Below are 144179 nucleotides of genomic sequence, written 5' to 3'. Positions count from 1 at the left end.
GAACACCAGCATGGAAAGGAAGGTCAGCTCCTTGTGGACGAAATGATTAGACAGAATGATATCTTTCCTTTTCTCACATCTCAGAACTTATTTTGCCTAGGAACTGCATTAGGGAAAATGTGATGTTTCTTGTCACCAGAGATATGTGACATTCACTTTTGGAATCTGAGGCCTTACTGCAAAGGAAATAGCAATAAACATGTTAAGGTCCCAAAGAATCTAGAGACAGAGGCATTCCCATGCTGTCCAGATTAACTTCCCTTTGAAGTTAATGGGACCACTAAAGCATTTCTAAACACTTTAGACCTTGCAAAACCATGGTCAGCTGGGCTGTTTGAGTGACCTACACACAAACAAGCACAAACATTTCCACCAGACTGGTATTTCCAAAAAACAGGCAAATACATCCCCCTCCCTGCCATCTGCTGAGAACAGAGAACTCAGATTGCTGCAGCACATTGTGGAACCAAATGGCACTGCATAAATGCCAGAATGAATGGCAGCCACTTTGAAGATTTTGGAATACTTTAAATGTGTTTCATGTAAGGCAAGATGAGAAGACAGACACACAAACACAGGAAACTAACACACTTTATACATTTTCCTAAACTTCATCAGGAAATCATGTATTGCAATGAATTAAAGAAACAAAGTGAAGGGGAAACAACAGCCCAGGGGTAAAACTACATTTAAAATTAAACATATTGCTTGTCTACAGGATGATGAGAAATAACTTTTGATGTGAAGATCACAAGACAGCTAGGAAAACAAAGGATCTCTACAGCTGTCAGGAATGTTAAAAATAATGCCTTTGGATACTTATTAAAAGGGTGTTTTAATACTGGGGTAAGAAATCAAGGATTTCTTCATTGAAAGGCTGGTCATCAGCCCTGGAATTATTCAAGAAACAGCTGGACATCACACACAGTGGCTATGGTTTAATTGATGTGGTGGCACTAGGTCAAAGTTTGGACACTATGACCTTGGAGGACTTTTCCAACCTTAATGATTCCGTGATTCCAAGTGTGTAACTTTCAAATTGAATTGCACCAATGGCACATTAGTTTACCCAAATGAGAACTCATTCACCCTCATTCTCAGAAGGCAGGAGAAATCTGGGCAGCAGCAGGGCAGGCCAAAGTGCCAGCCAAGTCAAAGCCTGCAGCCTCTGCTAGGAAAAGGGCACTGTCCCAGTCATTGCCATGCACCTCACATTGTCAGGCATCTTAACCAGGACACTAATGGTGTCCTTCTCTCTCATGGACAGAGGTGGCAGAAAAGGGGAAAGGAGAAAAGAGGAATGAAAAGGAGAAAAAGGGGGGAGAAATGTCATGCCTCCCAAAATTCCACCTCTTAATCAAAAAAAAACAAACCCAGGAAAAAAAACCCTCTTTTTTCCAAATATTTTTCCCTGTATTGAAAGGGAATATGATTATTCTTTTGGCCAACCATATTTTATTAGATCCATGTTATCTTTTGGCTCCTGCAATCTCACCATATGCTGAGCACATCTGTAAGGAGATTTATTTTTCAAATTCACCAATTAAAGAGACAGATGAGAGGGAAAGGAGAGCCACAGAGAACAGACAGTGCAGGAGAGCAATAGAAAGGAGGATGATTCCTAATTAATAGCTGAGCCAAGGGAGAATCCTGAGCACCTCAGTGCCCAGAGGCTGAGACCAGTATGGAACAAGCTGCCAAGACCTGTTCATGCCTTACTGGGTGAAGTGAAACATTCTCTACAAGTAGCAAAACCCATTGCCAGCTACAGAACCAGGTAAAAGTACTGACTGGACCAAGGAGGTTCAGAAAGTTACTACACTACTGGTATGGCAGGAATGTCAGACTCTGTCTCTCCAGATAGTCTAGTTCTGAGATGAAGATACTTCCATTGCCTTTGGGGGCCTGGATCCATGTGAGAGAAAAATTAACAAAAATGAGAAACTGCCCCTATTTATGTTTGCCAAAAGTACTACCTCCAACACCCTGAAGTAAGGAAATTGTCATTATATTTTGCAATTTCTTGGATTTCAACTCTCTTAATAAAATAATCACTTTCCTATCGTCAAGGAATTTTTTTCAAAGTTCCAATTTCATTAAGAATGTATAAAAGGTAGTATGTCTTCCTGTCTTTTAGATGAAAAGAAGATTTGGTGATCAGTTAATTGTCTATCAACTTAACTTCATTTAAAGAGCTCTGGACATTTTAGAAAAAAAAAAAAGGCTGGAATTATCAATGCCCATTAACAAGTCTTCAAAACTGATAAAAATGAATTCTCCCAGGATTTGCAACATATTCAAATTATTGATAATTCTTCTACTGAAATTAAACATTCTGATTTTAAAAGTATTTTCTTTCCGACTGAAAAAGGATGCATAATAGACTTCAGAAATATTAGTAAAAAATTAGGTTTTCTAATTTCTCTCTCATTTCATTTAAAGAGAAGGCTGAATACAAAGAAATTATGTTGGCTTTGAAAAGCAGAGTTAGAAGTATGATTTTTTTTATAGCTTTTGCAAAGTACGTGAAGAATAGACCATTTAAATACACTGAAACTGTGCCTTTTTTGCCTTTTTTTTTTTTCCTCATATATCTGAATACAACCTTAAATGCTTAGGTAACAACTCAAGGCACTAGAATGGACCTTTGATCATATTACAAGAGTACAGAGATTACACATGAAGTACTTAAATATCAAAAGTCTCAATAAGTTAACTGAAAAAATAAGGAAAAGAAAATATATCATTCCATTGGCACGAATAGAAGCAGGGTTTAATCCTGTAATATCTCTCAGCTTTTGAGACTGAAGATTCACCTCTCATTTATGCCCAAAGGCTTTCTGCTGGCAATTGCTTCTTGCAAGAATGCATGACTTTTCTCACATTTTATCCTTACAAACTCATCAGTAACTGGGCTGTTTGAAAACTTTTCTCCTCTTTGTACTCACTCTCATAAAGAACCAATATCTACTTCTGGCAACAATAATCACAGTTTGTTATTGGATGCACAAACCATGGTTCCCTTCATGCATTAAAAAGAAAACACAGATAGTAAAAAAATGGTAAAATATTTAGGAAAAAAAAATATTAAAAGTATTGTTACAAATATGCCTGTTAAACTTCTTGCCTTATTGCAGTCTGATTATCTGAACCTTGGAAATAGGAAATCTGTACTTCTCAAACTGAGCTTTGCTTAATGCTGTATACAGTTACTGATCCTCTATTAAACATGACAGCAGTGAGGGATTCGGGGTTATTTGAGCTGTAATCCCTACCATTCTCTGTGAATAAAGCAGGAGGTAACAGACTGTGGTGGTAACACAGAGAACATGTTTATGAGAAAACCCAGCATTTTTTCAGCTTTGGCTTCTAAATAGCTTTGGAAAATATATGGCACATTAAAATATATGACGAGAATAAGAGTTTTATTCTAAGCAGTTTACACTTGAAGAATTTCCCTGGATGCTCAGAACACTCAGAAAATAGCAACTACGTTCAGAATTTCAAGGTCAAGCTAAGACAGCACACACTGTGGTTGAGGCACAAAAAATTGAGATGAGCACTGTGCATGGGTTGGTGGACAGATTGTACCCAGAGCCCCAGATCAGTACTCGAGAGACATGAAAACAAACTGCTATCATCTTGATAAAGAGTCATGGAGTATTTCAGGTGAAGCCTGTAATGGATTTTACCTTCCATACAGACCAGGTAACCACACACACTTTTCTTGAACTAGCCAGCTGAACAAGTCAAATGCACTGATGGAAGGCATTGTAATACATTAAAATGATGAAGACCCGGTAAAAGAACAAATATGAATTTCCAGGCACTGACTAACTGTAATCAAATTATCCAGCATGTCAAGGTGGCTATGAAAATAATCCATGCTGCACCACGCTGCAAAGGTGGAGCACCCCATGTACCTTACAAACACTTGAAGCTCAGGCTCTGTTTTAAAGACAGAAAGGTCAGTCACTCATCTGACTCAGTGCTGAAATCAATGGAGCAATCCTGATTGACATCAGCTGCTGATCCTGCTAATGAAGACAGGGAAGTTTTCTGATTCACTTTTACCTCGGGAGCTGCCCTAAGAACTAGTCTTTTGCAATTTAATGGCAATGGATATGCATATTCTCTTACTACCGTATAACATTAAACTGATGACATCACTCTCCCTTTTGGCCACTCAAACTCTGCTGGAGGACACTGTGACAATGCAGCACATCTCAGACTGCAGGGCTGAACACACTGTTACATTGCAGTTGCTGGTATTAAAATATTATGCCTGAAATTAATGCATTACACCTTTCAGACTAATGTTCTCTAAATCAGACTTAATTTATCCTGGGGTATTTTTAGGTAAAAATACATCCTCACAAGCAATGAAATGATCAGCACTTTTCCCCCAGATGCTCTAATATGGAATAAAGCCTATGCAGTAATTAATATTTATGAAGTGAATGAGTTCCTGTTAAACCCTAAATCACAAACATACGGGATTTGAACTATAAAAATGCAAACCCAAACCAATATAATAGAAATATATTTACATACATATTAATTGTGAACTTTGGTCAAGTTGTTATATATGGCCTTAAGTGAATTCAAAATTAATAATTACACAGGTCTATAAACTTATGTATTGATCGATGTGATTTCTAGATTAGGCATATACAGCAGAGGAAGTTTCATTTGAGTACATTAGAGCACCTTTGAAACTTGATCAGCAAAAATTAGATCTTATGCCCTTCTGTTGCCAATACTACCTTCTTACCACTCTCACGAGTGATTTCCCCCATTGGAATTCAGAGAAAACATTATGCACAGAAGGCTTCTTGCAAGATTAAATAATTATGATTCAACCTGTGCCCTAGGAAGAGATAGTTTTACCCATTCCTAAAAATGAAAACAACGTAGAGGGTTCCTGGAACATTCTGTATTAACTAAGCAGTGGAAGAAGAGTAAATAACAGGTTTTTATGTAGTAATTTTTATCATCAGATTTTGAATTGCTTTATAAAAATTGCTGTTCTACATATAAGCCACAAATAAAAAAGTAAAGGTTTACAATCCTTCATATGGTGAATGATGCTTAAAATGTTTCAGCATCAGAAAGAAATTATGTGATTTAGCAACATGAGATATTTATTTAAGAGCTCCTATATGAATTCAATAGGCCAACTTCAGGTACCCAAGACAGAAAATGTTTCCTTTCATAAGGGCATAAAAAAGATCCATAAGAAATGTGAACTAAATCAAGCTAAATATGGTAATGCCTCCTGAAACAATTATTAATGTTTTATTAGCATTTGTTACTTCCTTCCAGAACCCTGCATAATGCCATCAACACCTTTGCTGGAATGTAGTTGAGTCACTACGACTGATCAGCTCCATGAAAGTTGTGTTTGTTTCATTGATAATGTGTAAAAAATAGGAGAAAAAAATTTTCTCCCTCTTGTCCTGGTTACTCAAGAAGCTGCCTTAAATCTGTTCAAGATAGGAGGATAGGAGTGGGTGAGGATGAAGTGTTCACTTGCCCCTTCTCTTCAAGCAGACTGCTGGAGAATTTGGTTGGTGCAAGGACTCCAGGCATAGTAACCACAGAACATTTTACACTCTCTCAAATATGTCATCACATTTTTTTCCACCCATACTGAAGGCATTCTCCCAGAGGATATTGTTTGTATCAACTAAGCTGTTTAATGTCTTTTTTCCTCTCTTTACTAAAAATATGAATCTATTTGACTTCACAACTCTCCTATCTTTTGAGCATCAAGAAAAGAAGAGCTGCTTGAGAAAGTTGCAGGTAGAGTGGAATAAATCAGCTAGCTGCAAGTAAATAATTTAGCTCTGGGCCTCAGGCATTACCTTTTATTCAAAGAGGCGTAATTGATAATGAATGCTAGCAGAGTAATTTACAAAATGTTAACTATGCAATAGCAGAACATCCTGTTACAAAGTAAGATAATTATTTTACATACCAGAACCTCAAAAGTAAATAGATGAATGCACAGAATCTTAAATGTTGTTAGCAGATTAATGGGCAGATGAAGGATATTGGAGGCAATGTAATCCCTCAAAATGTTTAGAAAAAAAAAAGGGGAAAAAAAAATGTGTTCCAGCTTATTAAGAACACACCTTTATTTGCTTTTATTTTCCTCATTAAATCAAAAATTCTCTGCTGCACTGGGGAACCACACTAGGATCCGTTTACACCGTCATTAGCAACACGAATGATGGGGCAGAGCACACACTGAGCAAGTCTGCAGGTGACACAAAGCTGGGAGTAGTGCCTGACGTGCCAGAGGCTTGTGCTGCCATCCAGAGGGACCACAGAGGGCCTGTGGGCCAGCCCCATGCAGAGGGGTACAAAGTGCATCCCGTGCAGTTGAGAAGGATAAGCTCAAAGTCCTGCACCCACGGAGGAACAAACCCTTGCACCAGTATGGGCTGGGGAGCACCCAGCTGGAAAGGACCTTGGGCTTCTGGGTGCAACAAACTGAACATGAGCCAGAGTGTGCCCCTCAAGGCAGAGGAGTATCTTGGGCTGCTTTAAGGCCAGCAGGCTGAGGTGGGTGATCCTTCCCCTCCGCTTGGCACTATCGAAGCCAATCCTGGAGTATTGTGTCTCGGTCTGGACTCCCCAGTGCAAGAGACACGTGGATGTACTGGAGCAAGTCCAACAAAGGATAACAAAAATTATTAATGTGCTGGAGCACCTCTCCTGTGGTGAAAGGCTGAGAAAACTGGGACTGTTCAGCCCAGGAAAGACACGAGGGAATCTTATCAGTGTGACAAATATCTGAAGGGAGGGTGCAAAGATAGACCCAGGCTCTTATCAGTGGTGCCCAGTGGCAGGATCGGAGGTGATAGGCACAAAAGTGAGCACATGAGGTTCTCTCTGAACATCAGGAAACACTTTTTTCCTGTGAAGGTGACTGAGCACTGGCACAGGTTGCTCAGAGTGGCTGTGGAGTCTCCTTCCCAGGGGTGTACAAGAGCCTGGTCCTGAGCAGCTCCTGAGCTATGGGTTATGGATGGCCCTGTTTGAGCAGGTAACACAAGGTGACCTCTAGAGATCACTTCCAGCTTCAACCATTCTGTGATGCAGTTATACAGACCCCATGCCTTCTCCTTATAGGAAAGCAGCTCTACTCTAGTCATGTGTTGAAGGAATATCCCATACTGTGTCTTTCATCTGCATCTTCCCCGATTCTGCAGTTACAAAAGAAATGTGGTGGGTGTTTCTACCACAGCAACTTTTCAGCTGACTTCTTTCAATTATCAAGGTAGGTGATTACTAAATACCTTGGGCTCTCCTCCCCAATCTGTCCCAGCTGGAAGACTCAGTAACCTGCTTCTTTCACTGGAAATGTTCTTGGACACCTTTGCAAAGTAAATAAATGAGCATCGGGTCTGTAGGATGTTGTTTAGAGGCAAAAGTTTTTTTCTGCAATACGTGTATCTCTACACTGCTATACACTTGTCAGTATTGCTGAAAAAGAACTCTGCAGATCCAAGATACATCACCACTTGTCTGTCTAAAAAATAGGATGTTTACTCTGCCAGGAACCACATGGCTGACCAGGAATTAATTTGGAATCATTTCCTGGACTAGGCTGAGGAAAAAGACAAGCAGGACTAATGTAAAGAAGCATAATTAATCACAGTTAATTGACTATTTACTTATTTATTTATTTCAATGTGGTTTATAACTCTCAGTTAAAGATAATCTGTAAATTAGCATTTTGGGTTTTGCATCCTTCTGTTTTGTTCAGGCAGTGTCTGCCTATTTATTCCCTCATGGTGGTGTTTCCATAATGTAAGCCTCTAATTTCAGGCTGCTAAACACAAGTGAAGATCTCTTGTTTAGCTCTCCTGTGATAAAGAAAACAGAAATGAAATTAAAACACTCACCAATGTTCCCTTATGAAAACATGCTCTGTTCAGCTGTTGAGGATGATGAAAAGCAGCAGGTCTTGGCATAGAAGTAACTGTGGAGGAGGTCAGTCCATGCCTCTAAAATCTATTTGTGACATCAAAGCCATGCCAAGGAAGCAGAGAGTGTGTGAAGGGGAAACAGGAGCTCTATTTCACTCTGCTAATCTAATAAGGATGCATCTACCAGGGACATAATTCAGACCTTCTCACTATGAGCACCAAGGAACTCAGGGGCCATCTGTCAGCAGTGGTTAAAGGCTCTCCAGGGCTGTCTCTCACACAGCAGAGTGTGTGACCAACTGAACTTAATCTTCCTGCTAAAGTAACCTCTTCAAAATCTTTTAATTGCTCTCTAGAAAACCACAGCTGGCCTGTCACTGAGAATGGCCAATCTCATCCAACCTCTAACTTAAACAGAAGAAACAGAGAACTTAATTTTCAACAACAGCAGTCACACAAGTTTAAAACTATCTAACTATAAGTGGAAATTAATTAGGGTTAACTATAAGTGGGAATTAATAGGTATCTAACTATAAGTGAAATTGACTACCAAAGCACTCAACCTCACATTGCTTTTTTATCACCTTACTGTTCTCTTCCCATAGGAAAGACACACTAAGACAAAGTTCCTACCCAGCCTGTCCACAAATGCCATAATATGGGGGATCAGCTCAGCAATGAGCTTAAAGAGAGACAGTAATAACTAAGTCTAACATTTACTATTGGGTGCTGAAGCACAGGGATCTCAGCCCTGTCTTCAGTAATTGTGAGAAGCTAAAAAACAATATTTTCATGGTAGGATGGTTGAATTTCAAGCACAGCATGCTTTAGAGTGCTTTTTAAGGCGCTTGACAATGAAATAATGAGGAGTTTTACCTTGGATTGACTTGCACATAGTGTGCACACTCAGACACACACCTGGTTCTCCGTAGGTGAATGAACACACTACCCACATCTTAGCTTTAAGGGAATAAATTTATCCTGTGTGGGACTGATTGCAGACACCAAAGATGAATGATAACCATCATATTATAGCTAAACTCAAGAACCCTGCACCAAGCTTACATAACTGGGGTTGGCACTGAGGAGCTGCACAGATGGGAGGAGTCCTCCCCCACCATCTGCAAGATTTGCTGCACCTGTAGCAGCAGCTGCTTTGATGAACACCAAACCCCTCATATCCTCCCCTTCAGAACAAAAGAAAAAAGGTCTCAGCAATGGCAAAACGTTCAGGTTTATATGTCTGTGGTGCCTATTCCCTTCCTGTGAGTCTTATCCCATGCAGAAGCATAAATCTCTGCCTTACTTCCTGTAACTAAAGATCTTTGAAAATGGCAATGTTGACTGAGTGGAGAATTAGTCTGGGGAGAAGGGTGAAATACAAGATAAACTTTGCACTGAATAAAGTTTGACAGATAACAAAAACACACATTCATCCAAATTGCAGGTATTTTCTTAAACCTAGAGAATACTGCTATTTCAGCCATACAGTCTGATTTGATTTTAAAACATAAAAAAATTTTCTTAGAAATTTTGACCTAACACTGCCAAAAGCATCAATATTATATAAGATATGCTTTATGAAATGCATACAGGCATGCATACACAGGCATATATTAAAATTGAAAGCTGAGATATTTTCTCATCTAGAAATTCAAAACAAAAATAAGAAAGCATAACCAAAATATTCGTATTTGAATCACCTTGCATTTTTCAGGTGGCAGATTATTAAATTGATACTTGTATAGCCTCAGTGTAAAAACCAAATTTCTCAAATGGAAACTCATTCATCAAGTTTGGGCCAAGACCACTTTTATGTATAATGCTTGATTAAAACCTGTGACAGCAGCAACTCCAGGTTTTTTTTTTTAAAAAAAAAAACAAACAAAAAACCAAATAAACAAAAAACACTAACAAAATCAAGATAGTAACTTTCAGCAAACATTGCTTTGAGGAAAGTAAGTCAAAACAGTTAAAAGGCCTAAGCAGATACTTCTGTACAGCTGATCCAGGATAATCACCCTGACTCTGCTCCTTCATGCCTTAAAGCAAAGCAAACACAAGGGCTTTTGAACTCCTTTGATATAAACTCAGCTGTTTTTCATTGTACATTCACATACTAAGGACAAAACACTTCTGTGCAATTTGGGAATTCTGTACTAGGAAATGACTGGTGCCAAGTTAAAATGACATAGAAACCAATAAAAGTTATGGGGAGAGAGCTCATGACAGCACCACGTCGACAATAAAATGAGTACCAGTTATACTCACTCCCACCCCGGGGCACAGCTGTTCATCACTCGAGATCACTGAAGCTGTGACAGCATCAGACAGACTGACAGCTGCCTGTTGCATAATGGAAAGCAGAGAGACAGCATGTGCTTTGCTAGCTTCCAGCTAGGAGGAGTAAACAAACAAGCCAAAGGGGTGTACAGCCATTTGTGTATAGGCTGTGATTGACTGAAAGGCTGTGAAACTTTTGCAGAGAAGGCCCCAGACAAGGCATATGCCTTCATGGCACTTAGTTTAATTTTAAACTGGACATACAGATTAAGTTTACTAAAACATTCACAAAACTAAACTGGAGAACCAGTTTTGGTTGAGTTATTGAACTCCATATTTGAACAGTGTTTAGGCTCATCAGAGCTGCATAATTTTCAGATAACACCGATTCAAATTTACCTTTGATGTTTTACATTGATTTTTTTTTTCTTGTTTGTTTTGTCTGAGTTTTACAAGGAGCTTTAAGAAAAAACAAACAAGAGGAGATTTTTATAAATCTGTATCAATAGCTGCATTACTCCTCTGAGAAAGCACCAGTAGCTTTGGAACAACTAAGAGTCACCTGCCCTCCCATGAACATGGGGCTCAGCCATGCTCTCCTTTCCAGAACAATACTATTCAGAGTCTGGCCTACACTGAAGCTAATTTTTGGGGAAAAAATTAACAGGTATTAAAGTATTACTGTAAATCATATTTGAAGTGGTACTTAATAGGTCTCATTTCCTCTCATGATTGGTATCCCAAGTGAAATGGATTTGCAATCCTCCTCTACTAGGTGCCCTTCTCTCACTTTATCCCCCACAACTACTAAGAGGCCTCAGCAGATCAGTCATACAAGGATTATGATAATGAATATTCTTTACCTTCCACAAGCTTCAACATACTCTCTTTCCTGCAGGACAGTGTGCATATCTGCTGGAGGAAGGAGTGAGATTCCTTTGTATTTGATGTCTTTATTTTAAGACCCTAATGAGACTTGTTTTTATATTTAATACTCTGCCATGGCCTTGTCACCATTATGGGATTACCACAGATAAAAAATGTGAATTTTTTTAAACCAACAGGTCTTTGCACACGAGAGTGACATTTCCCACCACATGTGAGTGGAAGACAACACATTCTTTATTGTCTGTCATCCACTGGAGCCACTTGTGCGACCATCTCAGAATCTCCCAGTTGAAACAAAGACTCAGCATCATTACTCTGATGGTTAAAAAGGTTGCCAAAGTTGTACTAGGTACAGCTGGTGGATTAATAAACATTCCCCATCAGAAGCCTGGCCCATGCTCTGTCCTGGCTTGACGTGTCCAGTGTTGCTGCTGGAGACCAAGCTGCTACATGCTCATCATGTCTTTGTGATTTGGATTTCAAATTATAGCAAACTAGAAAAAAGGGTAGGCAATGGAAACAGACTGCAACACTGTAGATTTCCAGTGGTAGAAAAAAAGACTTCACCATGAGAGCTGTCATAGATTGGGAAAAGGTGCCCAAGGATGTTATGAAATCTTTCGCCTTGGAAAAGTTCAAAATTTGACAAAACAAGACAGTGAGCAACCTGAGCAGCACAGGCCCTGCTTTGAGCAAGGATTTGGATGGAATTGTCTGCATATATTTTTATTGATTGTTACAATATTGATTATTTTTATTTCAACATACCAAGTGCAATCTGCACTAACAACAACTCGCTTGATATTTTTCAAATACAATTTTTTCATTTTTGTAACATTTCCCTTCATTAGTTACATGTATGATTACAGAATAGAAGATATTTTAGTGGAGTCATACCCCAAATCACTTGGGTGATACCATACATGAATTCTTGCAAAATTACTATTTCATGAGGCAAAAGCAAAATAATGTATTTCTATATATGTTCTTTTGGTTTCTAATTTTTGGGGTTGTCCTGTGTGGGGTCAGGAGTTGGACTTTATGATCCTTGTGGGTCCCTTCCATCTCAGAATATTCTATAATTTTATGTTTTATCTGTGGGTTCATAGAGATGCCTGGTACATGTGGTATTATTCATTCTGTCCTATACAACAAAAGGATTCTGACCATCATCTGCATTAACCAGAAAATACAGCTGTTCTATTTTAAGAAAAAAAATCTTTAAAAGTCACTGTATTAAGTAACATAGTGTATGGAATTGTAATTCTTTCCCTATATACTGTTTTCATTTGTATATCATTGAGTTTCTTGGTAATTACAATCCCTTACACATCCATTTACACCACAGTGGTGGCACAGGTAATTTATAAAAATCAAATCTAAAGTGCTATAGTAGTCAAGAGACAGAATGAATCATGTTTCACACAGTTGGAGAATTTGCTATGATTAATTAAAGATTTGCAGCCAGACTTTTCTTGCTTTCATAACTTAAAGTGCAAAATACAAATTAAATATGAAGGTTCGAAGACAGTGATTTTCTGAGAAAGGTCTTCTGCCAAGAATTCAGGAAAAGAGGTGCAAAATATTTTACAGTCTCTCAGAGAAGGCTACAGAACATAATATTCTGAAGAGTAACACTGAAATGTTCTCATAATAAAAAAAATGAAAGAGGAAGAAACAAGCTTTTTGTTTAGGTTGAGAATAGTTAGGGTAAAGCTCATGTATTCACTAAGTTGTTTTTCCCTGCCCTTGCTATCAGCCCAATTAAGAAATCTGCAGAACACTGTCCCCCTATTAGTTTGAGTCAAGAGGAATTTCATCACTGATCTTATCAATAGTAGAGACAGAGGAATGGTGGGCAAGATTTTGATAACCCTGTCTCTGAACAGAATTCAGGGAAGCCTTTGGAAGAGATATAAACACACTGTGAACATGGGGCTTTATTCTGATTTCACCAGGACCAGTTTAAATACTTCAGTAGATATAAACTGAACAAAAATGGGCATTATAGAGGAATATCTTCAGATTTCTGCATAAAGTAAACTTCTCAGTGATAGATTTCTTCTACTAAAGATTAGCAGGTTCTGAGAGAAATTCCTTCTGCAGTGTTGGAGGCTGCCAGTACAGCACTCATCAGATCTGACAACAGGGATGCCAAGAGAGAGCAGAATACGTACTCTAGGTGTGTGGCAGACCTGACAATATGAGATCTGTAGGAGCACCAATAAACTCATCATTTCATTTCAGAAACAGTGTTGTTTTGCATCGCTCAAATAAACCCATTTAACATTGTGACACCTTGCATACATTGTAATCAGCATTTTGTTAAACACTATGAAAAGAAGGCTGGCTTGCATTTTCAAGTGTATACCTTGATCTTGACAACCGATGGGCAAAACCAAATAATTCATGCTTCTGAAGTTTCCTCAGGAAAGTACTTATTGAGGTTCATATTCCATTAATCACCTTGTATTTCAGACATGGGTTTATTTTCCTCCTAGAATCAAGTGGGATTTCTGGAGAAAATAATGAAGGCAAATGTTAAAACCTACATCACTGTCAGTGACTTACTAAACATATGAATGTATAGGTTGATAAATGAAGGAGGAAAAAAAAACAGGAAAGATGGAAAGAGCACTGAAAATGACATGGCGCTAATGAGCAGTGAATATTGCTAGAGAATGCCAGTCATCCAGCCATCTGCTGAAGACAGACAAAAGAACAAACAAGGTTAAAGGGAATGGAAGACTTTGAAAATTAATAGTTCACTCAATTTTCATCTGCAGTTTTTATTGAAAGAAATATTTAGTTAAGATACTCTGGAGACCCTAGATACCAAGCTTCATTTTAGCTCTCAAGGAGCAACATTTCAGGTAAAGTAGGATACAAGAAGTTTATGTTGTTATTTTCCAGTCATTTTTGTAAAAGAATAAACAAAGTGAAGAGAGATTATGATGCCAAAAAAAAACCAAAAACCCTACTAAACAAACAAAAAACATTATTGCTTAAATAATTTCTTTAAAAGAATCCAAAATGACTGGGTCTCAAGGATAAAAGGAAAATAACATTATTTGAATAAATTTATTTCTACACTGTAAGAGAATTATAGAAGTTACCTCATACTTTCACATTTACTTTTTTGTTTCTTTTGAGATTACAGCTTTTATCTTTTCTTATAGGTATCTCAAAAGACAAAATAATTTGATTTTTACTGGGGCTTGGAATTTTATAACAAAGCTGACTGGAAATATTTCATTACTGTTTTGGCTTATTTTACACTGTAAATTTCCATCTGTTCAAAACCAATCTTCTGGAAAAGTACCTGGCACATTAGTCCAGCTGTAACATCTTGAACACTGAGAACTAATATTTCCAGAAATTCAGGGGAGAATGAGATTGTTTTCAGAGTCTGTGCATTAAATATTCATAAAGAAAAGCAACAGTGAACATTAGTAGAGTTAGAAAGAAGGTGAGTGTCCTTTCAGATTAAAAACTCCAGTTTGTTTTCTTGCAATTTTCTTGAAATTTTGGACGAGTGCTTTAAAAAATCCTTCTCTCATTCCTCATACTGTGAAAAAAGATTTCCAATAAAAAATACCCTTTGAAATTCACAACATTCAGATCTTCAACTAAATTTAAAAAATGGTTATTGGTTTATTCTTTTGTAAAGAGTCTCTAGTTGAAGGAACAGCAAAATAAATCCACTGCCATATTTTTCAATTAACTTCATTACTCAATTAAAAGGCCTCACTCTAAGAGATTTGCTAGGCATGAGTGGCTGACAAATTATGCTGATGCAATGAGCAGAAATCAGAAGTATCATATCAAAACAACAGCCTTTAGACCATGAAATACCCTTGACAAGAATTTAAGGGCTTCTAACTCTTATTTAACTCTAGAAAGCTAAACCCTAACTTTCAAGCACGAATATGAAAATAATGTGACTTTATTAATATCAAGCACTTTTTTTGGACACATAGTATGACAGAAAGTCCCTAGATCTAAAAGTCCACACTCACAAAAATACATTTGATGCTTTTAGCACTCAAATTCTTGGTGCATGTGCTATTGCAGTAGCACTGAGCAGGGCCAAACCCTTGTCTCCAGGTAAGTGCCAGTCTGTATTCCAATGATCCCCTCTCTTTATGCCTCTCATATCCTGTTTGTCACCTTGCCTCAGCTGCTTTTACTGGAGAAACAAGGAGACAGCTAGCTGGTGGATTCAGAAAAGCATGTCCTCTAGTTAGACAAAATAATTGCTGTCTACAAAGCACTTTTTTCCCCTTGAAAAGCACACTATAGCAATCACAATGACCTCACCTTCTGCAAACATTATTTCAGAAACCACAACCAGAGAACAGCCTGAAATACAGAACAGGGTCTGTGGACTTCTGACACAGCACAGAATTCCAAAACTCGCTATCTCAAATGGACATAGGATTCTTACAATTATTGCTTCTGGCTGCCCCTAGTTTGTGGTGCTCAGTGTGCCCCAACACTTGTCCTTGCTTTTATATTACTCTTGATGTATATTTTACCTGGAACATATTGGTGTCTCCTTGTTATATCCCTAGCTGTCTTCTCTCAGACAAGACTTGGCACACTGTAAAGGAATGAGACTGCTCTCTTTCATCATTCCGTCTAAGAAGTAAAAGAAATTATATTGAAATTTATTTCTGTCTCTCCAAGTTAGAATATCTTTCTCACTCTTTAGCTATATCAGGCAAAAGGCAAAAACTAATACTGTCAATTCAGACTAGCAACAGTCACAAACAGGCTGATCACCACAATACAGGGAAGTTTTAGCAAATACACACGTTCCCAAACTGAAGTGAATCATACCTCAGCTTGTGCTTTAGGTGGCCCCTCATGAACTGGGGGTTTTTTGCAACCTCTGTTTTCTATAAGCTGAAGTTTACAAACTGTTCATTTGCAGAGAACTTGCTGGAAGGAGCCTGCACTGGTGAAACATGAAAAACAAGTGGCACATGCAAAGTCCCACCTAGCCCAAGAGGAGGAAGGAAAAGGAAGTATGTTGAGAAACAGATGCAGAGAAAGGAAGATATCAGGGAGAAAACACTATGTGGGGGACAGGGTAGAAGGAAATAAAAGTAAAAACATGTTCCTCCTGCAGGAGCATTGTCTCACCATGATGAATGAAGGAACAAGAGCAGCTCTGCTGACTGAACTGCAATTCAACATAAATGTTGAAGTCTATTTCTTAGAAACAGACACATATGCACCATATAATTTTTCCCTGTGACTCAAGAGGAATAAAGGACTGCTGTGACCACATTCACAGCTACACTTCCAAACTTGTACTGGCAGTGCTATGTTACCTTGTCCAGAGATGATTAGTCTGTTTCTGTCTGAGCTGGATCAGCTAAATCTCCAAAGTATGCTTCTTCCAAAACCCCATAGACTAATCTGTGCTAGGAAAATAGAGATAAAGCAGCCAAAATGTCTCAGAATAAACATCATTTTTTTTCTCTGATCTCTTCATGCATAGCATCCAAGTCATAGAAAACTTCTGTTATGTTGCCAGTTCAACTTCTCAAAGGGCACACATTCCAACCCCATCCCCCTCATCATGAGACACCAGCTTTTCTATCCTGCACGCATGAGAGCCTTTTAATTACCCATATTTTGATGAACTTTTTTAGTCTCAATGAAAGGCACATCTTTGGTCAATATTTTCAACTTTTTGTGTTGAATCCCAAATACCTACTCTGGTAAAGTATCAAAGTGGCGTAACTTGTAAGTGAAATATTAATATATTTATTATTTTTCTTTAACAAGCATTGAGCAATACACTTTCCTCTAACCTTGTTACAGAAAATGATTGAATTATGTTATCTGAAATTTGCACACAGCAAACACACACACACACAGAGTCCAAGGCAGACTCTCAGCCTGAAATATTTCATTGCTGATTCAAGTTTGGCAAAGGAATAAGCAACTGAAAATGAAATCCCATCACGGAAAGCATCAGACTTCCTTAACTGTAGGCATCACTTCTGTCTGTGTAGTATATTTGTAAAAATTTTTTAAATTAACACCATGACTGGATCTCTCAAGTGTTTGCTTGCTTGTCTACTCAAAAAATCATTGTCAAAATCTGTAGACACAACGAGCTCTGCTTTACACATTTTGAACCTGGGTCTGCTGTTTGCCTATATATAACCTTCATTGACAATATTTGCTTTAAGTATTGCCATGGGACTCTCCCACCCTAGTGCAGCAATTCCTTCTGAATCTGAGCTCAAACAACTCTTTCTGCATGCAGAACAGGACTTGTGTAAAAAAATAATTTGGTCGTGGTGTATTTCAGCTGGCTCAGCTGCAACATGTTAGTAGAAAAAGGGAATGTTAAATTGGCTAAATGACTAAAGTCAGGTTCCATAATTTCAGCTTCCAAATAGTTGGAATAATATGAAGTCTTTTAGAGCAGTACCCCTACCACCTCCTATTCCAGTGTCTGATTGAGCTGGCAGGGGGTATGGAGCAGGTGTTTGCTCCTCACTCCAGGAGGCACCACGTTCCAGCAAGTCCCTGCCGTTCTCAGAGCTGTGGAACAAACCTTCACAGCCCCAGGCAGAGACCCAGCATTAGCCCAGGCAGCATGAGATATTCACAGCATACACCCTTTTACCCCCTCAGTTATGGAAATGGTGTTATGAATTCCAGACAACCCAACACTCACTATTATTTGACCACAAGAATTTTGAAAATAGTTTTCTCTAGGATAAGAAACAGTGTGGTTTTTTTTTTTTTCCCCAATCCAGTACCCTAATTTATATGCAGAACACAGGCAACAAGCCTACATCATGCAAAATAATAGCACATATTAAATTTGAAATTTGGGGGCTCTCTAGGTCTTGTGTACGCACATTTCCTCCTGTACATTTAAGTTAACTCTAAACAGGAATGATTTCTTTTCTTTATTAGTAACATTACTAGTGTTGTTGAAACCCTTTTTTTTTTCCTTCACGGTGAAATATTTCTAATACACAATTCAGTGGGATTTGTCTTTATTGAGCTTTCTTAAGGAACCCTCATCACTTAAGGGAGCAGAGCTCAAAAGCAGTTCAGGAGGTAAGATTGCCTGACAAAGGGTCTTTGCATAGTTCTTTCAGCAAACACCAGGTGATGTTTCTAACACACAACAGATATGTAACACCATGATTTTCACCTACATTTTGAATCATGCACCATTTTTGTGGTTTAACCTGGAGTGAAGCTTTTGTGCAGCTACCAGAGAATCTGGCCCAGCGTGCTGTCAAGAATCCATTTTTACATCCTCTTTTCCACATATAAATTTACCATAAAAAAAAAGGACAATACAGTCTGCTACAGGTATAGGTCTGACATGGTTCCATGTTCACACAGCCTTCAGTACCTGGAACAGAAAAAAAAAACATCCTGGAGAAAGGTCTGTTTTGCAGTAGTATAAGGATTTCATGCTGCTGTCTATGGAGACAGTTGTTTTTATAATACAGACCCTGTTGAATAATATGGTAAAAGAAGAAGGGAAAAGCTCCTTATTAGAACAAGAAAAGGAGATTATTTTGGCTAGGTAATTACTTTTGGTAATTCGCAGGCTGCTATTCAGATACTCTAGTAGTGATGGAGTTAAATACCCATACACTAAGAATAACAGATATTAATATACCTGAGCCTATTTACAATGTTATCACATCTCTGCTTTTGCAATTTTGCTGATGTCTTGTCTAAGATACCCAAGCTCTGTATTGGCACTGACCTATATAATTTTTTTTCTATTTTCCATTTTTCAGTAATGGGTACATTCTGTATCTGGAAGACTTCCATTATAATAATGGTTAATTATTAATATGTAGCTTAAGCGATGACGTGAAATAAAGCTAATATTTTCCTGCCTTCAGAAGATAAAAATACTTTTGTTGGAATTTAACAGCTAGGAAATTGTTCTGTAAAAATACAGCTCTGCAGGAATTTTCATTTTATGTGTATAAGTTACTGAGAAAGAAATCCTGGCCTTGTTGACACATAAACTGAAATTCCCACTGAATTCAAGACGATCAGGGTTTGGTCACACAATTTTACAAAGCAGTGATTTACTCACCCACTTGTGCATTCAACAATCAGATTTTGCATCTTAATAAACAAAGAAAATAGGGGAATCTAACTGGTACGGACCTAGTTTCCAAGAAAACAAAACAAATAATATCAGCAAGCAAAGGGGAAGTAGAAAACCAGGAGAGAGAGACAGAGAGAACAGGAAAGGCAGCTGTTCTGTATAATTCTGGGCTAATTCCTGGCTTGTAAGCAGTGCTACATCAAATCCCTCAGTACCTTACCTTCAGGTACTGTGTGCCCTAATTTGCTGCCCCAGACACCTGCTCAGACTTGTTACACTCAGGCACTCTACAAGCACCAGGGGCCTCACAGCCAGAGTATTCCACCAGGCTGTGAAAACCTTGGCTTCTCTATCTTTACCTGCAGTGCACATTTCCCACCCCACTGACATAAGGTACATCTTCCTCCCACGGCAGGTCTTCTCGTTTCTTTCTGTGAGTTGATTAGATATTAAATATTAGATTTTTTTTTTTTTTTTAGAAAAAAAGCCAAACCTCCCGTATTTTGAAGCATAACACATTCATAGAGGCATCACCAGTCTGTACACTTAGGTAATTAGTTTATGTTAATTGAAACAACTTCCATACATAAATTGAAAAATCAACTGCTTGGAAGTTCCCTTGTGGTTAGAGAAGTTGCCAGGGACAGTAGGAGACTGGGATTCACAGAATCCACACATCCACTAGAGAGGTGTCAGGCCACGTTCTTTCCATGAGGATTTATATCAGCTTAAAACAGGCATAACTAATGATCCCAAATATTTTTTTGGCCTTAGCTTCTGCTTACCTGATTCCTTGCAGCTGAGCTCCAGGCATGAGAGAACAAGAATGGCAGAAACAGACTTTATGGGATAACTACCAATTTAATATATAAACACTTGTAATATTCTAGAATTATCTGTTTCTTATCTAGCTAGAATTAAAATAAATAGAAATAATCTCTCTCCCTTACCTAACATTTTTTAAAACAACTTTCAAAAGAGATTTTATGCCTGTTAAACCATATCTTTGAGTACCTAGGTTCCTGGCATACCAAACAAAATATGTTAATTTCTAAAAATCAATTTTATTCTAGATCTTAAAGTATAATCATATTTTACTCTAGATCTTAAAGTATAAATGGTTACCTAGCTTTTTTCCAGTATAAGATTAGATTTTTTTTCTCTTCTATTAAGCACTGTTAATATTTGTATGCACTGCCATACCCATGCAAATGAGCATATCAACTTTTAGCAGCACAGTTAATAAGACCACCTTCAAAGGCATCACCTGCAATGTCTAAACCCATCCCAAAGGGCCCTACAACTTTCACTGTTATGTTCCAGGTTGTGGATTACATACTGCACTGCCTTCTTATGACCTGGTGACTTGCTCATTCATTCTTCTGAGTCTTTAGAGAACAACTTTTCCCCAGCAATTCTAGGGAATAGGAACAAAGAGCACCTTTTAAAACAGCACATCAGCACATATCCACCTGTACCTCTAAATTCTTCTTGAGTCATTTCTTTCTAAACTTTCGGCAATAAATTCTTCCATTTTGTCTTCCTTCCTCTACTAGCTATGACATCTGTTTGAGCATTTATTCCACTCCTTTCTTAACCACACACATCTCCACTCTCAGAGGTAAGCCCCACTTTACAGTGGTGTTATTTAATGGATTTCACTGTGAAACAACATGTGTTCAGTTCCAGAGAGCCTGGAGATTACAGGTGAAATGTTAGCAAAGTGCTTGCCAGAATTCAAAATAGATGCAGCAAACTAGAAGAATTTCCAGACAAAAGGCAGTTTATGTTGCTTTCCAAAGGGACTGTAGGATCAAGCTTTCAACAGGTGGGTCTTTAGCCCATTATTTAAATGAAGTTATTTGTAATTTTTGCACTTTTGTGCCATCAAAACTTGCTATTATTTTGCAGCTTTACTATCTCTTTTTGTTTCTGAGAGAGAATCTTCATGAAAACTCCTGTCAAGTGTATTCTACCCCAGCAAACCCAGGTTCAGTAGTATCTCTCTGTTCACTTGTGGTCTGGTAGAGAGACCAATAATGAGCACTTACACAGCCAAAACCTGAAAAGTGCATGCTTGAGGTCCTGCCAGACACAGAAACTAGAGACTGTTTTCTTATCTGACTTTTCCTGTAAACAGCTAAAAGCTTTTACAGAATACACTGGGTCATTTTCTAGGAACTAAGGTATGTGGTTCCCAAGGCTGTTGAGGGGATTCTTCCTGCTCTCCTATCAAAAACCATGAAATGAAACATAATTAGTAACAATAATAACCATTAACTTCATTGTGGCTCTATGAGCCATCACTGAAAAAAAAAATAAAATCTTAGGTAAACGAATATTATCTAGAAAATTCCAGAGTTGCTGAGGCAGGCAGGGTAAACTTGTCTCTATCTAGAAGGCAAAAAGGCAGTGGAGGGAAGGGGGGAATTATGTGGTTTGGGGAAGAGAGCTACATGCTGTTCCTCTTCCTATGCCCTTTCCTAAGCATCACCTCTGGGCTGTCACAGTCCTGGGCAGGATAGTAAGCCCGATGAAAAAATCAGGTTAAGAACACATGTGTGCTCCTTTATCACCCCTAGATTAGAATACCCGAGCATCTCAGATTTTCTAAGTTATTTGCACCTGTTCTGAAAGGAGGTGTTATTCCTCCATTTTTACAAAAAACTGAGAGAAAGGGAGGGTAAAGATTACCTGAAAGTAACCCCAAGGTCTGCTGCAGACCGGGATTCACACCCCAGAGTCCTGGCCAACAGCAACTGTAAAAGAGTTCCTCAATCAGGTGTGTTCTTTCCTTTTATCAAGTAAGAGATATTTCTAACAAAAGACAATAAAATCAAGGTAAAATTAATCATGTATCATGTCAATGAAGAGAATGAAGGTCTCAGTCTCTCCATACTTTAATTTTTACAGTTTTCTAAAAGCAGAAAGCATGAAATTTGAGAGGATGAGGGAAGGGACAAGGAAGGGAGTCTTCAACCTCTCCAAAACCTACACTGGTATGCTTGTTCTGTAAATAACTAATATCTATGAATCCTTTGAAAACTCATATCTCACTTCAGTCCACCTACAGTATGACAACCTAAGGTTTTCAAGTTCAAGGGATAGATAGCAGTATTCATCATAGTTCCCCATTGCAGACCTTAAATGCTTCAAGTTACATTAGATGCTTAACATTAAGCATCTAATTAACAAGATGCTTAACATCAAGTCTAAGAAATGTGCCATTTGCAGAAATTTGCTCTTTACAGTTTTTTTAGCAGCACTCCATTACCCTTGCACTTCCATTTCAGAGAAGCCATACCCTCCAGTTTGAAATAAAGCTGGAAAGAATATTGGTTTTGTTCCTAATTTGGCCTCCTTTTCAGTACAGTATGGTCCAACCACAGGGTCAAGGTCAGTTTTGTAACAAACCTGCATTTCCCTTTAGTGAGCAGTGCACTTCAGCTCCACAGCCCATCAAGGTGCAAAGGAAGAACACTTTTTAAGACCCTTGCATTCTTTGTCAGAGAAACTGGAAGAGAGCACACTCACTTAAGCACCATTAACATGCACTTAAAGACTACTAACACTTTTCTCTGAATGCTGATGCAAGAAAATAATAAAGATTTAATTGTCTTAATCAATCATAGGATGACCATCAGCCAGCAGTATGATATTGGCAAAGAAAAAGGTGGATATTTACACTGTGTGACGGATAGTACTGATAATACCTCTTCTCAAATTCTGTAGAGTTTAGCATCAACTGCAACTGAAACAGCAATAAAATGAGAGAAGGGCTACTATATATTTAAGGAATGAGTTATAGCAAAATAAAGGTTAAGAGAAAATATAATTTTGTTCCATAAATATATTTTAGGGGTAAACATAAAGAGTTAAACTAACTCCTAAGTACAAAGAAAAATATCTATACCAGTAGAGATACATACATAAGATAAATACAACTGACCATGAATAAATTAAGGCTGGAAATTAGACAAAATATTTAAATCACCAGTATTAGTGGTTGGTTCTGTAGTATCTTTCTAAAAGGCATAGTGCAATTTATCAGTTTAAAGAAATGACATGATTAATTTATCAAAAGTATGATATGATTTGTCTCCCTGTGATAGAAAGGAACAGACTTGATGAAGTTATTTTCCTACAACAGCCTTATCATTAAAGTAGCTGGATCCTGCCTGGAGGACTTGATTCAGTCCACTGCTGTCAGGGGAGTCCTTTAGGTAGTGAAGCCACGCATTTTAACATAGCTTTTTTACAAATGCTCACAAATTACATTCATAAATTTCTTCTTCATTTTAGGAGACCCAGTCTAGAACTTCTGTGTTCTAGTTTGAGACTGTGAGGTGCAATTACAGCTGCAACTGAAGTCACAAGGAGCTGGGCATTGAACACAAAATACCTTCCAAAGCCAAGCTCTCAGAAAATACAGGCACTAATTATCTCAAGGAGGGTATCCAAAATAAGTGTTTGTATCTAGCTTCATACCTGGGCATCCAAGCTCCACATTACAACGATAGAGATGAACCTGAGCACCTCAAAAAATGCTCCATAACACAAGAAGAATTTTTGTGCAGGACACATGAGAGGTGATGGTTAGAAAAAGCCTAGGGGGAAAAATGAATAATGTGGATATGAGAACAGACTTTGCACAGCATGTACTGAATCAGGCTTGGGTCTGAACATCGACTAGCAAAGCGAGAAAAATAACTGTTGAATTGCTGTTCTTTCAGTGTGCACAACTCCCCTGCGCTCTGAACAAGGCACAATCCAGGGGGAAACCCAGTGTGTGATCATGTAATTAAAGACTATATAGTGATGATGATTAAATACTAACATGAATGAGCTGGCTGCTGTTACTGTGTAGGGGTGGATGCAAATTATTTTTCTTTTCAAAATCTGCCTTGACTAACTGGGGAGAAGAATGGGAAACACCACTTCTCTCTCCTCTGTGTTCCACAAGGCTTTGATTTCCCTTTGTAACTCTTATGCTCCCTTCTCTTTTACTGTCCTTGAATATCTTATCTTTCTGTTTTTGAAAAAAAAAAAAAAAAACAGAAAAAAGAAAAACTTTTTTCTCTTTTTTTGAGAAAAAAAGGCCTTCAAGAAATGTAGCTCAGACTTTATCTTTTAATTGTGTGTGCTCAGACTTAACAGGGTAAAAAAGAAAAGGATTAGTATATTATGACTAAGAGGTTAGTAACCTGTGAGGAAGGGGTTAGTATCCTGTGAACACTGTTGCACACACCAAAGCTCCTGTGAAGGTGTAGTTCTATCATTTCCTCTCTTTAACCTTTATTAGAAAAAAAAAATAGAAATAAATCCATATGAAAGCCATTTTCATGGCATGAGATTCAAAGGATTTTAGTTGACAACTGAGTTGCCTGCAGGCTTGAAAAACTGTGTATGGGGTTTTATTTTATTTAAAAAAATTTAATTATTTAAGAAATGGTGTATATGTCTGAGAATATGCTGGGTTTGGGCTGAGGAAGTAAAAATCTCTCTGAAAAGTTTATCTCATTTAACACAATCGATTGCAGGAGCAAAGAAAGATACAGCATGGAGTCCTTCTGTCAACAAGAACACAGAGAATGACACACATAAAAACACACAGACATGCACACATAGGCTCAGAACTAGACCAGTTAATCTTTCCACACCTACTGCAGTGCACTCATCTATTTTAAATGTCTCATGAGGACATCAGTTCAAATTTGAGTGAAGAAATAATTGTCTTTCTTTCAGAGATGCTGAACACAGGATTCTTGTTGAACTCAGTGCTGGCTCTTGATGCTTTATCACACCAACTCACTAATTTCATGCATGTAGGATTCACTTGGAGAAACACATACATTATTTTGTATTCGTTTAGTTAATTTGGAAGGTGATGATGTACTGTTTTGTTTTGCCATATAGATCTGCTTTAAAAAAAAAAAATCAATTCCACCCCAAATTCAGTGTATCAATCTGTTTTTCAATAGAGTTGTCCAAACAGGTTTCTCAGTGACAGCTGAACATATTTCCAATGTTTATTTATATTTTATGGTGTGAATTAGCCTTTGACAATGTAAAGGTTTTTTCAAGAAAAATTCTCCTTTCATAGAAATTTTTCGGGTTTTAATTAAAAATCAATTTCAAGCATATAGTTCAGCCTGAGCCAGGGAAAAATAAACGCAGAAAGAATACAGGAAAAAAAGCATACAGCAAACTTGAACCATAAAATGCTGATAACTCTCTTCTTAATTGTACCAAAATGACATAGGGCACAAAGGTTTACTCCACAGAATGACTGCAAGAAGTAAAAGCATTTACACTTTGGCAAGAGGATGCAGGGGACATGGATCTGGACAGGAATACTTGATCAGAGGTCACAAAATTGGTGTGTCTTTGCCAGGCAATCAGAGGAATCTGTGCTTTGGATGTTGGTACTGCACCATGACTGAGAGTGCAAATAAATTATTAGCATTAATTTTTCACTCTTCACATCAAAAACAAAGTCTAGTGATAAAATCCAAAAGTCCAAACCAATCTAATGATACTTCCATTGTAGCCACAGAAGAGACAAGGTGAGCATGAGCGAACAGGGAAGTGCAAGGCAAAGGGATAGGCTCCAAACCTCAGCACCCTTCACAGGGATTGCTCCTGGCTGGTCTATTTTATTTTCTCCTCAGTACACAAGAAAAAGACGGCTAATGTAAACAGCAAGCAAAAAGACAGTGACCAGAATAGCAATTCATCAGACACAAGCCAAGTTGTGAGGTAGCAATTAAGTTCATCCCACCAGTTTATATCTCATAACAGGAAAATTAAACTCTTTTTCTTTTCTTTCCCTCCTTTGCCTTTGTCTACTCATTTGTCTTGTACCTTGTTCCTTGAGATGTTTTTCTTTTGCAATCACAAATGTGCTTCCACTACTTCCCATTCCAGAGCACCTGGGGAAGATAAAGATATCTGTGCTACAAATTGACAAATCTGTCTGTTCAGTGAGCACTGCTACTGCCCGGTGAGCTGGGGTAATAAATCATTTTAGCAGATGAATTTGTCATCCAATACAGTAACAGTATAAGAACAGCAGAGGCAACAAGCCTCCAGGCAAAGGAATAGTAGCAAACTCTAAATTAAAATCTAAAAGGGAAAATTGCAACAATAAGGAGGGTATTAGGAAAGAAAAAAATAAAACTTCAAGAGTATGTAATCAGTATAATCTGTAATCCATATAATCCTTAAACGTGGTATGTCTGCAATTCAACTGACCCACATATTTTGTCTCATTCTAACCATTTATACTTGAAATGAGTTGAAGTGAAAGCCATGTTGGGAGTGTAATTCACTTTCTTTCCCTCTCTACCATTTGATGGGCAGGTGTCAATACTTGTTTCTACCTCCATGAGTTTAGTCAGTGTAAAATACTTCTCAGAGTTGGTCAATTTTGTGTTGGCCCTTGTAAAGTGATTGGCTGATGCTCTAAATCAAAACAAAACTCTGGTTAGTGTGTCCAGTGGTGGCTTGGCTTCACTTCAGCCTCATGACAAGTAGGGCAGACCTCGCAATGCCATCACCCAGCTGGGCCCCCATACTGTGCTGTGCCCCATATGATGGGCTGCTAAGAGCAGATGCCCTGTGTGCCCCATATAATGGATGGATAAACTCTTTTAGAGTTTATCTTTTAGAGAAACATCTTTTAGAGATGTCATTCCTCATAGGTGGTTTCAGAGGAGCTCTGTGGCTAACACTTCACACCTCAGTCCTTTGCTGCAGAGCAGCAGCCAGTTACTCCAAATGAAAGAGGGCATCAAACATATAAAATTATGTACAGCGAAAGTTTCTGTAAACCCAAGCCCACAGAGCAAATAATTGCAGTGGGTTTTCAATATTTACTTAACTACTATAGTTACTTTCTAAAGTTACTTACAAACAAGGAAAAGAGCAAGTCTTATATATTAAACCATACTGTGTAAAATAAAGAAGGCAGTAAAACAGTGGTGAAAGCTGTAAATGGTTAAATCCCATCGGAAAACATGGAATTGTCCTGTTTCTCTTAAAGGACCAATACATGATTGGTATTGACAATAAAACTCCCAACTGTCCAAGCCTAAGACAAGAAACAGAGCTAAATTATTTTTGTGTATTAGATGTGTTAGTCATCACTGGAAAAGCCATAGTCAGAGCACAGAATATATAAGAAAAGTCCCATAGAAAGAAGAAAAAATAAACAGCTTTTGTCAGCATAGACAATGTGACATCAAGTCTACAACACGACTTGTGGAAGATCAGACAGCTATAGATGCTGGACCAGACAGTGCCAGCGACCTTTTGGCCCTGGTACAGTGGAGGCAATGGGAGAGATAAACTCGAGGCAGGAACAGAAGTAAAGAGATCATGTCTGGTCACTCTGACCCTCTGACCAGTGAAGATGCAACAAGGACTTCGCTGGAGAAAGAGATAACAAAGGACATTACTTCTGTAAGAAGAATAATCAGAAGACTGTGTTTCTAAAGGGGACAGGACAAAGGGGTCAGAGAAGATTTTGTATGAATGTAGTGACCTATAAATACTGGTAAACTGGTGTAATAAACAGGCTTTGCTTTGCTGGCATGAGCAGAGTCTGTCTGTCAATCCCGCACAACCGTCTGGTGATTGTCTTCAGACTTCAATTCCCATGACAAGCCTCAGCTGTGAAACTGTTCCAGAGGTGTTGCAACAAAGAGACACCACAAATGTCCATCAATATGCAAACATCCATGCAAATGCACTTGTCATCAAGACTGCCTATATTAGTGTGACAAAACAAAAATGTACATGGCAAGCACACGTGAAGGGAGCTGCTGACATCGTGGAAGTCTCCCAAGCAACAGAAATCTCTGCCTCTTGAGGATGGGGATACACCATGTAAGATGTATCACAGTGTGATTTTACAGCAGAGATTTTTCCTCAATGAATGCATGGTCAGCTGTGACACCTTGGGCTCACACAGGGTGATGCATGAGGGGCTGTTACTCTAGACTGGCTGACAGGCCTGATAATTAACCACCCAGATTAATTTACAGTACCCTCTTTAGGCAGCCTTGAAGGAGAAACAGTGCCAGCTGCTCTAATTAACAGAATTCCTTGTAATAAGTTTATTGAATTGGTCTTTGATATTTTCAGAAGTAGACTACAAACAATTTAACCAATACAGGATTATTACATAGATTATCCCTTTAAAATTAAGGTGAATATTGATTTTACTGAACAGAGAAATATATTTATATATGTGACTATGACAGAATCAAACATTTTGGGATTTTTTCTGAAGTATCTTGTGCTTCTAGGGAGGGTTGGGAAACTAAAAAAAATAAACCAACAAAAAGCCCACAGACATATACCCTCAAAGTATTTCTGTCTAGAAACAAAAGTTACCCATGGACACAGGACCACACACAACCTCTGTTCAATCCAAGCATACTAGGAGACAACCATACTGTTAAAGGACAACAGAATTAGGTTATGCTAATCTCATCTAGAATAAGGGGACATGTTTGAGGTCTTTACACCCTGCTGCACACCCAGTTATTTACCACAGCTCAGGACCAAGCAAGATACATCCTCGGATCCTGAAACTCTGACTGTAGATTTCCAGTGAGCACAGAGCAAGCTCAAGAGTCAAAGCATGTCATGGGTGTCCCATGTGTCGCTGCAGGAGTGCACACAGGTGAATGTGTGTAAAATACACCTCCCTGCAGGTCTGCTGGCTGCTGCCAGCTAGCCAAGAGTAGTTCATTACATCTCAGAATCCCAGCCATGGGTCTCAGCCCAAAGCACTGGTCTAGACTGCTGCTTCTGCTGTGAAAAAATTTCATATGTGCGTATCCAAGCAAGTTTTAATCTATTCACTGGGTATCACCACCAGTTAATGTAACAAATTAGGTAACATAGTAAGTTCTGCAGCTAGATCCAGACCAGCCTTTCAGCTGTACAGTTTACAGTGCTTAACCTCACTGTTTCTGACACCACCTTATATGCTGCAGTCATCAAAGTGAGAGCAGTACAGGTAAATCCTCAGCTTCTGTGATAGAGCAATAACTGAGCTTTGTCCCATTTTATTTAAATGCTTTGAGACCCACAAAATCTGGAAAGTATCCTATGCTATTGCTCAAAATTACTTCTCTGACAATGAAATTCTGGCTCTCCTTTCATCAAAGCACTAAAATACACTATACTTCAGCAACACAGATGAGAAACACAGCTGTAAAAGAAATATACAAACAGTATTTGAACTGCTTGGAGGAAAAAACCCAAAGTCACTGGCCTCACTCCATCACTAAAATGCACTGAAATATTTTCTGCACAGCCTCTACCGTATTATAGCACTAAAGGATATAACTAACAAAAAGCCTAAGGAAAATCACCAAAACTGCTTTTAGGCTATATCAATGAGCAATAGAATAATTTCCTAAAATGATTACCCACTAATGATAGCTTTGAGGTGATAAAACACGAAGTCAATGCCAGATCACTCTCTGGAATAACATGATAATTTCTTCTCTACCTAGGTAACTGGAACAATCACACCATTTATGATAATGACAATATAAACAACCTTATGTCTCCAGACTAAATACTCCCTGTAGTTAGAAGTGGCGGGGGGGAAGGGGTTTATTCCACTTGCAGAAATGCTGAAAATATATGCAAGGTACATCTGTGCTCTTGATCCTACCTATCTAAAAAGCAACACACAACAGTTTATGCAGTATTGACAGATACTAGACCACATCGCTGCATAATCATGTGATGATCGGATTTGTGCCCCACTTTGGAATTCATGAGGGTAGACAGCTGTGGGCCTCCCTATCTTCCAGGAATTGCATATGCATAAAAGATAATCACAGCTTTCATTTATATTTTTACAAAGTTTCGATCCAATTTTCTGTCAGAGATAACCTTGAAAATGTAAAGGAAATAAAAATGATAGACAGATTGCTAGGCTTGAAAGGATTGAGAGCTATATTCAGTTTCAACAGAAGGCTGGAAGTGAGAAACCCTAAAACACACCCGCATCCAAAGGACTCGATTAAACTTGATTTATATCAAAAACCCATGCACAAAAGAATCCCAGCTCTCCCTTCAGATTATCTAAGAAAGCAAAGGAGGGAGACTTTTATCTGTCTAAAACGAAGAAACTGTGCATACGACTAGTTGGAAAACGAGTTATCTGTGTCTCATAGCGATGAGGAGGGGACATAGCAATCTTATTTTAGCCAGAAAATACTAGACAAGAGTCTGTCTTGCAGGCCTCTCCTAGTCTCAATTACTATGCTGTTTCTCATGGTTTATCTCCCTTCTCCTTGAAGAGTTGCCCTATTTTCTTGACATCACCCGGCTTGAAAAACATTTCCCTTTTGTCTTCATATTTATGTGTCAGGGAGAAAATTGGGGAGAGTGACAGAGAGCTATCTTCAAGTACATAAAGTGATGTTATAAAAAGAACAGGAATCAATTATTCCCCTTAATTAATGAGGACAGAAGAGGAAGTAATGAACTTAAGCAGCATCAAGGGAAATTTAGGTCAAATACAGTTACTGCATGAAGTTTCACAGAGTAAGAAGATTTAGGCAAATGAACCGACCATCAAGGGAAGTTAAAGAGTTCTCATCAGTGGTACAGAGCCAAGGTTAGAGTTTTCCCTGGAGGACAACTGAGGAAAAATGAAGCTATTCCTATTCCCCCAATGGGAGAAGGGGCAAGACATTAAACTCTAAGCTCTTCTTTGAACATTCATACTTCTTCACTCTGTTGTTCTTGTCTCCTCCTTATCAACATCTTCCCCTATATTTTCATGTCGTGTGAAGAGCTCTTCATTGGACAGCCCATACTCTTTCTTTGGTCCACAGGACTGTTATATCTATTATACATATGATATGCTTATATGTATTTTATATTTTTATTCTTTTTTTTTTTTTATTAAACACATTTCATTTCCAAACCTCATAGGTTTCTGTCATCAGAACTTCTAATAACAAAGACATTCAAGAATCTGTGTGGTGGAGATTCCTCTTTCCATGCCTACAGATGGAATCTAGGCAGTATCCAGCATTTCTGAGGTTTTTGAAGTTAACTGAGAAATATGTCAGATTTGAGTTCCAAATGACTTATCACAGCTCTAAAGTCTGCACTCACAATCAGTGAGGTACTGATCACTCCTAAGGAGCTTACTGTTCAGACAGGTCAGTGAAGACAAAGAAGCACAGAGTGATGGTGAAACTTAAAGAAATTAAAGCAAGGCAATGACAATAAGACATGTTACCATCTCAATTAAGTGTCTGCATCATTAGAACACAGAAAACTAGTGAAGAGCGCAAAGATTCTTGTACCCTGCTTGCTTCCATTCTGAAAACTGCAGATCAAAATGCTAAAGATAAAATACACTCATCACTTTGGGTTAATCTACTGCATAGTTACACAGCTATGATTGCAGCTATTTCCCTGCTATAGCTTTAATTTAGCTAAAGAAAAAGGCTGCACAAGGGGTGCAATCCACTAAGCATGAGACATGCCTGTACTAACATATTCCACAATGAAAATATCATTGACTCATTTCACCACTACTGTTGACATTGTTATCTTGGTTAGATATCCAGCACCCCACCCACAATGACATTCTGCACTCAGTTGCAGCCTAGATAAATATACAGAGATATAACCATATCTTACCTTAACTAACACAATAGTCCAAGGCCAGCCTAATGGTTGAAAGATCATAGAATTCTGTCACAGTGGCCAATCTCACTATGCTTTTCCAAAGTTGAAACTGAAATTCTGAATTTGTTCAGTTACAGGACTCCTGTGACTGTACATATTTATTTTTTTAGAACAGACTTCTATGAAGCAGAACTGCATGCAACCAAGAGTCTAAGCGTCTGTTCCAAGAATGAGAAAATAATAAAGACCTCAAAGCAATCATTGTTATCTTTCTTCTGCTTGTCCAAGTTTAGTCCTTCAATCAAAACCCCTGAAAATTCCAAATTCAATAGAAGGGCTTCATCAGACAGAAGCTTAACTCCCATCTTATGAGTTTAGAAAGAAAATATATTAATCAAGTATATGAGTCAAGCCCTGATCGAAGTCCCCATTGATAGAACGACTTTTCCAGTGTTCATATTATCATTAGGAAAATCTAGCTTAAGAAAATAAAACTTAGAAAGCCATTCAGAAGCTCTGCATTGTGCAGTCAGGGAAGGGATTAAGAAAGGATGTGCACCAAGTAACATCATGTTATCCATTCACGTTATCATTGTGGAAAAGGGCAAAGAGCTTTGAAAAAAGGAGGAAAGAATGGGAAATTTAAACTAAATCTAAGATGGAGACAGTGATAGGCAAAAGAGAAAAGACAGGTGGAGCATTAACAGACATGAAAGAAGATTCTCCACAGAAGAAAAAGAAGGTGCACAGAGAATTTAAAACTGAAGTCAGAAGACAGAACAGAGAAGTACCAACAGGTGAAACAGCTGGAGAAAATTCATGCTGACAGCAACAGATCTCTCTGGCGCAAGGGAGAAGCAATACCTTGTGAAAAGCCAATTTAGGCATCAGAAAGCGGCAAAAAAGCAATTCCAAAATGCAGGTGAAGGCAAGATGGACTGGTCCAGTCACTTTAGTATGGGCTGTGAATATGCTATTCACTGCAGAGAACAAAATCTAAGTTTACTTCTATTCCAGTTATTGCTTTCCTAAAAGAAAAAGGGGAAATCTGCAAAGGAAAAAAAGGTCACTGAAGTTATGAAAACAGAAGCAATTATTATATCCAGGCAAACTGTAAGCAGTGGTAAAAAGCTGCTACCAGGTTAGAAATATTTTAATTGAATCAGAGCAAATTCATGTTAAAACACAGAAAGAAAGAATATTACAGAAGAAAATATTCCAGGGTCAAACACTGCTTTGGAAAATTAAGATATCTGGGAACTTTAGTGTCTTCCGAGTTGTGTGACATCTTTATCTTGTGTGGCTTACAGTTATATTAATTTTAAAAGACTTTACAGCATGTTTGTCAGCACAGCTAATGGTTGAGGAGATTACTATGAGGAAAAAAAAACAATAGATGTAACTCCCACTTGTGGATAGTAGCTTTTTTGAAGAAAAATTAAAGAGATTACTTTTACACAAATATTCCCAACACTTTTGATCTGTACCAGAACTTCTATTTCACGATTCTGTTCAATGTAACACAGCAGACGTGCCCAGTTTGCTTTAAGACCCCCAGGCTGGGTGCCAGACATGGTACAGATTGGGAAGTATGGGGTTAACCAGCTCTGCAAAAAAGGCAAAGGATTTGTTCCCAGACAGGACATTGAGCTGACACAGCAACATGTCTATTACTCGACCCAGCTCATTCAAAGCTAGCTAAGCTGGGATGTCTCTGCATGGTTTAAAGGCAATCAAAGTATTACTTTGCCAAAGGAAAAATATTCTACAAAGTTTTCAAAGGAGGCAGCAAGAATATTTCTACATTTGGACTTACAGCTTAGTTCCTTCCCTTGCTAGGCAGAAAAAATGGCATTTGGGAATCCAAATTTGAAGGCTTATTTTTAAAACTCTTATTGCAGGAGAATGATAACTAGCTCCTTTAAACCCACGGAGCTATATATATAGCCAAAAATACTTCTATATATTAGATATAATAATACCTATTATAGATATTTTAAATGTATCTTTCTTTGTAGCTTTACTTCATCTAAACTTAAAATAATAAGTTCATCCTGCTGTTTTAAGGCCCTCATGTCTAAAAATTCCTCTCAGCATTCCATGCTGTTGTTTTTTTAATAGACCTACAATACATCCTGTCTTCCTTTCACTTGCTTTCTGTCAAATGTTGGTGTAAATAACAGCAACAAAACCAAACAGTTACAATCATTCTCACTACTTGAATTAAAAGTATTTATTGCAAAGCATATGGTTCATCTGCCTCAGAAACAAAACTGCACAGGCTTTTCAAACCATAAATTAACATCAGTATCATTCTAGCACAAGGAGCAGAAGTTTTCATACATGTAATCTTGCCACTTAAAGCAGTTTCTAACTTACTGAAAGAGGAAATCTAAATTTCACAGCAGTTTCAAAACCTGGTGATGATAAAAGTTCAAACATTTTGGGTTTTCTGTTTTATTTGGATATTGTTCTTTTGGTGGAGGGGTTTTTTCCTCCAATTCAGCAAGCTTATACCATAACTGTCTAGTGTTAATTTTGACTCCTGTTTGGCTATAACAATTTATATGTATGGGAAATAAAATTCTTAGTAAAAAAATATTCATCCTTCTAAGTTGGAAAACAAATTGTCTATCTTGCCTTCAATGAGCATGTTACAAGATATAAATCTGTGCAGAAATGCAAAAGGAAGGAGAATATCAAAAGACATCTGGGTTATGAACACCAATCAGACATACTTTAACCTCAGGTTTCAAATTGCAGCTTCAAAATTCAGTTTGTTCTAAGAACATCGTTAAATATTTAAAACACACTTTGTTCTACCATTGGATCAGAAAAGAGCAACAAAGCATTTTATCAGGCAACAGAGCCCCCATTAATATTATTTCCTCTGATTTTAAAAACATATTTTGTAGTACTCAATGGATGAAGAAACAGTGATAAAAAGTGCTGTCACTCTGCCAAAAGCACATACAGAACAAGACGAGTGAGAGCAATTAAATTTCTGATCAGGATAATAATTTAACTGCAGATCTAGAGACTATAATCATCTGGAACATTTGAGCAGCATAAAATATTACAAGGACTATGTTCCATAAATTATCATACACAACTTGTCACCTGAAGGTACTTCACCTGAAGGGCTGTAGCATTTTCCTACCACTCTGCCAGAGATGCTATTTCTTCTAACAACAAAGGCCTCAAGAAATAGAAGGTCACAGAGCATATAAAGAACTGTTTGTGTATCTACTCAGAGCAATACAGACAGAATTCCCAAATGCAGGGTCATCATTCCTCTAGCTTCCTTTGGCAGGGCAGTGCCTTTATTGCCAAGACACTTGATTTATCAGGAAAGGAAAAAAATAACCTGATGCTTTGAGTAATCTCTTGTCCCATTCATGTACAAGAGGACTGGATGTCGGTCTCCTCACAATACACTGATATTTTGGAGTGATAGAGATAAGGTAAGGTGGGTGTCCCATATTCAGTCTCTGGACAATGTCATGCCCCTAACAACTCAAAGAGTCAGCACAGTATTCAAAAACAACAACAAAAGGCCAGTCCTTGAGAATTGAAGGCACCTTTTTATTGACATTTCAGTACATCACAGGCCTTGCTGCTTGCTTAGGAAAAAGTGGTAAATTCTTCAGCTGATTGAGAAAAAATATGGCTACTTGTTAATGCATCAGGTGCAGCTGCTTCATCGCAGCCATTCTGAGGCAAATAATTTGGGGTGACATTCATCTCAGTTCATTTTAGCATGTCAGGAGTGTAATCCAATCTATTCATTTAGCTCCACTTGAAAGTCAGTGAAGAAAGCCAGATGCCTCCAGCAGACAGGCCCTCAGTGCATCCTAAAGCAGTTGGATGGATTGTCCTCCACTGGCAAAGGAGAGACACATCATCTGTTTAGCCTCAACATCTTTTAAATTGCTAGAGATAGGCAAGATGAATCCAAATTCTGAAGAATATTTGTCAAGTTATTTATACCCCATGCTCTCACAGAAATCTTACTTACTAAAGCTCTATTTTCTGATCTTATAGGAACAAAGGGAACTTAGGGACTCAAATTCATTTTTAGAGCTCGCACATGCTGACTTTGTGCATTGACTGTCCGCCTGCCAGATGAGGCCAGCTGCAAGAGTGTGTAACAAGGATAAGATTGCAGAGCTCTGCAGTGATCTTCACATCTGAAAGCATTTTGGTTGCACCTGATGGCACAAAGTGGTAAACTACCCTCAGGCTTGCCACAGCCCACTCCAGGGAAGTGAAATGCAGAAGCTTCAGAAGCGAGGTATGGGGAATTTCCAAGCAGCCTGTTAGTGCAGTTCAGCAGTGGTGAGAGGTGCTTTGCTGCTCAGAATCATCAGGCCATGCAGTTGGTTGCATATAAGTTTCAAAGGACAGCTTTCTCGTGTAAAACAGTTCTGCTGCAACATGGGGAGGACAGCTCACAATTTGAACTTGAAAGCTGTGGGGTTTTGGCAGGAGATCTTACCAGGCATACCACTCAGAAAAACTAGTTATTCTTTATTTTGATCTGTTGTAAGGAACAATTTTTCCAAGTAAATAGCATTTTTTAAGCTTGGTAATTTCCACTTCTAAAAAGCACTTCCGCCAACTTTGTGAGGACAAAACTTCCATCATATTTTGCCAAAACCGTGATGTTTTTCTGCTGTATTACACAGCATGTGGATCCTAATCCAAACTCAGTGAAAGGCAGCAGCTCACTGCATTTTTCATCATAATACCATGTGACAAATGCACCTTCTGAGTAACAAGGCCTATTTCAAATTTTTAAAATTACTGTCACTACAATTTACATTTAACAATGTCTTTCTTGGCTAGTACTGGGAAAATACTGCAAGGAGAATTCACAAACCTTAATTTGACTAAAAGCATACATTTGCTTGACAGCATTTTCAAGGGTCATTGTTTGACTTGCTCAGATATTCAGTTTGTATTTTTCTCTTTATTTTTTTTTTTTTTTTGTGAAGTCACTTGTGTAATTTGTTATATTTTGGCAAGCAGATAGGAATTATTAAACAATTCTTCACATAGCATGAAGCCTCTAATTGTCCTCCCTGAAGAAAAAGGGTTTCTAGAATCATAGAATGATTTGAGTTGAAAGGGACCTTAAATATCATCTTGTTTGCAGGGACAGGGCACCTTCCATTAGACCAGGCTGCTCAGAGCCCCACCTCACCTGGCCTTGAACACTTCCAGCAATGGGGCATCCATGACTTCTCTAGACAATCTGTTTCTGTTCCTCATCACCCAAAGTAAAAATATTCTTCCTAATACCTAAAGTAAACCTCGTCTCTTTCAGTATAAAGCCCTTGACCTTTCACTGCATGTCCTTGGAAAAAGTCTTTCTCCATCTTTCTTGTAGACTCCCTTCAGGTACTGAAAGGCTGCTATAAGATTTCCCCAGAGCCTTCTCTTCTCCAGGCTGAACAGCCCCAAATCACTCTCTTCACAGGAGAGCTGGTCCAGCCCTCAGATCATCTTCATGGCTCTCTTCTGGACTCGCTCTAATGTGTCCTTACCTTTCTTATGTTTGGGGTCCCAGAACTGGACTCATCACTCCATGTGGGGTTTCACAAGTGCAGGGAAGAGGATGAGAATCCCCTCCCTTGACCTGTGGTCACTCTTCTTCTGATGCAGCCCATGATATGTTTGGCTTTCTAGGCTTCAAGAGCACATTGCAGCATCATGTTGAACTTCTCATCTACCAACACCCCCAAGGCCTTCTCCTTGGGGCTGCTCTCAATCCATTCCTCACCCAATTTAAGCTTGGGATTGCCCTGCCTTGGGTGAAGCACCTTGCGCTTGGCCTTGTTGAAGTTCCTGAGGTTTGCATAGGCCTCAACTGTGCCAGATACCAGCCCTTGAGGAACACCACTCACCAATGGTCTCCACTTGGACATTGGGCCATTGACCACAGCTCCCTAACAGTGCCCATCCAGCCAATTCCTTACCCAGTAAATGGTCCAGCTACCACATCTCTCCAGTTTTGAGACAAGGATGTCATGTGGAACAGCGTCAAACACTTTGCAGAAGTGAAGGAACGTGGTGTCAGCTGTTCTTCCCTTTCTGACCAATGCTGAAAGCTTGTCATAGAAGGCCACCAAATTTCTCAGGTACAATTTACCCTTAGCAGAGCCCCAACCAGCTGTCACCAAACAAGTCTTTAATTTCCATGTGCCTTAGCACAGTTTCTAAGAGGATCATCTCTGTGATCTTGCTAGGAAACAAGCAAGGTGAGACTGACCAGCCTGTGAGTTTCCCAGGCTTTTCTTTCTTCTCTTTTTAAAAATGGGGGTTCCATTTCTCCATTTCCAGTCAATAAGAGCTTCAGTGGACTGCCATAACTTTTCAATATGATGGATAGCAGCTTCATCCATCAGTTCCTTTAGAACTTGGGATGCTCAGACATCGAATCAGCAAATAAAAACAATCCTGCATGACAAAAAAAAAATTAAGATCATCAAGTAGTAGTTACACAAGCTTGTAAAAGAAAATAGAATAATAACCCCTTCATAAAGAACAGCTTAGCCATTTGTCTGAAAGAGCTTTAAAATAAAGTTCCAATCTGCTTTAGTTAAGCACAAATTATTGAACACAGTATGAGAGAAATTAGATGAATTCCTACTATATCTGCATCATAAAAAAGATTAGAGTAGATGATCTAATAGTCCCTTCCTCCCTAAAATCCTATCAATAAAAGGAAAAGATGTTGCACTATTCACATTTTCAGTAAATATAGCAAATAACCAATGGAAAAATAGGTTATTTTCCCCTCAATCAAAAGAGCACTAAAAAAGAATATTCAGGTTTCTTGAGTCCCACTGTAAAAACCCTTCTTGTAAAACCATGATTTTCCAGTGATAGAGAGGGGAAAAAATGGTCCAAAAAGGCACTCACACAAAGCATTTCCTGAGCAATTTTGAATAATGAACGAATTAGTGGGGAGAAAAACAAAAAATTATTTGTGGATAATTCATGAACAGAAAAGAAGACGACATTGATCAAATAAATTATTTGCTGTAAATAGTTCATTCAGCTCTGGCTTCAACACATGTTACCTATTAAATCAAACAGAGCCCAACACCACAGCAATTATTTAGAAAGTACAATTTGCCCACTTGAAAACAAGTCCAGATTGCTTATTTTTTTTGTTGTTTTGTTTTTTTTGATATGTCATCTTTCCATTCTCTCAGGGTTAGGCCACTCTTGCCTACCTAAAATACCATTCAACATTTTTCAGCTCTTTTAGCATATTTTCAAATTTGTAAAAAGTAATATTTTTCCAGCTACAACTGACCTAGCTAAAAAAAAAATATTTTTCTTTGCTAGGACTTGTTATGGATGCAGGTCTTAGAGGATACAGGTCTTGACATTATAGATAAATCCATTTCCAGTTTCTTGTTTAGCCTTTTGGGTTTTTTTCCTAAAATGTCCAGGTGTACAGTTAGGTTAATATCAGATCAGTCTTTTCTTTTCCACAGTTCAAGCAATTATTTGTATTAATACTGGGTTTCATTTCATTTAATTCAATAAATTCTGAATAATAATTTCTGCTGGATTAATTTCAGTCTCTAACTTACAGACCAATCAATTCTGTCTTGTTCTCTTTATCTCAAATCTTATTTTGTATATTCTGTAGTTCAGGCTAGTTCTCCACAAACTGAATTATCTGTTTTCTGGTCTATTTCTGTCAATAAATATGAGCCATTTCACTTGTTGTCCTTCCATATTGTTGAACAGGATGGCAACAGAAGCAATCCAGATTTGTGGGTATGAGCACAAAACTCTTTAGAGCTTCAGGCATGAGCCAGCTTTGCTCTGTCAGCAAAGAAAAGCACAGCCCCTGTCCTGTGTACATTCATCCCAAAAAAGTAAGGTCAAAGAGCCACTGAGACTCTGCAAATTATCTGAAAACTGTGTCAGGCTCTAAGACATATTTTTCCTTCATTTAAGTATTAAAGGCTTCCATGAAGAAAGCTTCCTACTGTTGTATGGATCCCACCTCATCTTCATAATGTTCCCCAGAACTGGTTAAGATCTTCTATAGATACTTTTACTTCTTGTACTCTGTCAGCTGGGATCCACCATCCTACTGGATATTTCCTAATTCACTTTCTCACCTTCATATAAATGTTTGGTTTCTGTCTTTCCTTATTCTCATTAAATTTGAATGTTGTTTCAAAGGTGTCTATCATCCTGTGATGCAATTTCTTGCAGTCCTGGATGAAGACTTTCTAGGAGAGTTACGTTGCTGTATCATATGGGTAGAACCAGTTTGCTGGAAAAGCAAGGACTACTAATCAAAACAGGTAAATGTACAGACCAAATAAATTTGCCCTGAGTTCCATCCAGTGCAAACAAGGCTTTGCCTTGATAAAAGCTGTAGCATCACAGGCAGTATGATTTGGTGTGAGCTGTTCTGCATAAAAAAATGTATTTCCTATATTGTTTCTTATATTTCAAAAACATTTTATTCACTGCAATTATATTTGAAAGTAAATCTTCAACAGATTTCTTCCTCCAAGTATATTTTTGTAAGAGCTCATGTACACATATATATACACACACACAAGAAATACATAACGAATCTTGGAAACTGCTTCTTTCTTTTTACTTTACTTGCTTGCTAACAGGAAAATCCAGATTCCACATAGGGAATTGAAAATTATTTTTCCTTACAATACAATTTGATGGAGTTGAAGGAAGTCATTAAGTAACAAAAAAACCCAGGTTCACATCATGCTAGTAAGTAGGTAAGCAGATGAGAAGCTATGTGAGGAGGTGAGATTGCTCTATTGCATGACTGACTGCACCCATCTAAACAGTGTGACAGGTATCAGCAAGACACGTTCAAGATCCTAACCAGGCTCAGTTTTTCAGTGAAGATTTAAGGGCTAAAATTTATAGCAGGTTGTACACATTACTGCCACATCCTTTAGCACATGCTCAACTCAGAAATCAATGCAACAACTGCTCTGTCTGTAAGTCTGTGGTGAATCCTAGAGGTGGTGACACAACTAAACTCCAAGAGAGGATGAAAAGGGTGTAAGACACGGGGGAGGAGCTGGGCAGTGCACAAAAAATTTCTTCCCAAGTATGAGGGGGTAGCAGGACCAAAGGAAAAAAAAAATAAAAAAAAATAAAAATTATAAGAAGAAATATGCTCCAGGCTGCACATTCTCAGAACAGAGAGCTGGAGGTTATTTCACCATACAGAAGTAAACCTAAAGATCAGTGACACTCAATAATTATTTCAGGTGACAAAAAAGATGCCTGTGCTCGATGCAGCAGAGAAAGCAAAACAGTAGAGGAATGAAGTGGACAGAAAAGGTGGCCAAACAGATAAGCCAAGCAGAAGCACAGCAAACAGGCTTGAGATGACATGGTTAGGAGACAGCAAGAGGAGACAGCCTTAATCAGTTAGGACATAGATAAAGAGAGGGACAAGTGCTTTGAGAACACAGGATGAAAGGTCAGATCACTGGATCTCAAAGTACATTACCAACTCATTAATTAAGCAGCTCCATACCCCTGGCATCTGGGTACATAACTTGATAGCCATCACAAAAATCACTAAAGGTTGACAGAGTGGTTCAGTGACTTTCCACAAGGTCACTGAGCTGGGAACAAAATTCAAGCAGTACAAATCCTCCAGCAGCTACTCCCACCACCAGTCTGTCCTTTGTGCTTTTGGGACAAGGGAATTCGTTTTATGATTCCAACTGTACTCATGATAATTCTAGCAATAAAAAACATCCAAAAACTTTTTTTGAGTGTTCAGCTCCAACAAATGTAACACAAAAGGACAGTTTTACACAGTTAGCAAAGACTGTGCTGTACCAAACTAGAGGCAGAGATACAAGATAACCAGTCAATGGCATCATTTAAAAGAGAGACAAATGGTAATTTAATTAAGACACAGATTCTGCAACACACCCAGAACCATTCCTCTCAGAAGAACAGAATTTAAAGGAAAAACTGAAAAAGAAAAGTGAATAAAAATTCCTCATTTGGTCCAACCTGAGAAAAATAATTAACACAAATTATGTCTTCTCATGTGACAAGTTTTTCCCACTTTCCAAAATTATAGTATGAAAAAAGTCCTTTTTTCTATATCAATGATAATGTAATTCATTATGTTGCAACTTAGTCAATCAGATCTTGTAGATCAACAGATTCTTGTAAAGTCCTGATCAAAGTCCTGATGAAAAATTCAAATCCAATTATAGTTCAGAAATGAAGCCCAATTTTTTGAATGCAGTTTATTTCAAGGACTAACCTGGACTCAAAAGTTTAGGTTACGTTCTTGAATAAATATAAATTGACAGACACACAATAAAATAGATTATATGTGATTTATAAACATGGAATTAATTGATCTGTAATCATTTTTGTTTGGTGTTTGTTGATTTTTTTTAAAATTGTTTTGGTTTGTTTTTTTCAGAAAACTGTTTAAATTTTTCATTATCTTTTTTTCCTAGGCAGCATTTAAAGGCCTGCAAGTAACTCAGGAGAGCAAGGAGAACATTTGTTTTCTCTGGATGGGAGAACTGCTCCTGTCCCCAAGAAGAAGGCTGAATTAAGGTTGACTTGTTTGGATTTTTTTGTTGGGGAGGTGGGTCTGTGTGTGTGGTGGAGATCTTTAAAAGCATGAGAGTTTAGGCCTCACCTAAATTTGCAGGATTTCCTCTCACTTACCATTCTTACCATTGAAATAATGTGTATTCCTGTGTTTTGGGGAGGGTTTTGTTGGTTTTATTGGTTTTGGTTTTGTTTTCCTATTTTTACTTTTTAGGGTTTTGTTGTTTGTTTGATTTTATGGGTTTTTTTGTTTGTTTGTTTTTTTAATCTATACACCATTTCTATATTTTGGGGTTTTTTTATTTTATTTGAAATTTGCCCTACCTTCACCCACACAAATAGAGTATCAGTAAGTTCCAGAGACCAGCTGGGAAAATAATGATTTTTTAAGCTATTTTGGTTTTTTAATTGTAATTTTAAATTTATGAGCTTTAAAATTTCAATTGTACATCTCCTTTTAGACAAGTCTTTTTGGGGAAGGATAGTTTTCAATTTGTTTTCAAGTAGAACCCCACAAAATAATTTATCTTCTTTACATATTTTGTAGCAATGAAGGTTCACCTTCTCTTGAGTCAGAAAAAAAACCATAAAAACCCATATCTGCATAGAAAAAAAAAAATATTTAAATAATTCATGGGATTTGAATAACTTTTGGGGAGAGGCTTCAAAAAAATCATCCATTTCTTATCTTTCACAGGGTTAAAAAGACTAACGCAGTATTAAGGTGTGTGTGAAGCTGAAAGGCAATATTGCTCTTGCTTGAAGGACTTTTAAGATGTTATTATTTGATCACCATAGCCAGTTCTGATTACTAGTTCCAGGGTAGATCAAGATATTCCAGAAGTTCAGCCACCACTGAAGACCACACACCTATTCCTGGGTCTCTTCTCTTTTACAGGAGCACAGACACAAAAATACACAATAGATCTGCAAATTTAAAAAAGTAGTTCTTTGTTTACTATTAGTTAGTTAGTAATTGCTTTGTTTAGGGCCAAGTAAATTGTCAACATCCAAGTAATCTTAGGGGCCCACCTAATCACACAAGCAAGGAATTGTTTCTCTAGCATTACCTAACATCATTCTCATGCAAAATACAAAATAATTTAGGAAAGAACATTAGGTAAATACAGTAGTTGCCTACTCATACCAGTATTTCTCTGGCTGGAGGCCAGATAGATAAGCAAATAGGCAGCAAAATGTGAAAAGGACAAAATACCTCTTGTTCTATTTAGGAAATTATTTCTGTTTCTTTCTCAGTAAAGCAACATGCAATGTAATTTATCGAAACATGTAAAGAATAAATACAGCTAATACATTTTTTCATGTATCCTTATTTGGTAATCTTTAACATATTGTTTCCTACCCTACTTTTTCAAAAGTCATTCTTTTTAAAGTCTTTTCCTCCCTTTCAGAGAGGGGTTAAATGTTTCCTTCAATCTAGACATTACGAGGCTCCATAAATCTCAAAAATACTTAAACATGTGTCAAAATTTAAATACATATTTAAAAGACTTTAGAGACTTTAAAGAATCAGGGTTTATATAAAAGACTGTAATCTACACCAGAAAATGTTCATTGCATTGAGGATACCTTTATTTTTTCCTCTCTAAAAGTTTTTATTTCAAAATGTATAGGTAATACACTCTATGTAGTGAGCAATTCAAATGGGGTTTTGTCCTGATGTACCCAACCTGCTTCTATTTTTTCTCAAAATCACTATTCCAGAATTCTGCTCTTCTTCAAATACTTCAAACTCATTAATCAAGCTGTCAGATTCACTTCAATACTTTAACCAGGACAATTCTGATCTTAATTCTGGCCTGCAATACTTTTAAGGTATCCAATACAATACACAGAGCACTTGTAATCATTCTTTTATGGTTTTTCACCCTCCATTGTGTTACAAAAAATAGCCCATTAATCATGTCAATCAATTTTGTGTGTATGAACCTCAAAGCTTTCTTTTCCAAACCCTTTGCAAACTCCTTCAGTATTTATTAGCATGCAAACACACTTGTATAAATAGAATTGATTTAAAATCTCTATGCAAAAGATCCCAATGTTTCAACCTCTGATTTTGTCCCAAAATGGAGACATGAAAACTTGTTTCCTCAAATCCAAGAGTCTGAAAATCATGTCAAAGCAAAGTGAATTTTCCACATGAGGCTAGGAACCACATGCCCCTCTATTCCCATGGGCCTGACCCTTGGTCCATTCCACCCATCCCAGAAAGTACACACGGATGCAGCAGTGCCTGGGGAGGGAGCAGCAGGAAAGAGGGGCATGCTCCTTTCTGCTCCTCATCTAAAAGAGAGACTAACAAGGACCATAACCACTACTCCAAGTGGTGGAACTCCCAGGTAGAAAAATTAATTTTGTTGGTTTGCTTGGTTTTTGAGGGGTTTTTTGTTGTCAGGAGTGGGCTGGTTGTTAAAAGAACAAAGCAGATTCTATTCAGATTAAATACAGCAAAGAGTACGGTATTTTATTTCAGCTTTACCAGAAATTATTTTTTATAGCTCAGTGAAATAAATGTGAGATAAAATTGCTTTTCATGTGGAGGATTGCAGAATATTTTTGTCAGCAAAAGAACACACAAAACTCTGGGCAGAATTTTGACCCCACTAGGTATCTCTTGATAATCACAAAACTTTCCTGGCATTTACAGAATAACTGAGAAAGCATGCTGAAATCTTATTTGTATTCACAAGACATCCTGTCAGTTCTGAGGAGCCTGCCTGAACAAACTTGGGACAAGAAGGAAACAGAACACATTTTCACCTTGCTTGGAGATCTGCTTGGGAGCTGGGACCAGGTAGACTTTTCCAGGTGACTGCTGGCATGCGATGACTAGTCTGGGGTGCTCAGCTGTGAAGAGAATGTAGAAAGTCATTACTGAGTGACTTCTTAGTAACATCAGTCTCCTTTCAGGTATTTCCATGCAGTATCTCAGGTATTTCCTATGCTGAAACATAGGGCATCCAATCCACCACAGTCACTCACACAAACGTTCCCAAAACTGCTTTCTAAGGTACTCATGTTTGACTGCAAGAAGCAGTAGTAGAAGTTTGCAGTGGCCTGCAAAAGATTTTAGACTTGAGTATAAAATCATAAGAGGGCAAAAAGGACAGAGGAACAACCCAAGGCAAGGGGCACAGCAGCTCAGGGACACCAGCATTGTCAGGCTCAAATGCCCCTACTCCAAACCAATACCCTATGCTGATTCTGAACTTAAGGAAAACTGACAGCCCAGGAGCTAGACCACAGAAAAGAAGTCCGTGATGCAAGATTTTTCATTTTAAATTAGACCCACCTTTATCTTTTACATATCAGTTTACAATATATCTGTTTGTTTTTTTTTATCTGGACACATTACATTTATATTTGGCCTAAACTTTCTTTTCCATTCTCATCCTTTATTTCCAATTACATGCCAAATAAACTCTACGTCACATGAGAACATGGAAAGTGGCAGCTGAAAGACTGGGTTTTTTTCTCCTAAGAGATGTGAGGCACAAAAATGAGCATATGAGCCTCCCTGTGTGTTTCCTAGAGAAGAAATTGTTCTTCTTTACTAATATGGACAGATCAGATAAGGCTATGTCTCCAAAGGGGCAGCAAGAAGTCCTCACAGGCCGATTGAAAAGCTCATGCTTTAAGAGGCTCAAGGCCACCTGAGGACTTTGTGGGGATAGTTGTATATTTGTGTCTTTCCAGAGGCATGGTGTAAGCATCCCGTTCCAGTAGTTCTGCAGTGCTCAATTTGGCTGTGCAAGGAAACTGCAGGACATTTCCAAAAACAGTCACACAGGTGCTGGCATGAGTGTGCAGCTGGTGGTCAGCTTGGAAAGGCAGAAGTCCAGGTGAGGACCAGCTGATCTGCAGCCAGAGTACATGACAGGGCCAGCACAGGCTCAGTTTGGCTCCTGCACGTAAAGCAGAAAGACCTGTGCTATTCTCACACCAGTGAGATTTGCATCAACACAAACAGTGCTGGCATTGCATCTAAGGGCTGTCCACCACTCTGTTTAATTAAACTTTCTTTAAGCAAGCTACAGTCTTAAGAGTAGCACAGGTAGCCTCACTGTGAGGAGTACTCTAGAAATGTTAATAGCACTAAAGAAAAGTGTGTCATAAATGTTGCAAGTTTGCTTAACACAGGCACAGACACACAGAGTGTTATACAGTACATCTCCTTATGGTTACACATACTCTATTATGAACTTTTGGTTTTATCCAATTTTCATTCCTTTCATCCAATTTTCCTTGCGGAAGGATAAAACAAATTTGTTATACCATGAAAAAAGCACAATTGATTTTGGCAAGATGGTATTCACAGCAGGACACACAGGCTAAGGCATAGAGTCCATAAGATTTCTGTGCTCCCTTTAGTTATCAGAGCTACAACTTTTATCAATAGTTTATCTGGTCTATACCACATAAAGCCTAAAAACCAAGAAAACATGAGAACAATCCCAATATAAATTAGTGGATACATAACCTGGATGTTTTCATTGCAGTACTAATGTCTATGTATTAATAGTTTACCAATGTGACAAATCACTGACAAAGCCAATGTGCCTACCCACAGAAAGCTACATTTTTTCTTGACACATCAGTGAAGGAAATTCAGTCAATTGACTAACGTGAGTGAGTTATTCAATCTGTCATATTAGTTAACAAGCAAGTGCAGGATAAATTCTGTGGAATAGAAAAGGTTTCTAGAACCACATTCCATTTGCAGAAATTCAAGTTTGGGAGATTTTCATTTTGAAATTTAATTAATTAATCATTAATAATTTGTGCAGTTAGTGAGGCTTTAGAAAAGAAATCCAACCCAAAACATACAACTGATAATTTATGAGCAAATGTTAGAATTGTTAAACCAAACATTATATTTACTCATCTTTTGAACCATGATACCACTCAAAAGCCCCAAGCTAGTAGCACACCACACTTTACTAGGAACTATGCAAATAAAACAAAAAAAGGTGTTCCCTTGACATAAGTATATGGGAAATATTTCAGTGGATAAGAGGGAGTAACCAAATTTCACAGAATATATAAATTTAGATATTCAAAGTGTCTCTTAAACCCTCAGATCAGCCCAGCGAAGTCTTGGTCTGAACACAACAAAAAAACCAGTAAGTTTAATAAAAGCAGAATCTCCCTCTTTTTTGTTTGTAAAGCTACTTTAAAATATAGGTCTGTAATGTCTACAGAGCCACAGAGATCAGAAGATTAAGGCTGTTGAGTTTTCTAAATCACAGAATACTCCAGAGTTAAGCCATGGGAAAGTATTGAAATACATCTGCAGAGAGTCTAACAAAAGTCTTCTTGGAACAAAAACTACAACAATTGCCTCTTCAATAGACTTCCAACCATGCTGGTGGACAAGGGCAGAACCTTCATCCACTGACATTTTAAGGAACCTTAACAAAGACTGAATGATGGATAAAAAGCATGGCATAGTTCAGATGTATCCTACCTCACACACTTTAGCATACTCTGGCCACGTGCACCTGAACAAACCCAGTCAGCAAATCTGGTGAAAGCCCCCTAGAAGACAGACTGCAGTTTATTGTTCAAAACATTTATCAACTGCCCATTCTTACAGCAAGAATAATCAGTAGCAAAAAAAACCATAAAACATGGGGTTTGTTTGTTTACACTCATCATGTCAGCTCACTCCTGTGTACTGCCAAGGCTGAACAGAATTTGATATTTTAGGTTCCTAGCTCTTGCAAATAGAGCCATCTTTTAATCCCTCATCTATTTAATCCATATTGTGACTTGGTGACTGTGTCAAAACTCCAGCATACAGAAAGATTTTCAAGACATCTGGATAAACAAGAATGAAAAAAAAAAGAAAAAAAAAAAGTCACAAAGGAGTTTCTGAACAGTATTTAATTTAAGGCAGACAAACTACCTAATTTACTGGGGTTTAGGACATATCTGCATCCAGAATATGCTGTGCCCAAACAAGCTTCCAGAAGCCAAGATTTGTTCTGGATACAAAGGCAGAACAGACACTTCAGCAGCACAAAACATCAATGTTAATTTCAACAAATTTGGTTTTTATTTCATAGCTCTAGTGACATATTATTGAAACAGTCTCAGCAATCCCAGCAGGTACACACCTGGGTCTTCATTCAGTTCTATATTTTTTAAATTCTTCTCTATAGAGTTTGAGCAATAGAAATCTAAACTTCAGAAATTTAGCTCACATATTTAAAAAACCCATGCACTTTGTGTTTCTAACACCCAGCAGTAAATATTATCTCAAATTTCTACAAATACCTTGCCTAGTTACAGATTTTGCAGAGACAACTGTTATAAAGCATTCCCAGAATCATTTAGGTTGGAAAAGACGTCCAAGATCATCGAGTCCAACCTTTCACTGACCTTGTCAACTAAACCATGGCATTAAGTGCCACATCCAGGGATCATGACTCCACCTGGGCAGTCCATTCCCATGTTTAACAACACTTTCCATGAAATAATTCTTCCTGATGTCCAACCTGAACCTCCCCTGAGGTTCCTCTGAGGTTCCCCCCCTAGAGGAGAGGGAAGAAGAAAGGGATATATACTAGATTTAGAAAGTAGCTTAATGAAAAACAAGAAATTCAAGAACATAAGATGCACAATGTTGTACAAGTCTTCACGGTGAATTCCTTAGTGGAACAGAAAATAAGGAGAATATGCATGCTCCTGAACATGGATATTCTCAGTGAGTTAGTGTTTTCATTTAGAGGATTTAAAACTCATATCAACCCTAGAAAATTACAAGATTCTTTCAAAAGTCTGTACAATTGCCAGAATGTGAGTTCTGTGGAATTGTAAATATGAAATAACAGCCTTTGCTTTGCAGGGATCCAAATTCATGCTTTCAATCCCTTTCTTCTTTGTAAGTCATCAGTTCTCTGGTGCCTGGAGTTGTTCAGTGCTTCTAAAAATTAGATCATTTAGATCTGTCCCTAGATATGAATTTATAAGTCTAGAAATAACTCTATAGGCACGGGCTTTCTGGCCAGTGGCATAATAAGCGTTTGTTCTTTGATTTCTCCTTTGTACTTAACATAACACATTGCAAAAAAATGAGCCCATTTCAAATCCATGGGTGTAAAATATTCATTGCAAAGGCCAAAGTTCAATATGTGTTGGCTAGCCTGTGTTTTCTTGTACAGATTTAAAGGTCACTCTGATATCCAAAGGATTGGCATCATAACCTGGATCCCCAGGTGAAAGGAACTGTTGGATGATTTCTCCTTTCACATAATTAAAACATAGACTGTAGTTCTAAGTCTCAGACCCAGAGAGAAGTTTATGAAGACCAGAAGCAGAGCATCAGAACCATTGTGATAACTGCAAGAGAGAAGATCCAGGCCTCTCCTTATTTCCTATCTTGGCAAAAGCAACCACAGTGGTCTTTTCAGCTAGGATTATCACTGGTCTCTAACAGGGTTCCCTTATACCACCAACCTAAATGAAGGAAAAGATGATGCTCAAAATCATCAAGGCTGTGCCAGGAGCTCCAAACTCTACTTGCTCCTTTCTCCATCAGTCAGCTTTGCTTGACATCACCGTTGTCATTTTCTTCCAGTTCCCCTCAGCCCTCCAGGTTACAAGAGCAGTCAGAAGCTTTGCCTGCCTTGATAATTTATGGGTATGACTCCCTCTTACTGACAGCAGCCAATTGTACCATTAAAGGGCAATATGTTGCCATGGTAAAGAAAGAGTATCCAAATGTCTTATACACAATAAAGACATTAATATGCAGCTATTGCCACTTGCACCTCTTGATCCTGACAGAGAAAAGCAAGTCAGAAGTAATTATGCTTTATTCCAAAAGAGTGGCAGATGTTTTGAGAGACAGCAGTGTCAGAACAGTAGCTGGAACTCCAGCAGTAGTTGGGAAAGAGATAAATTGATAAGCACAGTCTTAAGAGAGATTGCAGTATCTGAAAGGAAAATAATTTATTCTTTTATATATAACATATATAAAAATACACTCTACATGATTTAGTCCCATATAAATAAAAATAAAGCAATAATAAATAGTAATAAAAGACACTGTAAAGGTTTTGTTCTTGTTGATTGTTATGCATTTTAGCATGCAGATTTTTCAATAAAAACATTAAAGTGCTGGTATATGGCAAAGCATACATACATGAAAAAAACACAACTCTCAAACGCTGTTCAAATCCCAGTATCAAGCAGAGATTATTTTTTAGCTCCTCTGTGCCATTTTCATACTGCACTATGAAAGAACACATTAAAACAAAACACAAAAAAAAAACCACAACAGTTTCACCAACTACTTAGTTCCATTTCTGGTAAAAAAAAATGCATACAGAACTAAAAAATGCATTGAGGAAAAAATTAAATTCAGGCATTATTAGCAACCATGTTTACTTCAATTTGCAGCAATTCTTTTTACATGCTGACATTCAAAGGCAATAATTTGCCCTTGATCTGCCTCAGCAAAAAGGCTCTTTCAAAGATAATTGCATATACTTCACATACTTCTTTAAATACCACTAATCTCGCCTTTATTTATCTGCCACGAGTGAATGTTATTAGACCCCTGTTTTTTTTTCCAAAACTTTTATTTTAACATTCTCTAGAGGAGTGAACTGTTTTCCTGAGATCTCCCAGTTTGTCTAGAAATGGGCTTATTCAGAGAGAACTGGTTCAGAGAGAACTCTCAAGACTGAGTATTTGGGACTACCTTATACTTTTTAAGATCACATTTTAAAGCAGAAAGAACTAATTTGTATCAAAGAACTGGAAATTTTTATTTCATAGTGTTGTTGTCACCTTCTCACAAATTAGAATAAAAGAGCAATTCTAAAGAGCTACTCCAAAAATAAGTATTTTTCCTATTCATAACAATTAGAGCTTTTTCAACTATTTGTTTAATTAAAGAAAAAAAAGTGATAGATAAAAAAGGGACAATATATATAAACATTAAATTGGTATTTAACATGGTAAAATTTTCAAATTTAATAGTATCAGGTGAGTAACAACTAAGTGTTAGTTATCTAATACATAAAATATGATTTATAGCCTTTATAATATAGCACAAAGAACATACATAATGGAAAACACAGCTGTCACACCAAGTCTCAGCAAAACAATGTCATGCTCCAAAATCCCCTCAAAGTTTTTCCTTTTACAGAGATTTTTGTGTTCTCAACCTTCCCCACTGCTCTCCAAGGGAAATATAGAAAGGTCATACTTGGTGGTCAGAGTTAAAAATACTATCCCCACTTTTAAAAACATCCTCATAAGAAAGACCTGGAATACTTGAAAATGTATTGATAATGAGGATGGGAAGAGTTTTTTAAGGTTCTAGAGAAATCCATATACCCTTGATTTTAGTTATGCCTGTATATCTGAAGGACCCTTTAAACCCATAATAAAATACTCTATTTACAGGCTAATCTTTATCATACTTTACACAAAAGAATATAATCTGATAAACTGTATTCTATTGGTGACAGTGTTAGGGGTTAAATAATCCTTCCATTTCCATTTTTGTCTAAAAACAAAAACAAACTTATCCTGTTCTTCCTTTGTCTTTTCACCAGTCAGATGTGTAATCAGTTTTTTTAAATGCATTTATGCCAAAAATAAATGTGTTACTGAAAACCTGTTGTTGCTGCTGTTGGTGGAACAAAAAATATTTTAAATTTAGTTTTAGACTGACTTCCAATTATTCCAGCTCCAAGCCACTGCTTTTATTTTCAAAAAATATGTCAAGGGAGAAGAATGTATAGCCATTGTAATTACACAATAAAAAAAATTGACTGACAACTCTGAAAAGTGACTCTTTCTATATTCATCTTTCACAATTTTTTTAAAAATATGTTATCTGTGTACACCTATATCCTTAAATGTGCAAAACATGCTTTAAGTGGTATGGTTTTTTCAGATTTGTAATGTTCTTCTAATATCAATTAAAACAGCTTTTTTCCATTAAAATTTATACCATACATATCTGGTATTTGTGATACATAGTACACCATTCTGCATTTTAGACCTCAGCCCCAGCAATTAAATATAATTATTTATAATATATTTATAATTATAATATATTAAAATACTTACGTGAATGCAGTCTTACTGAAGCTTTTTGTGCTGAGCTTTTTTGTTTAGGTGGCAGGATAGCTGGTCCTAAAAATTAACAGAAGGAAAAGGAATGAGGCAACTTAAAGACTGCAATAAAGTAACTGAAGTTTGGCCTTCAAAAAACATGTACAGTAACTTTTATTTTTATTTTATTATTATTTATTTTATTTTATTTATTTCAGTCTCCATGTTCACATTCTGCTGTGTGTGGGGCAACACATCCTCTCTCTCCCACTGCTATAGGTGCTTGTAATTTTAACCACAATTGGTGAATCCACAGAGATAAAGCAATGGATTTCACTTCAAGAAATATATATGTCTTATCTTGCTGTTCTTTTTTTTTTTTTTGAAAAAGCAACCTACTGCCTTTTCTGCTGGCATGAGCATCCTGGCACTCAGCTGAAACCTCGAGGAGTCCTTTGGCTGTCCCCACCCGGGCCAGGATCCTGGAACAGGCTGCCCAGGGAACTGGTGGAATCATCATCCCTGCAAGTATTTAAAACGTGGTGCTTACAGACATGGTTTAGTGGTAGCAGCACTAAGCTAATGGTTTGACACGATGATCCTAGAGACCTCTCCCAACCCAAATAATTCTATGATCCTTCACACACAGTCCTTAAGTAACAAACAAGCATATACTGAGCAATACTGCTTGAAAGTATTCCCTAATAGGTTTTCATGGAAAACCTAGCCATGATAGTTGAGAAAATTTCCAAAAGGTCTTTTTCAGAACAATTTAAAATTTTTTTAAAAACATCTGTCTTCCTTCTTTTTTTATCATAAAAAGGCCCACCTCCTGAAATCAGAAATACTGGGATTTTTAAATGCCATCCAAAACTCTCCAAGAAATGAGTTTTGAACACCTTGTGCCACCGTTCCCATCTCTGATGGACTTCATTCTCTGTCACTGACTGTACATGGATCATCATTTGTAATATGAGAGATGAGCTGCCTGTCATGGGTTGTTAAACCCATTTAGAAACCCCAATATAGAGGGAGATGTTGAAGAATCAGTACAAATGTGCTCTGGATCTGTTATTTCACTGGCCTGCAATCTGCATAATCATTCAAGCAAGCATAAAAAGTCAGGTCTTTTAATTCTCTGCCATGTTTTTCCTGGTTTTATCACAAGAAAACATCTGCTTTATTTACATGGCTGAATTGGCTGTAGTCTCAAATTTTTATGCAAGTTTTGTATTTTAATGAAAATTACCTTTTTCATTTCCCTCTCAAGACTATAGCTTTCCTCTGAGATTGCCAATAACAAATGTCTCCTGCAGTGACAAGAAAATGAACTGGAGTGTTTGGGAACTACACTTGCAGGTATTACAACATTTCAAAATCGGATATGTTTGAAATCAGAACAGATGCACAAGTTTAGAGATTACCCAAAACAAAAATACTTCTAAATATCCACTATAATCTATTATTTCCATTTTTATATTTTGTTTCATTACATTAAACTTCAATGAATATTTCTGTGTAAAAATTTAACACACAAAATAATGAATTTATGAAGAGACAGCATTTTTATCATTTACTGATCACCAGCATAGCTGTCTCCTAATAGTACCAAATAAAACAGAAATATTCAGGGTTAATACTCAGTCATAAAAAGCAGAACATATCCAGTTAGAGCTCCTATAATATGAAAATTTAAATAAATTTAGTTTTATTTTGTTAAAAAAAAAGAACATTTCAATTTTGCTGCAATTTTTTCCCTCTCCAGAAAATGGTTTCATTGCAGGTTAATAAAAATGAGGTTTTGCTTTGACCTCATTGCATTTTTTTTTTCTCTCCTTTTCATCTGTTCAATCTGAATACATAAATGCCAGGTCATCCTGAATTACTACTAAACAGAACATCATTTGTACTAAAAAGGCAAATGATCGAGTCAGAGCAATTATCTTCATCATTCCTCAGCAGCACCTGGGATGGAGTGATGCATGCCCTAAAAATCTGGATTAATTCAATCATTTTTTCTTTCAAACTGAAAGAAGTATTTCACCAGGACAAGTTAGCCTAATTTTAGGTAGAGTGAAAACAGAAATATTACTATTTCTTCTGTTTCATGGTCAGAAATTGTTTTCCCAATTTGATCTTTTAATGCCTACAGAAAGAGAAATGTGACCTCATGTTTATATTTCTCCACTTAATAAATGCTGTTTGATATTTTCAAAGGCATGCTGGGGATTGGAATATGCATTAATTCTGATTTTAAATATAGCCTAGAGCTCTTCAACAGCCTTAAAAATGCTAGCTATTTCCTATAAGAAAACACAAAATCATGTCTGCTACTACATGTGCATACTTAAAAAAAGCTGTATGATTTAATTTTTGCCTTGGAAAATGAAACACACTTATTAAAAACAAATTTCCATATATTAAATTCTTTTGTATAGCTTAAAATTTAAAGCAGTCACAATCTTTTGATTTTGGTGAACTTTATTCTGACATCACTTTTATTTTTTTTTATTTTTTTTTTCCCCCTGGATCCTTCCATGTAGTCACCATTTATTTAAAGGTAATAGTGCACAGGTATTTAATTCCCTTATGCAGCAGGCTATCCAATTTAGATTTGATCACCCTGCAGTCTGCCAGACATACAAGTAGATGCCTGTAGTGGCAGAGATTGTTAACCAGCACTTGTAAAATGCTAAATATTAGGCCTTATAAAAATTACCTATAAGACTACAGAAGCTCAGCCATTAGGTTGTTTTTAAAGTCTGCAAGATGATGCTACCTTCGGTAGCAGAAAGAAACACTTTTATTGCCAGCTCAGAGAGATGCAGCCTGAGAAGCCACTTATGGCTGATAAGGAACAAATTATGAAGGAATCATCTACCTCACCAACTTAGACTGTAACATGTACTCTGTAATCCATGTCCATATGCCTGCCTCGCAGTGAATCTGTCATTACACATTGCATTACACAGGCAAATTTCTGTGTGAAAGAGAGCTCCTTCAGTCTTATTTCACCAGGCAGAAAAAAAGCCACACAGAGTTAATAAAGCTTTATGTCATGATTTTTCTCCTAGATTTTCACATCAGCTCATTGGAGGCTCTGAACTTAAGCTACAGTGAGAACTTTCATGAAGTCAAGTGTTTATGTTCATTCACGCCCTTGGTGGAGTCTCCAGCACACTCCCAGAAATGCAGGAGACCTCTGAATCTGCAAGGCTGATTCAGATCCAGAATTCCTAGAGCAGCAAATGTGCCAGTCTAAGTTTTGATGATGACTGTTTGTCTAATTAGACCTTTTCATGAATGAAAAATCCAAATCAAACTAATTTCACTGATTTCCAAAAGGAATCAGAATAGCTGTGCAAAGCAGCACAAAGAATAAAGATAGGGAAATGAAGCGTATTAACCAGACTCAGGCAGAAGACAACAGCTTGCAATTAGAAGGATTAAAGACAGCAAAAAAATCACAGGAAATGCTGAAATGCACAGTTAACCTTCTACTTTACTGGAGAAAACCAGAACCTAAATTGTGAATCAAACTTTTGAATGTCTAGTAATACTTCAGTGGTAATTTTACAAGCATAAATGAGACTAGTTTTAACAAAGATCTCCACAAAGCAAAGGCATCTTTTTCTCCTAGAAAAAAAAATTGCATGTTTGTTTGTTTGGGGTATTTTAGTCTCCCAGCAAAACCTAAGACCTTCATAGACTTTACTAAATCAAAGTAAATCTTGCACAACAGGAAGGAATCACTGGCTAAAAGTGAAGGACAAGATGTTGTTCTTTTAAAATTTAAAATACATAATAATTTAAAAATACAACTGAAAGTTTTCCTACTTTAAGATTGAAAATTGAACATTTATTTTTGCTCTGAGTCAGAAAAAACCTGAAAAAAATAGAACAGATCACATGCAGAGGTAAAAGACTTGAACACTTTAAGGATGGTTTGGGGGACATCTTCCAGAAATGACAGAGTTTTACTTAAACTTGTCTTAGAGCAGAGAAAGGGATTACAACAAGATGAACAAAAGCTTAAATGCAAATTTTTTGTGCATATGATATTAAGTATACTGATAGCTAATATTAAAAGTTCAAGTCAAGAGAAAATAAGTCAGTTGTCAAAAGTTAATGTTTAAACTTTTTTCTTTACAAAGTTTGTCAGACTAATTCATTTCTGCTAACATTTCAACTTCAATAAGAGCACAGTTTTGATGAAAAACTGTCAAAAAGAAATCAGACAGCTCTTACAAAGATTATTACACATCACAGTTCACACCTGTAACATTTTCCCTGCCAGCCAAAGTGCAAATTCCCTCACCAAGGCACATTCAATAGCACTGTGGTAATTTATAGAAAGAAAGTAATTATAATCAGAGGAAAAGAGCATATGGCTGATCTCAACAAAGGGATTAACATCTCCCACCTCAAAAATATCATTACCAAGAGATTCCAGATGAAGAAAAGTCAGTAATTAAGGATGTGCATCCTAAATATTTTCATACAAAGGCAAATGAATAACAGCCATACATTGCTTTAGTTAAGACTTGTCACAATAAAGTCACTACAAGCACATTATGAATCAGAAAGTTGGAGAGAGAGAGCAAAATTAGAAGAGTTATCAAAGTTAAATATTTGAGAGGGTGAGTTCAAAGGAAAATCACATAGCCAAGCAAACCAAACCAGACTTTGCATGGATCCTAGGCACAATGAAGGGGAAGCAGCCTTTAGAGCTACTTGGGCTGTTTTCATTCAGGCAGGGAGCAGCTACCAGCAGGAATTTTATCCAGTTGGTTGGAACGGACATCGCTACAGGATACTCATATCAAGTGTGTGGTCACACTTCACCTGCACTGGATGTACCCACACAGGGATTTAGTGAGGTCTGCACAGTGCTATGGATACACCCACCCCAGCTTCCTGCACAATACCCTCCCTGCCAACTTGAGACTGATTGCTTATCAAACAACCAAGGAGTTGTTTCCTAGGGTGTTGCTTAGACCGTTCTACCACACTGCCCTGTAATTCCAGCATTCCTCAAAACCTGAGAATTCCCATCCTCCTAGACTGCCCATAGCCCAGTCCACCTAAAAACAGATTATTCAGTGACAAGGTTTTAAATAGCATCCCAAATGTTACTAAACCTTAATTTCACTCTTCAGCAAATATGGCTGTTACTTGCTCATAATAAGCCACAGTAGAAATTACTCAGAAAAATTTGGATCCCATTTTAAGTCAGCACATATCCTTTCTTTTTTTTTTTTTCTGTTAGGTCCTAATCTTCAGTGTACTCCAGAAACTTCCTTAAGGAGTAAGTGCACATATATCTCTCAGAGAAGTATTTGTGATATTTAGGACTTTGCACAGGCTAGACTATCCTTATGTTTCTCACGTAAGAATAATATATCCCCTTCCTTGGCTGGAGGGCTCTGACATACAGTTCTTCTCTCTGATTCTTCTTAATGTTAGATATCTGTGCATTTCTGCAATATAAATAATGCAAAGCTGATTGAAACAACCTATTCTCTTTCCCTCTCCTGAGGAAGAAGATTTAAGTTTACTCTTACTTAGAGCTGGACTATAGGCAACAAGGGGTTAATGCATTTGGTTTCAGAGATTATGATGAGACAAAGAAGCAAGAAAGGTCTCAGCAGAAAGAGACAAATAAGTGTTTTAAATATACTCTGAGAAAAAACTCATAACTCTGTAAAAATAGATATAGGACTCCACATGTTAAAAAAAAAAAAAAGACGGAATGAGAAAAATAAATTGTTGAGTTGGAGCACTTGCATAATTCAGAATAGGTATGTGTGGAAAGCAGAAATTCAACTAATGCCAGTGCAGGTAGGATTTCCTTTGAAGTCTGTAATTCAGAGGGATATTTTATTTTCATTCTGGATTTTTCTTTCCACATGTCACATTTGGACATTTTAATATGTTACAAAATAATGAAGCATACAGAGACGGGCAATTTTTGTGCAGGTATGCATATTATGAATGACTCATATCAAGAAGCATTTCCAAAGTGATAGAGTTTACTATGATAAACTTACAGTGAAGGTCACATTAAATTGAAATATGATAGGAAGACTACACCATAGTTAAAGCTACATTTACTGAACTTGCAGAAAACTGTGGTTCTGTAGTAGCTGTAGGAAGTCTGTCATAATGAAGACCCTGAACGGGAAATACCAGGCAACACCTTTCTGTAAAGATAAAACTGCAGCCTCATCACAAGAGAGGATATGATCAGCACAAACCCAGACTTTTTCAGAGGCTTATCAATGTCCCTCCCTCTTAAAGATTCAAGTTTGACCTGGAAAGATAATGGAGTATTGACATTAAACTTGGGATAGTGTGATACTGACAAACCTGGGAGGGATGGGAGGACACAACACAGGCAACAGCCAGAAACAACCTGACAGGCACAGACCAGGTAATTCTGCACACAACAAGGAGCAAGTGAAGAAATTTCACTTCTCCTTGGCCCCACAACTGCAGAAATCTATTATCAAGGAACAGAATTGATCTATTCAGTCTTGTATTTAAACTACAGAAAAAAAATAAAACTGCTGTTTGGATTTCTCCAGCTTATACCCCTATCATACCTCACCCTACAAGTTATAACTTTGCAGGTGAGCCATGAATGAGTGGAAGGTAATGAGAAAACAAGAAACACAAAAACTCCATGATTTCAACTTACAGCAAGTCTAAAATATTATATATATATGTATAGTATATTATATATATAACAGAATAAATATTCCCCCGAGGGTAGATTCATAATATGCAACAGAGAAAGGCAAAACCAACTTCTCCAGCAGGTATAGATTAAAATTGTATTATTCACTTACAATCAGAATTTCATTTATGTATTAAATAAACAATGGATTACAAAAAGTTTATTTGAAATCAGCGTGCAAATCTGTAATGTCTGTGGTTGAGTGTTCCTGGTAACAGATGAGTGAAGTCACATCAGCACATCTGTATTCTCCACAAGCCTTTCACATCCTAGAATTGTTTCTACCAATGCAATGCAACACTTTCTAGGCATAGTCAGAGGTATTTAGACATTGGATATATAGAGGTGCCCAACATTTAATTTTCTTGTGCTTGCAGGATGGGGGGTTGTTTGTTTTGTGTTGGGCTGGGTGTTTTGGGTTTTTTGTTTTGTTTTGGTTTGGTTTTGTGGCGGGGAGGGGTTTGACTTTTTTTATTTTGTTTTGTTGTTGTTGTTTGTCTGGTTTGGGTTTTTGTTGTTTTTGGCTTTTTCCCTAAAGGGAATGAAGTAAGGTAAGCTTAATGAAGTAAGATGCACACCTCACCATTGTAATTTCTAGTCCTCAACAACTTTTAAAAAAAGCCAACTAAAATTCTCTTTGACAGCAATGACCTTAAAATGTACACCAGCCACCCAGATAAGTTGCCATGTTGTTCAGGATCAGCTACTGAAGCGTTCACAGGAAGAAAGAATGGAGTTTAAAACAACAACATGGAATTTCAAATATTGCTAGAGAATGTCCTGCCTTCCTCTGCCAGTTCTAATGTCAAGTAATTATCAGCTTCCAAGTGCTGCTGACCATCATCATTTCCACTTCTGAAAGAAACTGACAGCACGTAGTAAAAATTGTTTTGACTGAGAAGTAATACACTAATAATTGATTACCCTACACTCTGCTAGCCTTGTCTGAGCAGATAAGAACTTGCAGAATCAAAGTGATATCACAAGGCACCAGAAAATCTACACCAGCTCCAGATCAGTGCATTGCTGTACCCATATGCACCCCTAAAAGTTGTTTTTTTAAGGATCTCTCAAAAAGTAACCGATAAGCAAGTGAAAGGTACTAACTGAGACAGTTCATGGTTAGAAATCCATGAAACTACTAGTTAACCTATAAATTCTTTATCTGAGTATAACAATACATCACTCAAGCCCAGAATAGTTTCTGTATCACACTTAAAGGTTCTAAAGTTGACCCAGTTTCTACTGTGCCAACATGCTGTAATCACTGCAGGCTTATTTATGCTAGTTTTAGTTGTTGACATAAGCCTCTTGCAAAAACACCAATGCCTTACAAAAGTGGGGTTGGCCTTAATATTTTCCAGAACCCAATAAATATTTGGAGTGAAGTCCTAATGGTCTTTTTTTGTTCCCATCAAAGAAAGGTGCTTTTCACTAAAAACCCACATACCACTCCCACAGAAATCCCTGGTAAAATATTAGAACCACCTCTGCCAGAGCAAAACAAGACTATTTATGCACAGTCTGCATTGGGAGAGAGGACCTGAATTGCTGTGGATGAAATAGTGATAGATCACCTGACTGATGGCAGGGACCTAAGTGCCAACACCTTCCCCTAAAATAGAAGGCTTGTGGAATTTCTTTTCTTGAATGAGGGAAAAGTTATGAGGATAAATAAGCACAAACTCTTTTTTTCCCTTCTCCCTGCAGTGCTTTACACAATTCTTGCAATTTTACCTGCTCTGTAGGGAATTCTTTCCAGGGAAATTCCTATTTCTCTTGATTTGCTTGTTTCCCCACTCTTATCTGGCCACCTAACTTATGACATCTTAGAACTTTCCTTTGCATGTCAATGTGTGTTGACAATTTACACAACTTGACTCATTTGGGAAACTGTAATTTGCCTTGGTACATGCACCCTTAAATTGTGGTTTGGAAAACATTAGCCTTTCAAACATAAACAAGCTGCAGAATTAAATCACATTGCGCAAGTATACACTATTTGAATATTAAATTATCTCTGAATAGAAAACAGACTTATCTGCAATAAGCAAAGACTCAAATATGATGTGCTAATAATACATTTCATGGGAGAAAATATGAGTGAAAATAAACACCCCATGGATTTACAGACAGTGATGAGTTGAGCTCATCTGAATTAAGAATGAGGTGTAATACAATTAAAATTAATAGGAAGTTGGTACAAGACTATTTTTCTTTTAATAATACTTGGAACTTCATTGCCTTTTCAAATTCCCAGAGCCTTTTCAGCTTGAAAAGTCACTCAAATAATGGCTTTCTTCTGAATAAACCAGTGTGGTTTGATACTATAAATACACCTGCTTAGACACCTGGACTGATTCTGCCAAGTCTTCTGCACATGTTTACATTATATTGACACAAATACTTTGACTCCACAGACCTTAAAAATTAAGCACCTGCCCACATATAGACATCTTTGCAAAACTCCTCTGCAGAGCTATGAATATTCATTTTTACGTCCTTCGAGAGAAGGAAAAGACACAAATGGGCTTCAGCATATGTGCTTAATTTTACATAAATAATCCAGTTAACTTCCCTGTTAACATTCATGTGCAAAAAGTTAAGTACACAGATATTTGACAGATGGGGACCTCTGTGATTGACTTTCATCTGGATCCATTTGTATTTAACTTTTAAATGTTGGCATATTTGCACCATTGCTCTGTGGAGAGTCATCTTAGAAATGTGTGATGCATATTGGTTCACAACAGTGAAGTTCATGTTTTAGAGATAATTAATGTCTCTCCAGATTAAATAATTTATTTTACAAAAAAACCCCAACATGGTTTAGGTGGAAATCTGGCTGAATTTTAAAGCCAAGCTTTTTTTTAAGTGCACCAAGGTGAATTTTAAAGCTGGACTTTTATTTTCATAAAGACATTTAATCCTGTGTAGTGCTAATGTAAATCAACCTCAAGTTCTACCACATAACATAATGTATACGACATTTTGAAATTACACAAAATAAAATCAAAAAGTCCTCCTCTCTTGCCTCCTCCAAAAAAGCAGTAGTTATCTGAGATTATTGTGAGGACACCTACACAGGACAGCAATACAATTAAACCTCAAGACAATACATGACCATTACCAGCACACTGATATAAGAGTGCTCCAAAATGCTTTCCTTTTTCCTATGTTCTGCTGTAGCATGGTAATTTTTTTTACAAGAAAAAGGAGTCAAACTTCTTTTGCAGCATAAGAAAGCAAATTACACTAGAGCTACAGCTAAAGAACAATAAAAATGAGACTCAAAACCTCATTCCATCTCATACTAGCAATTTAGTTTGTTCAACACCCTGTCAAACCCATTTGACATAAAATTCCAGGCTACTATAAGGTGTTTTGTCGTCTAATTTATTTGCATTTATTTTTATAGCACTTACTGTTTTGATCCCTCTTTATTGTACCTGGGAGGCAGGCTCCAACACATCATTGTTAAAGGAAAAATAAAAGCATTGAGAAATATTTTAATGAACCACATTTCATGTTGCAAGAAAACATTGTGACAATCCAAATTCCATGCCCATACAAAATCAACATATTATGCTCCTCTTCCAAGCTGCCAAGAATCTGAGCCTAGCTACACAACACAGATGTGACATTTTCTCTCTCCCCACACATTTCTTAGAGGTTAAAAACATCACTACAGGAAATCAAACCCCAAAGCCTCTAGATTTTCTTCTGGGACTACAGGTAAAGATGTTCTCAAATAGCAGAAATAGTTTAATAGCAAGTAAGACATCCACAGGGGAGAACAGTTTCAAGAGGTTGTTTTGCCAGGGTAGAGACACAGAGTGTGGAGCACAGATGTCCCAGGTGAAAGCTCCTGCCTTGACAACAGTGTTCTGATGTTACCACAGTCTGTAGCTGGGTGACAGCACATGGAGGTGAAAACATCTCAGCAGTGCTGCTGCATCACACCTTCTCCTCACCTACAGTTTCCTAGTCTGAGGCAGGCATACAGAGACAAGAAACCTGATAGATATATGGCTGTATGGCAAAGAAAACTGTCCTTGGTATGTATGACACTTTTCTGTTCCAATGTTGAGCTGCCTTTCCTCCCCAGCCCCAAGGCAGTCCCAGAGCTCTCTTCAGCAGTGCAAGAAAAAACAATGACTCCAGACTTCTGTGACTATTAAGCATTTTGCTTCCCTCACTTGCCTTTCTCAGTGTATCAAAAATAATAATAAATGGACATCATTAGCTCAAGTTCACGCTGCTGCCAGAGTGGCAACACATACTCTCCCCTAAGAAAATACTGGAAATCCCAGAGCATCTCTAACACGTCTGGAATGCTTGGAGAGAACAAGCAGCTTGGGCTGCCTGCAAAACCTCCCTGCCCTTGAAGTAAGGAACTAGTTTTGGGATCTTCATGGGAACCTTATTACTTACATGGTCACTACCCTACACATAAAATAAAATTGCACAGGCAAGGATGCATATTCTTGGTCAAATCTGTCAAATTGGTCAAATTTTAGCACTATCCTATTACAGAATACTTCCTGTTTATGTGTGCATGTAATTCCACATGCAGTAATTTTGCCCATGAGACACATGCTTAAAGAAAGAGAAAGCAGTCATCATAAACCTGTTTCAAAAAATACAATCTTCTGAGAGGAATCATGATATTTCAAATGGAAAACCAAATTACATGTTCAACCTAACCATCACGAGACTTTTGTGGGGTTTTTTGGGGGTTTTTTTATGTTTGTTTGGGGTTTTTTAACAAATATGTATCGATAGAAATGTTTGATGAGTTATTTGCCATGAATCATTGAAATTTTTATGGGGAAAAGAAGGTGAATACACAAGTGGTGGTGTATAATAAACAAGATAAACTATTAATTCCATGAAGTTACACAAAACCAGAAAATTTTTGATATTTCTGGCCTCTACTGCATCCCAAGACAAGAAACTGAATATTTGATACTTTCAGGCAGGCAGGGTGGGAAATGGAAGCATTTTGATGATTTAAAAGTGGAATAGCACATCCATTTTGAAAGTCACCTAATTTTTAAAGGTTTAAATACCTTCAAAATGTAATTATTTGAGTTTTGTACCAAGCGTTTTCTGGAATCACAGCACTTGAGACTGAATATTGCATTACCAAAAATATCTCAGAGCCTTGCACATTGAGTCACTATGAGCCCTTCTCCCACACACAAACACGAGGCTTAATTTTGGTCACTAGACTAAAGAAATCCATTACTTGCTCCACTCTAAGAGTTTTATTTCCCTGTAACATCAGGCTGCATTGCAATTTCTGCTCTAAGTGTGTCTGGATGTGCTCCTGCTGAATTACATACTGTGCCCATGGCTCCTTGTCTTTCATATGTCTTATATCTCATATTTTGCTAGTTTCTGGCATTAGTTCTCAAATGTGGTCACTAAGCCTATGATTTCTTCTGCATTGCTAGCAGTAGTGCAAGAAAAGGATGTTGTTTCACAATAATTCCATGTTCTCAATGTTCCTTCTCTGAGTAATTAGGTCTTGATAGCTCCTTCAGATGAGAAACTACAAGAAAGCTGCTTGGGAAAAGCACTCTTCTTCCAACAGGGGCTATCATCTTGAGGACAATCTGTGAACACTAAATGAAGACAAGTCTGCCCACATAATGGTTCCACATGTATTAAAGAAAGCAAACAGTGAGAACCCTGCAGGCAAAAATTATGCTGCATACACCAGTAAACTGCAAAGGGTTCCTGTTGGGTGTGCCAAAAACTCTTTAAGGACATCCAGTCGCAGAAATGAGGTCTTTGTCACCTCAGGATAGGTAAGGACAAAAGGAAAAATTTTGTATGCATAAAACTCAGGAATCCACAGCAATCCCAGCTTGGTGATTCAGAAAAATACTCAACACTCTCCAGTAAAGTACACATCACACTGACCAAAGAAGAGATAGAAAGAAGAAACTTCAGGTCTTGTCTGACTTGAACTGCCAAACTGCTGCTCTTCCAGGTTCTCAAATCTCATTCTTTTCTTTCCCATGATTATTGCTCCAGTTCTGTTAAAACCTGTGGTTGAGCAAGGAGAGAAGCAGAGGCAAGCTTTTTCAGAAGCAATTCTAACTGTCTGCATCACAAGAACTTATTCAGTATTTACTCTTTCCCACTGAGTAAAGCTTCTGAGGGTTGAGAAAATACATTTTTCAAAAAAGTCATTTGTCACTAAACTTAAACAAGACACTGCAGATAGCTTGATATTTGTTTACATTTTAGCAATGTCTTTTTTTTGTAATTGGAATTTGAAATTGTAAATGTAAAGAACACAAAGCAAATCTTTTTCTTATTAAAATTTTCATGCTTCCCTGGACATAACTGTGAGCAAGACACTAAGTTTTCAAGAATATTTTACTACAAAAGTAACCATTTCATCCATAACTTGTAATGTGGGATAGCTAGGCAGGGAACTGAGGCTGTAAGCTTTTGAAAAGTGTGAGGTCACTGAGAAACTAGATTCTCAATTTAAGTTTTAGCTAGAGTGGAGAAATAGAAAGTGTCACATTATTTTGACTAAGTTCTCTCCTGAGCTAATGCTTTCAGAGACAATAGGTTCATTTAAAATTAGAACTGATTTCTGAAGGGTTTCACATCTTCAGCACCAACTAAAGGCAGCAGGAATCTCAGCAATGCCATAAAAAACTTGGTCACCATAAAATAACGATAATCATTAAACATGTAGTCAAAAATTTGAAAAGACACTTTACACAGAAGACAAAGTTGTCACCTCACTTCTCTAATGTTCCAATATGTAACTCCTGGGAAAATTATAAACTTGAGGGCATAAGAAAAAGACTAAAAAAACAAATTCTATGTACTTCTTACTCTCTTTGACCATTGTGCTGTTCTAACTATAGTATAATGAACATTGATATGAATGTTGGATTTATTTTCCTTCATTGCCCTCTGGAAATGTAAACTGCTAGGGCTGAATTATAATATTAATTTTCAGCTTCAATATTGTCTCCAAGTGTTACAAATGCATAACCTCTCCAAACACAAAGTTTTCTTTTATTTCTTTTTGTTAACAAGTGGTTGATACAATACTTTCAGCGTCACAGCTTACATGTGTAAATGTTTTTGAATGTTCACAGAAAGCAAGGCTTCCAGCTACAGAGAGCTATCTGAAATAAATCTAATTGAGATCACAATCAGCTTGGTATGAATGCCCTGTGCATTATATATATATATATATATATATATATATATATGGATATATACACATACAACCCCTGCACCCCCAGGGGTGTTATGATCATCACATGTAAAATCTATTGTCAGCATCACACTTCTGATCCATGAACTCAGGCTGTCTGGAGAAAACAATCTCAGATTTGCAGGTTTTTATTCTAGTTCTCTAAAGATCACTTATTCTCATATTTAATTCTCCAAAGATTGCTTATAACAAGGCCTCCTCTGAGAGCCTTCAATGAAAAACTGAAACCCACACAGTATATTGCAAGTATTTGACAATGTCTCCCGGGAGCTGGGGATGTTTCCACCCCTCCCAAGTTATCACAAACAGCAGCACTTCAGTAATGGAAAACAATGACGGTTTGCTCATCAGGGATCACTACACCCATCTGTGCAGAGAGCAGATACAGAAATGCTGTCTAAATAAGCCAGCATGGCCACAGAAGCTAACCACCATTAGAAAGGGAGACAGAGATCATAAACAGTGCTTTGCATCATTTCACCATTCCTGCCCACATTAGTAACTCACAGAGATCAGGCCCTTAAATACACTCAGCTCCCCTGGAGTGAAGGAATAGGATGCAATGTACAGTCCTCACCTGTATATCTTCCTCCAAACTGTGTATTTGTGTGCCCAGTGGGATGATATTTTTTGATTTGGTTGTCAGGAAACAGAACTTCATATTATGCTCCTGTCTTTTTCTTTCTTAGCTAGCAGTCTACAGAGAATAAGGGTTATTCTGTCTTCTTTTTTTTTTAATTATTTTTTGAATCTAGGTATTTTTCATAAAGCCAGAGTTCTCCATTATTCATACTGTTGTGAAGGCTTGCATTGTGTTTTAGAACCATCAGTTTGAGGCAGGCATTTAGATTAATCTCTGACTCATCTATCTGGAGATACCCAAAACCCACCTGGATGTGATCCTGTACAACCTGCTCTAAGTGAATCTGCTTTACCAGGAGTTCTAGGACAGGTGATCTTGTGCTTCATCCCCACCCCAATAATTCTGTGCTTATAAACATCTTCAGACACTCTAAATACAAGGAAGGTGCTTGTACTGAATGTGTGACAGTCAATAGGTTGTGTCAATTAAAGTACTACTACTACTTCATTTTTAGCACTCATCTCTGGCTGACAAAAAAGTACCCTGCACTGAACCAGGAGGACAAAATATATACTTGAAATGAAAACTGACAATAAAAACAAAACAAAACATCCTTGCCAATGGAATATTCAATCATATATTGTTCATTACCTGTTTATTATCACCACTTGTTACCTTCCCTGCATGGAGCACAGCTGGATTGAGGGGCACTCCAGAACATCCAGTCCTAATGGATGCTTCAAACAGACAGCCTACCCCCATTTCCACTGCACTTTTTAAAAAACTCCTGGACATAATAATAGTAATATCTCAAAAGTTAAGACTGCTTTTGAGAAAAGTTTAGTTCCTCAAGTCCTTAACAGTTCTCCCTTGTAAAATACCTGTTATTAGCACTGATTTCAATAGGTGATTTGCCAAGTCTCTTAATTTTAATGACCATGCCGTGTATTCTGTGAAACATTTTGAATTTCTGCAGGGCAGTGATCATAATGAACAGCTTATTCCACTTTTCTGTAAATACAAAAGGAAGTATTTATCTTAATATTGTAGTCTGTGGTTTATTAAGTATGGTTTCTTATTTAGTCAAGAGACGTAGATAATATTTATATAATTTTTAAGGTATACATAAATGTGTAAACTTTTATATCAACATCTATTCACATGTTCTCATTTTTCCTGTACAGTAGCTTCCTGTACAGCCAGTAATACCTGAAAAAAAAAAAAACAACTTCATAGCATTTAAAAATAGTTTGTGATATTTCTGTTAGTTTTTATGTGACCTGGTAGTTCTCAAATGCATTCACAGGTACATGAACCTGCACACATGAAAACCTAATATTTTCTAAGGGCACCATCTGAAGAGAAACACTGCTCACAAGTCCAGGCTTCCATATGCCATAAACATCCAGTTTCATCATTTTCTTTCTTGCCCAAGGGCTCCCCTTGAGAATGATCAAAGCAGCAAAGATTGCAAAATTTAACGTGTCTAGCTGGACCTTAAAGAACAGGAAAAACAGCAACTTTTCAAAGAAACTTAAGTCCAGTCTGTCAGCAAACAGACAAATCTCCCATTTTAAGAGAGGAAACCTGTATTCAGAAGCTTACATTCAACATAACTGTCCTTGGAACAGAGGGGATCTTAGATGAAAGTGCTCAGATGGAGTGTTAATCCTAGATCCACAATGCACTGGGAAAAAAAATCTTGCAGCGTAGTCAGAATAATTACTTGTGCTGTATTGGACTATATTTAATTGTGATAGTTCCCTTCAGACATCAAAACCAAAATCATAAATAGATGGAATAAACAGAACTTAGAATGCAGACCATCAAAAGTGCTAGGTTAAGGAAGGAGGAAAAAAAAAAAAAGGAAAATAAAAGAAGTAAATTTAGAACAACTTGCTTTGACTTAGTATTACCCCTCAAAAACCTTTCTTCATGCCAGTAACAAGGTACAAACTGCTCACAGAGTGGTGAAAATCTTCAGACATCACTCTCAGCAAGTCCTTAAACCAGGCTAGCAAGGAAACAAAGTAAATTCAGAGAAGAAAAAGTAATTGTCAAGGAACAAATTTTCATCACATCAAAATTAGACAGTCTGAACAATCTCAGAGTTAGTTACAGGGCTGCTGTTTTTATCAGACCTTTAGAAGCCATTCTACCAAATAATTGTTATGCTTCACAATTTTTTCCTATCAATCAAAGATAAGGAAAAATGATCAAGTAATATTCCAAAAATTGTGGAAAATTCAAGTCTGCCTCAAAGCTGCCCCTTTACTTTGCCAATTTCCCAGTGCATTTGCTCTTATTTTCAGTTTCAAATGCCTTCCTTGCCAGTCCAGCTGGCATGCAGAGTTCAAGTGAGGCAAGTGAGACTTGAAAGAGCACAATAAACTTAGGAAACAAAGGAGAGATGGAGCCTCTTCCAATCTGCACCTCTAGATGTTGTTTCCTATGCTACCCATGAAGAACTACAGCCATAAAAGACATTTTCAAAAGTATATATAAAAGATTTTTAATTCCATGTGTATAACATAACAGACCATGAAGCCATTATGTTTTTCTAATTGCATGAGGAAAGCAGCCCTTGATTGTTGAGTTAGCAAAGAAATAGAAGGATCCACCACCCTGGGATAATAAATCCATTCTTTCTTGTTCACCTCCTCCTCACATTATCTTAGCTTGATCTGAGTCACTGTGTCCCCCAGGACAGCATCTCTCTTGGATATGATTTCTCATCTTTCCATACATTTACCAGAATTTCCCATACCTTTTCAATCCCTACACAAAATCTGACTTACTTTCTTTACTTGCCTTCTCTTTTAACTTCTCAAAGTAATACAGCCTGCCACGTGAGTATACTGCTTTTTACATCTTGGGAGTTAGGCCAGGCCACACTTGCACTGGAGAGGAATTAGGCTCTGAACCTAGAGCAAGTCCTACACTTTTTAAAAGCATTAAAGAGCTGATACAACTTTTTTTAAGGTACAGTCAGCACAGAGACTGAAGTCAGGACACTGGTGCTTACACGTGTACCTAGACTGAGTCAGTCATGATGTGATGATGTGACTTTGAACAGTAGAACTGCACTGTTCCAACACTGTCTTGAGGACTTCTAATGAAATCTGACAAGAAATAGGTAGTACCAGAGGTCAGAGAATTACTTTCTCAGATCCAGCAAACACAGTTCTTTCTTCACTTTTTCTACTTTCATATTCAGTGCAAACAGAGGAGCATCTTCATGTTACTCCCAACTTACACCAGGGAAAACATCACAATCAGGTCCAATGGGAAGAGAAATTGCCTCTCTTAAAAGATGATTTGCTGCTCTTACAGTGCACTTTAAGGAAACAGCTGCTCTGTCTATGACTCTTCAATCACAACTTGAAGGTACAAGGATATGTTTCCTGTGGAGCTTAGAAATAAGAGCTACCTTTAGCTGATACTTGTCAGCAAGTTATTCCCAATCCCTCCCTTGCAGAATACCTCTAAAGGCAAATAATGGGCAAACTATGTAAAAGGACTTTAGTATCCATAAAAAAAAATTAAAAAATAAAATTAAAAAAAGCCAATTTTAATGATAGCAGTATAACAGATACATGATAAAATTCTGGGGTTTGACCCAGGTCCATCTGCTTCTTATCTTCAGAATACAGCTATCGTAATAATCCCTCACTTTACTCTTCAGTACTGCTACTCACCAAGATTTGGTTCTGCTTGTCTATAAATACAATGCTCCCTGACATGGGAGCCTTTGAGGGAAATTAGGGAACCACAAAACCATGGAGTATTGCTTACATCAGCATCTTTCCTTTAAGCTTTATAAATCTGTAAGACCCCCACTCTAATCATCAAGTCTTGGGCTATCAATCAGTGATTGATAAGATTTCCCTACTGTGAGGGCAAGAGAAGCCAAAACTCACAGGAAGTTCATGCTGAGTCCTGGCAGGCCTGCAAAGACCCCGTGATAAAATCCTGCACAGCAAAGTTAAAATCTGGGAAAAAATTAACTCAGAAAAAAAAACAATCAAGTTAGAGACAGACGTAAGATCTGTGCAGGACACCCTTCCCAAAGTCCATAACAAGAAAAAGAGAAAACAATTAGAAAAAAAAAAAAAAAAACAAAACAAAACAAAAAAAACCTAAAAAAACATATTACACCCCTGCACCACCAGAACATACTGGTATAAAACATAAACTGTTTGAAACACCAATAGGAGAGTGGTTTAAGGTCTGCTGTAAACAAGCAGAATAATTTATGCATTTAAAAAATGGAAGAACAGGGTAAGAAAAGAGGAATAAAAGAGATATAAAACCTGTACCACAAGAAAGAATGAAATCTGTAAAAAGTTCATATATAAAACTTTGACTGAACTTATGCACCTTTGGGTTTCACACATCAGTAGTTATTTCTATGCTCATATAACTCACAAATTAAACTTTTATTAAGTGCATTCAGAACTTTCTATTTTTGCACATTCCAGACACTTCAGACTTTCCATAACTGTCATCTAGAGAAGTCTCACTCCCGAAGTACAGTGGGAGAAAAATGTGCACTGTCTGGAGATATATAATACATGATGGCTGATCCTTTTCACCACATTTATCTTGGAATTCTGGTGACATGAGCAAACCACTTGAGTCTTACTTTACTGGGGTTTTATGACCAATGCATAACCCCTTGGTTAAACTTGCTAATGACAATAATTAGCAACCAAAAATATTGCTGTTCTTTTGCCCTTGAATATAGAATGGCAACCTGTCACCTTGTGACTGCATACACAGTATCCTTCATATCACATGCAGCCAGCCAAACATATTTCTCCTGAAAAATCCTCTCTCTAAAACATCCCAAGTAATTTTATGTCAGTATTACTAACCAAATCCATTATAAATAGGATTTTCATAACACTGCCCATAGCTATTTGATATGGACTATAACTGATTTCAGAAAGACAGAGAACAAAGCATCTATATAATTTTTCATAGGAGATGCAAAGTATCAGACTATACGATTGTTTTTTTTGAGGTGATCCAAAATATCTAGTTGCGTAAACATATCTATTTTATGTGCAGGCCCAGAGTTTTTCATTCCTGCTTTTGCACTTTTAGTTATAAAACTCTTCTGATTGAATATCAAATAGCCAAAGTTTCAAGCTAAGAATTTGTTTTATGTATTCATTCCCTTGAACTGTGCAATCCATGGCAGTTTATTCAGATTTCTGACCACTGACAGGAGGATAATGTGTCATACTTCAAAGCCCATTTTATCAAAGCATTGAAATGTAGTTTTCAAAAAAGACTGTCACCAGTGTAATATGTTTGTCAAGCAACATATTTTTGAAAGTATTTTAATCAACTCTCAATATATTTCTACACTGGATATTTAGAAATCAAATGTTGTTTTCAATGTATTTAAGATACATTGAAAGTGTCTGCTGTGAAGATTTAGCTTAAGTTTCTACATTATTTTGAAGCAGAATTTTCTAAAGAGAAATATTTTCCCCCTTTTGTAACATCAAAATGTAGATTTCACAAGGACATGGGATCAAATTCTTTCAAACTTCAGAAGCACATACCTATGCTAGATGCAAAGAAACAAAATGGATTATTTGGTGACAGTAGTACACAGACACCCCTGTGCAGAATAAATCTGTCTGAATAAAAAAAAAATTATTCCCTAGTAATTTATTTAGCAGCTGGCAAGAGGGAACAGAACAGATTTTCTATGATGAATACTATTGAGCCATATATAAAACTGGTCATATAGTGAAAATATACATTCATAGATAATTTCATCATCAATTGAGTAAAACAACTTGGACTGAATTTCTGGTCATAAATTTTCTGTTCAGCAGGTACACTATTCCTTTTAATCTCTGAGCTACGTGATTTCTACCAAGAAACAAGCAAACCAAAGCAAAATCATTTCCAAAATCTACAGCTAGCATAGTTGGAAATGATAGCATGTATTTGTAAAATCTACCTCCTTTTATATATAAAAATAATAAAACTTTTGATAAAAATAGGCAAACACAAAATCCCATGAGAACACAGTGCCACACAATTCCTTTCAGTGCCTGGGGTAACAAACATTGTGCTTTTAAACCCAGCCTCTGCAGGGTTAGCATATGCCCTGGCCTTTGAACAAAATGTTCCTAAATTCACAATGTTCACAGCCACAGCACAAAGAATTGTAAAGACTCTTGCTGCAAAGGCTTTTAAGCTCACAAAACAAGGTCCTGCATGGCTTCTGGCACAGGAAGATACAAAAGTCATTCATGAGTGACTGTCACACCTTGTGAGAAAATACAAAGCAGCACCGACTTCAAACCAGTAAATGAAACAGAGACCAAACACTCAAAATGTTTTTTTGCTAGTCAATAGAGACACGCTGTGACCCAAAGCTCACAGATAGCTTTCAGCTGGCTGCTGGATCTACTACCAGTGCTACAGTAAATCAGAAATAAGTAGAAGAAAGAATGAAAGCTGGTCCCAGTGACAGTGAAACTATGAGCTGCTCAGTTCCTTCAGAGGAAGAACTGGAGGCTTGCAGAGGTGGGCTCCTTCCTGCAGAAGAGAGAAAGAGCAGAAAATACAAGCACTGGGTGTTTGAACAGGCACTGAATTCTGAAGAACAGGGGGCAGCCTTGTTACACACTTCAGTGACATCCACATCACCACACAGGCAGAGCACAAGAAGCTGGTGGGACTGATTCTCTTCACTTTGAGTTTGGCATTAGCTCAAAGTCTCACTCTATATTCACTGAGTTCACAAAAATTTAGGTGGAAGGAGATGCATTACATCTGATACTCACCATTAAAAGGTTATTTGGCCTCCTTCTATAAGCTAAGAGACACTTTGAAATGCATATCTAGCCTTCCTAAGATAAATGATACTTGACTTACTCCCTGCTTTATCCTGATTAGTAAAGCCCAGTGTTTAACTTCTGGATAAGATTAGGCCAAGCAGGCACACTGATGGCAAAGTGTCTTTTTGACCTTCTTTTATGTTTTGGTTTTATTTGGTTTTTTTGGATTTTTTGGTTTGGGTTTTTTCGGTGGGTTTCTTGTTTGTTTGTTTGTTTGGGGGCTTTGTTTTGTGTTTTGCTTTCTTTGTTTTGTTTTTTTCTTGTTGTTGTTGTGTTATATTACTGAATGCAGAAACCAGCAGACCAGGTAATCTGATTTTTGACAGAAAATTCTATATGAATGGATACAGACAAACAAATAGATATACAATCACATCCACAAAGGATAGTTCCAATTCAGGTCAGCTTAGGAAATTCCTGTCTATGTAGATGTTGATTAGAGATAGAATTTTTTTTGCAATATTCCTATATTGTCAACAACACTTGTTTAGATGCAGTTATAGCAATCTTAACTGCACTTCTGATGACATAACTGCTTTGGTTTAGCAACTCAATGTAAATTACTTTAATGGTAGTGATTCTGGCAGGTATAAAGTGCTTCTGCTAGAGAGTGAAAGTATTTTAACCTTATCATGTAAAAGACAGTATCAGAGAAACAGGAGTAAAAAACTGTATCGCAGTAAGTAAAAGATAATCTGGGTTATTTCATGGGTTACTTCCTTCTATTTTTCTTTTGTGACTTAAGATAATATTTCTGAGAAGTTTCTTTTACTTCCTTCTGTTTCTTTCATACTGAAAGAAAATCACAAGTGTCTTGTATGAAACTTGGAGAGAATGTGTAGAAGTTTCTCCTAATAAAGGCTGAAACACCCAAACCAACAGCTATAGTCATGAAAGACCTGGGTTTTTTCTGCCCCTGAACAGGCAGGCCATCTGCAATTCAGGTTCCCCAGTATTAGCTTTCAAATGCACAGACATGAAAGAGCTAATTGGAGCAGCAGCAGAAGTCACCAGCCTGTTGCTCTGCAGGTGTTACTGCTGGAGCAGCACCTAGAGGAGACCAGAAACAGCCCTTCACACCACCTCACACGCCAGCACAGACAGCATTGCCCTGGAAAACAGAAAGAGGTTCCGAAGCCTCTTCATAGCAACAAACTTTGACAATGCTAGGGGCCTTTTCTTGGGCCTTTGAAGAAATTACTTGTACCAACAAAACAGCTTCATGGGGAAAAAAAAATAAAAGCAGCTCCCCAACCAGAAGGAGCAGCTGCAGACCCAGAGTCCTTGGTCCTTGCAAACCTCAGCACACGAGGGCTGGCAGGAGCAAGGAAGGACAGCGTACCTGCCTCCCACCTGGACTAGGGCTGTCTATAACTTCTGTGGCTACAGGAGCTCTGCCTCAAAACCCAAGGAACAACCAAGGTAAGAAAAACAACAGCTGCCTTTTCTAAACACGGTACAGCGTTATAGAATCTACTCTAGAGATGCAAGAGACAGTTCTCAATCAGAAAACCCCTACTTTGTCAATTCCCTGTTGGCCAAGGGTAAAACCCTTGCTCTCTCCCCTCTCTTCAGAGACAGGTTTGCACTGGAGACATTTCACAGGGTTCCTGTGCATCAGGGACTGAATCAAACCAAAGCTTAGGTCACAAGACCAGCATATTTGTTTACCAAGTATCTTTCCCAGCTTTGTCTCCATGTAAAGCAGGCACTCTCCAGAACAGAGTTAGCAATGGACTCTAATGTGCACTGTACATTAGAACATTACACAAAGCCTACATATCCTTTTTCAGTAACAAAAGTAGTCTAGCTTGCTTCAAGAGCAAGAAGCACATCTCTGAGAGAAGAAAAACCACACATGTCTACAAATACAGCAAATACCTTTCTATGGCTTTCTCTTTTCATTCTTGCACACAAGTTGATAAAAGCTAAAGGGCAGCATTCAGTCATACACACCTCAGCACTCCAGCCCACATTCCCCTTCAGAAAACTTTAAAATTCAATTGCTCTTCAACAATGCAACAAAGCCTTACAAAATACTCTTTTTCTGCAGGTTTGCACCAAAGAATTGGAAAAGCAATCAAGCTAGACATCTGCTAGAAGAGCAGCAATTAAGAGCCTAGCAGATATTAATGATACAGGTAATCTAGCCCCTCTCTCAAGTGAGCCCTGCAAGGCAGGGAGAACAAATACACTGCTGAAATCAATTCTTTATTCAACAGATGTTTTTAAATCACAAACTGACTGATGACTATATGTACTATGTTCTTTTCAAAATGGAGACTTTTTTTACCTCTCCTTCTGTTTCCTTTTTGCCAAGTGGATACAAAAAGCCCAACTCTATCCACTCCTTATTGTGAGACATCTGTGTACTTGCAAAAAGCTGAAAACGCTTGTTGAACAGCTAAAGAAGAAACCCAGAGCAAACAAACTCAAGATGACACTCCATAACATTTCCAAATTCGGTTTTGTTTTATGTTTTTCTAATCGCTCAGGTACTGAGGCTTTAATGCAGAGAGAGATTTCAGGCAGAAATTTGCTCACCACTTTAAAAAGATTTATAAATATTTTATCATCAAGATGTTTATAAAGGGACTACCTGCTGAAGTCAGAGTAGAGAATATTTAATAGTCCCTCTACTAATGGTTAGGAAAAAGGCAAGAACCAGCTCCTACAGCTTCACTCACCCTCTCTCACTATTCTCACATCCTAGTTTAGAGTCGATGTGCTTCCTTTCTTTTGCTCACCACTTCTCAAATTATTTTTGATTTGATGGACAAGCACAGTCAACAGAGTACCTCTGTTTGCAACAAAGACCTTGTGGTCCTGCTAGAAAGAAGATCATGGATTACTATCCATACAGGTTCTATTTTGCTATTTTCCTGGTTGTGACTCACAGCTATTTTCCATATACCATGATGAGCTTGTGAAATCCTATACATAGATAGTGGATCATTCATTTTAAACTGTACAGTAAATATCCAGGAGCACCCTTCCCTTTGGCTTTTCTCTATCACTGTTTCCTTCCATTGTTGGAAATGTTTGTGTATTAAAATTCAAATTATATAAGTCAAAATGGCTTGACTAATTATTTGTTTGGTTTTTAAATGTAAACCTTTTTCTTCTGTGATATATTTTCCAGGAAGATGTAACCTTGCATAGCTCCTCATGGATTCCTTTTGGACTTGCCATTCACAGGAGAGGTAGGTGCACCTTCTCTGTGGGACAACAAACTGTGTGCCTTTCCTCAGCACATTAATCAGGGGCCTACAGTCAAATTTCAGCAGATTTAGGTTTAGAAAAACAGCTCTTCCTCGTGTAAGGGTGGATGCAGCTCATTATTAGGCTCATTGAAACCTCACTAAAGTATACATCACACAAAACACAGCTTCTGCCTGCTTTGAACAGCCAAACCAGTGGAGCAAAACTCCTGCCAGGCTCAACCAGTCAAGGTGTATGGAATGGGGGCACCCATAGAGCTGTTCCTTTGTGTCCCCTTTGCCATCTTTCCCTCTATAAAATATTTGCAGATTTGTTATAGTTTTGTCAGCTGAATGTAGGTAAAGAAACCTCCCGGAAAATTCTAGATGAAATGATATTGAACAAAACTAATTTTAAAGAGAGGGGAAAAAAATGTTTTGGGCAGCAAGCTTCTCTGTATCCATTTACTAAAATATTCTTTATATTTCTAAAAGAAGCATTTATGTTTCTCTAATGAGTCACAAAACCAAATTTTAAAAGTAGCAGATTATTATGACTGGAAAGGAGAGGAGATGAAAAGGAACTTCACTAATGTTTTTCCATTATTTTAGATATCTTCAAAGGCAAAAAGCTGAAACTAGGAAGAGAAAGGTACTTGGAATCTCTGGTAATAAGAACACTTTCAAGTCTTCTGGTATGCAAGTATTTCAAGTGTCACACAATATTTCCTCACAGATGTTTTTATTAGAGTTTACCTTTACAAAGGTAAAACAAATAGCAGTTCTTCATCTCAGACCAGAATAGCCAGCTTAAAGATTGAAGTGTTTGCTCTCCTGTCATAAAGAAGCTCTTGGTTCCATTTTTAGTATCCAGTATTTTCTCCACTGTTTAAGATACACTGCACATAGCGGCATTAATTAATTCCATGGCAAATAATAGAGTTATTCTGAGTTGTTTTGCTGTCAGTGGAAACAGAACAATGGGAACATATTGAGAGAGAAACTGCAGTTTGGGTCTGTCCCTAAGTACCTGGGACTTGCACAAAGAAGGGAGATATTGGGGAAATCAATGGAAAAACACTTTTAGAAGAACGAAAACTGTCTCTGTCATTAAAACAAACTTACAACTTCCTACTGTACTTCATCCTACCACCTAGACCAGGTATTTGGTAATACCAGGGATCTTTTAAGTTGACACAACTGAGAACTAGGCATTCTCTTTTTACTAAGGAAGAAAGGGGCACAGAGGAGAAAAGAAAGGGCAGGGGGAGCCAATTTCAAGTAAGGTACAGCAGCTGGTCAGATCATGCTGAGCACCCTGGGAAGGGACAATTTTGGGCTGAGGCATGCCTTAGGGCAGCTCCCTGTCAGCATGTGTGGTGCTGAAGCTTTAGAGTTTCTCTTTCTCTCTAGAACAGCTACTGTCTGATGAACAATCTGGGAAAAGGGATTTGCTGTCCTGATGCCCACAGCTGCCTGTTAAAAACAGAGGTGGGTTCCACCTGACCAGAACTTTTACCAGCCTTATTTTAAACTTGGTGTATAATAATCTCTAAGTATGTTTCACTAATTTGGGATAATTTTAGCCCCTGCCACCCTGAGAATTGCTCAGATGGAGCAATGAGCGCAGGCATCACTCAGCCAGGTCAGCTCCTGCTGGGCAAGGGACCTTGTTAAAATCTGGTCACCACTGTAATGGCCTGGACAGCACTTCAGTAGTGCTGGACTCTGTCTGCAGAGAAAGCAGAGCAGGTTTTGCCTCTCAATGTGGAGGGACACCCCATGCAATTAATAATGGGAACTAAAGCACTGGATGGAATTTATATTAAAACACCAATGCCTGTCTCCCACAGAGAATCCAATACCATTGCTTGAAATATCAGTGGAAGAGTACCCAGGGGCCACAGTAGCTTCAGAAGAATCATATACTGGTTTGGGTTAGAAGGGACCTCAAAGACCATCTTGTTCCAACCCCCCTGCCATGGGCAGGGGCACCTTTCAGTACATCAAGTTGCTCAGAGCCCCATCCAACCTGGTCTTGAACACTCCCAGGCATGAGGCATCCACAGGTTCTCTGGGAAACCTGTTGTAGTGCCTCACTGCCTTCACAGTCAAGAATTTCTGCTTAGTATCTCAGCTAAACTACCCTCCTTTAATTTAAAGCCCTTCTTCTTTGTCCAATCACCTCATACCCTTGGGAAAAAAATCCCTCCCCAGCACTCTTGCAAATCCCCTTTAGGTACTAATGCAAGGAACACAAAACAAGCAGATATAAACTTGTAGTACACAAATATTTCTTAATTTTACTTCAAAACCAAAAACACAAAGGAAAGGAAGAAAGATATCTGGGGTTGAAGAGAAGGAGCATTGTTTCTTCAGGTATCTAATATTTATCTGAGGTTTACTTAACTGGTTTCTGACAAGATATGCCCTGCCCCAATCTTATAAAACAGTGGTTGGGAAATATTTTTAAATTGCATGCAACCAGTAAATAAGAAGTAAATGACCACAAATGTCTTGATTTGTTGTCACTGAAAAAAAGTAATGAGGAAAAACTCTAGGGAAATCTATCATTTTATGTCACTAGTAAAACAAATCCTTCCTATGCAATGCCGAGACCCCCCTCAACCCAAAACACTGAAGAGAGCTGACAGCAAACAACAACTGTATTTACAGAGGTGATCTCTAAGGTATTCCAGGTATAAGACATTGCAAAGTCTGCAACATGAAAGAGAAATGGACTTCTCTTGAGGAAAAGTAGTTTTCTTCTACACCTCTTTTTGCCTCACATTTACACTCTTCCATTAAACAAAGCCCAAGGACTCTCAGGAGACTGGCTGAACAGTATCAAATGCAAAAAAGATTTAATCTTCAGATTTGTGGGACTTCAAAGTTACAAAAACTCTGTAAAACATAGGTCTGCATAGTATCTTTAATTTGTATGCATACATTTATCACAGTCGAGTTTGTAAAAAACCTCAAAGCAGTTTTTAGGCATGGAAGAAGAATTTGCCTAAAGCGCTCATGGTTCTATGGTCTGTTTCAAATCAAAATTGCTTTCCTTTGATTTATCAAAACCAAAAATAGACTGATGTCATTGTATTTCTAGTTTTTTGTTCCCCTGGCACTCCTCTGCCAAAAATTCCAGTACACTACTCTTATCCAGGGTTGCATTTAAGACATCTAAGGGTTCTCCTGGAACATTTAAGGGCTGTATGTTTGCATCTCTCAGTAGAGAGCAGCTGAAGAATTTGTAGAGAAAAAGCACAGTTTAAACATAGGAAAAGAAACGTGCTAAGCAATAAGACTTGAAGCATGACATTAAAACTCAACAGGTTTCTGTATGAATCAGGGTTGTATATTGGAACACAAGCAAGGCATTCTCTCTGCTTCTACCTGTGTTCTTCTGGCATAGAGTTTTTTACATTTAAAGTAGTATCAGCAGAAGAATAATTTTGCATTTCATAAATTGGATCAATTTTTGTTGACACAACAGACATCATAGAAGGGTGACAATGATAGAGCTAGAAATCACAGGCAAGAAAAATGCTCAAAGCCTTTCCCATATGCACAGGAGGCAAATTATCTATTTTTTACAACAAATGCATTTTAGACTAACTCAAGATCATACTGAGAAGCATCTAGTTATTACCTGCTTGTTTATGTGAGTGCCTCTTTACTGTGCAAACCAAATGTATTTCAAAAACTTTCATTGCAGCAGAAAATATGTGAATATTTCCAAGCCCCCAAAGGGCTAATAACACTGTCCAAGGAATCAGTCTTGCAGAACCCAGACTTCATGGCAGAACTACCTGAGCAAATAGTTCTCCAGCAATCTTATCTTTTAACAACATGGTAACTTTTTCAGGCATCTGGTTTCTTTCCTAGGTGTGAGTAGTCACCAAACCCTTTAAAGGAATGGGGAACAGAAAGAAGCTGGGCAGCCACCTAACAGGGACTTGCTTCCAGCTGTGGAGGGGTAGACAGACAGTGGCATAAGGATGGACAGTCTTGAGTTTGGCTGCTTATCTAAGAACAAAGAGAGCCGAGTTCAGTCCCTGGCTCAGCCACAAAGTTTCCAATGCTTTCATATAAGATTCCTGCGTGAGCCAGCCATCTGGGAGGAAATAAATAAAGAAAATCCAGAAAAAATGCTATGTTAAATGCTGTATGTGTAGAAGATTATAAGATCCACACCTATTTTGTACTTAAGGCATATATATTTTTTCCATGAGTTTGTTAATATTTCCTCTCATGCCAAAGGAAAAATCTCCTATTACCTTATATGCACCATAATTGCAATAAAAAGAGTAAGGAGAGATGCAAGAAATTCTTCTTTCTCCTCTCTGGGGATGACATCTATCAATTTCCTTTGCTTTTCTACAAAGTGTCAGTAAAACAGCGTTCGCTCTTGTGGAAAAAAAATTGGATAGTGGAGAGAAAAGAGAGGAGTCAGTCTGAAATATGTGGGGGTTTATTGACCCATTTGATTTTGATTTAGATTTACCAACATTATCATCTGACCTCAAAAAAATTTAAGGAAAAAACTCACATTGCCAAACACCAAACTACAAATATAACTAACAGTGTAGTTCGTATATTCTGATATATAACATCTTCCTGGTTTTTTTATATATAATGTAACAGAAAAATTATAACAGGAAGAAAACATAAAGCTTTGAGACTAAAGTGCAATGCAGAGAGAAACAGGGTTGTTAAGGACATACACTGGGCAGAGTAACTTCAGAAAAAAACATTTAACTTCTCCATTACTTAGTTTCTCTGACAGACACAGAACAGAATGCACTTACAATCCTAATTTTTCCCCTGGATAACATGAAAAGTTAACAGCAGAATGGCTGGTGTACCACTTCTGGCTACTTCACCCTATGCCATTCATAAAGGGTTTTTTCTGCCATCTGCATATAACCATACTTAATCAACATCAGTTCTTTTGTTTTCCAATGTGAAGTATGATGAGACAATTTTTTTTTCCCCCACAAAATCTGTGTTCTGGCCAGTTCTTTGTATGTGGGAACTCAAACTACTGAACAGCTCTCAGAAATCATACAGCAGTGCCATGTGCAATGACCTCATGACATCCAGCCTTTTAATCAGAGATGCAATTCAAGTAAGGTGCTGGCAAAACACATGGACTTTTTTACAGGACCACTCAATGTTACTCCAGCTATCATTTTCCATCTCGTCTTCCTTCCCCAGTTTCCAGAACTTGGGAGAGTATACAGAGGAGCTGGTGTGGTGTTGGAGAGAAATGGGGGTGGGATGAAGCTGAACAAAGATGACAGGAGATCTCCATTTTTCTCCCCTCCCATAAGTGCTCAGCAGCTATTTACAAAATAAAAGAGGCTGAATTCCTTGATACCAAAATCATGTTAGCATAGGTATGCCAAGCTAGAGGATTAAAGGAAGACTCACAAGACACCCACCAGCATCACAAGGGATTGAGTGTCTTCAGGCAGCCACGATGTGGCCCAGGAGCCCTGACACATTTATGTCTCTCAGGGCTTGCACACAAGTGGTGATCCCCCAAGCTCAGTATTGGGCCCAGTCCTGTTCAATGTCTTTATTGATGATACACCCCAAAATCTGCTCTCTGGGCTGAGTAAGATGTCCAACAGATACCACAGAGCACCTGGGGAGAACACCTACCAAGACCTCAAGCATCATTTTAGCCTGTCATTTTAGAGCCTTACATGGGCAAAAGAAAATGCCAATATAGTCTTTCAGCTCGTTTTAGGCCACCTTTCCCAAAAATCTTATTACTGCTTCCACAGAAGGTGTGCCACAGCAGTCTCCTTCTCCAGTCCTTTCAAAACAAATTGAAATTTCAATACGTGATCACCACAGATCTTGTGGGGTGGGGAGAATAGAAGAGAATCCACTAAGCTGCTCATCCTGCTCCCTTTAATGTCAACAGCAGCACTGGGAACTCATCAATAACAAGTCAAGCCAAGGAGAGATCAATAAATTCAGATGACATCTCTGTAGGTAACTGGGCTTCTCACATCCCTGCTCCCCACTGCCCCCCAAAAAATGAATAGATGTAGTGAAAGCACACACAGGTCCAAGACCCTTTTTTCCCCTAAAGCTCAACAGATGTTGGCTTATGGATGGTTTGCCTGCACATACTACTATTAGCTGTATATTTTGTCAGTACAAGTGGGGAGGGAGAGAGAAAAAACATTATCTATTCTAAGGAAATAAGGAGGTTTTCTCTCAGTCACATCTCATCATGTTCTTCCATTTTTTCTCCTCTTACTGTTTACGAGAATTTTAGCAAAAGTCCTGACTAGAAGATGAAATTGTATAATTTCCATTTCAGTGAATGCAAAGCTTTTATTTTTGCAAATCCTCATGTTTTTCCATTAGGCCTCTGTAAGGAAAAAGAAGAGTTGTGATATCATGCATATATACAATATGATGTGCATGAAATACATCTAAAAGTAAAATTAAAATCTCCAAGACAGATGTAATAAGAGTTTTGCAGTAAAAGTTATCAACATTAACATACTAGCTCTAATTTATTCTACTTCATGCATTTAAATTTATTAACTTCAGGCCTTATGTTGGCTATGGAATGTGGCTCTGCATTCCTGAGTCAGCTGACAATGCACAGTTAAGTTCCAATAAATTGGAAAGGTGAAGTAGGGTAAGCCTAACTAATGGAAGAAAATGATGCCAGGGCAAATCCAATACACCACAGTAAAGCAGCAGCAGCACAAAAATATTCCACCATATGTTTCAAGGGCTGGCTGAAGCTTCATGCAGAAAGCTTTGATGTTTCCACTGTAATTGAGAATGTCAATACTTCCAGGGTAGAAAACTTGCTTCCATTGATTAAATAGTAAATTTTCAGACTCCACATAGGAAAAAGGTCTGCTTCCTCAAATTCACTCCACACTAGCTCACCTTATGTTGTTTTAGAGGATGTACCACCATACTTCTGTGTTTTTATAACAGCGTGGCTTTAGGTTGAAGGGCAAAATGGGTGTATGGCAATTTTCTAATTCAGGAGTCATCTGCACTCTCTTTCCAACAGTGCAAGCAGAAATTTGTGTAAGAATCAGATGGATCCCAAACATTTTGGCAAACTTAAAAATGCACAACTATTAAAAATATAAACAAATTAATGCCTTATCCATGGTGAAACAGCAGCACACTACATAACAAAAGCTTGTGAGAAGATCCACAGAAAAATTAGAGGCACTGAAAAGGAACCAAACTTCTTTGGATAACTGGCTTCATCTCCTTGCTCAGTCCAAAGATGCCTGTTCACAGTTTTTGGGGATAATATGCCCTTTTCCAGAGGAGCAAAAAGAGGGAAAACTCATAATGCTTGACTACCACAAAATAAACAGGTTTAATGCTTCTCTCATCTGGTACCATGTCTTCCCATTGAAATCAAGCTGCACAGAAGAATTTGGGCAGTAAATCCATATTAAGGCACTGAAACAAAGAGTAGTCTCATTTCCCAGAAGTTGCTAAGTGCATAGGACCTCCTAGTCCAGAATGCAGGAACTTCTTTTTTTTCTCTTCCTGCCTTATCCCTATGTTTTTCGGGGGGTTTTTAAGTTCAGAAGAGAGTGTGCTTTCAAAGCATCTCTGATCTTCACTTTGGTCTCCATCATCAAGCAGCCCCACAGCAAGATCACTTCCAAATGAAATTTGGGTGGCAGATGCACACCAGCATCACACCTAACATCTTTGAATTCTGAATTCTGTGCACAGGGCAAAGCTGAAGGCAGTCTAAGGCAAACATCCCAGAAAATATGTACACCATGCATAACCTGTCCTCAGTGCTGTTTTGGTGACTTTGTTGTAAACCACCTGCAGCAAACCTTCATGCAGACCACAGTCCTCTACTTCCCTTCTGCGCCCCACTAAGTGATGGATGGGATGTGTCCTAATTTTGCAGCTCCATGACAGATGGGAAAAGTCTGAATTAAAGTGAACTCTGTGAAGATCTGTGTCTAATGCTTGTGATATTAAAGACAAAAAAACCCACTCCCTGCATATGTTAACATAGTTCTACTTTGCATGGTTAAAAATAGAGTTTGTCTGACTTCAGGGATCTGAACTTGGTCGTACTGTGCACTCACATTAATTTCTATTTTTTGTCAAATTAAAAAGTTTTCTATCTGTGCTACTATATTTCTGTCGTAAAAGATCAAGGGACAGCTACACTCTGAGGACTAAAAGTAAAACTGTCTTGAGGCAGAAATTCAGTTGATGTTACCAAGACAGTCCATCTTTATTCAGAAGCCCTTGAGGCACTACATATAATGCCAAGAGGAGTTTCCTCTCTGTAGACTTTACCATATAAACAGATTTGGGAAATGGTGAGAATTGAGCCAGGAGGAGAAAAAAACATTGATGGAAAAAAAAAAACCCACCCAAAACCTCATCGTCCTTCAGGAGGAGGGCCCAGAATATCTCAGTGCTGCTGGTCAGTATGCCTCATGAACTGTAGCATATAAAAGCAATCTGTATGCCCCTCCTCTCCATACCCAAATTCTCCTTCCTCTCCTCCCCTTATCCCACTCACTTGCAATAATAATTAAAGTACATGTATGACTATGGTAGATTATCATACTGGCAAATGTTGAAACAAGCAAAGCAGTGGCCTCCTGGTAAAGCTATAAACCCATCTTTTCATTTGCAGAGCTTGGGACAGAGGCATCAGATCCACTTTATAGGAGCTGATGTAATGAATACAATTCATATGTCCTTGTGCAGCACCAAGCAGTTCTGTACCCATCTTGGTTAGGTTGCAGATCCATAGCACCCTCCAAGATAAATTTTACACAAAATCAAACCAATATTTTAATAGACACCTCATCAGGGTTTTGTTTGGGTTTTTTGTCCCCACATGATAAAAAATGGATTAGGAGGGAAAGTTAATAGTTCTCATACATTTCCATGGCTTAGCTTCAGCCAGCAACCAAGCACCATGTAGCCTTTTATTCACTCTCCTCCAGTTGGGATGGGCAAAATTTGGAAGAGTAAAGGTAAGAAAAGTTGTGGGTAAAGAAAATTTAATACGGTAAAGCAAAAGCTGGGCACTCAAGATAAGCAAAACAAGGAATTAATTCACTGCTTCCTGTGGATAGGCAGGAGTTCAGCTATTCCCAGGAAAGCAGGGCTCCATCAGCTGTAATCATGATGGGAACACAAATGCTATCACTCTGAACATCACCTTCTGCCTCAACTTTATATACTTAGAGTGACTCCATGTGGTGTGGGGTACTCCTGTGGTCACTTGGGGTCAGCTGTCCTGGCTGTGTCCCCTGCCACAAGCTGTCCTTGTGCACCCCCAGCCCACTCAGGGGTGGGGTGAGAGGCCGAAAAGCCTCTGGCTCTGTGTAAGCACTGCTCAGTAGTAGCTAAAACAGCCCTGTGTTATCAACACTGTTTTCAGCACAAACCCCAGGCACAGCCCCATATCAGTTACAGTAAGGAAAATTAATTCTACCCCAGTCAAATACTACCTCAGCACACACAGGAACAATTTGAGTGGTACAAAGTGTATGACCCAATTTGACTACACAAGGACTTGCAGAATCTGGCTTTTGCTTTTTAAATAAAGATTGACAGGGCATCAGAGGCAAAGAATAGATGAATGAAATCCCAAATCACAATTTACACATTTACAAACTGTTAAAACACTCTGTAATGTTAAAATATTGCCATTTTCCTATCATTATTTAATCTTGGAATATTTGATAGGTAGCCTCTAAAAACTCATGTTCTTACAGTATTTCATCTTGCTGGTTTGATTAAAATAGGATTATAATTCCAGATCTCATGGTTGCAACTAGAGCAGGACTCCATATAATCACAACCCCCCTAAATACTACTGATATTTTGGTTTATATTTTCAGTATTTCACATTATTTTACTATTGAATATTGTAATTGAACAATATTTTTTTCATATATTGAAGCAATTTAGAGAGGAAACTAGATGTAGATTGTTAAGAAAATTAATTGCTATTGGAGATTTTTCTGTTTATATACATGCAGATATGTATGTATATTTTACCCTGTGGTGAATTTTGACATTGATTTTGACAGAAATTTTATTCTTGCTAATTTTTGCAACAGACTCCTTCATATAATGCTGACATAATTCCAGATGCTAAAACAGTTTAAACTCTGAAAAATAAAAAAGTACTAGCTGTATATTAGAGAGCTCATATAATACATATCAGGGAAATATACCTAAATTTGTATCAGGTTTATATCCAAGTTTGTGTCACGTTTAATTAAAAATTTCTATCTCTTTTCAAGGTACTAATGTCATACATTAAGAGCAAATAAGGGCCTCAACACCCCTACCTGACATAAGGTTTAACAGCATTTCTTATGAGCCTGTCCACAGAGAAATTTCACACAATGGCTTTGTAGAAGGGAGTGCACTTCCTTCAAATCTGCATGCACTGGTGAGCAGCCTATCAGTAGGCAGACGAATCAGAGGCTGCTTCTGACAGTTTTACCCTGTTAATGATGTATTTAAAACCAGATCTGAACCATTAATGCATTTCACATTGAGCAAAGAAATACTCTGTAGAGAAGGACTTCCAAAAAACTTCTAATTTAAGATCCAACCTAAACAACAAAGTAGACAGGAGAGTTGCTGGCTGGATATCTTGACTTCTCTGCACTACCTTTTTATGCTTTAGCTCTGCAGAAATTAAAGGACTGATACAAGAGCTACTGGATAAACTGTACTTTTTTTTACATGCAGGTGTCAGCCTTGATGACAATAAGGATCCCTTCTGGTTTGAAATCTTTGGAACCAATAACAAGGGAAGAAGACATGGCTTCACAGAGAGCACCACTAAACCAATCATTTTTTCTTTCACTATTGTACCAAACAATCACCGAACAAAATTGCCTTAGCATAAAACCTCATTTGAACAGCTCTTTCAGCAATGTAATACATAATACCCAAAAGAATTCTCCTAAAAACAGCAAGCAGATTTTTATCAGCTAAATTATAAACAAATTTGGATTCAGCAAGATGCAATCCACCAATTTGCTCAAAATGTGATTTTACTTTATTTGTCCAATGTTCAAGAATGTTCTGTGGATATTTTTTCATTTCATGCCTCTCACTCCAAATAGGGAGACCAAGAAAAGAAGGGAGACTTGAGAGCCTGGAGAATAATACACAGCCATACTTACTTACCCACAGCTACTGCCACCATTTGCCCAGGAATTCCTGCAGAGCAGTTTTAGGATCGATAGGCATGGAGAATGTCTGAAAATGAGGAGGGGCAGGAGCAGGGCTCTATGAAGGACAAGTGCTGGCAGCTCTCAGATTAGCTAGTCTTAGATTAGATGCACATCTCTGTGCAGCTTCCCCAGACACCCAGATTGCAAGACAGAGGGCAGGCAATAAACCCAAATGAACCACAAAAGTGGCATGGGAAGGAGAAACTTCCTTTCTCCCACAGGCTCATCAGCTACAAGCTCCTAAGTGGCAGAAAAAATCCATCACAAGACCAGCAGCCTGGAGGTGCAGGTCCAGTAACTGGCTTCCCTTGTATTAATTAGTAATGCACAAAATCCTGCACAGACAACTAGGACACGTGCATTCTGCTCCTGGGGTCAGGCAGCTCAACAGGCTACTCAGTTCTCACATTCCCCTACATATTTCACTACAAGTACTTAAATGCAGAAGTACAAACAACTGAAATCAGTTTTGTTTTAAAATAAAATCATCTTCTTCTTCTATAATGTCTCTGATTTGCTACATTGCTGAAACCATAGGGAAACAATTTCTTAGAGCCCAAAGTGCAAAACAGGTTTTGGAGACCTTGAATCCTGTTTAGAACTAGAATCATCAGCAAAAAGTCTACAAGAAAGGCTATGAAATGATGCAAGGAAGACTTTCCATAGTGTATATTTTAATGTGGGAATAACTGGCATGACAAAAAAAACCCCGAAACAGCCCATTCTCATAAAAACTACCAGGGAGTTTAGGAAACTAAAGCATTGAAAGAAACTCTGATGACTTGCTAGGGACACTCTGCTGTGTCTAACTCCCTCTGCAATTAGTTTTCCAAGCCAGAGTACAATGCAGCCTAGGAACTTCAGATAACCCTGTTTACATACTCTGCAATAAAATTTGCCTATTGAAACTTAAAACAGAGGGTGTATTAACACAAGGGTAGTCAAATCTGGCTTTTGATATGCTCTTCCACTCTTTCTGATTTTATTTGCAAAACTCTTTCTCATCCTGTTCCTTACAGCTAATATTACACTTACTCTCTCCTGTTTATTGCTTTGTCCTTTTTATTTTATGGACAATTTGTTTTAAACCTTTATTACAAGTGGCTTTGTTTTAAGTTGTTTCCAAAAATCATATCTGAATTATTGTCAGCTCTGTAAAGAAACAGTTTGATTTTTTTTTTTTTACAGTTCTCAGAGTATCAGCCTGGAGAATTGATCAGAGCTAGCTTTTTCCACCACTTAAATTTTACAATATCTGATACTTTTTCATTATAAACATTTTGGCAAAATTTTAAAATTCCTAATGAATATGAAGGAATACAGTGGGTGGGTTTTGGATAACAACTACTAAAGTATGCCTTGATACACTAAAATGTTGCACTTTAATAAGTTGCTTTGTATTCATTTTCACACACTCAATATAAAAAACTCACATATCTTCATTTCAGTTGCTTACACTTCCTCCAGAATAGAGAAAAATAAAGCAATATATAAAAGCCATTTACTTTTTTTACAAAAGCAATTTCTGAAATTGGAACTGCTATAATAGGCAATTGTTAACAAAAAGTAACTTAGAAAATGTGAAAGCAGGGACACAGACCATTTATGCCTACTTGAAAGACACATATGGCTTCAACAAAATCTGAGGGCCAGCATTAAAATTAGCAATTCATCCCACTGCAAAAACAAAACAAAACTCTAAATATGGAAATCCTACTTAATAAATGAGATTTTAACATAACTTTGACTAATAAGCATGAGAATATTTGATACTATAAACCCCTTAGTTAACCAGTCCCCATGTGAAACACTATTTTTAAAATCTGTAACCCTCATGTTTAGGATTAGGCAACAGAAAAACCAGAAGCAAGTACATGAGACCAAAAGGAGTGAAATAGCTCACAGATGGACAAAGACAGCCTGCAGCCAAGGACCTGGAAAACATGGGCAGAAGTCTCTCTTCACCTACAGACTTTGCATGACTCTGGCCAGTCATTTCACATACAGCCTTGCAGTGTAGCTGAGACAATCTGTCAAGGGTGAGGTTTCCCAACATGTTTTCTGCTGAAATAGGGGACATTCTGACCTTCTTCAGCAACAAGAACCTGTGGCACATTTTTGTTCCATTTCTCTCTCCAGCACAGAAGGTTACCTGAGCACTGTAAGGCAGGCAAGGAAAATTCCCTGCTGAATAAAAAAGCTTTGTTGCAGAATTAATTGTCCCCCTGGTTTAGGGACCTTAGGCGAGTGTGTCATCAGGCAATGCTGGAAATGGGGAAATGGAGACAACACACAGCTAAGGCACAGGAACTACTGAACCCTCCTTTTCACAGTCAGAGCAGCACTACCACAAGCACACCCTCCAGGGCTGGCATCCGTCTCCTCCTGAGATTTTCATCCTCTCCAAGGCCCTCTTCTCCAGCCACTGTCACCTCACATCTTTCCTCTCAGCTGCTCACATGGCAGCAAAAGCTATGACATCAGTCAAGAAGAGTCAGATTATTTTTGAGAATTAAATAGAAAGTGTTTGCTTCCTCCATTCATTTTGCCCAGAAGGCATTAGGGAATTCCTCACAGACAGCCTGGCTGGGGGTTGGCAACAGCAGCTGATAATGGTGACTTGGGAGGGGAGACCAAGGCCGTGTGTACCACATGCTTTTACTTTTTCAGGCCAGTTTATCTCCAATCTTGGAATAAAATAAAAAATAAAAGGAATAAAACCATAAATAAGAGACCCATAATAAGAAGATAATAGTACCTCCAATTTTTTGAGAGATGTTATGAGGAAAAACACATTAAGGATTATGAGATATTCAAAAGCTACAGTAATAGGGAAGATAGAGGTAGCTAAGATAGATAAACTGCAATAAAAATGCAGAGACTTTAAAAATAAACATCTAGTTATGTAGAGAGCACAGTACTTTTGTAGTTACTATTTATGTGCCATCTGTGAACAAGGAAAATACTTAAATCTGCTTTGTTCATGTGTGAGCTGGGCAAATAATGTGAAATCCTGTAAGCCATCATCCAAATGTAAATTTTTCATGATTGCCTCCCTATTTTGTTGGCTCATTTTACACATATACTATAATACAAGTACATATTTCTTTGTCTGAACAGTCAAATGTATGGAAAGAACACGTGTCTCCCAAGAATTTGATAACTCCTTTGTGGGTTTGGGAGCGGAAAAAAATACCACCTGGCATAGGACATCAATCCCAGGGAGTGAATAGCAAGTAGGGTGTAGGAAATAACTAACATAATAGTTATTAGATAGCTGCAAGCACCCAGACAGACAGTCAGCCAAAACATGTTCTGTCTAAACTATTCTCATGATAATTTTTTAGCAACAAAGGCTTCTGTTCATGTGAGTTTCTACACAGATAATTCATTATCAGAATAAAAGGACTATATTCATCGAGTTGCTTGCTTCAAATAGATTTTCTCCAGTTCTAGTTCAGAAAACAATAGCACCAACAATACTGTGAGACTATAAAGACACAGTGAAGTGCTATAAACCAAGCTTTGATTTGCTTGTGTTGCTGCTGTGCCGTTCATATGGCTTAAGTAGCTCAGTGACAGGGTGTCTTGTGGGAAATAGGAAACAGTTAAGGTGAAGGGAGATACAAATCCTGCTCACTTAAACGACTTGGGTATTTTTACAGGGGTTGTTCAATTGGAAAGCATCCCTGCTCTGTGGAAAGGAATTCTCAGAGGGTTGCTCTCTGTGTAGTAAAATAGAGGTGGGATGACAAAAATGAGAAATGATCACTCCATAGGTACGGGTGAAAGCCAATATAATTTATTGTTTTGGTAATGGGCTCACTATGTTTAGATTCCTGGAAACTTTTCTTTCTGTTTGACATTTCTGATTTCACAGATTAGCACACAATGGCAAAAATCCCCAGAGCTCCATTTCTGCTCTCTGGATATCTTAGCCACCATTTTAGCAATAGACACTACCATCTCACTGGGAAAGAAAAATATATTTATAGAAATAAAAAGGGTCTCTGCCTTATGAAATTGTTTGTGAGATGCCTTACAACAAATGCCATTCTCTCCTTAAATGACAAGACCAATATCTTTCAAGAAAATTGGTTTTATGATTTGGGTTTGTTGGTTGTGGTTTATTTCTTGAATTATGAACAAGGTTATTCAATACAAACACTGATTGCTCAGGTGGATGAGCTAAACATAAAGTGGTTTTAAACATTCACATGGTCTTTCTTCCCCTCTCCCCCCCAGAGCTTCATTAGATTGGCCAGGGTTGATAAGTGCTTCCTTATAGTTCCCATTTTGTCAGCACTACAGTATCACTGCAGTATCTGCCACACAGAGACAAAAAAATGAGTAGGATAGAGCTGTCAAGTGAAAAAGATCTTAAAGACTGTAAATCACCATGGTATGGAGAATATGGTGAGAGTAATCATTAAAAACATATCAATCAGTGGGAGCAGTTTTGTTAAGAGGAAAGAGGACCACCAAAAGAAAACAAAAATTGATTATGCTGAAGGTCTTGAGCACTATTCAGACAAATACCTCTAAAAATGGACCCGAAGCAGTGTGTGAGGTGGCCCAGAGGTCTAGCCCAGCATGAATTTCTTCAGACACTGCTCATAATTGAGCTTTTCCTTTTCAATGTAGAAGAAAGATGTCGATTTCCCAGTTCTATTCAGAATCCTGGCTCTCATCACAAAATAAAGGCTTGTTTTATATTATGCACTTGCTGAACTAGACCATCATCTTCAGGCACTTATGCACCTGCTAGACAGATGGTACATCCCTCAGCTGTTTGAATATGGAAACTCAAAGAGTTCCTAAAAACACCAGGGAAATAAAGAAACAGTCAAGAGGAAGCGAGAGGGCAAAAAAAGATCAAAAGGGCTGAGCAGCAGACAGTTTCGAGGTATTTTGTTAATCAACAAATCCATACACGCTGGAGGGCAAGCCCTGCACCACTCAGCTCTCGTTTTGTAACTGAGGAAGCCTCTTACTCTTGGATTACACATCTAAGAGAATGCTCAGGAAGCACTTTTTTTTTCAGTACAATTTTACGGCACCAGGAGAAACAGAAACATAATGTTGAAGAACTTCATAAGTCCCAGGCAAAATCAGAGCTATAGTCATTGGCTAATAAACCAATATATCCTTGTGACTCTTGACTTCATGGAAGGTTTTCTGCTGCAAACACAACTATAATCTGTGTAGGTCACCACAAATATGGGTAGAGACAGCTTTCAACAGCAAAAGCTTTTCCAGTATTTTTGGAAGACATCCTTTCAAGGTTTTTAGTCTTACTGTAAAAACTTTTTTTTTTTCTTTTTCATCATGATCCTAGTACAGGTTTATGTTTAATATTACTTGCAGCTCTTCTGAAATCTGGGTGTCAGTTCTCTTCAGTGGGAGGGATTTTCAGCTCATCTCAACAGGCATGTAGAAACCTTAACTTAAAAAAATATAGAGCCTATATTTAAGGCAGAAAATGACAGTTTTAATATTTTTTAAGGACTATCCTTACACCCACTGAAAAACCTACAGTTCAGGAACAAAGCTGGTAACCTGAAATGCAGTTGATAGAGAGGAAGATGTTTGAGATTTGTTTGGATTTGGTCCAGTTTTTACAGGAGGCAATTAGCATTTCATTGGATAACTGGAACCTCCCAGGCCAGGGCTGCTCCTCAGGACAATGGTGTCCCAAAGAGGGGCTATTTTCCCTCAAGAGGCTTCAGGGAACCCCACATTCAAACCCTGATTCAAACCCCTGATTCAAAAGCAAAACCCTCTCTCTCTTCAGAGCTGGAGACCAGCAGCTTGCAGCAGATTCCTGTTGAGTCTGCCCACAGCTGCAAGGGCATTCCTTCACATGCTGCCTTCATTGATGCAAAAATTCATTAGACCCCACAGATTTTAAAAACCATGTCAGTGCTGGATTTTTTTTAATTTTTTTTAATTGTTAAGACTGATAGAGAAGCACACATCATCCAAATGTGTGTTACCAGAGCTGTATATATATTACTGCCTGCTATAGTTAGCATAATGTAAATAAATATCCACTACTCCTTGTTTTTCTATTTGTCTGGATTTGTTTGATGAATTATCACATGAATAATAAAAAGATCCCTGAAATTCTGCAGCTCATCTACCTGGTATAATCAATCCTTGTATAAAAATAGCCAGCACCTAAAAGTGATAGCAATACTTGCAGCCTGTGAAGCTGAACAGTAGATTCCATCCTCCTAATGGGATCATATTAAATATTAGAAGCAAAATTCTTGTTTTTCCTTCCACATTTTACTGTAAATATATATACAAACAGGATGGAAAAAGATTAGGAAAGTGGTATAAAGTACAAGGATTTTGAGCAGGGAGAAACTTTTGCATGTTGAAAAATCTCTACAAAGATCTTCAAACTAGCAAGAAAGGAAAATACAAGGCACAAGGTTTGGTTAATGCGGTTTTGGAAGTGTCTGATCAAAGATATGGGAGCAAAAATGAATGTGCACTGAGAAATCCTAAGGCAGCAGACCATATTAGTCTATTCAGTTACACGACAGTGATAATTGATGTAAAATAAGCAAATACATTAATGACAGTCACAGGGGAACAGAAACTGAATTTATAAATAGATTTAGTCTGTTAAATAAACAAAGGGAAACAATCAGCAATGATTACAAACAGCTTATTTAAGCAGTCTTTAATAAGCTCAATGGCTTGGAGAAGACAAGCCTTTTTAAAAGTGATAAAAATCAGCCTCTCCATTGGGGGAATAGTTAAGAACCAACTATAAAACCCTGAGGGCCAATTTGGTCCCACAGTCGTAAAACAGAATTTATCAATTACATTAATTTTGCCCTCTAAGTATTAGTTAACATTCACCTTCCAGTAAAAGCAACAGCCATCGACCCTAATAAAGAATTTTTCTTTTGCTCCTCCAATAGTTCTTCTGGTCAGGGTAATATTCCACTTCTGCTGTAATTTCTGAAGTTATGAGCTTCAGCTTCTAGGCAAAGACTGGCCATGACACACAACCTGCTAGAGGTGAAATATTATCAACAGAGGCTCTGAATGAAGGAATTATGTGAAGGAATTATGCTCTCACTTGCTGTTTATACACAAAATGTTCCCTCTGTTCTCACATGCATCTACCTGTCAGGTTGTCTCTGCCACCTAGGGCAAGGTTAGATCAGATGGGGCTATTGCAGATAAACATCAGTACAAACAGGCTCAGCACACCAGCAAGGAAGAGAGTGCCTCAAACAAACCACCAAGTTTCAAGTAGCAGAGCATTTGGCATCCCATCACTAAGCCTGACCTGCCTCCACATCTCAGTCCATCTACAGCCTGCTTCCTGTTTATTGCCCCTGATGCATTCAGTCTTCACACAAGAATAACTTGTGGAAATTCAGTTCAGCTCAATTCTGGATAATGCAGCAGGGAGAAGAAGCAGAAAAAAAAAAAACCAACAAAAATAAATCCCAAATTCAAACAAATAAGAAAAAAACCTCCTAGAGAATAAGTTAGAAGTCTTGTGTAGTTATTGCTTTAACCCCTACCCTAAAATCAGCTGTCAGAGGTGGCAGCAGTTTTTTGTTCATTTAGTCTGCCTCCCAGTATGACCAGGCTTCGACCTCTGAACAACCTGAGCAACTTTCTCCAAGCATAATTCTAGCTCTGGAAAAGCCAGCCAATAGCAAACATGCATTTCTTACAGATCCTATAGGGATTTATTCAAAAAACTTCACAACGTGGGCTAACAAGTTGGGGAGAAGAGCAAAGGAGAAAGTGGAAGTGTCCCATGACTGCTACTTGGGCTCCAGAGCTGAGGAACATAGCAGAACATCAGGCTTACTTCAAATGCTTTGCCTTCCAACATTCTATAAAATTCCTGTCACAACATGTCATACCCAATTATTTAAAAAAAAAAAAAAATCCTTCTATTTCTGCACAGTTTTAGCACACTAATCCACTCCTTTCCTACAAGTGATATCCTACTATTGAACATACTGAACAGGACCCTTCTGCCAGGAAACCAGATTTTCTTAGAGTGAGTTAAGATGGGATAAAAGTTCATGTGTGCTGTATTGGACCAACAGAGAAGAAACATTTCTGAGCAAACCAACATTCCATGGCAAATTTTATGAAAGACCTGTGATAATTATTACAAGCTGACTGTGATAATGCCAGAAAGCCAGTGCCAGCACCTGGCAAGAAGAGACAAAAAAGCACCGAGCACAGAATAGCTGAAGGGGGAAAGTTTCTATTTGCCCAAACCAGGAATATAATTTTAATTGTTTCGATGCCCCCTGTACATTCAAACATGCCGCTCTTGCTCTGCCTGGATGCTCAAATACTCAGTTTGAATTAGAGGAGGACAGCCCCTGAAAACAAGCAAGAAAACTTCCACAGCCTGCCTCATTAACTCCATATTTCCTCTTTGTCTTCACAAGCCCTCTTAGAGAGCTGAGCCTCAGGGGTCACTATCCCCCCAAATCCCCTCACTGCAGCACCCCAACTGCAGGGTGTGCTTACTCCTTCCACTCTGCCTCCCACTTCAAAGTCTGCAGGCAGTCAGACAGCAGAAGGACTGAAACCACAACTGAAAACAAAAGTTCAGGGAGAAACATGACAGAGAGAAAACAAGAAGGAAAAGCAAAAAGAAAAAGAGGAGAGCACTGACAGAGCTCAGAAAAGACTGTGACTAAAAGCAATAGTAGCTGGATTTGGAAACCCCAGATAAAACCAAACCAAAAGGGTCACTCTACCTGATTCAAGTACTGCAAAACTGACATATTTATTTCCTGTTACTGAGGAACAAGTTTAATGAGCACTTCAGAAGAAGTGCTTCATATCATTCCTATGCTTTTTGCTCCCTATTACCTCCATCCCTTTGAGATTACCAGACATTGATCCTCCACACAATGATGGACTTGGTACATCCTCTCCCACTCTCCCCCTGCTCTCCAGTCCAGTGGCTCACAATCACCCTCCCACTACCCTACATGCCACAGCCTCCACCCCTTAGCAGAGGTTGCAGGTGTGTACTGAGAGATTTTGGGACCCTTCCTCAGTGTGGGTTCACCTCCCTTTCCTGACTCTTACCAGGATACACAGTGCTTCACCTCTAACTGCCTGCTATTCAGATAATCTGAAAGGATCAGTCACCCAGTTTAAAGGCAGGGTGCTGAGCCAGTCAGAGCAAGACAGGAAAAAAGGATTGGTGCAAAATATTACCATGGGACAAGCCTAGAAGGTTCAGAGGTCAGAGGAGGACTTGAAGGGCAAGAAGGGGTAAATGGGGATATCACCACTGAGTAAAGGTACAGCTCTGAGAATTAATCTGTGATACAAATACAATGAACACAATTTACTCTAATTCTCCAGATCAATCTAACATGAGCAGACAACTACTGTGGTTACACTGTAATTCCTGTCACAGTGTCTAGTGTTGCACCTAGAAAGAATAGAGGAAAAATTAAACAAGTGAGCAAATGACAGAAGAGGTAAGGATAACACAGGAAGTTCTGTTCCACATTTAACCTCTGCAGTACTTTCTTGAAGGTTTTTGGTGTTTTTCAGTTGGATGAATAAACATGAATATCTCAATGCATTTACTAAAATTGCTGCAATGTTTCCATGCTATTGTTGTGTAACTATTTTTCTTTTACTAATGCAGCAGACTTACAAAAAGACTCCAGAGAGAAGGAAAAATCTTTCTATGAGACATGCCAGCATGTAAAATCCATTTACTTCAAGTGGTGTTTCTATGGGTTTATTCCATTATAAGCACAAGACAAACCTGTATCACAAAGCAAGGCAGAAGGGGAAGGAGAATGTTTATCTGTCTACTCTTTGCAATATTAAACATTGCTGTATCTCTGTCTCCTGTTAAAGAGGCACCTATGACTATTCATCTCATTGGAAAATGTGATATTTCAAAAATACTTGTTTTCTATTATGATTCTAATTTTATATATGCAATATTACTCTGTGAGTACAGTTATTATTGTGCTAACCACAACACTGTTGCAACACCATATTAAATTAATCTCTTTATGTATGTTCCAGATCTTCTGCAGTGTCTTACCAACACCTGAGGGTTACAGGAGATATGTTACCCATTAATCATCTGCATAGTTTTACATATACAACTTAGAAGGATGTAGTAAATAGAGACCAGAAAGAGTACAGAAGTTAAAGTCACTGTAGAAGTTCACTTGCCATTCCTATCAAAGTGCCTCTTTGACAGTGACTCCTGTCCAGAGACATGAGACAGATGGGTCACTGTTGTGAAAAAAAAGGTTTGTTTAAAGTTCAAGAGAAAAATGAAGACACATAATCATGAAGTAATCTTGTAATGATCCAACGGCACACAGTCCTGGACAATTTTTATGTGAATTTGTACATGGGTTGGGCACGATATTTGAGATTAAGTTCATAGCCAAATACAAGAGTGGCATCACTAGACTCTAGTGAGGTGGCAATACCTCTGTGGTACTGTATTTTAGAAGGGGGAAAAGACAAAAAAAAAATCAAACCCCAAAACCAACAAAACCAGAGCGACTTCAGCAGTAGAGTGAGAATATGCAGAATATGTGTGAGCCCTGCAGACAGGATCAGTGAAGAAGGAAAAGGAGGAAGTGCTCCAGGTGCTGGAGCCCTGTAGCCCATGGTACAAACAATGGTGAGGCAAGATATGCCCCTGCAGCCCATGGGGCACCTCATGCTGAAGCAGGAGGATGCCCAAAAGAGCTTGTCACTCTGTGGGAAACCCATGCTGGGGCAGGCCTCCTGCCAGGACCTGTGACCCCACAGGGGTCCCTCATTGGTGCACTGCACCCCATGGAAGGGGCCCACACTGGAACAACTCACTGAGAACTGCAGCCCATAAGAAGGACTCTCATTGGAGAAATTTGTGGAAGACTGTCTCCCATGGGATGGACCCCACACCAGAGAGAAGGGGAAGACTGTGAGGAAGGACCAGCAGAGAAAACATTAAAGTTAAGCCCAAGAGTAAGAAAGTAAAAAGTAAGAAAGGAGGGGTGTGTGGGGGGGGAAGATATTTTAATATTTAGCTTTTATTTCTCATTATCCTACTCTGATTTGATTGGTAATAAATTAAACTAAATTATTCAAGTCATCTGTTTTGCCTGGGACAGTAATGGGTTAATTATCTCTCCCTGTTCCTCATCTCAAACTCATCCATTTGAGCCTTTCATTCTATTTTCTCTCTTCCTTGTCCAATGTAGGAGGGGAGTGATAGAGTGGCTTTTGTAGGCCCCTGGCATCCAGCTAGGGTCAACTCACCAAGACTCACCAGCAGAACACTTAACAGCTGTACTGCACTTATGCTTCATACCTTTGTTAAACGTTTACTAATCTTTCTTAATCATCTAGGAAAACTTTAATATACAAGGTGCCCACACAAACAATGGACTCCACTACAAGTCCCATTCCTGACAGGAACTGTGAAATTGATTTTCAATCATCTATCAGTAACATCTACCAGCAATCCACTAAAGAGTGAAGAGATTCTCACATTGCAATTAGAGGTCTTGCTGAGAGGTCGGAGGTGTACTCTGTTAAATAAGGGTACCAAGTTAAATAGATAAGAATTGTCAATAGTTGCTGACAAATTTGAAATTAACAGAGTAGTTTACCAATATTGGCCATGTTGCTTTAATAAAACAACAAATATACTATTGCTTACAGTCAGAGATAATCAGGACTATTAAAACCAGCATTTGGATTAGACATAGAAGAGTGCACAAGTTCCACAGCTGCAAATTCCTCAGCACAATGGGTTTCTGAACATCATTCAGGTGATGCTGGGGGAAAACATCAAGTTCCCATCTTCACCTCCAGTCACTTGCAGTAAGCAGGCTGACCTATCTCTTTCCCTCTTATTTTTAATTATTATTATTATTTTATATCTAAATTTGTCTGAAATTTGTATGAAGATGAAGAAAATAATTTAAATAACACACCTGCCAATTTTCCACACTTATAATACCCGTGCCTCTCGAAGGAAAATGGATTGAACTCCTTCACAATCATTACCCAGAAAGTGGGATCTAGCATCAGGCAGAAGGAAAACTGTGCCTTATCTATTTACATAATGTATCATTTTGTAATATATGTCATACTCTCGTGCAACATTATATCAATTATTTACCAAAAAAAGCTTTAATAAATTTAACTGTGTTGCTCCCACTTACCAACCGCTTTAGAATAATTTAAAGCTCATTTCCTGATGCACTGAAATTATTCTAAACTGTGCATGCTGGCAAACACAAAAACCTTTTTACTCCCCATTTGCAAAATGACATCTACTCTATTTCCATCTTTGTTTTCAGACTCAAGATTACTTTAGCAATTTATTTCTTAATCTGTCAAATAGCTTCATCAAAAACCAGAGTAACACTTACTCCTCAAACCCCCATAGATTCAAAGTTTCAAAAGCTACACATAACATTTTACCAAAGTTGCATATTAGACAAAAGAAATCATATAACCTTTCTTCCTTTCATTTGTAGAAAAATCCCCTCTGCTAAAAAGCCTGCAAACATTGGTAACAACATGAAGGGAGAAAGCCTGATGGATTTGTTATTACAGAATTCCTGCTGCATGGCTACAGTGAAAGGCAGCTTTCCATTATTAGCTGAATTTTCTTCCAATTCCCGCTTTCTATTAGTGTAAGATCACTCCTGTTCTGGTCTCAGGCACACGAATACAAAGAGACAATAAAAGCCATCAGTGCAGCCTCTAGCATTTGAAGTTTTAGCAGTCTGAAGAACTAAAAGCCAAAAAAAATGGAAAAAAGGGTATTTACTTCCCTTACAATCATTCTACACATCAGAATCAAATACAAGCAAGACACCTTGGAGAATACTTAAAAATAAGCGTGTTAATACAGACCCACTGGCATTTATTTCATCACAGATTTCTGCCACAACTCCACACTGTGCTTTTTGCCTTCCAATTCTCTGATCTGGAAAAGGCTTATTCACCTGCTTTCTTAGAATCCAAAGGAATATACTGCATACCCAGAATTAAATATGAATGAATAGGATCAGAAGCCAAGGGTGTGTTTTTAAAAATCATAAGCAAGGTCAATAAAGCATATTACTAAAATGAAGTAGAGTGTCCTGTCCTAGACATGTGACTATTTCTAGAGAGTACAACATTTGTAATTTTCATTTTTTGAAGTGATCAATTTTTTATCATTTCCTAGTTATTTATTTGGACAGTATTTGCACAGGTTTTTCTCTTCATTATTGTTTTGCAAAACTGATGGGGCAAAGAGCAAACCAGCTCTGGCAGCACTGATGGAGTGAAATCAAAAGCAGTTGCAGGTCCCAGGTCAGACTTCTGGGAACAAGAGTGGTGACTGAAGCTAAGTTCAGGATGCAAGGAAGAGGTAAAAAACAGACTTAACAAGTCAGAAGGGTGGTGGGAATGTCAGCAGAGAGAACTGTGTGCGGAGGTGAAGGATGGGTGAGGAACCCAGATAGACTTTTGACAGGCAGCAGAACTCAGAACTGTATTCAAGCAAAGAAACTGGGACAAAGCAACATTCTCAGGGTTCCAGAACCTGAATGAAAAGGTTGGGTGGAGTTGACAGAGAAGGGTTAAGATGAGCAGTCTAAAAGGGAAAGGGTAACAGAGACAGCCTAGGTGTATAAGCTCAAAACGCTGCAAAAAAGGACCAAGTGCTCAGCTGCAGAATGCAGCTGGCTAAAGGGCCTCAGGAGTAGGAAGCAGCACAAGAGGAAGGTGGCAAGAAACAGCCTGTAACAGGGAATCAATGAGTGACAGCGACAGGCAGCAGAAGGAGCCAAGTTGAAAAAAGTGGATGTTTCCTTAAAAAGATTGATTTGATCCATGACCATAAAAAACCATATTGCCTGTAATTGCACGGTTACCATAAGGAATCACTGCTAAGCAGAAGCATTCTTGTATGATGTGAGAGCATTTGCACACTTAAATACATTCACATTTCTTTAACTTCTATTCTAGATGTCCCAGTACTTATAAAATTCTAGCTTAAGACAATTATACCACATCTCTAACACAAATTTCTACCATTACCACTTCTGTTGGTGATGCTTTCAATCAGATGAACTCAGGGCTCATTTACAAACTGGGTCAGCACCATTATCTCCATTTTACAGATGAAAAATGAAGGTGCTGCAGATCAGTCTGCATTATTAATGTCAACTCTCAACCTTTAATTCATTTTACTGTCATTTTCCTTGAAATATTCATTTTTACTTCTGCACTAAGGGTATTTTTGTCATGTATTTCTAATGCATGTCAAAAGTACCTGGAGCATAGTAGGGGCCATTTTCAGCATTCTCAAGACTCTAAATAACATAATAAAGTTGCACAGTGCCAAACTCCCACACTACCAAAAAGAAATCCACTCTCCCCTGAGCTTACCTCTCTGGCTGAACATGCTCCACTTAACTGTAGCATCTCCAGGGAAAGCTCCTTTGTGCTCCCACAATTCAACTTGTTCTCACATCCCCATTTTTCCTCCTAGTCCACAGCTTAAAAAATGCAAGAATATCATGCTACATACTCCCTTCAATTTCTATGGCAGGCACCCGCCATATCCTGCATCTGAAACCTTCATTCTACACCTAAAGATAGCATACTGATTATGGTTTTTATAGGTGTTATATTCTGGAAGACTTATTCTGGAAGTTATATTCTGTTATATTCTGGAAGACTTTCAGAAAAGAAGCTGGGATATCTCACAGCTGCTTCCTTCGGCAAATTCGCATGGACTTTTCAGTATTTTGAGAGAGGCAAATGATCAGAACTGCCCTTAAACCCAAGGATGACTTTCTAAAACTCTGAAATTTCTTCACAGCTTTCCTTCTTGAAAATAATCTGATACTTTTTTAAAAAATTCAATTGAAGCTGCTGCTAGGAAAACCATGAGGCTTTGCTCTATGCACATCTCTAATGTTACCTGCCAGTCCTTACGAAAAATGGTGCTCACTGCCTCTTTCTTTGCACGTTGGGATATGCTGATTCTTCTGAGACAAGGACACCAACTTACCTTAGGATAAAAATTCTATTCTTGTACACAAATCCACATTAGAAAAATAAAGTGATGAGGTCACTGTGTTCTCAGTGTATCATCTGGAGATGCTAATCTTGTGTTGCAGATCAGGATGGACTGTTTCTGAAGAGCCATCCCACAGAGAAGTAATGAAGAACATTGATTAAACGAAACAAAAGAAAAAAATCATCAAGAAGAATATTTAAAACACTTATCCAAAAATTAAAACATAAATTGACAAGGCATGAAAGAGATCTGATCTTTTTCCACAGGTGTCTTCGCTTAGCTGCACATTTAGCACCATTTCACAGAATTTTATAACAGAAAAACTCATCTTCTTTCAGGTTTCAAGGCCTAGATATATTAGAGCCACTGACAGAAAATGAAGCTGATAAAATGTCTGGGTTTTGGGGTTGTTTTTGCAGCTGGTGTCATTGTCAGAAACAGATTCATTTGGCTGAGATTTTCAATGATACAAAAACTAGACTTCAACCTGAAGTTCAGCCCGAGGCTCACTTACCCATGCAGTAAATGTTTAATCTAATGGAAATAAGAAAATCATGCATCATCAAGAAAATGGTGCTTCTTTAGGAAGTGTGGGTGTATGACTGTTGAGGAGGAAAGCAGAGGTCATTTAATTATATTTTCTTCTTCCCTCTTCTCTAGCATTTACTGTCTCTTGTCTAAGTGCACTCTAGGTCTTGACAACTAAATGAACAGATGCTATCCTTTTAGCAGGCTTGTTTTTAAGAATGTTCATTCCAGGAGAAGAATTCTCTAAAAACATATGGTAAGCTAAATATATTGAAGATTTTTCTCAGCTGGCTTTATCTGTACAGGAATATACCTCTCAGGTGAGATGCTCAGAACATCCACCATTAAGTTATTAGGGTTAAAATCCCCAGGTGAAAGGTATGACATACCCAAGAAAGGGTGAAAGGGAAAAGAATTCTCTCTCCTTGTTAGTCTTAGAAATCTAATCATGATTGTAATGGATTTTTATAGTGATGTGACACTGCACTTGCTGCAGATCATTGTAATATCAGCCATGTTGATTTAAATCCTACAAAACCTAACAAAAAAAGACAGGCTACAGAGCAGGCCACTGCATGAGACAACAGCATTTGACAGATGATTAGGAGCCTGGCTGACCACAGCAAGTCACCTGTGACACCAAAAGGCATGCCAAAATTCAAAGGCTTTATTTACCACAGTGCCTTTGAGCAAAAAAGTCTAGTCTGCCAAAATAACAATACATGTCCTACCTCAGCTACTACCTGCTCTTGACAGTGGTGCTGAAGGATGCCAGAGCCCTTCTCCTTCTCTAAGGAGCATCCTTTGCAGATCATTTAATCATGAGAGAATTCAAAACTCTTATCCTTAACAGCTGAATAAATATTTCATTATTTTTGTAGCAGCAAGCTAAACATAAAAGCAAAGTATGTTAGCCATGCATAAGTAGGTAGGATCAAATATTCAGTATTGTGTTTGGTTCTCAATCTCAACAAAAGGATTTTTAGCAGACGACTAAGCACACTAAGTGGCACAGTCAGTCGGATAAAATTAAACAAGTAGACTTGCGTCAGCAACATTAGGCCCTTAGCTATGTGTGAAGAACAATATTAGAAGTGACAGGGGAACAAGTTCCACATAGCAAGCAAAACCTGAAGACTTCTTGCTGCATCAGCAAGGGATGAGAGTAGATACCCAAACACGTATCCTACCTTTGTTTGTTTCATCCTTTAGCAAGAAGTCAACTCTGACATTGCAAACCCGAGCAATGAGTAGACAGCAAGCCATACATCACCACTCAGAGCACAGGCACAGAGTGAAAAATAATCTGCTTGCAGGAGCCTGTTTGTACATACAGAAACATCATGTAAATTTGAACACAATTGATCACAGACACGGGAAAAGCTTCAAAAAATAAAGCAAACTCACAATGGAGAGTGTCCAGTACAAATAGCTCAAATTTCACTCTGCCTTGGACCTTTTTCCAACCTTGGAGTTGTAGAGCTTCTACAACTCCAGCAGACTAGCCACCACACATTTACTTTTCCTTAAGGAATGGTAAATGTCTTATTAAGACCCTAGAAAATATATACAAAAGTTAAGTGTTACAAGAGGAAAATAGAAGATAGCAAGATTGTCATGCTCCTCTCATGACCTGACCTGAACTTTCCCAGCAGCTCGTGACTTCACTTACCAATTTAGGCTGGTGGGTTTATTTGCTGATCAGGTTCTGCTGCTGCACAGGATTGCAAGAGGTAGCACCCCACCCTTAATCAAAGTTTACTAACCAGCCAAGTGTCCAGCAGAACCTGCATCTCCTGCCTCATCAGATACCACCACACACATCAGACACATTAGGCCATTTGAAAGACCTGTTCCTTCCTTCAGATCTTTTGCATTTTCCCTGATGCCTAAGGTTGGTATAGGCTGCATTAAACCAAGCTGAAACCATGGCTGCAAAGCAAAAGTGATTTTGTGAAGTCATGAAAAGCCTGTCCTACGTGAGGTCAGACTAAATCTAAAAATTATAAGAGGCTTTTTTTTAGGATTTCTGCAAAACTGTCTCCTTTTTAAATTCCTGCAGTCTTGATGCTTTCAATGGCGGCACTATATATAGCATGCATACTAACCAGCACCCCATTTTGCCTTCCTTTTCCAAGTATAACAATAAATTTCATGTTCTTAGAGAAAAAGAGGTATGTTAGGAGACAAAAAAGGGGAACAAAGCAGCTTGGTGAGTTACCAGCTAGAAACTCTGACAAGTTCAACATTTCTTTGTCATGGTTATGTTCTTTCTGTATCCATCTAAGAGTTTCCAAAATTTTTGGAGAGAGGAGGGTAATGAATCACATATCAGTTTTTCTTTTGCTATTAACACATGTGAGGAAAGGGGAAGAAAGGGAGAAGGAATGACTAATTAGAAAGATGAGAATTTTAATTTTTTTCCTCTTCAATTTTTCATGTCTATATATCCCAGCATATCCTGAGTTGGAAGGGACCCACAATGATCTTTGAAGTCTAACTCCTGGCCCTGCACAGAACACCCCAGGAATTACACCATATCCCTGAGATCATTGTCCAAAAGCTTCCTGACACTGTTGGGCTTGGTGTTGTGACCACTTCCCTAGGGAGCCTGTTCCAGTCCCCAACCACCCTCTGGGTGAAGAGCCTTTTCCTAACATCCAACTTAAACCACCCCTGACACAACTTCAAGCCATTCCCTCATGTTCTGTCACTGGTCACATGAGTCAATTTATTACATCAAAGAGAGAGGAAGTGGCTACTGTTTTATATATTTTTTAATTTTTAAGTGAAAAAAATACTGCTACTTACAAAAACTGATGATCCCAAGGATTTTCTATAGGTTACATTAGGTAGAACAAGGATAGAACAAGGGTATAAGCTAAATTCACTTAACCAAGGATCAATACCTTCTCTCCTCCACAATACTCTCTTGATACTTACAGAGATCACATTTTTCTTTCCTGAGATATTTCCAATTTTGCAGCCCCCCAAAGACCCATATGTTTTTTGCAACTGACCAAGATTTCCAGTTTTGAAGAAGTTTAAGTGTGGAAGTGTTCACTTTACAGATATTTTTTGCCAGAACTTTATAAATTATTCTGATATTTTCATCAGCTGAGTTTGATCATTTCATGTTCAACTCCAAAGACGAGCAGCCAAAAAGCAGTCAGCTTCTTTGTGATCAATTTAAAAACAATTGAAGCACAACTAAAATGATCAATGTAAGAATATGCTGTAACACAATTACTGAAGAATGCAATTATAGATCTCTAAACCTTTTAAAGGAAGTTCAATCTAAGTTAGACAATCCCGTAGCTGTAAGCGTATCTCCGTATTAATCTTACTTACAGCCTAGTAGACCTCATTAACAGGAATCAAGCTGCCACAGGATTCAGCTGAAGAGAAAGAGAAGCTTCAGGCACAAATTTAGATGAGCTTACGTGCATGGTGGAAGAAAAGCTTCTGTACTCAGGCATGAGGTTTCCTACATACAGGGATTTGCATTTCACTTTGTTTTATCTTTCCTCTCTGCTCAATGCTCTAGCCTGTCCAGGTCTCCCCAAGTGGCAACTCAAGCCTCTGGCATATTAGCCACTCTTTTCAGGTTTGTATCATCTGCAAATGTGGAGAAGTCCAAGCCCTCTCCCCCATCATCTAGATCACTAATGAAGAAAGTGGACCTAGTTTGGACCTAGCATCAACACTTGAGGTGCCTCACTAGCAGCTGGCTTCTATCTACATTTTGTGCCTTTGACCACAGCAACCTGAGCCAAGCAGTTCAGCTGGTTTTCAATCCACCTCCAGTTGTACATGCTGTAACATCATTTCAAGGCCAGGTTGGATAAGGTCTTGAGCAACCTGTTTTAGTGGGAGGTGTTCCTGCCCATGGCAGAGGGGGTTGGGACAAGCTGATCTTTAAGGGCCCTTCCAACTCCTGACATTTTATGATTCTATGATCATCTGTTTCCATGAGAATGCTGCCAAATACCTATCTAAAGACAGATTAAATAACATCTACTTCTCCTCCACTGGGCCTCTCTTCACAAAAGGATGTTACTCCCCCATCATAAATCCATGGTGATTACTTCTGCTTACCCTTTTGTCATTCATAGACCTAAAAACAGCGTCAAGGAATAGTTATTCCCTTGTTCCTCAAGGATGGAGGTAAAGCTGATCAGTCCACAGTTCCCTGGATCTTCATCCTTGCCCTGGGTGTGATATTTGCTATCTTCCAGCCCTCAGTCACCTTCTGATCACTGTGACTTTTTAAATGCTGCCACACCACTCAGCCCTCTCAGCCTGCATGGGGGCATCCTGTTCCAGGGATATGTATGTGACCAGTTTAAATGTTCCATAACCTGATTCTCCACTAACACTAACCACCATTTTAGACTGTCTTCCTAACTACAGAATTTTCTTCTAGTCTCAAGAACCTGGGATTCCTGAAAAGTTAATCTTATCATTAAATATCAAGCTGAAGAAGATATCAAGTACCTTCAGCCCTTTAAGTGTCCTTTGTTACCAGAGCCTCTGCCCCATTCAGTGACAGGTCTGATTTCCCTCAGCTTCTTTTTGCTGCTGACATACTGGTAGAAGATTTTCAGTCACTCCTTACAGCCCCTCACCAGATTCACCTCCAGCTGGGCTTTGGTTTCCCAATCCCATCCTTGGCAGATTGGAGAGTTACTCTACCTACTGTCTTGGCAACCTAACCCTGCTCCTGCCTCTTGCACCCTTCTTCCTGTGCTCAAGTTTTGTCAGGAGCTCCTTGCTCGCCCAAGCAGGCCTCCTGCCACCTCCTGCTTGATTTCATGCTCTTGGAGATGGACAGCTCTTGAGCTTGTTGAGTCCATTTTCTCCATCTGGCTGGAGTTAAAGGAGATGCAAAGGATTCAGAAATACCATCCTGAGAATGAGATGAACTGGGAGCAGGCCAAAAGCAGAGAAGCACAGGAGAGCACAAAGTCTATAAGGACCCTGCTCTATCTCCCTCTATGGCTGGCACAGACTGCAAAGCACAGTGCAATTTCAGGATACTCTGATATTGCTCTAATATTGTACCTAAGAGCCGTCAGTTGTCCCAGCATACAAAGGTGGATTGCAGCTATCCTTCTTTCTTGTTACTTTACAATCTGGTTCAAAGAGAACAACTGAGAATTGGGGTCTCGGGAGCCAAAAGTCACACTCCCTTTTTTGACCCAAGGCAAGGGGAGGCTCTCCTCATACTTTTAAGCTATTCAACAGCTATCTTCCTAAATTACTGAGTGTGACTTTACTTCCTGATCCTTGAGAGAAACCCTTGCCATTTCTCACTTTGGTTTCTCTGACCTGCCATGCCTTAGTCTCTCACTGCAGCTTATTCCATTAAAGTTAGAAAGGCCCAACTTTGCTTCACTGTCACTCCAAGCTTAATTTCCACGCTTCTAAATTAATTTTTAAAAAAATTACTCAAAGATGTTATCAAAAGGCAAAACATCAAAGCTCAACGTTAATGAAGTTGTAACAACTTAATGCTGTGTCCTGTGTTAAGCAAAGCCATGGCCTGTTTAGCACTAGAAAGGTTATGACCAGCAAAAGTTTAAACAGGAGCTTGCTTTGTTTGCCTGTGAAAAAGCATTTATTGAACTCACCAAGTCTCATGTTCCAGGACACCTCCTGCTCACTTATCAGCTCTCTGCAGCTGCTCTCCGGGTCTCACTTGTTGCCATGGAGAGGAGAGGAACTGGCCACAGCAAAAAAGGCTGCCCCAAGAGCCATCCTGCTGTGCCACAGGCCTCTTCTGATGGAGCACAGGACCCCAGCACACTGCACACCACACACCTGGAGGCACAGCCTGCTCTGGGCTCATCACACCCACTGAAAACACTACAGGCATCCCCTGTCCACTGATTCAAAACATGGATTGTCCCATATCAGTATCCAGATAATCCAAGAAGTCTGATGTCTGTGGCTCTTGGCCCAAGAAGTTGGCTGATTTTCAAACCTCTACATCCATTAGAACACAGTTCAATCACTGAAAACAAATTAACATTTGCAAATCAGTTTATTAACTGTAAACATGCTCAAAACACCCACCCATCTTTCAAGTACAGGAGAAGCAAAGGCTTGGCAGCTTCCTACCTCAGAAACCTCAAGAGTCTCTCACAAACTGTTTGAAAGAACTACTTCAGCTCCTGTCAGTGCAAAAAATCATGCTTGCTCTGTCTACATGCACAGCCTGAAACCATAAATCCCTGCCCTGCTATTGCAGCCAGGGATACTCCTCAGTACTTATGTCTTGAATAAAACTGCTGCAGGTACCTGCCACCTTCGGATGTATTTATTCACAGCTCTTTTCACTACTGGTAAAACAGCTTTTTTACTTCTCTGGAGTGAGTCATCAAAGGGTTATTTTTCAGGTTCTTTAGAGCAACCTATCATCTACAGCTGCCAGTTATTAGTACCTTCCAGGCTGTTTTTATTTCTTCTGTAATGAGGTAAATGTATATACATACATGCACATATACATAAATTAAGCAAATATACGTTCATACATACATATACATGTATGTATTTTTTAACAGGAAAGCAAAGGCCTTGTTTTTTAGGCTGTTAGATAAAGCAAGAAGAATTTTTTTTCCCAAAGGAAATGTTTGAAAGAAAATCAGAAAGTGGCTTTGAATCGATATAACTTCCTCAGTCAATCCTGCAATAAATCCAAACCAAGGAAGAAAACTGCAGCAAAGTGAGTGAAAATTAAGTCTCTTAAGAGCTGAAAAGCTACACAACACTTGAGCATTGCAAGAAAAAGATTGACCAAATGTTTCAATTATGAATAACAATCATTTTTAAAAATCACTATGCTGCTGAGCAAGCCTATCTGTTTCCAGCCCCTGGTTTCCCACTCTAGGCTTTGTTCTGGGTCTGCACCCCAACCATCTCAGCGCTTATTACTGAGACAAGTAGCTGTGTAACCTGCAGATCTCAGGATTCAACAGACTTAGGGCATGGAGGGGAGGTGTCACTGTCACAAGAGTCCTGTCACACAAGACTGAGACAGAGAGAGACAGTCATAAAGAGACCAAACACTCTTGACCAGACTTCACTAGGTATCAGTGGTGTCAAGGACTCATTTCTCCCACACCTCTTGACAATTTGATCACATGAGACACAACTTATCTTGAAGAAGGTTGTGCAAAGTTACACCATCAACTCTCTCTCCCTGCACCCCAGAGAACTTTTCCTCGGGGGAAAGTAATCATTCTCTACCTGAAAGGAGGTTGTAGTGAGGTGGCTGTTTGTCTCTCCTTCCAGGTGACAGGATGTGAGAAAATGGCCACAGGCTGTACCTCAAGGGGAGGTTTAGATCAGATACATGGAAAATTTTCTTCTCTGAAAGGGTGGACAGATGTTGGAATCAGCTGCCAATGGAAGTGATAGAATTATCATCCCTAGAAGTGTTCAAAAGGCTTGTGGATGTTGCACCTGAAGATTTGGCTTAGTGGTGAACACCACTGTGAGAGGTTAGCAGTTAGTGTAACCCTGGGGGTCTTCTCCAACCTCAAATTCTCTAGGCACTCAGTTTGAGGGCAAAAATTGCATGCAGTATTGTTAGGATACTGGTTGGTAGGGAGAATGAAGTTCAGCATCCTGTTCACAGGGAGAGCTGACATGTGTAGTGCAAGCCTGTCAGCAAGATTTTTTTTTTCTTCTCTCAAAGGAGACAGATTAACCAAATGGAAGGGGGAGAAAAAAGCAGTGGGAGGAACACAGACCATCACAAATTACTTTCCTTTTATTTAATTTGGGTTTCCTTTCTGTTTCTTAAAGGGGTACTTCTTCTGGCTAAACAGATGCATCAGATGTTGCCTAAGGTTCTCTTAAAGATTGTCAAGGAGCACAATTATGGCATGTACAGGAAGGATACTTCATTAAGAGCAAAGGGAAAGAACAACAACAACAAAAAAAAAAACATCACAATTTCCTTCTGACATTAAAGGAAATGCTTTGGTGTGCCTTACAGCACCAAAAGATAGGTACATCCCCTACAGACAGGTGCAAACCCTAGCAGTTTTATTCTCTCTACTTCTGTCTCAGACCAGAAACGTTCTAAGCTACCATAGAATTCAAGTCTTCAATTGGTCACTGATTTATCTTTGCTTCAAGTTGAGCCTTATTTTTAGTTGACTTATAATGTGTTCTTTTTCTTCTAAAAAAGTGCAGTTAAAAAAAAAAAAACTCAGTTTTCAGAACATGCTCTCCTCTCCAAAAAAGTCTGTTTTTAAACTCTACAGAACTGGCTACATAAGAACTATGTCTCCTTAAAACCAGTATGTCTGAAAGAAGGTAAAAAAGAGAGCCAAAGTACCTCTTAAAAAAACCCACATCAACAAACATTTTACTGCCAGCCAAAGGAAAACTCCATCCATGAAAGCTACAAACGAATTTCACATACAGCCACAACTCAGCAGTTGTTCCCAGGTTTTGCTAAATGACATTCTCTATCCTGCTGCAACCACCACATAGGATACATCACCAAGAGATCAATATGGTCTTTCTTCCCAGCATATCTATACTAATACAGGTCTTGAAAATAGTGGATGTACTAAGTGAATTCTATAATGATGGATAACATTGTAACCCTCACCACACACCTCAGGCCTCACACATCACTTTTACCACCCAACACCAACACTTACTCCACAGGATCAGCAAATATACACCACACGCAACGTGAGATCAAATCTGATAGCCCTTCTACCTCCAGAAGGCAAACATTTCTAAAGGTGTAGTTCCATTTCAGAATCAAAAATCAGGCCAGAGAGATAGGAGAAAGTAAATTCCACAGCTTTGAAGTTTGTGAAGGATCTACTGGCCCATTTTAAAAGATGCTACAGGAAAATAAAAAACTAAAGGACAAAATAAAGAAAGTTCAGAGAGCCTTCCCCAAGGTGGTGGAGAACCTGGCTGATATACCCAAAAGCCTGTCCATTCCTTAGGAATGTCTCAAACCATGCTTTTAAATGCTGTCATGTCTCCATAGCAGCCACTCTCTTTCTAGCCCTGGAGAAGTAAATCTTTAAGGAAAGAGGCAAGCATATTTGTATTAAACCAGGTAAGTTCTCTCAATGACAAGCGCGTTGCCTGAGATACAGCATGTAAGCAGACATCCCTACACCTTCATTGTCAAAATGCTGTTTGGAAAGAAAAAAGCAAATTACTTGGAAAGAGGCCTGAAAGAGCAAGCGGACTGCCTAAAAGGCAGAGCACTGCAGGAAAAGAAGAGAATAATGCTTTGTGGGATGATACCATCCCCTACACTTCCCATGCAAGAGTATACTTATTTCACAGTCAGTAAATTCCCCACCAATGACAAAAATCTGGAATACTCAAAAGAGAAAATACAAGAAACCATGTAATTTTAGGAGCAGACAAACAAGTGCCTGAACCACATCATCTGCTCAAGAGGAAATCAAACCCCACAACCAAGCACCCTGATGCAGTAACCCTGGCAGAGGATGTACATTGAAAGCTCTGTACAGCCCCCCAAGCCAGCGAAATGTTTGACAGGAGAATACAAGTTGGCAGCATTGCTTAATCTGCATTTTCAAGGGCAGAGCTGAAATTGCAGTTGCACACAGTGCAAACACAGATAATTGAAGGGAATTCTTCTATACCTTCTCCTGAAGGAGGACAGCCAATCATCTTCCCTTTCCAAGTGCAGGTCTCTACATCTACCCATGCTCCCTGGGAGACATGAAAGTGGTTAAATAAACAGCTCTGCTCCTCTTACTGTCTTAACACAATATCAATAAGGGCAATCTGGAGAAGGATTCTATTCTTTGGAGACCTTTTTGCATCAAACCAGGTTAATAAAGAAGTGGAACCTAAACCTGTCTCTGTTCCATGGGAGCATATTTCCACAATTATCAGTACTGGTCAGTCCTAAAGAAGACAGTCATCTCTTTTGGAAAAGCGTGACCTGTTTCTTAATGTCCTATTTCTATACCTAATGTCTGGCTGCTCAGTTCAGCTGTTATGAAGTAGCAGCAACTATTGCACAGGCAAAACCAAAGTATCTTGATTCCCTGCAGTTCTGGAAAACATTTCCATCAATACATGAAAAAAATTACTCCAGAAGAGATGTTTCACAAAAACAGAACAGTAGGGAAACCCTGCCAAAAGGTAATGTTCAGAGGCCCCAGCTACCCAGCATGAATAGCCTGATTTTCAGAGCTGTTGAGCCCTTTCTTTCCTCCCAAGAAAATTTTGAGCACTAATTTCTTCTGATGGGGGAAAAAGCAGATAAAGTCCAAAATAAGTGAAAATTCCAGCCCTGGTGCCTGGGGAAGGGTAGCTGCATATCCTGCTGTGGCAGCTTGAAGGAGTGACTCCACCCAAGCATTTAGAGCAGAGGTAACACCTGCTTTACTCTCTGCAACAGCCTTGCAGTATTTGCAACTAACTGGATGAGATTTTTCCTCCCCTTTGGAAAAGGGTCAGATGTAATCCATTAAGACTGATGATCTTATTGTTCACACAGAACAGATTGAAGTGAAGGCAGAGTTAGGAAAGAGGTAACTAAGGGCAGGTACACTAAAGACATATACATCTGTGGATACCAAGTATAAAATCAATATTATTTTCAGCCCCCAAATAAAGAACTATGGAGCAGGTAGGGGCACATCATGAAGAGAAACTCAGAAGTAGGAGTTGCAAAGGTGTTTTCTGAAATAACATCAAGTTATGTTCCTTGCCACAGAACATTATGGATATATTTCCACTGGCCAGAAAAAGCCTGGACACAATAAATACAAATAAAAATGCTAATAATACAAATCACCTCTTGTTGGTTCAGGATGCCCCCATGTCCCCAGTTCCTCTGCCTGGGAAGAGAATTCTAGGAAAATATATATTATCTAGGATAATATGGGCCTGCTCCCATACCTTCTGTTAGACCTTACTGACCCTCATCAGAGACAGGACCCTAACTTAAATGGGCTTGGATGTGACAAGACCATTCTGAGGAGAACACAGGCTATTCTAGGACAAGGGTCTGGACTATCTACAGGATGCAGATATGGTACATTGAAGCAGGCACAGAGTCAAAGCCCCCAGCTCTGTCTGACAGAGCATCCAGTACTGGTGAAGATTTGTTACAAAAAGAACAAGAAGCATTATCAAAGAGATTAATATTCAGCTAGTAACAAGGGGAGCTGAATTACCAACTGTAAAACAATATCTCATCTATTTTTAATATTAGCACTCCTCTTAGCAGTATGAAATGGGGAAGAAGAAAGGAAATAGAAAGGAAAAATAGGGAGGAATATCTTCTCTGTTAACCTCTTCATATCTCCAAACTAGATAGTAAATGGCAAAAGAAGCATAAACCAATTACAGGAGTGTCACAGAGATATTTTAAAGGTTAGGCCAAAAAAAAAATCCTGACATCAAAAGAAATGTGGAATAAAAAAAAAAAATCCAATATTGTTTGGATAATTCCTCAAAACTCAAAAAAAACCAACTCCTATAGAATATCTTTAAGAATTTTTGCTTGCATGTAAAAAACATTGAATCTATTCATTCATTTTTGAAACATACCACCAATTATATATTGGCTAAGTATCTAATCATTGAAAGAGTGACAAGTCCAAAATGATAAAGAACATTGCTACTGTTGTTATAATGATCTATTCTTGCTGCTTCTCACATTTTTCTCTTTCTTCACATAGTGATGATACAGATGAAACAGGCCACTATTGTAAATCATGCAGCTACAAAATGCATTCTTTCTCCCACCCCAGTCATTTAAGCTTTTCTATTCAAGGTCTAATGCAAACAGAAAAAAAAAATAAAATTGGTAAGATCCTATTGTTAACTCTTAGTACAATGAGCTTGTTAACAAAGAAAGTACAGTCTTCAAATGTGAATATTCAAAGCTAGGCACTTAAGTCCATAAATGCCATTCAAACACAAGTGTCAGTATCCAAAGTGAAGTCTCTCTTCTTTACTCAAGTGTCCTTCAAAAGCAGCTTCTGCTCTTATTCAAAGGAAATGTCTGAAGTGTTGACCTCAATATCTGCTGTCTCCTCATCAACACACCTTACCTCTTTTCCCTCTCTGTTGTGTTTTGGTTTTTTCCCAATGAATTAGTATTTTATTATTAAATAATGATGAAGACCTTGATCATTTTCTAAAAATTGTCTGTTAAGTGCATGCAACTGGCAGGCAACAAGAACAACTTGGTGACTCAGAGCATAAATCAGTTTTTCTGGATAATGTGAAGCCAGAGAAAATGTGATTTTAATACTTTCATGATCTAATTGCTGTTGCCTTCAGTAGAAGAATGGACTTAATTGTCCACATCTTTTCCACGTATACTCCTGTGCTCTGAACTTAGCTTGTAGATGACCAGATTCACTGTGGAACCATAGAAATTCAGAAAGCTTATCCTAACCCTGCTTCCTTTGCAAACTTTATTAATGGGTTTTCATAGGGTAGCTACATTTTGGATATTTGTCTTGTTTTTGCAAGCACAAATAGCTCATACAAAGCCCGAATGGTGAATATTGTGTTATTCCCTGAATCTTCAGAATAACTCAGCTAAGGATAAAATAAGGCTCAAGTTGTCAAAGTTTTAACTTGCTACTCTTCAGCTTATGCAATCATCACACTTTAAGGAAAAGAAGCTGTCACAAACAGATGTACCTGATGCTGCTACTACTATGGCAAGATAGTTAAAACCAACTGATTTTTCAAGTTCATGTAAATATACATACATACATATGCATTTAAACACACATAGGACAGTCAAACACTTCCAAAAAAAAAAAAAGCTTTTCCTTAAACCATAATATCACCACCTTAAGGAGGGTAAAAGTATTATATAAAATAAAAATTATGTCTAGCACAGATCTATTGCTTAAGCCATTAAAAAAGAAATCAATTAGCAATTAACTGTACAGACTTTGACCACAGCAGTTGTCAATGCTGTTTTTTCTTCTTCAAAGAAAAACACATCCCAAATACCCCACCTTCTGTATCTTCCTTCTGTCTTGTACAGGGTTTTGTGAGAAGAGCATGTAGACTCAAGTCTGCTCAACCCAGTGTCTTCTGCCCACCTATAGAAACATCAGAACCTTAGGAACTGAGCTGACAAGTAGGGATGCTTCTGTAGTACCACTCTTCCTTTCTGCTCAGCAGAGACCTTATGGGCTGCCCAGGATTTTTGCATTTAAAATTCCTTGAACAGACTTCCCTTCTCAAACTGATCCAACCACTTCTGTGACCGTGCAAATTGTGGCACCAGCTGGAGCACTCTAAGTGTGTGCTGTGCGAGGATGTGCCTCACATTTGGTTTGGTCTACCACCAGTGAGTTACATTTGTAGCCCTGTTGAGAGACACTGAGCAGTCACTCCTCATTCACAATTTCTGTGACTCTTATACCTTCCACAGTCACATCAGAGTTTGTTTTGCTTGTAACACCTAATTTCTACCCTTTAGTTCCACAGCAGCAACAGTGTAAGAGCCTGTGCTTGCCAGGAGCACTGCTTAGCATCAGAGGCAAAGGCTGTGCTGGCAACAGCAGGAAGGACACTGCCCATGGATGGCTCCTAGCTGTCAAGTAGGACACACACAGAAAATTCATGCATGGTCTAAGACCAAGGTCTTTAAATTCAGACAGACCTTATGTGTCACCTACAGTGACCTTTCCTACAGCAAAATGCAGTAAGATTGGGTTTAAATTCTATTTTTTTTAATAAATTATATTTATTAGGTTTGACCATTTGCTCTTAATCCTTCTACACTGATATTACTGCCCTGTTCTCTTCAGGACTCTACAGTACCTGTCTGCAGGGAATGAGAAAAATAAGCAGACTAAAGTATATTTCTGTAGCTTTTCCTTTTTGGTGGTAGTGAAATTTTACACATCCCTTGATGAAATGCAAAGTCACTCTAAGTGATATCTACTGTGATTTTCAGAGGAGAATCAACAGTTCCTAGGACACTAGTGCTCTTCAGCCCCTCTCACTCCTGCTGGACAAAGAACAGAAGAGGAAGTGGCATAAAAACCCCTGTATAATAGGTATTATTCAGAAACAAATCTTTTCATCCTATACTTTTAAAAATAGGACTTAAATACATAGGACATTCATCAACAACTTTACTGGAGATAAATCAGCCTTTCCTCCACTTCTTCTGGAAGAAAATTTACCAAGAGCTGGTTTTCTTTCCTCCTTACACTGATCTACCCTTTGACCACACAGAAAGCCAAAAAAGTCCCCACAGCTATGTCAGCATCACAGCTCATTTTCAAGTTACAGAGAGGGCCTAAATGACAGAGGCAAACAAAACCCTGTGCTACTAAAAAAGTTTTAACTGAAAACATCCTGCAGTGTAATTTGATGCAGCATGAAGGGATGGTACATATTTAGCTGTGGTAACAGTGGTTTTCCCCCCTCTACTCTGCCCCTTTTCCCAGCACTAACTTGGTTCCCCCCCTTTACCTCCTCAGATCACTGGAGTCATTTTGGGTTCTTCTCAAAAGGCCTTGAGGCTGTGAGCAAACAGGATGGGCTTGATCATCATTGATCATTTAAATCAGGCAGCTAAGTAGAACCAGCTGGGGCTGGAACCAACCAGAGAGGAAGACCATGCTTTACCGGTGCCACAGCAGCACAATTTCCCTTCTGAAGACATCCATCACTCCCTTCCCCTTACTTAACAGAAGGCCTGTCATCTGGAATGCTGCTGAATTGTGTCTGGCAGAAAATAAAGAGAAGAAAAAGCTAACATTTTGTGTTTGTGCAAGTGCTTCTGCCAGCATTTGGATCATTGCCAGCCTATTCAGTGCAAGCTTGCAGAGGGTTATGATGCTGTCTGGGCATTTGATGAAAACTGTAGAACCTCAGAACAGAGGCTTTTAGGTGTGAATGGTGTGTGCTGCATTGTAATGCAGAGTTGCACTGACATTTGGAGCAGAAAACTGAAATTTCTCAGAATTTGCTTCCCTTTTCGCTCTCCACCTAAACAGGGATCTTCTGATGTCCCATTAATATTCTATTCTTTGAAAAATTACTTATGTAAGGAAGATGAATGTTACAAATTCACTCCTCTGTAATAGCTACTCTCTCGCTTTGAGGGGAAAAAAAAGTCCAGTCTAGAAGAAAGTCATCTCATTCTTTTTTAAATTTTGTGTGAGAATATATAGGCAGCATTAGCATTTGAACTATACCTACAACGCATGAGAAATTTTCTAAAACCCTCACAGATGTAAATGTTTTTTCCCTTCTTCAGATGTTATAAATAGAAAATAATTCTCTCTTCTGCTATTCCTAGCATAAAGCCTTTGAGAGCTAGTGTCAGATGGAAAGAACTGCAAACCAGCCCCAGACAAAACACACAGCAGCTACCAACTGCCTAAGGAGACTGATAATACCAGGCTTTACACTTCACAGTCCTCCAGGTGTGAACCTGCCCTCAGTGTGTGATACACTTCAATGAAACAGAAGAGTTGCAACACGTTTCAACATGGGGGAAAAGATAGAAAAGAAAACAGTTGATCTGCACAGAAGTAACAGCTACAAAGCCTGCATAGCTGGACAGAGTCAATGTCAGACTTTAAATGTTTAATTCAAAGAATTCAAAGATAACATTTTGGCTTCAAATAAGTATTCATCTTTACAACCCAAAGTATATTTTACAGTAAAGGATTAGAGGTGTACACAGGAAGAAAGCCTGTTTAAGGTGTGAATTGGTAGGACCAGGCAATAGGAGGGCAAAGTGTTGAGGTAAAAGTTTGTAAGGAGATATGAAATCCAGGATCCCAGGTTGATTTGGGTTCAGAAGCATGAAAAAAAAAAAAAAAACAAAGGAAATGTGTTAGAAGAAGCACCAGACATGTAGCAGACAATCTTGGACTGAATATTCATATGTTTAGGAGACAGAAAAAAAATTGGCACACTGTACCACAGATATTCCAGACCAAAGTATTAAGGGAAGAAACAAGGGAAATTGGTATAAACCACTACTGCTCATTCACTCACATATTCCAACCTCTAATTGGAATTAGAGGCATCTCTAATTCATATGTACTTTTAATTAAAGTCATGGTAAAGGTGCTGTAAAACAAGGAGTTCCTGTACAGCACCACAGTGTAGACCCTCACTTGTTGGGGAATCTGGGAGTAAAATATTTTGTCATTTGAACTTCCAGGAGGTTATTTTCACTTGCACTAGGTGCCCAAAAGAGATGTACCATTACAGAGTCTCCTTGTGATTAAAATTGAATAGCTGGAGATCAAGAGAGCTTTGATGTCATATCTAATTACGTGCAGTAATTACAAAAGAAAACAGCAGCAATTATCTCACAGTATGACAGATACACTGAACACTTTAGTGTGGGGTGCTAAGTTTAATTTTCACCAGTACTGTAGCTCATGGCCACTGGTGCCTACTTCAGTCACCAAATGAAGTTTGACATCACTGACCTAGATCTCAGTGTCAGGAAAGGATTTACAAACTAAAACTAGAATCTAGCAGACTTGCCTAACAGGCTGGAGAGATCAATGTCGACCAGAGCACGATTTCAGCTGTCAAACGTGCGCACCTAGAGCTGTCAGGAAGGGTACCCGTGGCAGTGCCCAACCAGAACATGAACTATACACATACTAAAGCAACTGTAAACAGAGAGGACAAGCATCATTTAGGGGTTCAAGATTCCTGTTTCAGACTGAAAGAGAACATCAGTGCAAGCTACAGAAGATCAAGTGTTTCAAAATCATAAAAACAAGAGAAATAATTATGATAAAATCTCTGTGAGAAAATAGGAAGAGACTAAGCAATTGCAAAATGTGCAGATAATTCAAGTGCAGTTGAAGACCATTCTAAAGTGATTAGACTGGAAGTCAATACTTCTGAGACAAAGTCATTTTAGAGGTGATGAAAAACATTTCTTGCTGCACTGTAGAGCTGTTTCCATCAACACCTAGATGTGGTCAAGAAGTGTTACAGCATTTAGATATATCACAATTTTGTAAATATCACTAATCTAAAAATGACAGAGATATCCTTTCATTCAAAAATTAGATGACGCAGAGAATTTAACCAACCAGAAATGTCGCAATCAAAAAAATAAAGTTCTGAAAACGCTCCCTCATTAAAACATCCCTAGTATAAATAAAATTTCCATCCCACATCCAGGAAATTGTCATTGTTTAGCCACACAAGTATCTCAACAGTTTAGAAATTTGGAGAGGGTGATGTTGCACTAGATATTTTTATTTATCTTTTAAGAGAGTTGAAGTCAAAACAGATTGGACAGATCCAAATCTGGGTTTTAAGTGTAATTCTTTTTAAAATAAACAATTTGCTCCAAGTCAGGACAGGTAAAACCTCAAATATCCATAGTTAACACAGTGGAATCAGAACAATACTGCAAATGAAGATGCCCATCTCCACTCACTGAAATATATGTATTATTATTTGTTCATGTGTCAAGGTCCTCCTGGGTGGCATTTTGGCTTCAAAGAGAATTTAGAGCATGAAGCTTTGGACAGCATTTTCTCTCCAGAAAACTGAGAAGGAAACTCCATTAGGTAGGTACAAGAGGCTGGGATATCACCTGTAGAAACTTAATGACATGATAATTTTTTCTGGGAGTCTGAAGAGTTGTGTCTGAACAGAATTTGATACCTTCCCTCTTCTGAGATTTCCTGAGTTTATACACTTCTGATCTTTAATGACTCTTCTGGTACAAGTCGAGTGCAGGAGACCATTATACAACGCTGGAAAAGAGAAGGAAAAGGCCATGAGGCTTCTGGCTGATCTCTCTGTCCATTTAGGACACCACAGCCTCCACCCCAAATCAGTAACCAGGGAGAGCTATTTTCCATCATGCCCCCACTTAGATGAGCTAAGGTACAGCCAGAGTTTTATCTGCAGTGAGTGAAAGAACAGTAAGAATGGTTGAATCTATTCTGGACTCCCACCACCTCCAATTGACCTTCCCTTCCTTACTGATCACTATAATCATGATATTTTCCTCAAATTTTTTACCAGCTGGCAATCAATGACACAAATCTACAATCAGTTTTGCTTTTGATTGTGAAGGAGAAAACAAAAGGTCAACTGTAGCCAGAACACAGAACTGGCCCAGGGGAGAGGTAAAGTCTCATTCTACAAAGCCCATCCTTTTATTTTGTATAAGCCTCACTAGACCTCTGACAAAACTCAGGTGCCATTTTTTCCCTTGCAGACTGTCCTAGTTTAGGGCAAATCAGGAAGGAAAACTCCAAATGGGGATCTCCACAGGGAAATGCCCCTCCCCACCAACGGGTCCGGGAAAAGGGGAAAAAAAAAAAAAAAAAAATTCCGTGGAGAGAAGTGGAAAAAGCTGTTTATTTAACAGAAATTGAGTAATATTAAATAATAAAATTATTAAATAATAAAACCTCTTGCTGTTCGATGGGATGGTAAGTCTAGGAAGAAAAGTCTTTTTTCATGTGGTGCAGCTCGGCTCACTCAGGTTCTTATCAGTCCCTCCAGTGCTGGAAAAGTGCCGAGGCCCAGGCCCCGATGGGCCACAGGCGTGAGCTCCCGGGGTTTGGCTGGGTGTTCAGTCCAGAGCAGGCTTGCACAGATCCAAGAAAATTGAAAAAAACAAGGGTCCAGGGAACTCCTCTGCCTCAGCTAGCTAAAACTAACTAAAAGCCAGAGAGAAGCTCTGTCCCGCTGTCTGTCCGTGCTGCAGACAACACAGTCCCGGAGCGGGGTGTGTGGGAGTGATGTTTTCCTTAACACACTGCGCACTTCTTCTTCCCCCTCTCTTGCTTTCAAAGACAGTCTTAAAGGTGCAGGACTTTATATATAACATAAACCAGACGATTGGGGATACCAGTATCATAAAGTCACCCCAGGACACAGACCCATAACATTTGTCAAAGAGTAAAATGGATTCTGTCCAGCATCTAGCATTAACAAGATTGCTAGGTATGACAAGAAATAACTGGAGAATAATTTTCATCTGTGATTTACACAGCAATATAACTTTACTTCTTAGGATCAGGTGACACTAGCATGGTGGGAGGAGGGAAAAAATATGCATCATGTGAGCTAGGAACATAATCTGAGATCCGAAGAGAACAATCTGTTGGAGTTCTCTAGTTATTTATCTCTGCAGTCTCACTTTTTCATCATTAAAAAAATTAAACTTCAAACCAGTCAGCCTGCCTTCAGCTGTTTGTTCCTGTACTAGCTATCCAAAAAGGGACAAAATAAGATGAGAAGGTAAATACAGGCAGTGGAATCTCTTTCTTGGCCTCGTTGCACACAAAATGCCAGAGTTACTGTACCCCAGATTCATTCCCTAAGAAGAAATTACTTTCCAAAGTACTCTTGAAAGAAGACTCTGGTCCATATATCCACCAAAATATAACAAAAACATATTCTGTGTCTACTGCCTCAATATCAGTTCCTTAGAGCATCAGCTGCTTAAAAGAAAACCTACCCTTTACATTTCTGGCAGAGTTGTTGCAAACCTATCAGCTAGAGAACAAAGCTGGAGAAGAACTGAAGTATATACACATGAAATGAGAAAATCCAATTTCCTCATTAAAACTAATATTAGGCAGAAAATTCCACTTTTAAAAGTCCTATAACCCTAAGGAAATCTCAGTATGCTCTTGGTCTAGCAGAAATAAATTCATACTTTGAACAGATTCTAATAACTAATATTTTTTTAACTCATCACCAGATGAGTTACTTTCTTTATTGGCTCACCTACCAGTAGAAGGTGAGTAGATGAGCCCAAAAGGTTGCTGTTGTACAGCTGGAATACAGTAATGTAGCCACCTTTCCTTTTAGAGGGATGGATTTTTGATGCACTTCTCTGTTGACTTCAAGAGCATTTCCTATTTAGGATAGGTATTTTCCCTTTCTTTACAGATGGGTAAAGATGGAAAAAAGAATTGAAGGCCTACACATGAAGTCAAAAGCAGAATTGAGAACCTGTCTTCTGTCTTTTAATTATTTCTCAGGTAGATGCTGGTCCTCACTTCATTGGTTTTGCTGAAGTTAAATATTTTGTTGCAAAATACACAATTGTATTTTTTTCATTTTATTCAGTTTTTCAATTTTCATATAGGAGGGTAAAACCAGAAAAGTCATTCTCAAGTGGAAGGCAGGAAGATTTTCTTCTTAAAAACATTTTTAATAATTTGAGAGCAGATTTCATCACCAAAAAGCTGTTCTTTTTAAAAATCATAACACATGAAGAAGCTATAGAAACTTCACTGGGTGCGTGACAATTGCCTGTGCCTTTCCTGTGTGCCTCAAATAAATTGCTTCTTAAAACATATTTTCTTCAGCTCTCCCACCGAGGCTTCACATGAAGTCTTCACTAAGCCAACACAAGAAATTCAAAGCTAGTTCTAGCCAAAAAGAAAATACATTTCGAACACAATTGAGAAGATGACATGGGCACCCAACACTTTTACTTTGGACTGACCAGATATTTGAATATTCTGTGGCTGAAGACAAAAGCCACAAAAACTCTAATGTCTTTTTCTATGCCAAATTTTGGACCCTCAGGGGAATCCCCTGCTGTTCCTTGCAGACTGAACAAGTTCTCAGCAATACAGTCCAAGTGACAGAAACTGTAGCCAAAGGGCTTTTCTTGGTAAGCACTGCTTCAAGCATCAGATGCTCATTTCTTAAAACTAACCCACCTTGACAGTTGTCCCACACCACAACAGCGTGAGCTGCCCCGTCTAGCTCAGTGCCAGAGCAGCTTTCTGTGAAATGTGCCACGAGGGTTTGTCAGGTGTGTGCAGTGACATACCAGAGACTTGTTGTCCTGCTTTGCCCTCTCGCTCTCTGCTTTCAAGATTTGTTCAGAAGAATGTGTACGAGGAAGGAGGATGAGCTCCTGGCTACCACCAGGGACAGTCGATGTCAGGACCCTGGGATTTTATCTTCACCTTGTCTTGCCCGCTCTGGTTTAGGTTTAAGCCCAGAAAAAGTCAGAATTTCTGTCCCTGAAAGCATTAGGAAGACAAATGAGAAGCTGCTTTAGTCTGCATCCCGTGTAGCATTTTAACTATTTAATAGAATATCGGATTATTTCCTTCTAAAATTTGTGATGGATATTAGCCAACTATGATTCTGTTAGCCTTAGATAGAAAGTAGAACAACTGTACTGCCTGCTCAGCATCATGAGCCTTCCAAATATTAGGGCCCACCATTTTCTGTCCCCCTTGAAGCAGCGCAGTTCTTCCACACAAGCCTGAGCATATCAAACTGCAGACTTGCCCCACTGCTCTTCACTGTTCCTCACATTGTTAATGACAAAAATGACATAGCAAAATGCATCCATGTTGTCTTTAAAAATTCTATTCCTCTTCATCTGCAAAAATAAAAAAAAACCAAAAACATACCCAGACTTTAACATGCTTCCTTTTAAACTCTGAGAGAATATTGCCAAAGGTTATGTTATGTCCAGCTTACTTCCCCTGTGAAATAATGACTAGATACTGATTAAACTGAACACTTGCCTCTCACCACACAGCACTGGTGTACAGCTATAGCTGCTCCTGCTTATCTAGTAAGAGAAGTTGATTTATTCTTTTTAAAACAGGTACAAACTCACACCTGAAGCCAGATGTTTTCACTGTTGGCTTTCACCTGTTTGTATATGGCACAGATTAAAGTGAAAAATTGGTGCTCTCCACATGGCCCTGTTGTACTATGGGCATTGATGGTGAATTCCTGCACAGTGAAAAAATGACTGTTTAGCTATTTAAAATTAATAACTATACAGGCAGGCATTAGTTCAAAACTGTGGCACAAATTGCTACATACTTTGTTTAAAAAGTTACTAAATCCTTCTACAGACTATATCAAGAGCAAAGATTTGATTCTTATTCAAGTCCAGTCCATCACACTTTCTCTGGCTTTAACACGTTACTCATATTTACTTATATTTCATTTTAGCAATTACTTTCTAAGAAATACCAATTTGAAGATATTTCTTCAGCTTCAGCAGTGAATATAGGTACTCTGTTTTGATGTGAACTGCAAGATAAAAGAGCAGGGTCCTTATTATTTGAGTAGCAAAGAAAGTGGAAGCCAGTGTCTTTGTCATGCTGTCCCCTTTCTTGAATAACCCTAATTTCTGAGACACTGGAGGACCCAAACAGGGGGCTGGTTGTTGGGCCATTTCTTGAATAACCTTTCTTGAATAACCCTAATTTCTGAGACACTGGAGGACCCAAACAGGGGGCTGGTTGTTGGGCTTTTCCTTACAGCTCCTGGCTGCTTTTTGCCAGATCCCAGGCTCACAGAGCTGGGCTGCCTGTGCCCATTCAGCCACATTCTTGGCTGCTGGCTCCTTCCCATGCCTGTTTCTATGGCACTTCCTCATCCCTCTCCCACCTGCATCTCTGCTCGTAACAACACTAAATGAGAACCTTTGTTTGGGCTCGGGACAGGATCGCGCTTTTTGATAGAGCTGCTCTTTTCTTTTATTTTTTTTATTTTCCCCTAACATGTGGAAAGTAAACACTACACTCCTCAGCTTTAAGCAAAGGTTAAGCTTCATCTATAATAGCATTAATACTTACAACTTTGTTGCACACAAATCAATCTAAAGAGCAGCTCCTTCTACCACATCCTGCCTTTGATTTAAAAAATGATCTTTCTGGATTGCATTTGTGCATTGCTGTATTGATATACCCGATCAATCCTTGCCACTCAGATTCTCACTATAATTAAGACCCTCAAAAGAAAGCTGAATGAATAAAGAATCCCAATGGCAAAACACTTAGATATTCTAGCAAAAAACACAATATAAGAAATTATAAAACTAACCTGTGATGTGGCTGGACAAGAAAATGCTTCAGAACATCACTGAGTGAATGAATACTCATCTACTGAATTGAATGCTCCGTGAACCCACTTTCTTGCCACCTTCAAATATTTGGAGTTAAGAGCCCTCTTGGTAGTATTTCATGCAAAGACAAGTGTAGACATCACAGTGAAGAACATGAAACTAATTAGTTGACTTGGTCTCTGTAACTCTAGACAGAATAGCTAATAATTAGCTAATAGCTAATAATAAGTCTAAGAATAGCTTATACTCAGAAACAGTGACTGAAGAGGTTGGACTGTTGTTGGACTGCCCCCTCAGTTGTCATCACTTAGAATTGCCATAGGCAGCAAGAGGTTCATCCTCCCCATCACTGCCTGCTGTGGACAGAGGAGCTGTGTGTCACCCCACACTTTTTAAGCATGCAGCAACTGAGACCCATTTTGGCCTTGATGTGCAATCCAGTAACAGGTTAAACAAAACACTGAGCAGTAACCCCAGAATATGCCCCAGCATCTGCCACTGCAGAGCATCAGAATGGAAATTCCTGGTCCATCCTCATGAGACCATTATTCCATTACATGGGCTTGTTTGTTTAACCTCTTTTTATTCTCCAACTAGCTTTGAGGTTGAACAACAGGCTCTGGAATGACTCCCCTAGGGACAATGGCTGACCCTCACAATCTGACAACCATCTGCTGAAACTAAATTTAGGGAAAATATGTCCTGCCTGGCAAAGAACCACACAGAATTTAAGCAATTCAAACCAAACTGAAAAAGTGGCCAAGGAGCCATTGCATTACCTTGGTTTTATAGCAAGGACTTTGCAATACAGCATCACAGCTGTAATAAAAATTACATAGCTGATTCCTTATGTGGGAAATGTAAAACAAAGCAATAGTATTTCCAGATTTTTAATTTTTATTTTTTTTTTCCTGAAGCAGAACACCATGGGTTTTTTTTCCTTTCAGTTCATTTTAAATGGATGTTATTATACATAGTCAAGTCCTGGCCACCATAACTAGACCCAAAGGAATTGAGGAAGATCATTGAGTGGAGTGGCAAGACAGAAGGTCATCAAACCAGAGCTATATTACTCTCCCGTGACATCTGATGGAGCCATGACAGCAGTCTGGATGCTAGATAACATGAATATTCATCTTTATGATTTACAAGTTACATTGTGACTTTGAAGTAACACTTCTAATGTGCCCTTGTGGTACTTCAGTAACATTGTGGGGAATGAGTAATGACAGAACTCTGACATGAAGTATTACCCACAACAACATTATTGTTATTGTTATTATTATTATTATTGTTGTTGTTGTTATCATTATTATTATTATTACCATTATTATCATTATCTCTTATTTTGAATCAGCCCCTGCAGTTGGAAGAAGATGTAAGCAACAGGCGAGAATAGTAAAGGGACACATTAGCAGATATGTAAAAGAAGTCAATAGCATGCTGTTACCTCAAAGCATTTTCCCAAAGAAGCTGTGACCTGCATGTCACATTGCAGCTCTGATAACAAAATCAGTGGTTTCTACAATGAAAACATTTACGCCAGGAAGTTTCCCTCCTCTGGAGGAGTCTCGTTTCAATATTGAGGCAGATGGGAGCAAAATAAGAACTGTCTTGAGTTTCAAGTTTCTTAGAGAGAAAACTTACAGAGGCAGGTTGAGCTGGCAGAGGTGCTTCCTGGCCACTCCTGCAGGTCTAGTGATCCATTAGAATACATGTTTGGCATGGAATTTTTCCTTGAATAAATAGCACACCTATAAAAATTAAGACTCACAGTGTGTCTGTCAAATTTGGATACTTTCTATATGGAGTTCAGAACCTTCTATGAAAAAAAAAAGGGCTGTCAAGGGAGATCTGCTCGTCTTCTTGCTTCAAAGTAAGAAAAACAATAAAACCCCACTCTCTTCAGCATCTCCCAGCCCCTGACAGAGAGCTATCGAAGAGTCACATTAATACAATGAGCTGTAGACCTGATATTTTAGTTCCCTGGGCCTATTCACATGACTGGGAGACATTCTGAATTCCTACAACCTTCCTTTTGGCCTTACGCTAATTAACAGAAGCACTTGAGCAAAGCGCTCCGGGGCAAAACACGGACTACTTTGGTGAGGAGCCACGGAGAGATTGAAAACATCCCTCCGGGCACTTCCTCCACACACTACACTTTCCTTTCCCCGTAGCTTTTCGGCTGATTGGCTTCCCCTCCCCACCCGTCCCTGCTCTCTCCCATCAGTGGGTGTCCTGTTCCCGCGGGCGCTGGGGCGCTGGAGCCGAGGGACTGCCGGCATCGGGACGGGCAAAAGCTCTGGCCCGTACGGGGATCGAACCCGCGACCTTGGCGTTATTAGCACCACGCTCTAACCAACTGAGCTAACCGGCCCGCCCGCATGTTTACCCGCGGGCAGCGGCTCCAGCCCGTGCGGGAGCGGAGCTGCCGCCGCCACTGCCCCGGCTACCGTGGGGCCAGCGCCGCCTGCTCGGGGCTGCCTGTGCTTGCCGAACCCTTCGTGCTCCTCACCCACGTACCCTGCGCTGTTCCCGGGGCAGGGACACCCACACGCACTTTCCCCAGCGGGAACAGGGAAGTGACAGCTCGCGGTGAAGCCCTGCAGGCTCCGTCTTTGGTTTTCCGGGCCTGTGGGCCCAGCTTGGCCGCCTCCAGGCCTGCCCTCACGGCAACGCTGCCCCGAGCGCGGGGCTTGGGCCAAGCGCTCCCGGGGCCCTTCCCGCCCGGGATATCCCGCGGCGGAGCGAAACTCGGCACAGCCTCCGGCAGGGTTGAGGATAAGAGCAGCCGCACAGGATGTCCCCAGCATGAACCCGGGAGCAGGCACAGCTGGCCAACACTCCTGAAATTCACCTGGCAGGAGAGCTGAATGAGACAGAGCCTGAAAGCACTTACCTCCCGTGAAGTAGCATAGGGAAGAGTTACTCACAATCTCTTTTTAAGCCCTATTTTGTCTTCCACAGCCAAAGATTTCAGTTTTACCATGTTCATTTTCCTGGCTTAGACTTATAAAAAACCCAAGCTTTTCAAATGCTTGGTCTTCTTGGCAGAACTCATTATAGAGGATAAAAACATGGCATATCTGTATCTCAGCCTGGGACGAGACTGACTAGGGATCACTGGGATGACAGCACACTGATTTTTCTAGTCCACACTCATCTTTGTGGTCAGTGCTCCCACTCCTAGCTCTTTTTAACTCATTTACACTGTCAGTTCCCCTTTATTGCTGTTAGCCCATCTGCTTGCCAGCACTTTCCTCAAACACTCATCAAATTCCCCAAACCTCGTTTTGCCAAACTTCTTCATAAAGTCCTTCATCCCTAGGAGCAAACTGATCAAATCAATTGCAAACTCCAAACTGTCATTTCTACTTCCCCTCTTCTATTTGATGTCCATGAAGTAGCAACCAGCCAACTGCCAGGAAGCACATATGCTCTGGGATCTTGATAACCAGCTATATTTTCTGGGAAATGTCATCCTGTGTGAGGCTAAACTCACTCAAATATTTAAAAGCAAGGTCACGTCTGGAACTTTAGAATAAAGATGACAAGTGAAGGGGCAGAATGAAAACACAATCACAGAATTTCCTGAGCTGGAAGAGACCCACAAAGATCACTGAAGTCCAACTCCTTTGGACATTCTCCCAAACAATCCACAGCATGGGTCTGTGTAGGGAATCTGGGTACTCTCCAGACTGACAGAGCAATCAGGAACAGCAAACCTTTTTTTTATGCATCTGTCACAGGGACTCTCAAATGGATTCTCACTTTGGTTTCAGGTAAGAAACTGTTAGCTAATTATTTTTTTGGTTAGTTGCTCCACAGACAGCAAGATAGCAGAGGTGAGGATTAATTGTCTTTCTTGACTTTCTGACCAGAATATCAGCAGAAGTAGCTCAAGGCAGTAGCATATTGCCTGATTCATAGCTGTGCACCATTGTTTTTGAATCAAATCAGGTCCAATTATGCAATAAAAAAAAAGTAATGCCCTTTGGCTCTTTCCTTCCTCTACCTCCTAGTTAGGCTAAGCAGACTTGTCTTTTTCGACAAAGTTTAATCAGCAAGATGCCAAACACAAACCCCTGTTGTTCCAAACCCTCTTCTACACACAGAAATAATATCCTGCCTTTTTAAAAGAGACTCAGTCGGGGCCTGCTGTACAAGCAACAGATTTTCTGTGATTAGACAGTGAGAGATAACATAACAGTCCAGGAGATCAATGCTGCCCCCAAGAAAATAAAATTTTCTAATTGAACAGTAAACTCTGCTTTCTCTCCAGGGTGTGGGATCCATACTCAAGCAAAGAAAGAAACCAGCTTAGAATGAGAAACACTTATCAGGCTATATACTGGGTATCTGTGCTGTTATGGAATTTAGAGGTTGTACAAACAAAGCGTTTGCAAATATTTTCCAGCATTGTTGGTGTTAGAGAATTGTGCTCACAAGTGCTTTATCAAACAGAACCTTAGCTGTAAGGGTTTTGTTAATGCAGCACCTCAGCTGGACACCTCAACAACTTCAAACTTTTAAAGCACATTTAGAAGATCTGTGATAATGTTCCCCTTGTAACTTTAACCGTTATAGAGAGCATTTTCAAAACTCCAAAGGGTCTATATTTAAAAAGGGCACAGACAGCAGGACACTGAAGAACAAAGGTGGTCCAGGTGCTTGAGCTCTGTCTGAGCTCTCTTTAGTTACCAGTTTCCTCTCAACCACAAGTCACCCAGCACCACTGTCCCTGAGCTCTCCTGCTCCCTTCCATCCCTGGCACACGGCTGGCATTGGCAGCCAGCAGTGCCCTCCAGTGAGAGCAGTCCCAGCTCGTACTCCCTGCTGTCTCCCAGGACAGTACAGCCTGCACCCCCTGTACTTTTTGCTGGAATCCAAACAGCTGGGCCCCAGTCTGTCTGCAGAGGAAAAGGATGCTTTCCTCAGACTCAGTGCAGCTCAAGATTACAAAGATGCTTCAGCCTCTGTACCTATTTCCTTCTCACAGGCAACACATTGCCAAATAATGTGAGCTTCACACCCCCACTACGCTGCAGCCTGTGTTTCACATCACATGCTGCCACAGGCCCTGCCATCGTGAACCCTGCCTGTGAATGAAAGCAAGGCCATCTTCCAGAAGATATTTAGAGAGAAAGTAAAACACAGCATACTCATGAGTTTCTCCCTGCTTGTGTCCCTCCCCAAGTGCCTGTGCTGCAGGGCACATTAGGATCTTATTTCTCACAGACCAGTAAGGCATCTTTCAATGTGATCTTTGGTCACTGCTCACTTCCCAACCCACAATGGATCTGAACCAGCAATTTATCAACAAAATGTAGCTTTAGGCATTCTGCAGCCATGTGCTATTTGTTCCAATCTGTCATCAATTCAGAGTTGACAACTAGGGGGAGAAAAATAAAATTATTTGCTGCCCAAATCAAAGGGTAGAGGGAACTAATGTTATCAGTCTGAACACTATGCAAGGATTTATTAATAAACTTGCCATTGAAATTTCACTCATAAACATGCTAATGTAAGTTATTTGCATATGTCTATGCATCAAAACAGAATAAAGATCCATAATATTATATCTAATAACATTATTACCCTGATCATAAAGTAAACATTTGGTGGTCATAAAGTGTGTGTTGAAGTTTTGAATACTATATTTATAGACTTTTTAATAACAGCTACTGTAAGTTTTTAATAAAACAGTCAAGAGGTCTGTTCTTATCCAGCCATTATCAGTGTTCAGAACTAGAAACCTGCAGATTGAAAAATCACATTTAGAAACACGGCATTATATCCAGTAAAACCACCACAGTACATTCTTGTTACAGCAACAGCAACAATGTCATGCTTTGAACAGAAAACCCAAACTTAGTTTTGGCTTCTCTGCATTGGCCAGCAATGAGTGAAGAAAACTCCAGTCTCAGGAAGAAAAACCCCTTCACTTCAGCCACCTAAAATGAACCACCAAATATGAGCATTGGTCTTGCAATGTCTGCACACCATCACTATGTGTATTTAAGGCCAAATTTACCACAAAGCATGGAATAGTTTGGATTTGAAGGGAACTTAAATGTTATCTAGTTACAAGTCCCTCTGCCACAGGCAGGGAACACCTTCCCCTACACCAGAGCCCCATCTAACTTGGCCATGAATACTTCCAGGAGTGGGCATCCACAGCTTCCCTGTGTAGCCTGTTTTAGTGTGCCTCACCACCCTCATGGTACAGAGTTTCTCCTGTAATCTGACACAGGGGTAAGCTATCCAAAGGACACCAGAAATCCCACATTTCTCAGAAGATCTGGCATGTAGGAAGCACCCATGTCCAGTACATCCCCCTAGCAGACTACACCCCTAAAACAGTGTAGCTGTGCACATACAAGTGTATGTGCATACATACATATAAGTCACATATAAGTCCCCTCCCAGCAGCAGCACACTGGATTGAAACCCTGATAGTATGGTTTCAGTGCCCAGGCTGCTGGTAGAAGACACAACTCTGAAGATATTGCCTTGATATTTGGCTTGTTTACCTGTGTCACAGTTCCTGAATCTGGTTTATTCCCCTAGAAAATGTTTTGAGATGCTCTGCAATTCTCAGCCTCCAGCCAGGCATCAGTTTACCATTTGACATGCCACATTAAACCTACAACAAGCATTACAGGGGTCACCAGGATGAGTTATTATTAATACCGTCTCATTAGTAGTGCTGAAATTATTGGCAGCTTCTCCATTTTTCACTAGTGCCTGTTTGCTTTGTTCCTGCTATTGATGGGCAGAATGGATTAGACTACATAAGCTTTACATCCAGCTCAAGTGATTCTCTCTTGCAGACAGAAATAAGTTTGATTTTCCCTTTTTTACTCAGAAAAATATTCTAATCTTGAGCCTCATAAAACCATTTACATTTACAGTGTGAAGATGGAAGTTAATTATTGCTCCAGAGCAGTTAGAAACTTCGTTCTAGTATATCTGTTTTATAAAATATATCTGTTTTATAAAAAGGTCCATTTCCTGGTGGCTTTCTTTTAAAAAAAAACCCCAACAGCTTATAATGGTAAAAAGACAGTATCATGTGATTTCACCAAAACTTGCTTGCAGGTGAGTATTCTTGACCATTTAAGCAAAAACTGCAGAACTGCCTCACAATTTATTTTAATATGCTGAAGAAGCTGGTCAATGTATTTCTTTCAAACTCAAATATTCAGGGAGGTATGTTTTACAAGCTACTTATATTTTAATTAGAAACAGTCAGGAATACTCTGACCAAGTAACAGGGTATTTTTCCCTCCCCCACTCCCCACAAAAAAAGATAAATTCAGACTTACTTTCTATGAAGTTGCTGAAATCACTTCCTTCTCCCTCTTTGGTTTTTACCCCTGCTTCCAGCTACAGAGCTTACGTGGAAAAGTGGTACACCAGAAAATGTATTTTGCATTAAAACAAAATCTGCCTTCTATTCAATGAGGTTTTACAAATGAAATATTTTTTCCTAATATTCCAGGCCTCTGTACATTTAGTCTGCATTGTGATACTAAGTGTCTTTATTATAATTCACAACATTTCCTTGTGAAAAGGCCACTTTCTGATCAGAAAAGTGTCCATTAGCCTTCATTCAAAACCATTGCCATAGCGATAATTTTTTTATTAGACCTGTAAAACCTGCTGTTTCTAGCCCTCCTATTCCTTCAGTCCATGAAGGCATCCTCACTTCTGTTCTGTAACACACCCAGCGGTCATTAAATTTCCATTTGAAAAGAATTAAAAAAGACTATAATTTTTATGCGATTAAATTGGACCAATTATTTCTTGAAGCCACAAGCGTATAATTTCCTATAAGCACTGAAGAAAAATCAATATCCCAAGTTCATAAATTATTTATTACTCCATCAGGCTGCCATTTGTTAACATAACAGAAGGACACCATTCTGGACCTGTACAAGAGCTGCAGCTTTCATTCATATAGCTAAAAAAGATGCACACAAAAAAACCCCAGTAAACTTTAAGAACAGTCCAAATACCAGAAGTACTCCCAACTTCCTATGCCCCTGCTCCCTGAAGACAAATATTTCTCAACAAGAAATTCTGGGAAACAAAGTGTATATTAACAAAATGTTGCACATGGTTCATGTCTGAGGACAATTAATTATTTTGGTGGGCTTCTTGCTAATTTTGAAATGAGTTCCTACAATCTACAATTACAGTTAGTGCTTACGGAACCACATTTCTGAATGCTGGAAGCAGGGTAACTTCAAAGTGTTTAAAGAGAAATCCCACAATATTTCTATGGGTTTTTTGTGTCCCTTTTCTTAATGCCATGAATGATGTCGCAGTAAATACCATTTATCTACAAGTTTTTTTGTTGGTTAGGTTTTGTTTTAAACCTAGAATCCTCAGTGTAGGTTTTCTCAGCTTCCATCACAGTCCACAGCATTGTCACTGCTCAACGCTCACGTGGCTCTTTCGATGCAACAGCAATGAGTTTCTGCAACCACCATATACATTAGCATCTATTTCCATTAAAGCAGAGGAAGAAGCAGCTGAAATATTCAGAAAAATCAGGGGCTCATGCAAGGCAAAGCACTCACTCTAACAGTTCACATCCTGATGGGCCATTGAACAGTTACATGTCTTGAAAAAAAGCATTTGAGGCCAGTTGGAGAAGAATCATGCTGACACTCATTATCCCAGGAGCACAGGAGTGTCATTACCCCAACAGCAGTACCTGGCTGTGAAAGCACAACTGGATCAAGATCTAGCAGGGTCAGCTCCCCTTTCTGTCCCCCAGACATAGATAAATTGAACACATAGTTTATTCTGTATACACTTTTGTGATGTGACCTTGGAACAAGAGTGCCTTTCTGGGTGGGTATGAAAGTTGCCATGTTGCGTCCCAAATAAAGGAGGGTTGGATCAGTGTTATTAAGTCAAACACTTGTTTGTCCTGTGAAAACCTACTCTAACCAAAGTCAAAAGCAATTTTGCTCACTCATTGATGCACTTATGTGTCTCTGGCTGGATTCAGAGTTGAAAACCAGCACGACCAGAGTGGATATAATACTTTAAGTTACAGGATTTTATTTGAAATATTGCTTATTGAAGTGCAAAAATATATTTTGCATTAACCTAAATGCATACACCTCACTTCACGTAGAATGACGTGATCCACTAAATTTCATGTTTACTTGTCATCCCTTAAAACTTTCCAGATCCAACAATTCAAAAGGTACACATAATCTCAGAGGATTTTCACTTTTCTTCAGAAACCAGTCAACTGAAAAATATGGATGGGTCCGCCTCCTCCCCATACTGAAAGTTCTTCAGTCAGCTGAAAGGGGAAATATAGCACATTAATCTAAAATCAAATATTGAAAATGTTCTCAGTGTACAGATTTTTGCTTACCTGACAACCATATCTATAACCACATTTTCTATTAATTCACTTTTGATCAAATTCAAAACAGTTATCTCTGTTTCAGTAACATTGACAAAGGAATAGAGATCCAAGCACTGTTTATTTCTTCAACTTGAAGAATACTTGAAAACTCTTCAGGAGGCACCTTAGTCCTGATCTTGGTAAAAGCAGGATCAGGGCTGTAAAACACTGGTGAGTCCAAACACAAGATTTCCTAACAGGGCAGAAAAAAGGGAAGGAGAAAGGACTTCAGGGCTTTGTTTTTTCCAAATGACTTCTACACCAGATTATACTGATCAGATAAATTGAAAACAAACTGGAACCAGTTACCTAGATTTTTTTTTCCCTACAAGCATGATATCAAGGTCCAGGATCATGACAAACAGATTAATTTTAGGAGCACACTTCAGCTTCTGGACATAGAAAAGAGTTTCTTAAAAATTCTTCAGTACATAAAACAAAGGGTTTATCTAGTACAAGCTTATAGCAGTGCATTTTTTCCAGGGCTAGCTCTTCATTTTTCCTGGCACTGGGAACAGAGTGGAATTTACCAGCCATGACCAACTAATTCAGAGGCAGAAGTTTGAGCCGTTTCTGTACTGCCAAGCCTTGCCATATCCCATTGTGGAGCAATACAGCACAGAGCGAGGCAGGAGCCTGAACCAGCTGTTACAGACACAATGGGCAGTGCAGCAAGGGAGAAGAGCTTTTCAGGGCACAGCTCTAGTAAATATCAGCATTGTCCAACTAGGAATATGTTTTGAGTTTTGTACACCAAAAAGTATGAGTCAACTTAGCGCAGCCAGAGCGCAGACTGAAAGCTCAAGCATGGATTTATGTACAAAGCCAGACCCTGTTGGACAGGATCAATTCAAACAGAGGAAAGAAAAAGAGCAAAAGCCTTTTAGGCAACACTTGAAGGAGAATGACCTTCTGGGACCCTGCTGATTATTTACATGATTTCTTGCCAAGAAACAAGTGCTGCACTGCTCTCCAGCCAGCATTAATGATCCCTGCACATTGGCAAATTTACTTCAAGCCCCAGGCTCAGCTGCTGAATATAGTGACAAACTTCTTTGAAAAATCTGGTTTGCAACACATTAAAAAAACAAAATAAAAAATCAGTCCTTTTCAAATTTGGAAGTTTGTTTTACTTTCATTTTGAAGATACAGAACTGCAAGCAGCCTGCTTTTTTTAATAATTCTCAACTTTTCCATTGGGCCTGCTGGCTTAGAGCTGGATATAAGATAAAATCTCTTAAGTATACCCTGATCCAGCAAAGCAGGTCAGGACAAGTATAAAGCAATGAATGACACAAAACTTAATTATACCAATCATTCCAAGCTAAGAAGGAGCCTCCAGGGGCTTAATCCAGATTGGAGTTTTTTGATTTTGTTTTTATTTCTGCCTTCCTGATTCTCCCTGAAAAACATTAGATTCTTGCATAGGTAGATTAAGACTCAGCGCATCTTGACATGGATTTTTAGGAGTTTCATAAATAATTGATAAATAAAACAAGTTTTCCCCTGATCCTTACCCAGGTTAGTTTTCAGCCTGTATTTATAAGAGATGTGCTCCATCTCTCTGATTATCTTTGTGGCTCTCCTCTGGACCCATTCTAACAAGTCCTCTTCTTTCCTGTGCTGGGAACCCCAGAGCTGGATGGCTTGGCAACAACATCAGCTTTCAGCACTCTGAAGGGATGTATGTCATTAGGTTCCATAGACTTGTGACTATCCAGCTTCATCAAATGGTTGCAAACTTGCTCTTCATTTATAGTGGGAGGGACTTCATTCCACTAACACCCACTCAGAGGATCAGAGACTTGAGGGAAGTCTGACTTCCAGTGAAGACTGAGGAAAAGAACTTCCTGAGTACACATCAGTCACACCAGTTCACTCTTCTTACTGGGGCAGAGGGGAGGGAAGAGTGGTGTGGTACACTCTTCTTGACCTTTTTTTCTGACCTATGCATTTACAGAATCCCTTCTTGTTATTCTCCTCATCCCTTGTCAAGTCCTGATCCAGTTCTGCCTTTGTTTTCCTGACTCTATCCCTACAATTCAAATTATATCCCTGTACTCTCCCCAGATCACCTGTCCCTGCTTCTGCTGGCTCTGCATTTCCTCCCTCCTGTTCAGTCTGAGAGTCAGATCTTTGCTCACTCATCTCAGTTTCCAGCCTGCTTTGCTTGATTTCCTACACACTGGGATAGAGAACCCTTGACTCTCAGAAAATGGCCTTAAAGAGACATCAGTTCTGGTCAGCTCTTTCAACCTTAGGGATAGCTACACAAGAGATCTCATTCACCTATCCCCTAAATAGCTGAAATTTCACCCTTTCAGTGTTCAGGGTCTTGATTTTGCTCCTAGATATCACAAACTCTATTAGTGCAAGGTTGTTACAGCCCATGAGCTCATCCCCTTTGGTAAGCACCAGATCCAGCAACTACTCATTTCTGGTTATTCTGTCTGATACCTGGACCAAGAAAGTGTCCTGTACACATTGCAGGAATCACATGGTCTTCTTGCAGCTAGCTGTATTGCTTTCCCAGATGTTAGGATGGTTTCATTTGCCCTCAGCCTTCAAGAGACTAGTTTTGGTGTAGGCATCTACCCAGGGAGGCTGTGTCCTTTCTCTCTGGGTTTCAGCCTCAGCCAGGAGTTGTGGTGTGTAGACATAATTTTTGTTGCCAAAAATAGGCTGTTTTTTGTTGACCCCTCAAGAGGATGGAGTGACCCCTCCTCTGAGCCCTTCCTCACTAGCAGACATGCAAACTGATGCACCACATCCTCTTTGCCATTCTCTGGGTGTCCTGCTCACTCCACTGATGGTAGTAAAGTAAGGTAATGAGCAGGAAGAGAAAATAGATTACTGAATTGAAATTAGAGAGAAAATTATTTTGAAGCAAAAAGACGGGTGTGAGCTGGACACCTGATGCTTTTTCTTCCAGCAGAAATTAATGAAATGTAGTATCAGACAGGGATAAGATAAAATTAACCACCCTTTCCTCCAAATAATAGTAACTAGTCTCTTTCTTTATGCTGCAGACATGCTATTTGGGTGGTGTTTTTTTTTTAAAAGATTTAAGTGATTTGAGGAAGAGAGGTAATTTTAAGACTACACAGTAACTAGCAGGATCCTGCAGGGACAACACTGAAATTTATTCTGAAAATGTTTACCCCCCTATTGCCTACATTTTAGCAAAATTTTATCCATAAGCTGAGTTTTATTACAAGGAAAAACAAAAACAAACCAAGACTGCTTAGTAACAGTAATTCATGCAACTCAGTGATTTGCTATTCACATTTATGTTCATGCCAGGCATCCTGGGTAGTGGCTGGAAACCTCAAGTCTTACAAGTTTTGATAGAATTCTGTTCAAAATATTTTTTGTTCCCCAGCTGGGAATGGAAAGACAAAGAGTGGAATACTTAAACCCTTGTGCACAGCTTGGATGACCCAAGCAAACTGCATCATATACAGCTAGTGTGTGCTAAGCCTTACCCTATGTGGTAAGGACTTCTAGCTAAATTTATCCAAATAAAAGGCACCAGAAAGTGACCATCAACATATCCCAGCCACAATGAGAAACAAACATTTGAAGACTTTATGCAAACCAATTAAACCTGGTGTTTACCATAGTGCTTACAAAGATAACAAACGCGCATGCAATTCAGTCTCACTGAAAAAACCTTACAGGACTATTATTAAATCACAAAATAACACCTCTGTAGCAGGCCTCCTTTAGGGTTTGACTTCAACAGGGAAAACCAAGAGACACTGGCAGAAGTGGCGCCTTTATCCAATCTAACACGCTAAAATCGATGTGGTCATACAGATTTCGGTATCCTCAGTGCTCATATTTAGTCAAAGCTTGTTCCCACATCAGCAGACTCATCTCAACAGTTTCTCCCACAGGGAGAGAATTTGGGGATGAAGTAACCACCTCTGATGACACAGGCTTACACAAAAAATTGAGTCAAACTTACTAAAAATGAAAGAGTTAAGAGGATAAGGCTATGCTGCAGTGAATCAACCGTCAGTTTTCTGTGTGATCTTAAGTAATTCATTGTGCCTCATTCCATCTCCAAGAACATGAGAATGAACAAATACTGGAAGCTACTCAGATATCAGAAGGGGTCAGACAGCTACAAACTCAAAACAGCATTTGAGATATCTATCAAAAGATTTTGAAGCAGCAAGGTCAACTACCTAATTTCCATCTAAACCCACACTGGAAACACCTTGTTCCTAGAAATATGTGGCCAAAACCACTTGAAGTTAAACTTGTGTCTGCTGGAATACATGCCACTCTTTCTGTGGTTGCCTTTTCTTTTAGAGACTCGGGTTTTGCTTTAAAAAACATCAGAAAACAAGAACAACCAACACACCCACTTTGTCAAGTTTATAAAAACAAAAATTCTCAAAAATTATAACTCAATGACTGACACCTAAAGGCTGTTACAAGAACATTATTTTTAACAAGTAGGACTGGCAGCTTTTAAAAGCTAGTGTTATCACAGCAACATTCCAGTTTAAAAAGTGGAGCACAAAAAGAGACGTGTCTGACATTCACAGAAATATGCAGGAAGTAAAGGGTACAGAGAAAATAAGAAAGCCAAAAAAAAAAAAAATCTAATAGCTGAAATTGAAATCTACTAACAGGAAATGCGGATAAAACCACAAGATCAGTGAAGTGAGAATTGGCAAGCCATTCCTCTCAGGGAATCAAGTGACTGATTGATCACAGGTATTTTAATCTACTCTATTTTAGTTACAATTCAATCAAATGTATGATTCAAAGCGGAAAAGCAAGCATCTCGAAGGAAGCAATCTATATGAGCATAATAGATGAGGATAATTTTTATAAAAAATAAATCAAGGTAGAGGTGCCTGTGGGCTTGATTTAATTGCAGAGGGAGAAGAGTGACCGTTTTCTGGAAGAGAACGTTGATGTGCTTGCAGAAGAACTCGTGTTTTTAAAATTATCATGTGCATCATGAAAAGGGCAGCAGCTGCACAGCAGTAACTTGACATGCAAATTCCTGCCTTTATTCAGTCCACGTATGCACATGCTCGTAAGAGATTTAAGCAGAAAAATATTCCTTTTGCATCATCATATGTAGAAGGGATATAGTTGTTTACTCTGAAAAGAAGCTGCTTAATACCAAGAAAAATGTGCTATTTCACAAGGAAGTATCAAAACATTTAGATTTTCAATGCTGTTGTAACCTAATGAATAGAAGTGCACTGATGGGTGTGAGCTGACCATAAGCTGACCAACGGACAGGTTGAGAGCATAATTTGTGAAAAGCCATGATATACACAAATGCAGGAAGGAGCAGCTAGTTTAAATATTTTATAGTAAAGAGAGAAGTCCAGCCAAATGATTTTCCTCACAGAAATAAGAATAATTTAGGTTAGATATGGCTCATAACATATCAGCTACCCATTTGTTTATCCACTTTCAGCACTTAAAACTGGCTATGGCAACAAAAGATGCTCACATCCCCCTGGGCAGGTTTGTCCTGGTAGTTCATTACAGGCTCTCTTTCTCTCATTGACTGTTTTCCCTGTGCTGTAGCTACAAACCAGCACCTCTTGTTCAGGAGATATGGAAAGTGGGAATTGTGAACAAAGGCACATCCTTGGTGGTTCTCCCTTAAAAACACCAGGACCAAGACTGAAAAGGCTCTGGTTACAAAACAAAAGCCCAGATTTTGTCTGAAGCAACTGATAATCCTGTCCCTCTTTGCATCCTACTAGCCATGTCCCTGGTGAAAACTCTGTCCCCAGTTTTCTTCATTCTAATTCTGCTCTCTTTTCTTCTACATTTTCCTAAGCCCTAACATTCGCAACTCTTATGGTATTTCTTCTTCTGTCAAACTTTCCAAACCATGATAGCCCCCCCATGCAGCAGTAACTGTGTCAATATTTGAGATTTGAGAGGTCTTGCTAAGAAGTTTAACTAAAAGCTGTGATTTTTTTTTCAACCCCCACCCCTTTGAGCTGAAATAATACTGGGTGTGCAGCTCCTGCAGGCTCCACCAAGAGCCACCTGTTCATACGGTCAACTTATTGTTTGATTCCTCATTAGAACTGTGGCAGATAGCAAGCTACTTAAGGAGCCCATTCCTACCAGAGATGGATACCTGGCTTTGTTAACACCAAAATGATTGTTTTTCCTCAGCTCTTCCTTTTTCTTTCTGGATGAGCACATAGATTGGTTCTCTGCAATCACTTGGCACAGAACAGGGGAGCTCTTTTAGTCAGGAGAGATGAAGGGATGCTGTTTGAGTGTTCTCACTACAATATGCACTTGCAGTACTGGGGAAATGAAATACCCAGGTCCCAACACCCATAAAAGCATTCTCCTCCTGAAATTCCAGTAGATCCCAGCCACAATATTCTGTGGCCTCAATTACCAAATCATCTCTTAGGAAAACCAATCATCAGAAGGAGAGTGACCAGCAATCCCCTCATCTAGGGAACTAAAAAAGCATGAAAATTAAAAAATTTTCTTAAATAAAGTTAAATGTGGCTCCAAAACCTTTCTTCACATTAAGTGTATGAATTACCATAACATGCCATCATTCTGAATGACGATAAGCAGAAGGAGAAGTTTTAAAGAGAAAATGACAAGTTTTCACAAAAATGTAAAGCCATATGTCTGCATGAAGAAAACTCATTAAGTTTTCTCATTAGTGAGTATCACAAACATACAGCTGAAGGGAAGATACCTGTTGGGGGAGGCATTTCAGCTTTTAAATCAACATGTTGATGATACATCTACAAATCTATGGATTCTCCAAGCAGACTTGGGACTAACTTGCAAGGGTGTGAGGCGTGCATGCTTAGGATGAGCTAAGAGGGTGAATGCCGTATCATTGTAAAAGCAAGAGAGCAGCTGATAGCTCCTGTCAGCAGCATTGAATGTGGCAAACACTGGGACAGGGAGCACAGAGGCCAAGAGGAGGAAATTGAATACCTTTGCTGCTAGATAGAGATACCCCCAAAAAATACACTTATCCTCTATGAGCAAAGATCCAAATATTCTTATTTTAGTGTTCCAGGTCCATCTGGACTCCTAAGCCAAAGCTTAATCAGCTGAACAGACTTTTTAAGAAAAAATACACCTTTAAGTCACACTGCAACATGCTCAAGGACTGCAAAACCAGTGTTACAATTACTAGCAGTAAACATAAAAGATGTATCAGGCAAACCCAAACCAAAACATTGCCTGGATGGACAAGTAAGAATAATTAAAAACAGGACTTCATGCATACATAGAACTATCTTACTACCTTTCCCCTCAACTTTTATAGCCAACCACTTTTCTGGTCCAGTACATAAACTTGTGCCTGACTACCAGAGGCTGTTTGGGAGACTGCAGGATGGAAAAGGTTATTGCCAACACCACAGCTACCATTTCTTCACTTTTGTGACTCATCCCATCTTTTTCATAGCATCTGCAGTGCTGCACACTAGCATGCACAGTAATAGTTATTATGAATTTATTCCTCAAGCAAAAATCAAAGGTTTCAGCACAGCCCACAACTGCCAGTACAGTATCAGAGAACAACTCTAATCAGTTGTTTATCAGGCCTGATTTTCTTCAAAATTTATTATTTTAGAGGATTTTGGATTTTGTCCAATTATGTGAAAAAGTTAAATCAATGCAATTAAAAAAAGGAATGAAGCACCATTTTACAGAGACTGAAAAGACAAAGGCAGTCACAGATATACAGCCATTTCTTAAAT

General features: G+C 38.7%; 1 protein-coding gene, 1 long non-coding RNA gene and 1 other non-coding gene across 21 annotated transcripts; all 3 read right to left on the bottom strand.

Annotated features, from left to right (window-relative positions):
• Positions 1-5825: 5825 nt before the first annotated feature.
• On the bottom strand, positions 5826-8365 carry LOC111940235 (uncharacterized). Its single transcript, XR_002869459.2, has 3 exons — positions 7917-8365; positions 7308-7385; positions 5826-7214 (listed from the first exon to the last, which is right to left on the bottom strand). It is a non-coding gene; the product is annotated as an uncharacterized LOC111940235 (long non-coding RNA).
• Positions 8366-36865: 28500 nt separating this feature from the next.
• On the bottom strand, positions 36866-129697 carry LOC111940198 (uncharacterized). Of its 19 annotated transcripts, none has more exons than XR_002869453.2 (9): positions 128646-129341; positions 126977-127102; positions 126122-126181; positions 125759-125875; positions 124950-125145; positions 121805-121896; positions 52633-52698; positions 45301-45387; positions 36866-38370 (listed from the first exon to the last, which is right to left on the bottom strand). XR_002869453.2 is itself a non-coding variant. In XM_086883202.1 (8 exons), exons 3-8 carry the CDS (start codon positions 105392-105394, stop codon positions 38324-38326), a joined length of 525 nt encoding a protein of 174 aa, XP_086739328.1. In that variant the 5' UTR covers positions 105395-105448; positions 105536-105684; positions 118601-118672; the 3' UTR covers positions 36866-38323. The 19 variants fall into 19 exon arrangements, 8 of the variants coding, with proteins under 8 accessions (XP_086739328.1, XP_086739332.1, XP_086739329.1 ...); XR_015285060.1 differs by lacking the exon at positions 125759-125875 and adding an exon at positions 43390-43446 and having other exon boundaries at positions 38085-38370; positions 128646-129335; XR_015285058.1 differs by lacking the exon at positions 126122-126181 and adding an exon at positions 48925-49076 and having other exon boundaries at positions 38085-38370; positions 128646-129335.
• Positions 129305-129378, bottom strand: TRNAI-AAU (transfer RNA isoleucine (anticodon AAU)). Its single transcript has one exon. It is a non-coding gene; the product is annotated as a tRNA-Ile (tRNA).
• Positions 129698-144179: the final 14482 nt, after the last annotated feature.

The sequence above is a fragment of the Cyanistes caeruleus genome, chromosome 3 (genome assembly GCF_971803275.1).
Source record: "Cyanistes caeruleus chromosome 3, bCyaCae1.hap1.1, whole genome shotgun sequence".
Taxonomy (NCBI): Eukaryota; Metazoa; Chordata; class Aves; order Passeriformes; family Paridae; genus Cyanistes; species Cyanistes caeruleus.
Note: the sequence above shows the minus strand (reverse complement) of the source record. Positions and strands in the feature narration are given on the sequence as shown.

Bases quoted from the DNA above. Each gene is read 5' to 3' on its own strand.
- LOC111940198 (XM_086883201.1), bottom strand. From the start codon at position 105,394: ATGGCTTGCTGTCTACTCATTGCTCGGGTTTGCAATGTCAGAGTTGAC. The intron at 52,699-53,016 runs GTAGGTTGCTTT...GTTAATTTTTAG, and splicing joins TCATGCCAGCAGAAAAGGCA to GACCAGCTATCCTGCCACCT. The intron at 45,388-52,632 runs GTAAGTATTTTA...TTCTCTTCACAG, and splicing joins TTCAGTAAGACTGCATTCAC to CTGAGCACCCCAGACTAGTC.